Genomic DNA, 144179 nt, shown 5'->3' with positions numbered 1-144179 from the left:
CCTGGCACCAGGGAGGCAACATACCTTCCTGGAGTCTCTTTCATGTCCACAGAAGCGCCTATCTGTGCCCCTGACTATAGAGTCCCCTATAACTATCGCTCTTCTGCACTTTGTCCCTCCCTGCTGAACAACAGTGCCAACCGTGGTGCCACTGCTCTGGCTGCTGCTGTTTTCCCCTGATAGGCCATCCCCCCCAACAGTATCCAAAACGGTATACTTGTTAGAGAGGGGGATAGCCACAGGGGATTCCTGCACTGACTTCCTGCCCCTTCTAGCGGTCACCCATCTATCTGCCTGCACTTTGGGTGTAACCACTTCTCTAAAACTCCTGTCTATGACGCTTTCCGCCACCTGCATGCTCCTAAGTGCATCCAGTTGCCGCTCCAACCGATCCATGCGGTCTGTGAGGAGCTGCAACTGGGTACACTTTCTGCAGATGTAGTCGCCCGGAACGCTGGAAGCGTCACGGACTTCCCACATCTCACAGGTGAAGCACTTCACCCCTCTAACTGACATTTCTAGCACTAATTAGTTAATTGATGTAAAATAAATAAATACTTATTAAATCCTTACTAAATTATGATACACTTCACTATGTGGTCCCTAGTGCTAGATTTCTACAATAAATATTAAATGCTGTCTAAATACAGTAATCTCCTCCCTCTGGTTTAGTTACTCTACTTATTAATTAGTTAATTAGTGTTTTAATCAATTTTTATCAGTTTTATTTTCAAATTCGGTACAGATTCCCTACCAGCCAATCAGGTCACAGCTTTCAGTCACTTTTTCAGTTTTTTTTCCCCCACCCTGCTGAAGCTGCCGAATCGCGAGGTAAGTACTTTATACTGAAACTTACCTTCCCAGCTGCCCCCTGGCTCGCACTCTCACTGTTACCGCTATTCAAAAAGAAGCTGCCGAATCGCTAGGTAAGTACTTTATACTGAAACTTACCTTCCCAGCTGCCCCTGGCTCGCACTCTCAGTGCTACCGCTGTTCAAAAAGAAGCTGCCGAATCGCTAGGTAAGTACTTTATAGTGAAACTTACCTTCCCAGCTGCCCCCTGGCTCGCACTCTCACTGCTACTGCTGTTCAAAAAGAAGCTGCCGAATCGCTAGGTAAGTACTTTATACTGAAACTTACCTTCCCAGCTGCCCCCTGGCTCTCACTCTCACTGCTACCACTGTTCAAAAAGAAGCTGCCGAATCGCTAGGTCAGAACTTTATACTGAAACTTACCTTCCCAGCTGCCCCCTGGCTCGCACTCTCACTGTTACCGCTGTTCAAAAAGAAGCTGCCGAATCGCTAGGTAAGTACTTTATAGTGAAACTTACCTTCCCAGCTGCCCCCTGGCTCGCACTCTCACTGCTACCGCTGTTCAAAAAGAAGCTGCCGAATCGCTAGGTAAGTACTTTATACTGAAACTTACCTTCCCAGCTGCCCCCTGGCTCGCACTCTCAGTGCTACCGCTGTTCAAAAAGAAGCTGCCGAATCGCTAGGTAAGTACTTTATACTGAAACTTACCTTCCCAGCTGCCCCCTGGCTCGCACTCTCAGTGCTACCGCTGTTCAAAAAGAAGCTGCCGAATCGCTAGGTAAGTACTTTATACTGAAACTTACCTTCCCAGCTGCCCCCTGGTTCGCACTCTCACTGCTACCGCTGTTCAAAAAGAAGCTGCCGAATCGCTAGGTAAGTACTTTATACTGAAACTTACCTTCCCAGCTGCCCCCTGGCTCGCACTCTCACTGCTACCGCTGATCAAAAAGCAACATAGAAAGAGAAACACGAGCACTGGTATTCGGGATCACATGGTTTCACACTTATCTCTTTGGTAAGCATTTCATAGTTGAGATGGATTACAAACCATTGGCAATGATTTGGCAAAAACCACTCACGAGTACACCACCTTGAGTACAACTGCTATTAATCGAGGTGTAAGGGTATGACTAGGAGGTCAGATATAAGCCTGGAAATCTTATGGTTACTTCAGACACACTAAGCAAATTACGAACTCCCAGAAAGTGTGAAGACATTCCACTAGACGTCCAAGTTGACAAAGTTGACGGAGAGCTGGAAGATGTATACCAGATAGATTTGACCATTTTGGACAAAGGAAATGTGAAGAACTACAGGAAGAGACTTCCAAAGACCCAGTTTTAAAGGAGTTATGGCAACTCATCGTCAAAGGAAGGCCTGACATGATACAAGAAGCTCCTACAGAACTCAGAGCCTTCTGGCCATATCAAGACGTGTTGGGAATATCTAGTGGTGTTATCTTCTAAGGAAGACAAGTGTTAATTCCACAAATGCTTTGTCTTGACATTCGCTCACAGTTGCACCAAGGTCATTTGGGCATTGAGAAGTCCAGAAGACTTGCACGTGAACAGTCTATTGGCCGGGAATTAACAATGACATCAAGCAAGCGGTAAGGTTATGTGATTCATGCCAAGAGCATCAACCAAGCCAACATAAAGTGCCACTCCATCCTCATGATGTCCTGTCATATCCTTGGTCAAGGATAGCCACTGACCAATTCTCTGTTAAAGGTGAAGATTATCTATTCATTGCCAACTACTTCTTCAAGTTCTCTGTAATGGGTCTATTGAGGGAGACATCAAGTGCAACAGTTGCCAACACTATCAGCACAATTTTCAGTTTATTTGGTCCCCCGGAGGAGATAATTTCAGATAATGGTACACAATGCACCGCCCAACCATTCCAAGACATGTGTAAGAAGTGGACTGTGAACCATGTTACATCGTCACCGCGCTACCCTAGGTCGAACAGCCTAGCAGAAAGAATGGTACATATAGTCAAGTCACTGATTGTGAAGTGTGAAGAAACTGAACAGGATCTACACGTAGCCCTGTTGAACTTAAGGGCAACACCAATCGACACAGAATTACCATCACCTGCAGCAATTATATTTGGAAGGCAAGTCCAGACAACTCTTCTAAGTCACCATTTCATGAAATCTTCATAAATCCAGGACAAACTGTTGGCAAAACAAGAAAAGATGAAACTTGCACATGATAAGCATGCAGGCGTGCAACTATCATCTTTACAGATTAAACAGAAGGTCAGAGTGACCATCTGCAAGATCCATCTGTAATGAGCCAAGGCCATATGAAGTAACCCCTAATGGAACAGTATTAAGAAGAAACAGATTAAAGCCTGGCTTGGGTATAAAATTAAAACCCGACCCAGGCCCGACCCGACCACAGGCAACCCGAACCCAACCCGAGCCCGAGTCCTTAAATTCTTTTCGCGCCCAACCTGACCCGACCCAACACGAATATCCTTCATCCATTCCGGCAGCAGACTATTCCTGCAGATGGAGTTGTGGGGATCCCGTGTCTTCCCGGAAGCAGCACTGTCCAGCCTGACCCGACCTGAGCTCGAATGCTGGACTCGGAACATAGACCGGACCCGGACCCGGACCCGGACCCGGACCCGGACCCGGACCCGGACCCGGACCCGGACCCGGACCCGGACCCGGACCCGAACCCGCACCCGAACCCGACACGTAGTCGGGTCTAGTTAGGTTCGGGTCGGGTAGCCAGGCTTTAAAACAGATGTCAGCTGATGAAACTAGATAACAACATTGTTCATAAGGTCGTAAGGTCATAAGAACTAGGAGCAGGAATAGGCAATTTAGCCCCTCGAGCCTGCTCCGCCATTCAATACGATTATGACTGATCTCATCTTGGCCTCAACTCCACTTTCCTGCCTGTTCTTCATAATCCTTCAAACCTTTACTGATTTAAAATCTGTTTATCTCCTCCTTACAACCCTATTGCATCGAGAACACATTCACATTCGAATCCACAGAACGTAGTGAAGAAAAGTGACAAGTGTAACACTCAAGCATAAGATGACTGCCAGAACGCACATACAGGTCAAAAGAGAAAAGTTGATAAATCTAGTTCTCAACCAAGCTACACAGTGACAAGGTCAGTTCGAGTCAGTTATAGAGACACTTGACCAAAGGAAGTAAGAGTCAAAGCACATGTAAATATTGCTCACCATTGTCCTGTAATTGTCTTGTCCAATTGTCCTTTATCCTTTGTATATTTCCATTTAAGGAAAAGGGGTATTGTGATATCACTTTAACAGTTGGAGTATTTCATACATCATCAGAGGAAGTGATGTTAACCAACATGTGATATAGTAGTTGCAGTCGTGTTAACGACCTAATCACACATGTATGATAGAGCTGTCTTGTAAACCCGTTACTTCACAATAAAGAACCCAGTATTTAACTATGATCCAGTTCGAGATTGTTTCGTACCTTATTGCTGAAGAAAGAAATAACGGAACAGTTATGATACTGCTTTCACCTGATCTTAAAAGCATTCAATTAAAGGTTATGGTCTTATGGGCAATCATTATGGAAAAGGAGGATGATAAAGATATAGAAGGACCTAACGTAGCCTAGGTCGTAGAAATCAGAGAGGGAATGCTGTTTAAGGGAGACAGATGGATAGTTTCGGAGGGATATCAGGAAGAATTTATTCCGTTAGCACATGGAGGTTCTGGGGCTGGACATTCTCAACCCGAAGCAACATGGAAACGGGCAAAGGTAGTGGGATGGTCTCACTTAAGGAAAGATGTAGTGGATTTCTGTAAGAATTGTATGATATGTGCTGCTAATAACCCTGACCCACAAGGGAAGATGTTTCCTCTCGAGGGCACCTGTTGGTCAGAAGGACTGTGGCAATGTGTCCAAATTGATTTTGTCAGACCCTTGGCCACTGCTAAGAAAGGTAATAAATATTGTGCAGGGTTAGTGGACAACTTCAATAAATGAGTGAAAGCTTTTCCTTGCAAGCCCGTCACCGCATGGTGGACTGCAAAACCATGAGTTGGGGAAGTACTCTGTAGATGGTGGCTGCCCTGAATGGTTGAATCAGATCAAAGGAGTCACTTTACAGGCCAAGTGATGCAAGCCACCTTAATGTTGTTAGACATTAATGGAAAATGGCATGTGGCCCACCACCCGCAATCATTGGGAATTGTGGAATGAATGAATTGGACCCTGAAATGGGTTTTATGCAAGGAAATGAACAACCACCCCACCAAATGGGATGAGGTATTAACTTGATATTGATGAATATATGCAGTCAAGAATCAAAGGGGATAGGGTACTCCCCCCATGTATTGATCCCAGGGAGACCTATGAGAATCCCAACACATATACTGGTCCCTACATTGATGGGCAGACAGGTCAAAGAGGTTTCTCGAGGTAAGTTCCTGAATGACTTGTGGGAAACCCTGAGAGAATGCTGTCCATAGTATAGGGAAGGGACATCAATGTAATTGATTATTCCTAGCCCCGAGTAAACCTCAGGAGTGGGAGGTCAGAAGCCAGGTGATGGTATGAAATTACATGAGGGTGGGTGGGTTTGAACCCCTGTACCAGGGACTGTATAGTATTGTGGAAAAGGTTAGTCCCATGGTACATGCAGATCAGTTGCCAAAGTTAAATAGTTTCACATTAACCAAATGAAGCTTTTTCAGTTTGCAAGCAGATCCAAGAGACAGCAGGGCATGATCATGTGCCTGGTGAAGCAGATGCCACTACACCTATGGGATGATGAGAATCTGCCAGTCCAGCCTTTGTTATAGCTATTCGTCCAACAGGTACAGTTTGGTGCAGGTACGAAAGGGGGAGATCAAATACATCCCACACCTACAGAGACCCTTTGGTCGCCAGTCTTGATTCAAGCACATGACAGAAAGCAAGTAGAAAGACAGATGCCCCTCAGTGGTATAGCCCTTGTTCATGGTAGTCTTCACAACTACTTTCTGCAAGGGGGGTGTGTTTACCAGGGGTGCTCTGCAAGGAAGGTGTGTATATTGGGCGTGCTCTGCAGTTGGATGTGTTTACCAGCGGGTGATCTGCAGGGGGGTTGTGTATATGGGGGGGGTGCTCTGCAGGGGAAATGTGTTTATGGGGCGGGGTGAGGAGGTGGGTGGGGTACTCTGCAGGGGAATGTGTTTACCGGGAGTGCTCTGCACGGGGATGTGTTTACTGGGAGTACTCTGAAAGGGAAATGTGCTTACTGGGAGTGTTCTGCAGGGGGATGTGTTTACTAGGAGCACTCTGAAAGGGGAATGTGCTTACTGGGAGTATTCTGCAGGGGAACGTGTTCACCAGAAGTGCTCTGAAAAGGGAATGTGTTCACCAGGAGTGCTCTGCAGGGGAATGCGTTTACCGGGATTGCTCTGCAGGGGAATGTGTTTACTGGGAGTTCTCTGAAATGGGAATGTGTTTAGCGGGAGTGTACTGAAAGGGGAATGTGTTTTCTGGGAGTGCTCTGAAAGGGGAATGTGTTTTCTGGGAGTGCTCTGAAAGGGGAATGTGTTTAGCGGGAGTGCTCTGAAAGGGGAATGTGTTTTCTGGGAGTGCTCTGAAAGGGGAATGTGTTTACCGGGAGCGCTTTGCAGCGGAATATGTTTACCAGGAATGCTATGAAAGGGGAATGTGTTTACCGAGCGTGCTCTGCCAGAGATTATGTTTACCAGGAGTACTGTACAGGGTAATGTGTTTACCGAAAGTGCTCCTCAGGGGAATGTGTTTACCAGGATTGCTGTGCGGGGTATTGTGTTTACCAGGAGTGCTCTGAAAGGGGAATGTGTTTACCGGGAGTCCTCTGCAGGGAACGTGTTTACCAGGAGTGCTCTGCAGGGGGATGTGTTTAGCAGGAGTGCTCTGCAGGGGGATGTGTTTACAGGGAGTGCTCTGCAGGGGGATGTGTTTACCGGGAGAGCTATGAAAGGGAATGTGATTCCTGGGGTGTGCTCTGAAAGGGGAATGTGTTTACTGGGAGTGCTCTGCAGGGGGATGTGTTTACTGGGAGTGCTCTGCAGGGGGATGTGTTTACTGGGAGTGCTCTGCAGTGGAATGTGTTTACCAGGAGAGCTCTGAAAGGGGAATCTATTTACCGGGTGTACTCTGAAAGGGGGATGTGTTTACCAGGTGTACTGTGCAGGGGAATGTGTTTACCGGGAGTGCTCTGAAAGGGAATGCGTTTACTGGGTGTGCTCTGGAAGGGGAATGTATTTATCTGGACTGCTCTGAAAGGGAATGTGATTACTGGGGTGTGCTCTGCAAGAGGAATGTGTGAATGGGGCGTGCTCTGCAAGCTTGGAGTTTGTCTGAGTTTGGGCTGTTACGACCGGGTTAGGAAGGATTCTTTGGCTCCTCTCTTGGCCTTTTCCTGGTTTGGCCATAACAGTGTTTAACTTTTAAAGCACAGTGTTTTTAGTTTCCCCTCAGTGAATCCTTGCTCACTGCTCTCTAAATGTAATTGTAAAGAAATCAACCAGATTGGTATTCTTAGATTTAAACAAGAAAGGTGTAAGTTTATCAACCTTAAAACTCTAACTCAGTTAAAACTACGAAGAATAAATGATGCAACCATGCTAGCATACATACACGATAAACACACACGCAAATAGATACAGAAGAGGAGAAATAATTAAAGGGGGGAGGTTTGAAATAGGGGATGGAATTCAGTTACTGATTTTGGATTGGATGTAAAGTCTTTGATTGAAGTTAAGTCTTGCAGTTCTCATTAGGGCCCAGTGCACACTTTCAAACTTGTTTTGCTGATACCAGAAGGCTTCAGGGTCTTCTGGCTTGCGGCTTAAATAACTTCAGTGGTTCCTTGGAACTTTGCGTGAGGGGGAAGCAGAGAGAGAGAGAGAGAGAGAGAGAGCTTGCTTGTCCTCGGTCTTCAAAAGCAGTCTGCCCAAAACTATACTGTGAGCACAATTCAATCAATTCCCAGGTTGGCCAGCACGTTATTCATGTGACTAGCTCTTTGTTTGAGACAGCATCACCTGCGAGATTTGTTGATTCTTCAAAGTTTACCAGACACAGTGGCCGGGGGGTGGAGGTGTGGGTGAGGTGTGGGTGGGGTGTGGCTAGAATGCTGACTCTTACACAGTCAATGACTCTCAATGTGTTTTGATCATCACTATTGACAAAATCCATCTAACTAATTGAATCAGGGAGCATTTCCATTGTCTGTCTGTGCAACTATCTCTCAGACTGCAAATGTGCAGCCATGTTTTCAGCTACTGCTCTGTGATCTTTTTAAACAAGTTATTTTCAATGTCCAGTAAGCATTTAAATAGTGTTCCATATTATGAAATTAATATGTTTCCATTTGGCAGGTGTCTGCCGAATGAAATGCGACATTAGGGAACCGTTTCATTATAACTTAAAAGGAAGAGAAAATACAGGAAAACACACATGCATTTCTCTCATTCATTCTCATTCATTCAGAAATCTTAACATTTTTATAGTCTTTCCTTTGTAGCAGTGCTGCTTTAAACAGTCCCTTTTCTCTTGAGGTGGGTCTGAGACAGTTATGTGTTGCCCGAGGGGTTTAAAGTTTCATCACTATCAGCCTGCAATACATTGGGAATGGACATCCCAATAAACATGTGATTTTTGGGCAGGTTTGAAGTTGCACATTTCCATGATTGTCTAGGGTGCCTTCGTTCCTGTTGAGGTCTGCAGGGGGATGGATAGATATAATTAGCCCTGGTTTGGAGCTTTGATCATGGGAGTTGACAGTGGCTGAATCCACTCTGATCAGACTTTCAGTGCTCTGTTGAGTCATGCAAGTGTTTTTCACTTTAGGGTATGGTTTCTTCACTTTTCTACTGACTGTAGGGGAGGATTCTTTGCTAATCCCTTTGTCCTCGGGGACATTCCTGCTTGCATGTATTTGTCCATTCTACTGCACTCCCCTGCAGCACTTCAACTAGGTGAGGCATCACCCTCACAGTTTCTCTGTCCTCTTGATGACTTTCTTTGTCCCTGCAGGTTTCTGTAAATGCTGTTAGCCACTCTGGTGGGGTGCTTCTGGTGACTGCATTTACGTAGGAGGATGTGGGGTCTAATATTTCCAACTTTTCGGGGTTAGCTGACCGGACAGTAGGGGTTTTCTTTTGGGAATTCTCCCGGACTTCCTTTAACCTGCCTTCTATGTCCCTTATTCCCTTTCCTCTCTAACATGTTGCCAGCCCTGTGCCTGTCTGTTCCCTTTTGTTCTCGGCAGGGGTCGCTTACAATTCACCAGCCCTCTTTCAAGATCCTAAAGACTCTGCAATAGTTCCTACAGATTGGAGTGTAGCTAATGTAACCCTGCTATTTAAAAAGGGAGGTAGAGAGAAAGCAGGGAATTATAGACCAGTCAGCCTGATGTCGGTAGTGGGGAAAATTCTGGAGTACATTATCAAAGATTTTATAGCAGAGCACTTAGAGGACAGTGGTAGAATCGGACAGAGTCAGCATGGATTTAGAAAGGTAAATCATGCTTGACAAATCTACTTGAATTCCTCGAGGATGTAGCTAGTAGAGTTGATGAGGGGGAGCCAGTGGATGTGGTTTATTTGGACTTTCAGAAGGCTTTCGACAAAGTCCCACATAAGAGATTAGCATATAAAATTAAAGCGCATGGGATTGGGGGTAATGTATTGCGATGGATAGAACATTGGTTGGCGGACAGGAAACAAAGAGTAGGGATAAATGGGTCTTTTTCCGAATGGCAGGGAATGACTAGTGGGGTAGTGCAGGGATCGGTGCTAGGACCCCAGCTATTCACAATATATATTCATGATTTAGATGAGGGAACTAAATGTAAAATCTCCAAATTTGCAGATGACACAAAACTGGGTGGGAGGGTGAGTTGAGAGGAGGATGCAGAGAGGCTTCAGGGTGATTTGGACAAGTTGAGTGAGTGGGCTAATGCATGGCAGGTGCAGTATAATGTGGATAAATGTGAGGTTATCCACTTTGGTAGCAAAAACAGGAAGGCAGATTATTATCTGAACGGCTATAAACTGAGAGAGGGGAATATGCAGCGGGACCTGGGTGTTCTTGTACATCAGTCGCTGAAGATAAGCATGCAGGTCCAACAGGTGGTGAAAAAGGCTAACGGTATGTTGGCCTTCATAGCGAGAGGATTCGAGTACAGGAGCAGGGATGTCTTGCTGCAATTATACAGGGCCTTGGTGAGGTCACACCTGGAATATTGTGTGCAGTTTTGGTCTCCTTATCTGAGGAAGGATATTCTTGCTATAGAGGGAGTGCAGCGAAGATTCACCAGACTGATTCCTGGGATGGTGGAACTGACATATGAGGAGAGATTGAGTCGGTTAGGGTTATATTCGCTGGAGTTCGGAAGAGTGAGGGGGGATCTCATAGAAACCTATAAAATCCTAACAGGACTTGACAGGGTGGATGCAGGAAGGATGTTCCCGATGGTGGGGGAGTCCAGAACCAGGGGGTCATCGTCTCAGGATACGGGGTAAACCTTTCAGGACTGAGACGAGGAGAAATTTCTTCACCCAGAGAGTGGTGAGCCTGTGGAATTCGCTACCACAGAAAGCAGTTGAGGCCAAAACATTGAATGTTTTCAAGAAGGAGTTAGATATAGCTCTTGGGTTTAAAGGGATCAAAGGGTATGGGGCGAAAACAGGAACAGGCTACTGAGTTGGATGATCAGCCATGATCATAATGAATCGTGGAGCAGGCTGAAGGGCCGAATGGCCAAACGCCGGTGCAGGACTTAGGAGTGCAGAATTCCCTGAGGGTTGAGGTTTCCCCTCAACTTGGCACATGTGGCAACTCCTATTGTATTCCACCACATCTTTGTGGAGTTTTGGCCAGTCAAACTGCTGTCTAATGCGGGCTTTGGTTTAAAGTATACTGACATGTACAGCCACTGTAATCTCATGGGCCATTCTTAATATTCCTCTCTGGTACCTCTGCGGCACCACTAACTGGTGACTCACTGTCCACTCTTTGCCCTCAGGTCTGTAAGGAGATCACCATTTCCTCATCAGTATCTCATTCTTTAAATCATAGCAATCAGGGACTCTCTCTGCTTCAAATTCAGTCTGGGCAGCCTGTGCTAACTCTCTCAGTACTGGGCCAGGTCGCTGAGTCTCAGCTAGGGAAGATCTATTTAATCCATTCGCTGGGTCCTCTAACTTTACAAAAAAAGTTTCAGACAGATATACCTCATGGTCATCTGTCTGCAGTGCCAATTCAGTCTCCTCTGGGGGAAGCTGGTTTGGTCATGGCCTGATTCACTACACATTCAGGGAAACTGCAGGGGTCCATCTCCTGCCACTGCCCTGTCTCTCTGATCTCCTGTGGTCATTCTTTCACTACTGGGGAAACTACCACCTTCGCCCCCACCAAATTATTACCTGGAAGCAGGTTAACCCTGTCCACAGGCATACTAGGGACAATCCCTACAATCACCGGTCCCAAAACTAGGTCGCACTCCAAGTGCACTCGGTGTAAAGGTACAGGCGTACACGGCCCTCCAATACCAGTCACCGCCATTCTGGTATTGACTGCACTCCCTGGGGGAAAGGTCAGGCCTTTTCCCAGTAAAGGGGATCTCGTGGCCCCTGTATCCCTGAGGATTACTATGGGCTTGCTTGCCACACTTGATGGGTATGGGGTTACTCTCCCTTCAAACATAAAATCCTGATAGCCTTCAGTAATCCTAATAAATTTTCCTGTACCCACAGCAGTATGTTTTCTAGGTCTTACTATTGCTGCAGTTAAAGCCACAACTTGTTCATCTGTGCTTTCCATCAGGGTCCCTTCTCCTTCACTCAGCGGGTATGCCCTGATTACCCAACAGGCTTTCCCCATAGTTTCCAGCTGTCAGCTCTCAGATGAACTGCCTTATTGCAATGGAAGCACAAAGGCCTCCGGGTCTCACTCCTATTTACAGCACCTTCCTTTTTGCCTGGAGGAGGGGCCCCCTGTGTGACCTGCTTTTCTTTTTCTCCCAAGACTACTTGGGCACCTATCAGCTTCCCACCCTTTGTCCTTTTCGGATTTGTGGGGGTGACTAGGAAATGTTTTCCCCTGGGGAACCGACTTGTATATTAGAGCAAACTCATCAGCCAGAACTGCGGCTTGCCTCGCTCTATGTACTTTTTGTTCCTCCACATGGGTCTTTATGGAGAAAGGGAGAGAGTTTTAAAATTCTTCTTGCAAAATCACCTCTCTGAGGTTTTCATAGTTGGGCTGCACTTTAAGAGCCCTCAACCACTGGTCAAAAACCAGCTTCTTACTTCTCTCAAACTCCAAGTAAGTTTGATCAGCTTGCTTCCTGAGGGTTCGAAACTTCTGGCACTAGCTCATATGCCCTGAAGATAGCATTTTTTGTCAGTCCATAATTTGATGAACTCTCATCTGGCGACAGCAATAAACCTCATGGGCTTTTCCAGTTAGTTTACTTTGCAGCAGGAGAGTCCAAGTCTCAGTCGGCCATTTTAACTGCCTTGCAAGTTTCTCAAAAGATACAAAAAATACTTCCATGTCTCCCTCATTGAATTTTGTAATCAGTTGGTAAAATTTTAAAAATTCAATACACAGTCCCACACTACTTTTTCCATGCTTTCACTGGGGTTACTCTGTCGCTCCCTCATTAACTCAAGCCGCCTCAGCTCTCTTTCCTCCGGTTCCTTCTGAAAATTTCTTTCTCTCTCTCTCTCCTGTCTTTGTTTCTCTCTATCCTCTCTCCCTTTTTCTTTCTCCTGTATCCCCCTTTCTCTCTCTCTTTCCCTGTCTTTGAATTCAAGTTTCCTCTGTTCCAGCTGTAGCTTTGCAAGCAATACCCTGTCAGAGTCTATCTCTAACCCTGTTTCTGATTCTTCAGATTCGAGGAAAAAGTGGTTGGCCACTAGTCTTAGGAGTTCCAATTTCCTAGCCTTGGCACAGAAAGTGATCCCACACTGCTCAGCCATATTTCTCAACTCCTCCATAGACAGTGCTTTTAACTTATCCCAAGTTCCTTCACCCTGGCTTGCGTAGTTACTGTCTTCGGTCGTGGACATGTTAGAATTCTAGCACACACAACCACAAGAAAACCTGTACTGAAATCTTTTGTCTTTTTGATCGTATCAATTTGACTTCCCACTTCCAGTTCCTCGTTTGTCTGTGGGTCTAATCCCGGATGAGCCCCCAAATTTCTGTTATGACCAGGTGAGGAAGGGGTCTAGGGATTCCCTCTCAGCCTTTTCCTGGTTTGGCCATAACAGGATTTAACTTTTAAAACACAGTGTTTTTAGCTTCCCCTCAGTCACTCCTTGCTCACAGCTCTCTAATTGTAATTGTAAAGAAATCAACCAGACAGGCTTTCTTAGATTTAAACAAGAAAGGTGCAAGATAGGGATTCTATCGTAAGGGGTACAGATAGGTGTTTCTTTGGCCGCAAATGTTACTCCAGGATGGTATGTTGCCTCCCTGGTGCTAGGGTCAAGGATGTCATGGAGCGGCTGCAGGATATTCTGAGGGGAGGGTGAACAGTCAGAGATAGGGATGAGGTCCTGCAACAGGAATTTAGGGAGCTAGGTAGCAGATTAAAAAGCAGGACCTCAAAGGTTGTAATCTCTGGATTACTCCTGGCGCCACATGCTAGTGAGTCTAGGAATAGGAGGATAGAGTAGATGAATGAGTGGCTGAGGAGATGGTGCAGGAGGGAGGGCTTTAGTTTCCTGGATCACTGGGTCTGTTTCTGGCAAAGGTGGGACCTGTACAAGTTGGATGGGTTGCACCTGAACCGGAATAGGACCAACATCCTTGCAGGGAGGATTGCTAGTGCTGTTATGGGGGGGCGGGGTGGGGGGTGTGCGTGGGTGTTTAAACTAATCTGGCAGGGGGATGGGATACAGAATAGAGTTACAGTAGGGGGTGATGCACAGACAAATATATCAGAGAAACTGAGTCAGTCTGGAAGGCAGAGCAAATATAGACCTGTTAAGGCACAAGTGAAAAATGCAAGGCTGGATTGCATCTATATTAATGCACGGAGTCTTAATAGTAAGGCAGATGAATTGAGGGCATTGATTAGCACATGGGATTATGATAATATTGCTATCACAGAGACATGGTTGAGGGAGGGGCGGGACTGGGAGCTCAATATTCCAGGGTATAGAGTCTTCAGGCTAGACAGGGGAGGGGATAAAAGAGGAGGTGGCATTGCAAATGTTGATCAAGGAGTCAATTACTGCAGTAAGGAGGGATGATATCTTAGAAGGTTCCTCAAATGAGGCTGTATGGGTAGAACTCAATAACAAAAAGGGGGCAATCACTTGGCAGGGAGTGTACTACAGGCCTCCAAACAGTCAGGGAGAGATAGAGGAGCTGATATGTAGGCAAATCTCAGCGAGGTGTAAAAATAATAGGGTAATAATAGTAGGGGATTTCAACTTCCCCAGTATCAACAGGGATAGTTTTAGTGCAAAAGGCTTAAAGGGAGCAGAATTCTTAAAATGCATACAGGAGAGCTTTTTTAGCCAGCACGTAGAAAGGCCTACAAGAGAAGGGGCAGTACTGGACCTAATCCGAGGGAATGAAGCCGGACAAGTGGTAGAAGTGTCATTGGGGGAAGCATTTCGGGGATAGTGACCATAACTCTGTAAGATTTAAGGTAGTAATGGAAAAGGACAAAGATGGACCGAAAATAAAAGTACTGAACTGGGGGAAGGCCAATTTCAATATGATAAAACAGGATCTGGCCAAAGTGGACTGGGAGCTGTTACTTGTAGGCAAGTCTACATCAGACCAGTGGGAGTCATTCAAAAAGGAAATAGTGAGAGTTCAGAGCCAACATGTACCCATTAAGGTGAAGGGTAGGACCAACAAGTCCAGTGAACCCTGGATGTCAAGGGATATGGAGGATTGGATAAGGAAAAAATGGAGGCTTATGGCAGATTCAGAGCGCTGAAAACAGCAGAGGCACTAGAGGAGTATAGAAAATGTGGTGGGGGGGGGTGGGGTACTTACAAAAGTAATTAGGAGAGCGAAGAGGGGACATGAAAAAACAGTGGCAGGCAAGATAAAGGAAAATTCTAAGACATTTTATAAGTATATTAAGGGCAAGAAGATAAGCAGGGGAAGAGTAGGGCCCATTCGGGACCAAAGTGGCAATCTTTGTGTGGAGCCAGAGGATATAGGTGAGGTTTTAAATGATTACTTTTCATCTGTGTTCACTATGGAGAAGGACATTGTAAGTGCAGAGTTCAGGGAGGGGGATTGTGATATACTTGAACATATTAGCATTGAAAGGGAGGAAATATTAGCTGTTTTAGTGGGCTTAAAAGTGGATAAATCCCCAGGCTCAGATGAGCTGTATCACAGGCTGTTATGTGAGGCAAGGGAGGAGCTAGCAGGGGCTCTGACCCAAATTTTCAAATCCTCTCTGGCTACAGGAGAGGTACCAGAGGACTGGAGGACAGCGAATGTGGTACCATGGTTCAAGAAGGGTAGCAGGGATAAATCATGTAATTACAGGCCGGTGAGTCTAACATCAGTGGTTGGGAAACTATTGGAAAAAATTCTGAGGGACAGGATTAATCTCCACTTGGAGAGGCAGGGATTAATCAGGGATAGTCAGCATGGCTTTGTCAGGGGGAGATCATGTCTAACTAACTTTGATTGAATTTTTCAAGGCGGTGACTAGATATGTAGGTGAGTGTAAAGCAGTTGATGTAGTCTACAGGGACTTCAGTAGGCTTTTCAGAGATTGGTTAAGAAGGTAAGAGCCCATGGGATCCAGGGCAATTTGGCAAATTGAATCCAAAATTGGCTTAGTGGCAGGAGGCAGAGGGTGATGGTCGAGGGTTGCTTTTGCGAGTGGAAGCCTGTGACCAGTGGTGTACCGCAGGGATCGGTGCTGGGACCCTTGCTGTTTGTAGTGTACATTAATGATTTAGACATGAATATAGAAGGTATGTCAGTAAGTTTGCAGATGACATGAAAATTGGTGGGGTCGTAAATAGTGAGGAGGAAAGCCTTAGACTGCAGGACGATATAGATGGGCTGGTAAGATGGGCGGAGCAGTGTGAGGTGATGCATTTTGGGAGGACGAATGAGGCAAGAGAATATACAATGGGTGGTAGGACCCTAGGAAGTACAGAGGGTCAGAGGGACCTTGGTGTACTTGTCCATAGATCACTGAAGGCAGCAACACAGGTAGATAAGGTGGTAAGGCATTTGGGATACTTGCCTTTATTAGCCGAGGCATAGAATATAAGAACAGGGAGGTTATGACAGAGCTGTATAAAATGCTAGTTAGGCCGCAGCTGGAGTACTGTGTACGGTTCTGGGCACCACACTATAGGAAGGATGTGATTGCATTGGAGAGGGTGCAGAGGAGATTCATCAGGTTGTTGCCTGGGCTGGAGCATTTCAGCTATGAAGAGAGACTGAAAAGGCTATAGTTGTTTTCCTTAGGGCAGAGAAGGCTGAAGGGGGACATGATTGAGGTATACAAAATTATGAAGGGCATTGATAGGTTAGATAGGAAGAACTTTTTTTCCTTGGTGGAGGTGTCAGTAACCAGGGGGCATAGATTTAAGGTAAGGTGCAGGAGGTTTAGAGAGGATTTGAGGAAAAATGTTTTCACTCGGGGTGGTTGGAATCTGGAACGCACTGCCTGAAGAGGTGGTAGAGGCAGGAACCCTCACAACATTTAAGAAGTATTTAGATGAGCACTTGAACCGCCTTAACATACAAGACTATGGGCCAAGTGCTGGAAAATGGGATTAGAATAGTTAGGTGCTTGATGGCTGGCACAGACACGATGGGCCAAAGGGCCTGTTTTTGTGCTGTATAATTCTATGACTCTAAGTTTATTCACCTTAAAACTCTAAATCTGTTAAACTACTATGAATACATGATACAACCACGCTAGCATGCATACACGATCAACACACACACAAATCGGTACAGAGGAGGAGAAAGAATTAAAGAGGAAGGGGGAAGTTTGAAGTAGGGGATGGAATTCAGTTACCAATTTTGGGTTGGATGTAAAGTCTTTGATTGAAGTTAAGTCTTCCAGTTTCATTGGGGCCCAGTGCACACTTTCAGACTTGTTTTGCTGGTACTAGAAGGCTGCAGGGACCTTCTGTCTTGAGGTTTAAGTTACTTCAGTGGGTTTCTGGAACTTTGTTTGAGACGGAGACAGACAGAGAGAGAGAGAGCTTGCCTTTCCTTGCTCTTCAAAAGCAGTCTGCCCAAAACTTTTCTGTGAGTGCAATTCAATCAACTCCCAGGTTGGCCAGCAAGTTATTCATGTGACTAGCTCTTTGTTTGAGACAGCATCGCCTGTGAGGCTTGTTGATTCTTCAAAGCTTACCAGACACACTCAGTGGGGGAGGGGGTGGGGTGGGGTGGTGGTGGTGGAATGCTATCTCTTACACAGACAATGACTATCAATGTCTTTTGATCGTCACTATTGACAAAACCCATCTGGCTAATTGAATCAGGGAGCACTTCCATTGTCTCTCTGTTCAGCTGTCTCTCAGAATGCAAATGTGCAGCCATGTTTTCAGCCACTGTTCTGCCGTCTTTTTAAACAAGTTATTTTCAATGTCCAGTAAGCATTCACATAGTATTCCATATGACGAAAATAATATGTTTCCATTTGGCAGGTGTGGCTTCCGTCACAGGCTCCATTAGGGGGTATAAGTGATGTTGTAATGTGTGTCATGTTTCACACAGCTGGAAAAGATGTTAGACCAACATTAACCTTTACTCTTGAGGCGCATCAGGGATCTAGATGAGCAAAGCTTGACAAAGATATTTGGCTAGACAGGTTCATCTCTGCATCGGAGGGGAGCCGAAAGACTCTGGGGACCTGCCATGTGTCTTATACACTTTGTGTTTCTGGATCCCCTTGGCATGTTGAGGTACATCCAACAGAGGCAGGCCCAAGAGACAGCTGTACCTTGGACCCTAAAGCTCCAAGATCTAAACAGCAGCCGCCGGCAAGGCCAAGTAGGGCTCAAGTATGCCAGGAACTCCACAGGACTTGCATCACCTACCCCCAGATATCCGAGTAAGATTGTCAGCGAAGACTATGGCTCTCCAGGGAGGCCGTCACAGACCTATGCAGCTTTTTGCAGGACTATTTCTGACCAATGGGATTTGGTGCTCTCCCTATGCCTGTGGCCCTAAAGATAACTGTGGCGTTCAACTTTTATGCATCAACTTTTATGCATCGGGATCTTTCCAGGGATCTACCGGGGACATCTGCGGAATCTCACAGGCCACAGCAAACTACTGTAGGTGACCAATGCCCTATTCAAGAGGGCTGGAGATTATGTGTGCTACCGGATAGACCCTGACAGTCAGGCTGAGAGGGCCATCGGATTTGGGGCGGTAGCTGGATTCCCACAAGCGAAAGGTGTAATTGATTGCACGCATGTGGCCATCAAGGCTCCCACAGACCAACCAGCCGCCTTCATCAACAGGAAGGGCTTCCATTTAATCAACATTCAACTGGTGTGTGACCACCTAAAGCGTTTCCTACAGGTGTGTGCCCACTTCCGAGAAGCAGCCACAATGTTTAAATGCTTCAAAAGTCCCAGGTTTTCAATCTCCCGCTCGCCATCCTGTGTAGATTCTCGGGGACAGGAGCTACCCATTGAAGACTTGGCTTCTGGCACCTGTGAGAAGCCCTCACAATGCTACAGAGGAGAGGTACAACGCTTGTCAAGGATCCACCCAAGTGCTCATCGAGGAGGCCATTGGGCTGCTGAAGATGAGGCTCCGCTGCCTTGATCGATCACCTGGAGCCCTGCAGCATGCCCCAGAGAGGGTTTCATGTATCACATCTGCTACCCTCTGCATAATCTAGCACTCCTCTTGAGTGTTGCTCCTCCTCAGGTTGATGGGAGTCCTTCTGGGGCTGCGGTCACCTGTGAATGTCGACCTGCAAGATACAATAAGAACAACATTTTTGGGTTCGGCTACACATATCCCATTACAGACAGCATGCCAAATTACCTCGATTATTAATGAATTTTTAGCTGATCAGCAATAATCACTTTCTTGCACAGTTACCCTGATCTCCCTGTCTGAAATAGAGTGTCCACCTTGGCACCCCGATAGTTCTAGAGCCTCTTCTTTGGCCTTGCTGAGAGGAAGTATTTCTGGCACTCAACCATCGGTCCTGGCTACCTCCTCCTGTTATGGGCCTCTTCTCCTGAAACAGCAAAGATGTACCCATTAAAAATTGCCATAAGTTTCACCATGACTTTTCTGCTAACATAGGCCCCTCGTTACCAACTGGGAGATGTAATGTATCTTATACTAACTCACTCTGTCATGGGATTTGCTTGGGCTGGGATATAAACAAGGGAGACTTGTTTCACAGATGCAGCCATGCATCTATTATTACCTCCTTGTCTTTAGAATAGCAGTGGCACCCTCACCATGCGGCACCCTGTGTAGTGACACCCAAATCACACAAAGCAATTTTGGAACATGGCACTTACCTTGGCTGTACACAGGAGGTTATTGATCCTCTTCCTGTACTGCACCCAGTTGTGTTGAGTGACCCCCCCATGGCTGCTAACTTCCTCTGCAATCTCCGTCCAGGCTTGCTTGGTCAGGCAGAAGAACCTCTTCTTGCCATCGCTGGGGAAAAGGACCTCCCGCCTTTCTCTTACATCCTGGAGAAGAATGGGAACCTTTGCAAGGAGTCAGAGGAGCAGGGATCAAAGACAAGAACAAAAGACAGTAAGGGGAATAAGAAAAGTGATAGGCAGAGAAATCAAGAGCCAGAATCAAACAGGGACACAGTGAAAAATAGTGGGAAGAGGACAAGTAATGTTAAAAAGACAAGCCTTAAGGCTTTGTGCCTTAACCCGTGGAGCATTCATAATAAAGTGGATGAATTAATCGCGCAAATAGATGTAAACGGGTATAATATAGTCGGGATTATGGAGACATGGTTGCAAGGTGACCAGCGATGGGAAATGAACATCCAGGGATATTCAGCATTTAGGAAGGACAGACCAAAAGCAAAAGGCGGTGGGGTTGCATTGCTGCTTAAAGAGGAAATTAACACAATAGTGAGGAATGATATTAGCTCTGACGATGTGGAATCTGTATGGGTAGAGCTGAGAAACACTAAGGGGCAAAAAACATTAGGGGAGTTGTATATAGACTCCAAAACTGTAATAGTGATGTTGGGAATGGCATTAAACAGGAAATTAGAGATGCATGCGATGAAGGAACATCTGTAATTATGGGTGACTTTAATCCACATATCGATTGGGCAAATCAAATTAGCCACAATATGGTAGAGGAGCAACTCTTGGAGTGTATATGGAATGGTTTTCTGGACAAATACGTTGAGGAACCAACTAGAGAACAGGCCATTCTAGACTGGGTATTGTGTAATGAGAGAGGAATAATTGACAATCCAGTGGTGCGCGACCCCTTGGGGACGAGCGACCATAATAAGATAGAATTCTTCATCAAGATGGAGAGTGACGTAGTTGATTCTGAGACAAGGGTCCTGAATCTTAGTAAAGGAAACTACGAAGGTATGAGGCGCGAGTTGACCATGATGGATTGGGAAATGTTACTTAAAGGGATGACAGTGGATAGGTAATGGCAAACATTTAAAGAGCATGTGGATGAACTGCAACAATTGTTTATTCCTGTCTGGCCTAAAAGTAAAACGGGAAAGGTAGCCAAACCATGGCTTGCAAGGGAAATTAGAGATAGCATTAGATCCAAGGAAGAGGCATATAAATTTGCCAGTAAAAACAACAGACCTGAGGATTGGGAGCAGTTTAGAATTCAGCAAAGGAGGAGCAAGGAATTGATTAAGAAGGGGAAAATAGAGTACGAGAGAAAGCTTGCGGGGAACATGACTGTAAAAGTTTCTATAGGTATGTGAAGAGAAAAAGATTGGTGAAGCCAAATGTAGGTCCCTTACAGTCAGAAATGGGAATTTATTATGGGGAATAAAGAAATGGCTGACCAACTAAATGCATACTTTGGTTCTGTCTTCACAAAGGAGGACACAAATATCATACCAGAAATGTTGTGGAACACAGGGCTTAGTGAGAGGGAGGAACTGAAAGAAATCAGTATTAGTAGAGAAATGGTGTTGGTAAAATTGATGGGATTGAAGGCCGATAAATCCCCAGGGCCTGATGGTATGCATCCCAGAGTACTTAAGGAAGTGGCCCTAGAATTAGTGGATGCATTGGTGGTCAGCTTCCAAGATTCTATAGACTCTGGAACAGTTCCTACAGATTGGAGAGTAGCTAATGAACCACACTATTTAAAAAGAGATGTAGAGAGAAAGCAGGGAATTATAGATCAGTCAGCTGACGTCGGTAGTGGGGAAAATTCTAGAGTCCATTATCAAAGATTTTACAGCAGAGCACTAGAAGAACAGTGGTAGAATCGGACAGAGTCAGCATGGATTTACGAAAGGGAAATCATGCTTGACAAATCTTCTAGACTTCTTCGAGTATGTAACTAGTAGAGTTGATGAGGGGGAGCCAGTGGATGTGGTTTATTTGGACTTTCAGAAGGCTTTCGACAAAGTCCCACATAAGAGATTAGCATGTAAAATTAAAGCGCATGGGAATGGGGGTAGTGTATTGCGATGGATAGAAAATTGGTTGGCGGACAGGAAACAAAGAGTAGGGATGAATGGATTATTTCCGAATGGCAGGCAGTGACTAGTGGGGTACCACAGGGATCGGTGCTAGGACCCCAGCTATTCACAATATATATTCATGATTTAGATGAGGGAACTAAATGTAATATCTCCAAATTTGCAGATGACACAAAACTGGGTGGGAGGGTGACTTGTGAATAGGATGCAGAGAGGCTTCAGGGTGATTTGGACAAATTGAGTGAGTGGGTTAATGCATGGCAGATGCAGTATAATGTGGATAAATGTGAAGTTATCCACTTTGGTAGCAAAAACAGAAAGGCAGATTATTATCTGAACGGCTAAAACTGAGAGAGGGGAATATGCAGCGAGACCTGGGTGTTCTTGTACACCAGTCGCTTAAGATAAGCATGCAGGTGCAACAGGCAGTTAAAAAGGCAAATGGTATGTTGGCCTTCATAGCGAGAGGATTCGAGTACAGAAGCAGGGATGTCTTGCTGCAATTATACAGGGCCTTGGTGAGATCACACATAGAATATTGTGTGCAGTTTTGGTCTCCTTATCTGAGGAAGGATGTTCTTGCTATAGTGGGAGTGCAGCGAAGATTTACCAGACTGATTCCTGGGATGGCGGGACTGACATATGAGGAGTGATTGTGTCGGTTAGGATTATATTCACTGGAGTTCAGAGGAGTGAGGGGGGATCTCATAGAAACCTATAAAATTCTAACAGGACTTGACAGGGTAGATGCAGGAAGGATGTTCCTGATGGTGGGGGAGTCCAGAACCAGGAGTCATAGTCTAAGGATACGGGGTAAACCTTTCAGGACTGGATGAAGAGAAATTTCTTCACCCAGAGAGTGGTGAGCCTGTGGAATTCACTACCACAGAAAGCAGTTGAGGCCAAAACATTGAATGTTTTCAAGAAGGAGTTATATATAGCTCTTGGGTCTAAAGGGATCAAAGGGTATGGGGCGAAAGCGGGAACAGGCTACTGAGTTGGATGATCAGCCATGATTGTAATGAATGGCGGAAGAGGCTCGAAGGGCCAAATGACCTACTCCTGCTCCTACTTTCTATGTTTCTATGAATCAGCAGGGAGACATCACTGAACCGTGGGGTCACCCTTGCTCTGACCTCTGATGTTCTCAACAGTCTTCCCAGGAGGGTTGCTTGCTGAGGTTGCAGTGTTAATGTCAGGATGTTTCTGATGAATGAGCTGCTGTAGAATGCAAGGACAGATTGAATACACGGCTGGCAGGCTTTTGAAGATGGCGCCAGAACTTGCTGAGAGATCATCTGCTGTCATGAATGGCACTCGTCTGCCGCCCCACCACATGATTGGCAGAGACAGCCACCTCCATTATGTTAAATGGCCACCTGCTGCGTAATCGCGGCAGTGCAATCGCTCATGGGAGATGTGGAAATGCTGCCGTTTTGCGCGCATCATTAAATTCAGCCATATGTGTCAGGTCAGGAGATTAGTATAGGTGTACCTGGCAAGACATAAGTACAATTGGCTGGAACAGGAAAGTGTTACCCTGTTGGACTGGTGTTGTATTATCCAGTCTTGAATAGGAATGCAGGATTTCATGTGGAAAACATAGGGGTGCATAACGGGAAGCATTTAATGGAATGTGATGAAACGTCAAGGTATGTGACTTGTGTGGATGGGGTCATGTGGGAGGTTCCAGACCTTACAGGGTGTTACTTAAGTTTGAGACACGTTTGTCTACCCCTATGACATAGCTGAGCATGCAGATCCAGCTTGTGGGTTTAATTGGGACCACGTTGAATGGAATTGTATGATAAAGGTGACTGTGGATGGCACTTCTCCATGAGATCATCATACAGGGGGAGAGGTGAATATTGTGTCACCACTATGAACCAGGAACACCAGTACAATAATCTGACCTGTCCTGTTGCAATGGGAACATATTGTTTTACCCCAGTCCGACCTGTAAGGGTTGGAGGGTGTGTGTTGTTGAATATATATTCACATAAGAAAGTAAGTATTGATGTAGAGGCTGAGTTCAAAGAGCAGTTGAACAAATGCATTACAAGTTTTGGGTATAACATACTAGTGTTGCCTGAGCACCTGGTGGAATTAATGAAGCACATTAATCAGTCTCAGAAACACTATTATATTCTAGCTCTATTGAGTTGTGAAATGAGGAAAGAAATACACAAGATTGGGAATGATTCATCCTGGTGGGATACTGGTATGAATACTGAGATCCATCCATGGCTAAGGATTATCTCCCATATTCTGGTCATTGTTCAACTGGTGATTGTACTGTACTTAGTAATGATAACCTGTCATGTCAACAAGTGACACAAGCAGTGAGAACGGATTAAGTTATTACAGAAGATGCAAGACAAGGATGAACTACCTCAGGATAATTATCTGGCACCTGGAATGTTTGGGGTGCATAGCCACTTTGAGGGGGGACTGTAAGAGATAGTAATGTTACCTTTTATCAAAATTTGTGGTTGAGACATGCGAAGCTATCCAACCCAGGAGCATCAATAGTTTAAATGAAATCCAGGAAGTATTGTTGTACACAGGTGTACAGAAAACTGACCGAACCTAACTAGCATGCATTGTGAAGGCCAATAGAGTTTTTGAGCTGAAGCAACCTGTTAACAGCTGCAAGCTGTTTTCGCTAAAGATAAACAGAGTTGCTGGTGAAAAAAACACTTTAAGGCTATGAATGTTTAGCAAAAACCAGCAAAGTTATAAAAATTGAGTCAAAACCAATAAACAGACATACTTCAAAGCTATGATTCGCTTTGACGCTGGGTAAAACATTGGAGACACTTCACGTACACAAAAACATGGAGCCATGGTGTCTGAAAACACAAAGATAAGAGACTGTTAATGTTTTAAAAATTCTACTTTGGCTGGCCTAAGTGGCCCAAAGTGTTTTGAAATGCTGTGAGAGAGTGCTGATTGATGACATCAAAGTTTGCCTTCATTTGAAATGCAGATAAACTAACTTCACAAGAAGCTATTTTTATTATTAATGCTTTATCAGATAAATTCTATCTTTAACTCACCAAGTAACAGTTTGTAAAAAATCAGTCATTTAAGGGAATCTGATTGATTAATTGTCCTGTGGTTTAAAATGTGTCTGAGACCAGGAAAGGAAGCTGCTATTGTGTTTACTGATAAAGATCTTAAAGGCATCTATAATATCCACGAGAGGTGAAGATCTAACTGAAGGAAATGTAACATATGCTGATCGTCAAGGCAGTTTCTGATATTGCAGTTTGAACAAAGAATTAGATGCTTCATTGGACAATTGTAGTTTAAGGTGGATTTTGATCAGACAGTATGAAGTTGTCAATGGGACATCCTGCCCTGCTTGGAAAGAAAGGTTTAAAAATCATTACAAATAGTGATTCAGTGCTTAAGTCAAGTAACTTGGTCATATACTGAAGAGAACGATTGGCAGGGAGGTGGCCGTTCACTGGGTAATTGTGTATGTATGATTCCTTGTAACGTATTTGTGGCTAATGGGTGTATTTTAACGGGTGTTTTGCTAATGGGTATTTTGTATTGTTAACTAGTATTTCTACTGAATCTAATAAAGTCATTAGTGGATAATTTGAGCTTTGAGGGTTGCAGTGGTTAGCACCGCAGCCTCACAGCTCCAGGGACCCAGGTTCAATTCTGGGTACTGGCTGTGTGGAGTTTGCAAGTTCTCCCTGTGTCTGCGTGGGTTTTCCCCGGGTGCTCCGGTTTCCTCCCACAGCCAAAGACTTGCAGGTGATAGGTAAATTGGCCATTGTAAATTGCCCCTAGTGTAGGTAGGTGGTAGGGAATATGGGATTACTGTAGGGTTAGTATAAATGGGTGGTTGTTGGTCGGCACAGACTCGGTGGGCCGAAGGGCCTGTTTCAGTGCTGTATCTCTAAATAAAATAAATAAATAAAATAAAATAAAAATTCTCGTAATTCTCATGCTTGAACCATGGAGTAAGCAGTCAAAAATAAAAGGTTACATGTTACAACACCAATATGCTGCAAGCATTGGTTGGCCTTCCAGACAGCTTCCTGTCACTGTCAAGGAGCATGGAGGAGTCCAGTTCCAACTTGGCAGAAGGCATCATGCAGAGCTTGCCCTCGTAATGGCCTCCATCTCACTGTCACCCCGCAGACCCAGAGGCACTGCCAATGCTACCCCCATATCTGTTGCAGCCTTTGTGTGGACAGGTCACCTACTCCTCTGCCCTTCCTCTGAGTATGCAGCAACATTCTGCAGCAAATCCAGGAAATCAACAAAAAAGACTTCCAGAAACACTCCGGAGTACTTCCAGGCATTTTGGAAGAGAAAATGTCAAAAATTGCCTTACCTCCATTTGCGTGCCTGACCCCTGAAGGAACACTAGTGCAAAGCCCAGCCTGCAGCTGCATGCCTGATCTTTGAAAAGTGATGAACAAATACGTGGCCAGGCCCTTTGTAGTCCAGATTTGGAATCCTGCTGTTGCATCAGGCTGTGTGATGTCACCAAAGTGCCAATTCAAGACCTTCCGGCACACTCAGGAGACACCGTTCTCCTGCTGCTATGTCACGTGGGTTGGGCAGAAAGTGACTGGTGGTGCATCATGCCCCTGGGAAGTGGCAGTCGGCCTCCCTAGCACCTCTCGAGGTGGTGCTACATGACTGAATTTCTAGCTCATGGATTTCCAATGGGCATTTCCATACTCTTTATTTTAATGGAGGAGGAGCAGCAATAAAGATTAGGGGAAAGGAGAGTGAAGCAGCATTTGTGGAGGTAGTAGGCAAATGTATTTTCTGATAGATATAGCTTTCTGTGCTCTGCACAAATTTTCCATCCAAAACGACTTTGATAGTCCTGCAGTGGAGACCCTAACTTCTTTAGAGACAGAGGAGCATAGAATAGAACATCAGCAGAACTGTCACTGGAAAGCCTCATCAATGACTGCTGTGAGGGCATCAGAACTCAACTTATTATCAACAAAGTATTTTCATCTGTTTAATATCCTTATATTGTCACCATTGTCGTTTCGTCTTATGCCCCGCCTTCACATAAATCACAAACTTTTCAATGCAGTATAGAACATAGGAACAGGATTAGGCCACCTTTGCCCCATATCCCTTAACACATTTAGTTAACAGAAATCTATCAATTTCATTTTGAAATTATCAATTGACCCAGCATCAACTGCTGTTTGCCAGTAACAGTGCTAAAATTCTCCCACCCTTTCCGTCTTCTAGAAATCCATATAAATAACATCCATTGACATCCCCCTTCCCACCGCTTTAGTCACTTCTTTAAAAAATTCAATCAGATTTGTCTGCCATGTCCTACCCTTTACAAATCCACACTGGCTCTCTCTGATCAGCTGAAAAATGTCAAAGTGTTCTCTCACTCTATCCTTAATTATAGATTCTAGTAACTTCCCAATGGCTAGGTGTTAATCTATCTGGTCTATAATTCTCTGGTTTCCCTTTTTCACCTTTTTTAAATAGCAGAGTGAAGTACAATTTTCCAATCTAAAAGAACATTCCTGAATCAAGAAAACTTTATAATATTTTGGGCATCTGCAATATTCTCACCTACTTCCTTTAAAACTTTGAGACGAAAATAATCTGGTCCTGAGGATTTGTCCTTCTTTGGTGCCATTATTTTCTTCATTACTGTTCATTTGTTTACCTTGATAGTGGTGAGTTCCCAGCCCTGATTCAATATGTTTCCTTGGGGTGTCCAGCATACTATTCTCTCCCTGTACTGTAAATACTGACGCAAAGTAATTAATCAACTTGCTCAGCATTTCCTTATTTTCATTGACAATATCACCATTAGCAGTTTTTAAAGGGCTCACATTGCTCCTGAGTACCCTTTTTTCCTAATATATTTATAAAAGTTATTTGTGTTGATTTTGCTATCTCTTGTGAGTTTTTTTTCATATTCCATTTTGTGACTCATTATCTGTTTTGCCACCCTTTTCTGTTCTATGTATTTTTCCCATTTGTCAGGATCTGTACTACGTTTGCATTCTTGTATGCTTTATCTTTTATTTTTATGTTGACCCTTTCCTCTCGTTGTCCTGAACTGTTTGTTTTTTGGCAAGTTTGCCCCTTAGGGGTATAAACTGGTTCGGCGTCATGTTAAATTCTTTATTGAGCACCTCCCACTGATCTGTCATTTTACTCATTGAAAAATTTGCCTAGTTTACTGTGGGCAGTCTCTGTCTCATTCCATTGAAGTCAACTTCACGTAAATCTAAAATCTTAGCAGCTATTTCACATTTCTCCCTTTCAAACACAACAAAGCAATCATATTATGGTCATTATTAAGTAAATGTTAACCCACTTTGAGGCTGTTAACTAAATCTGGCTCATTATTCATTACTAAATCTAATATGGCATGCCGCCTTGTTGGTTCTAGGATATTTCATTGCAGAAAACTATCGTGAGCACACTATCTTTCTGACTTGTGCTAGTCTGCTTACCTCAATCTATATGGAAGTTAAACTTTCCTCCCATTAAAACACACCGCCTTAACTAAATGCTTGTCTAATCTCTATGTTAGAATCAGGTGCAAAAGAGGTCTAGGGTTCCCTTTCAGCCTTCACCTGGTCTTACTGTAACAGGGTTTAATTTTAAACACACTGTTTTTAGCTCCCCCTTGGTGAATCCTTGTTCACCGCTTTCCAATTATAAGGCAAAGAAACCAGCACACACACATAGGCTTTCTGAGGTTTAAAGAAGAAAGATGGAAATTTATTAAACTTAAACTTAAACTCTAATTCGATTGCACCTACGGATACAGATGCGCCCATGCTAGCATGCACACGCGATATACACACATGCAAATAGAGACAGAAAAGAGAAGAAATAAAGTGGAAAGTTTTGAGGCAATATCTGAAGAGGAGTTGTTACAGCTCTTCAAGCTCACTGCAGAATCTTTTTGTAGGTCGATCTAGCTTTTCGTTGGGTCCCAGTATTCTTCTTAAATCTTGGTCACTGCAGGAGACTTTTCTCTCTTGGGGTTCATGTGTCTTCAGTCAGTTCTTGGAGTACTGTGAGGAAGAGATGGGAGCAGACAGGAGAGGCTGTAGTGAGCTAGCCAGGGGAGGTCTTTTCAATCCAGGAGCAAAGAACTTTCTGTTCAAAACTCTACAATTCAGAAAACTAAAACCCAGACTGCCAAACAGGTTAGTCATATGACTAACTGGTTTGGCCAGGTCTGTTTGTGGATTGTATTGGAGCAGGGGATAGCTCCTTTGTTCCAACATTGTCTGTTAATATTCAAAAATGTCTTTCCAGCCAGGGGCTGACAACCCCTTGTCACAGGTCTTCTCTTCTCCCCAGCAACAATTTGAAATTTAATGTCCATGTGGCAAAATTAATGTGCCTCATTCTTGTCAGGTGAGGGCCTGCATGACACTCTGCATTAATACATTCTGTCACTTCACAGCTGCTACCAGGGAGCCTACACACAACTCTCACTACAGTCTTAAATCCTTTTTTATTTCTTAATTCTACACATAAAGTCTCCACTGCCTGCTTACCTTTCATAGAAGTAATTTGATTCTTAATCACTAAGGCTTCTCCTCACCCTCTACTAAACTCCCTATCTTTCCTGTAGACCTTATAACCTGGTATGTTCAGTTACCAGTCCTGACCTATCATGTCGCACCCTCTAAGTTGAATTTGCACCTACAATTCATTCAATTTGTTCCTTATATGCTTTGTGTTTGTATAAAAACATTTATTTGGGGCACACATCCTAACCTGTCTTTCTACTCTCATGCTTTTCTCACACATTTCTTATTTTTTGCTACTGATTTAATTGCTTTACATCTTTTCATTTTCCTTTCTCTATAGTGCCTAATGCACAATTTCTGACTGTTACTCTACTCATATCATTTGTTTTTGAACTATTATATATACTACCATTCCACCTGAGACCACCTCTCCACTATTTATGAGCTTCAAGTTCTTGTTACAGCCCTATTTATCTTTTCCGCTAGGATCCTGGTTCCACCCCAGGTCAGGTGGAGCCTGTCCAATGGTGCAGTTCCTTCCTGAGCCAGTACTGTTGCCAGTCTCCTTTAAATGGAGCCCCTCTTTCCCACACCACTCCTTCAACCATGTGCTTACCTTCCTAATTTACTTACAACTATGTCAATTTGCATGTGGCTCAGGCTAATAATCCAGAAATTATAACACTTGAAGTCTTTTTTAAAAATTTAGCTCCTAGTTCCTGGTACTCGCTGAACAGGACATCTTGCCTACTCTTCCCTGTGTTGTTAGTCCCAATATCGACAGCCACAACTCACTCTTCACTATCCTTTCAAGCAAGCTTGTGCTGTTCCTCACCCTGGCACCAGGTAAACAACATACCATTTGGGCCTCTCGATCCTGCTTACAAAGGATGTTATTCATCCCCTAATTATTGAATCCTCTACAACTACCACATTATGCTTTGCCTCCTCCTCCCTTTGGACAGCCTCCTGCTCCAAGGTGCACTGGTCTGCATTCTGGCAGTCCTTCCGTTAGTCTTCACCCTTATCTTACAGGCAACAAGCACATTGTACCTCTTGGACAGGATTAGTTTCTGCAGATCCTCTTTCTCTATCTCACCTGGGTTCTCATTACTCTGCACACGATCGAACACATCAAACCTGTTCTAATCCTGCACCCCCTCTGCAAGGTATGATCAAGATCTTGAGCAAACTGTCCAGATACTCCTCCCTTCCCTTATGTGTCATGTTGTCTCCAACTCACATTCCAGCTCAATGACCCTTAGCAGGAGAGATTTGAAGTGGAAGTATCTATTGCAGACATGTTCTCTCGGGACAGTTCGCTGTCCACAAACTCCCACATACTGCATTCCAGAAACACATAACTTAGTCTCTATTTATTTATAGATATAATGTATTTATAGATTCTTTTTAGCTTTAAAGCTACTTAACTGTTTAGCTAACACCAAAGCACAAATGCTAAGCAAAAAGTACTAACCACTAAAAGCACTAACCAATACACTAACTATCTACATTAACCACCAAAAGCACTATCAAGTAAACTAATTACTTGCGTTAACCAATAAAGTAAATATTTATCGGTAACTGATCCTCAGTGCTCCACACTCTGTGCTGACTATGCTGTTTCCCTTTGAGGTTTTCCCTCTATATGGTGTCTGCCTTTTTGATCCCAATAGCCTCTGCTGCTGCTGGCTCTCATTCTGTTTAAGTCAGCTGCTCTGCTCACGATAGCCTCTATATACCCTAGAACCACAGACCTCTTTGCCTCCATCTGACCTTTGAGTCTTCATCATCTCCATGAATAAATAAGGATAAAGTAAGTGTCCCGTCTCTCATACGATTTCATCTCCATGAATACATGAACACAAGGCTTTGCAATCTGTTGTAGAGTGGGCACTAGTCATACAACTCTATTGTTACACCGTGCTTTCCCTGGGTGTCTAAACAGACTTTTCTTTAACCTATTCTAGTTCCTCTCTAAGATGCAACCAGAGGGGCCAGACTGACAAGAGGCAATTAGTGCTATTCCAGTACAAAATGCTCATGGGGCTGACGTGGTGTTACAGCCACATGGTGCGATGTGGGTGGTTCTCATTGTTCAACTCCCCACCCGACCGCAGCAAGTGTGTTTTGTTATTAGGGTTTAACTCGTTTGTGTTTTACTTTTCAAATAAACAGACAGTGACAGGTTTTATTATAGGTTTAAAAACAGAAAATCAATGGTTTATTGATCAATGCGCCTTATCCCGAAATTGTTGCAACCGCATCCACTCATGCATTCGCTCGCGCGCACACACACACAGACACACATGCACAAGAAGAGATAGATGGAGAGGGAAAAAGGGGAAAGTGATTTTTAGTGGGGGACGGGGGAGGTCACGATGAACCTGATGAATTCTCTTGGAAAACGAGTTCTTGTTGGGTGCAGCCCTGAGATGATTGTAGATTTCTCTCTTGATTGAAAGTTCAGTTGAAGATGGTGGATCACTGCGAGTTCACTGTTGCTTAGTGTTGATGTAAGATTCTGCAGTGGAGCATGTGCCTTCTGCTTTGCTGAAAAACAAGCTACTGGATGTTGGTTTTATATCTCTGTCTTTCTCTTGAGTCTCTCTCTAGGCTGTTTTTAATGTAAAGCTGTGTTACTTCTCACATCCTGGTAGGAGATGCTCTGGTCTCTTCCCCATGGTGATCACACAATGGCCCAGGATGTGGCTATTTCACACCTTCTTTGTTTCAGAAAAAGACATTGAATTCTCGAATGTTTTAGGATGGGTGAAGAATGGGTTTAATTGACACCTCTTAGCTTTGAAGATCTGTCCTTTGTCCTTGTCAGACAGTTTGAATACACAAAGGTCAAGCCTTTTATTTGGTCACCATTTTGGAGTATTGTTCATTTTTCGAAAGGAAGGTCCCTTTTTTAAAAGACAGAATCAGTTTTTATAACTGTTCAGATTTTGTTTATGATTGTTATATCATCACACTTCCTGTGTGCATGACAGGTGGGCTGCAGTCATGGCAACTTGGTTCTTGGGGAGAACTGTACCTTTTGAGCTTCTCCCCATTGTACATTCCATCCATGATGGCCTGATGGGCTAGATCAATGTCTAGCATTGCACTACTGTCCTGACAAATGGCAGTGTTAACGGATCTTGCTTTAGATATTCTCTGTTACAGCTGTGCAGGTCATTGTTGTAAGTAGACTGAGCAGCTTACGTGTAAAGAGGTGCCCATACAGCCCAATATCAAACTATGTAATAGTGTAACAATAGGGCCCCCTTATGATCTGAACTGGATGTAATATCTTTCACATGCACCTCCATGTGCACTTTTCCAATATTTTTGCAGGTGGACTGCAATAACACTTGTGAAGGCGAGGCTAGATTCAGATTGTTAAACTGATTTAGTTCACAGACTGGACTAGAATATACAGATCAAAACTGTTCTGGTCGGACTCACTTATTTTAATCAGTTCAAGTTGGCTTTTCAGAATAATATATAGAATCATGGAATAATACATCACAGAAGGAGACCATTCAGCCCACCATGCCTGTACCGGCTCGTTGAGAGAGCCATACAATTAGCCCCATTCCGCTGCTCTATCCCCATAGCCTGCAAATATTTCCTCTTTAAATAAAAGCAAAATACTGCAGATGCTGGAAATCTGAAATAAAAACAAGAAATGCTGGAAATACTCAGCAGGTTTGGCAGCATCTGTGGAGAGAGAAGCAGAGTTAACATTTCATGTCAGTGACCCTTCATCAGAACTCATCGGAACTGCTTTTGCACTATATACGTCTATTTATAAAGACAAGGAACCCATATACTTTTTGAAGAGTTTTCTCAATTTGTCCTGCCACCTTCAAAGATTTGTGTTTGTACAGCCCCAGGTCTCTCTGTTCCTGCACCCCCTTTAAATAAAGAACAATTTACACTTCCCACATCAGTGGATTACCTTGCTTGACTTAAACAAAATAACTTCTAACTGCCCTCTGCATCCTATCTTCTGAGTCTGGGTGCTCAGAAACAGAGGGAGGGTCTCAGCCAGATAACCCCTGCCGAGCACCCAGGACCAGTGTGCAGGTGTAAAAAATGGCAGCCCGCATGTGCGGGCTGCATGTCGCAGAGTCACCGCGATCTCCCGCGTGGCAGCTCATTTACATAGCCGGGGCTACCCACCCCCTCACCTCCAATCACGTGGAGGGGGTAGGCTATCCGACACCGGCAATGACATCAGCTGCCTGTGCACAGACGTGGCGCCATTTTTAAAGGGCAGTCAGCCCTGCCGGCAAATTTAAAATTTTCAGGATACAACCCCTCCAAAATATGTCAAATAAAATCGTAATGCCCCTTTTTCACCCCCCAATAACAATTACATTAACTATTCGCCCTTCCCCCCAAAAACACCATTTAAGGGAGACCTTTTCCCCCCCAGACTGTACAAAGTTTAAAGTTCACCCCTTCCCACCATTCGCTACACTCATTACATTTATTTGACTCCGTCACAAGCCCCTAAACTGAAAATGTTAACTCCCCACTCCCCACCAGCGTCACGCCAGCTTTCCCCAGACGGGGAAGTGAAGGCGCAGGAGTGTCGGCTGCCACACTGACGATCTCAGTGGGCCCAAAAGATTGAAGGTAAGTAGACTTAAATGAATTCATTTCATTGATTTAAATATTGAAATTGAGGTCCCATCGCCCAGCGGCGAGGGGGCCATCACAGAGCCTCGCCGCCAGGAGGATTGGGCCAGGCCCTCCTGGCAGGCTTCTGCCGGAACAATCTTACCCACCCCCCCTCCCCCACCACCCCACAGAGCCTGATGTTGGGGGCTCAGTAATATCCAGCTCAGAATCTATCCAACACAATGAGTGCAAGGTGTTTGAGATTACTGAAATGGAGTTAATGACTGCTTTTACCATAATGCTAATTCTGGGATATTACTCGTCCTCAATAGTGGAGGAACCTTCTCTGTTTTACCAGATTTTTCTATGTTTCCCACCTTCTGCTAGTGTGCTGTAACCATTTACACATCCTCTGGCACTCATAATTAATTTCTCATTGTCTCCTTTCGTCATATCATTATTCCTTCTGTCATTTTGCCCTTTTATCTTCCCCTAATTGCAGAGCTTTTTTGTCATCTTCTGGCTCCCTTCTGTTCACTTGAATTTATGCTAATATTTTAAAAGTTCACTGTCTTGTCACATTTATCTGTCTCAACTGCATGCTTTTAATATGAAATTTGGAAGGATAAAATGTATCACTACACTAGGATGCGTGTCAGTTCAAGTGGGCATAGTACAAAAACTTCACACTCTTATGCTATACTGATAATTTTCTTTGTGAGATGAAACCTAGGGAAAGCACCATGGTTTATAGTTCAGGCTACCAAGTTTCAAGACTAATAGCGTCCAATAAAAAGACTTTGGGGGGGGGGGGGTGGTTGGAAAAACTTGCACTTGTATAATGCCTTTCAAGACCTTGAAGACTCGAAGTGCTTTGTAGCCAATTAAGTACTTTTTGAAGAATAGTCACTTGTAATGTAGGAAATGTGGCAGTCGATTTGCACACAGCAATCTCGTACAACAATACAGTAATGGCAAGATAATGTTTGTGATAAAGTAAATCAAAATAGAAATATCAAGCTTATTTGAAGACCTCAGTCTTTGTAGGAAGACAAAACGAAAGGCAGTGGAGTTCCCCAATATTGAAATTCTGGAAAGTAATGAATTACAATGGGCAATTGTATGTGAGGTGTTTTGCTTTTTAACTGAAAGTGTAAGCAAAGAGACCACCATCTAAGATAGTCTGTAGCTTATAAGGTACAGGAATGATATTTGCTTATCTGACCATTAGCAATTTCTTGAGTCCTGTCCATGAGGTGAGTATCGAGGTATGACAGTTGTTAGGACTTGGGATTTGTAAATATTTATGGGGGAAGAAGAGTAAAAGAAACTACTTGCATTGATATTTTTATTAAACATAAAACTTAAAATTGCACAGAAATTCATAGTCTACCAAAGAGATACAAGGGCAGGTAACTAAAGCCTGAGTCGGAGGTAGATTTTAAGGAGTGCCTTGGAAGAGAGCTAATTCCAGAGCTTGGGGCCTAGATGGCTGAAGGTACAGTTGGCATTAGTGGTGTGGAGGAAGCACAAGGAACCAAAGTTGGAGAGAGAGTTCTTTGAGGATTCTAGAGCTGGAGGAGATTAGAGATGGGATGGGTGAGGCCATTGGAGGGATTTGAACATTAGGATGAGGACTTTACAATCAAGCCGTTGGTGGACCAGAAGCTAATATAAGTCAGCAAACATGGTGAAATGAGTGAGCAGGACTTGGTGTATGTTAGTGCAAGATAGTGTTTGGATGAGCTTGAGTTTATGGAGATCGACCAGGAAAGCATTCAAATAGTCGAGTCTGTGGATAGTAGCTTAACAATCTAGGGCATGAGTTGAGACAAGTTGATGCTGAGGTGGAGGTTGGCAGTTTTTGGTGAAGATATGGAATTGGAAGCTCAGCTCCAGGTTGGACTCTGGTTGAGAACAGTCTGATTCAACCTGGGCCAGCGGCCAAGAAGGGGATGGAATCTGGCAAAAGAATGGAGTTTGTGGCAGGTGGTGACGAGATGGCTTGTCTTTCTGATGTTTAATTGGAGGAAATAGCTCATTCTGGGCAAGGTTTCTGACAATGGAGGCAGTGGAGGGATTGAGAGAGCTGGATGTCACAGCATATGTGTAGAACATGGTAACAGGCCTGGGCCATTAACCCTCTTGAGCTTGCTGTGCCATTCAAATGGATCTAGTTCTGTATCTCAACTCTATTTAACTGCTGCTGCTGTTCATATCCCTTGGTGCCCGTACCCTACAAAAGGCTAGCACACTCAGTATTGTCCCAGCATCTGCATCCTTTTGGGGATATGATTCCATATTTCCACTATCCTTTGTGTGGAAAAAGTGCTTCCTGATAATTGGCCTGGCCTAGTCCTAATATTATGATTGCCCCCCAGCAGAGGAAATAGTTTGTCCCCACTATTGAATCAATTTAACTTTTTTAAACTTCTCCATCAGATCGTCACTCATGTACTCAAAGAAATACAAGCCACGTTTATGCAACCTGTCCTAGTAATTTAACCCTCTAAGCTCAGTATGAAACTGTCTACACCCACTACAAGCTCAATATATCCTTCCTGTGACGTGGTTCCCAAAACTGAATTTTACACTCCAGATATACGATAATGCCAGGAACCTGCCATGTCTTTGGGTGATTTTTGCTGGAGGGCAATATGTAGATGAAAGTAGGAGGCAGTCGAGGATAAATCTTTTGAAGGCTGATTTCAAGAGGTAATGGTGGGGTTGCACAAAGTGAAGCCATTGCAGCAGAGTCTCTGGCGATGCTTGGACAAGTAAGATTAAAATGAGGCAAGGGCAGTTCTGCTTATCTGGATAATAGCTGTTGAAGCAGGGTGGTTGCAGTGCCAAAGGCTGCAGAGATCGAAAAGGATGAGTGTGTGTGGCAAGCTCAATGTCATTTTGTGTTTTGATTAAGGCTGTTTGTGTTATTTCAAGAGTAGAAAACTGGAAGTTCAAATGTGGAGATTTTGGCTAGACATCACTATTTGTGTCTTCAGAAGTAGATTTGACAGTTGTAGCAGTTGTATTAGGAAGTGGAAAAGTGTATCCAGCAGTGGACTATGGGCTAGTAGTCCACAGGGTGGTTTATGAAAGTTCATCTAAGCCACCTTTTTTTAGTTGCAGTTGTGTTGTGGATGTTCTAACTTTTCAGTTATCACATTTCCCCAACCTCCACCCCACTGCCTCCATAGTCCTGTAACCTGCTGGCACTTTTTTGCATGTCTCACATTTGACTATGGCGTAAGTAATTTAGGGAGCTGAGGTACAAGCCAGTTGTATTTGTGGTAATAAGTGGATTTGCATTCCCATCTCCCAACAGGCAGTAGACCTCAAATGTTGAGCAGGATCAGTCATGTGACTTCCTTGCATCTTTAGCAAACTGGATCCCCAGTGGAGCCTGCAGTTTTCCTTACTGATTGTTTCCTGCTGTATTTCTATGGTTCATTTTCCTACAGTTTATTTTGAATATTTTGCTATATTTTACTGCAATGATTAAGATTTAAGAAAACCTGAATGGGATTGCATCAGTGATCAACTAATTTCTTCCAGTTAAGACATTCCAGCCGTTGAATGTGGCTGCCTTGACAATCGCAAAGTGCAGCCCATGATTGTCAACTGCAGGAAGTAAACACATCCATGCTGGAATGTTGCCTTTAGGCTGCAACTAAAGGTATTTTTGAAGGACCATCTACCAAGAGTTTATTACTTTGTACTGTTGTGACCGAGGTGGGAGGAGTGCACTGTCACTTTAGTTCCACCTCTCCACAGGTCAAAGCATATATTTAAATGTTTATCCAGTTACCAATACAGTCAATAATTTTCTCTTTTTATCACAGAATAAAATACACCAGCCAGGTTTCTTTATTAAACAGCTATTGTCAGTTTATTATAAAACAAGACATAATCAGTAACGAAGCAAAGCATTCACACTGAAATATGAAAGTTCCCTTTTACCTTAGCCCCTCTCTCTCACTCACACCCGCGGCCCCCCCGCCCAAAACCCTGGTTAATCGGACTAGAGATTTTTTTTTAGAGCTCTGTTACAAAAAAGAATACTTTGGCCAAATACTTGTTAATTCTTGAAGAGAAGATAATGAAAAGATGTCAGTCGTCCCCTTGTTTTTTGGGTTTGGCGTCCGAAATTAATGTAGACTGCTGCCACTGGGATCTTCCTCTGGAGCGATTCGTTCAGGTGGCGTCGAGGATTTATCCGGCACTTTTTTTCCAGTGGCTCCGGAGAAATGCAGCAACCGGGGTTTCAGGCAGGCCTTTCAGGAGTAATGCCTCATATATTTCTGTCTCTCTCACACTTCTTAGAGCTTCTCTGAGATGGGAAAACCGGCAGGCTTTTCAAAGAGATGCAACAGGTTGAGCTGGGGTTTTGTCTTTCAGGTTGATTTTTTTTTTTTTTAAACTCCAACTGACATTTTGGTTTTGCTTTGGATAATCTCGAGTCAAACCTCCTGACCAGTATAAATCTTGACCTGTCACTTCTCTGTAAACATCTCTCAGTCCAAGGTTTCTGTTTGTTTTATCTTAAATCACATGATATCCAGCAAAAGTTTGTCTTCAACATCATTGTAAGTGTCCCCTTGGTGAACTTTTAAAAAATAAGTCCAGTAGTTATGAAATCTTCAGCCTCCCAAAAAATGAATCCATTTCCACAATTGAAATACAAGTCCTCAATTTTAACAAAAATGGAAGCACTGTCCTAACAGTACACTCTTCTAATTGTTCAAGCATGGAAAGTCCCATCTATTGCCACACCTTTTACGACCACCTTCTCTGTTGGAAAGTAGGCTCTGTTCCACAGGAGACGCATGATGCCAAAATCATACTATACCAAAACGAAGGCGACAGAGGAGACTGCCACAACTACAGGGGCATCTCTTTCCTTAGCGTCACAGGGAAGGCCTTTGCTCGTGTCATACTTAAGACGCCATTTATTTGCAAACTGAGTGTACCTGGAAGTGCAGTGGGGTTTCTGTGCTGCCAGATCTACTGTGGATATGATAAGTGTGGGAACAGAATGTACCCCTTTACCTTGCTTTTGTAGATCTCATTAAGGCATTTGACAGTCAGCAGAGCTGTACAAGAATTTGGGGAAAAGTTGGCTGTCCACCGAAGCTCCTCAGTCTCATCCGCTCCTGTGCCGATGTGCACTGTACTGTACAGTTTGGCTCCCCCTCTGACAGTTTCGGAGTGAAGAATGGAGTAAAACAGGGTTGTGTCCTAGCCCCCATCTGTTTCTTTGGCATCTTCTCCATGCTGGTCACCTTCGCCTTCCCTGCAGGTATGGAGGGCGTCAACTTGCACTCTAGGTCAGATGGCAAGCTCTAACAATCTATTAAGGCTGAAAGCAAAAATAAAAACTCCTCACATTCTAATCAGAGAACTCCTCTCTGCTGATGCTGCGCTAGTTACTCACAGAAACTCTGCTCCAAAGACTCATGGACTCTGTGTCTCAAAGGCAGAGCTCCCAAGTGTTGCCTCTAATCAAACAGAGGTGGCTTTGGTGGATCGGACACCGTCGTAGGATGGAAGATGGTTGCATACCCAAGGGCCTTCTACATGGTGAGGTAGCTGGGGCCAGATGGCCAGTAGAGTGCCTAAAACTCCCCTTCAAGCAAGCTTGCAAGTGACATGAAAACTCTAAATATCAACTGTCGCACTTGGGAGTTGTTGGCGAAATGGTGACACATCCTGTGGACTGGGTGTGCACTACCACGATCAGTTGCTACAACAGCTTGGCAACTGGCTCCAACGTCAAACAACTCCGCATCACTTGGCAGCTTCATGTGCAGCACTTGTGGCAGAACCTGCCTGAAGGATTGGCCTTTGCAGCCATCGACAAAGGTGCACCGAGAAGGCACCCTACCTAAATGGATTGTTTGCATGCCCATCTTCCGTAGATGGAAGGATGTCAACTAACCAGCACTATTCTAATAGCCAGCTGACCTATTTGAACTATATAATTGAGTATTACCAAATTTATTTAAGGCACAGATATTGTGACTACCAGACTAAATTCATAAGCAAAATACTATGGATTCTCAATCTCTCAATGCTGGAAATACGTAGGTCAGGCAGCATCTGAGAGAGAGCATTAACTTTCAGGACCCCATCGTCTGAAGGAGCCTAACTTATTTTTTCTTGGGGTGAGTTGCTGGCAAGGCCATCATTTATTCCCATGAGCAGGTGATGGTGAGCTGCCTACACCTGAGTGGCTTGCTAGGCTATTTCAGAAGGCAGTTACGAATTGGCCATATAGCTGTGGGTCTGGAATTGCATGTAAGTCAGACCAGGTAGGTATAGTGGATTTCCTCACCTCAAGTGAACCAGGTGGCTTTTATGACAATCTGGTAGTTTCATGGGCATTATGAACCGACCAGTATTTTATTCCAGATTTATTGATTTGAATTCAAATTCTTTTCATTTCTCCCCCCGCAACCCCACCACAAGCTGCTGTGTTGGGATTTGAACTCGTGTCTCTGGAGCATTAGTCCAGGCCTCTGGATTACTAGTCAGTAACAATTGCTATGCTACTGTCGCCTGATAGCTGTTTTAATATCTATTCAGATATAAAGGATAACTTTTTTTTTCGCTGTTACTCACTATTGGGTAGTTAACAATTAAAAGGAGAGAGAATTTGCATTTGTAAAGTACCTTTCATGACTTCAGGGTATTCTAAAGTGCTGCAAAACCATTGATGTATGTTTTGGATGCAGTCACTATTGTAATGTAGGAATCCTATTGTCCAATTTGCTGTTTGTACAATGAAAGAAAAATGGCCAGATCATTTATCTGGTGTTTGAGTAGATCTTGGTTAGCAGATATCACATCTCCAATTGGAGCTTCTGTGGATCAGTTGGTTCTGTAAAGAACTAGCTGAACAGTTAATAGCACTTTTACACTTTGTAATTTTGAAGTTGAATTGATTACTGCTTAAGTAATTTCTGTGTTTATATCAGGAGCACAAGCGCACTTCCACTTCTGTATCAGTCCAAAATGTCCACATAGAATACCAATAGAAAGACCACTGCCTTGTGGGCGTCTCGGGAGAGACCAAGGCTAAGGGAGTAAACCCTAACAGAAAATCCGGAGCGGAACCCCGTAGGCGGTCATGTGTCACCTTTGGCATGTTTCCGGCAGTTCCTGCAGCCATACTGGTGCCAAACGTCGTGTCCTGCACTCCTTTGGACCCCACCAGAAAGGCCGAGAGGAGGGTTTTGACGACTGGGCAACTCTCAACCTCCATAAATTTGCCCAGGCATGCGCCATGGAGAGGTCACTCCATACAAACCACTGACCACCTCCAGGCGCGTATCCATTGTCTCTCGAGATAAGGAGGCCCAAAAGAAAAAAAGAAAGGAGTGTGAAGGGTGACTTGTGTAGCCATTAAAGTTGTTCATTAAACTTGCATTAAAGTGTAAAAACATGTGTCGGTGCCCATGCTGCTCAAGGAAGTAAAGGGACTGGTGCCATTGTGCTGACTTGCCTTCCCTCGTCAGATCATTGGACTTTTCCCCCATTGCCCACAGTATTGCAGGTGAGAGAGCTGGCTCTCTGTGTTATTGTCATCACTTTCTATATGACACAGAAGACACTTTTCTGATGTTTTGTCTCATTGGCACCCAGTCATGTTTCTCTCTTTTCTGCAATTTCTCTAAGAATATTTTCAGCACTCTTCCCACTTTTTTGAGTACCACTGCCTGTTGCTCCACTTGAAGACAGTTTGTAAAAGTGCCATAAAATCTCACATGAGCAAGCCTACCTAACTTCCAACGTCTATAGCTCACTTGCTGCTCACCAAGCTACCTGCTGAAATCTTCAGCCATTCTAGGCTTTTTAAAGGTTGCACTTTAGTTTTTATCTGGCCTGCCAAGCACAGTATTCCTGTGATACATGGGAGTATTGTTCAGCCAATGCCAGTGGGTATGCAAATAAACTTAGCCTATGGTTTACAACGACTTCAGCTCTGGAGTGATTTAACAGGCAAAAAAATCAGTTCAGCAACACAACATAGGAGTGGAAAAGAAATTGTGGTATTACTGAAGATGTAATTGTATAAAATGGCCACAAGATGGTGCAAGGGCTATACTCTTCCTGTGTCAGTCCAAATAATTTATACCATTTTACAAGATAGCTACAAACCAGAGGACATTAGGCCCTGATCACCAAACCCACCATTGTCACGAGCATGACCACTAGGATAGTAGAAGGTGAACTAGATGGACTACGTTTTTGTTTCATCGAGAAGTTCCTCTGTTCCATCAATGGAATATCAGAATAGCTGAATCTTTTGTTTTTGTCCCTTATCAAAAACTCTTATCCCTTACCACTGACTCCATCCTTTCCCTGGCTGCTCATTCTGGCTGAACTACGCGATGCAAAAGCTCACTTTCCTGTTTGTCCAAAGCAGAATTTCAAGCATCATATCTTATTCATCACCAAAAATGCTGACTTCCACTTTTCTGACATGGCTTGTTGCTGTCCCACCTCATTCTAATTGCCACTGAAATGCTTATCTATGGTGTTGTCAAGTTTCCGTTCAGCTTCACCAGGGGCCTACTCACTGGCCTCCCAACCTCCACCAACTCCAACTTGTCTAAAACTCAGCTGCTCATCTGCTCTCCCTCAGTAAATTCCACTAGTCCCTTACACCTGACTTTAATGAACCACTCTGTCCCCCTGACCCCTACTACATGGAACTTAAATTCTCATTCTCATTTTTAAATTCCTCGATGGTCTATCATATCCTATTCATGAAAACTCCCCTGCCCTCCAGTCCTATGTTCCTGGACTTTTGGACACCCCTCTGAACTCCACTCCATCTGCAGCTGGTTTGCTTCGACTTTGTAGAACTCGCTTCCTAAGCTCCTTTGTCTTGCTACTTCTCTCTGCTGAAAATCCAACTGTCTTCCTGTATCACTTGGCCTCTCTGTCTCTCAGTCTGCCTGTTTTACTCTCTCTCCATCTCTCAATTTGTTTCTGTTTCTCTGTCTGTTTCTCTCCCTCTCTCTGAATGTCTCTCTTATTCACTAATGAGTTCCGATTTTAGCCTTTCTCACCTGGTGGGAGCAGGCTGGGCTTTAGGTAAAATCAGATCAAGTGTTAAATGGGTGTTTAACCTGAAACTGTCGATTAAAGTCAGGTGTATGGTCCCTCTGTCTCCCTCTCCATATCTTTTGGTAGCTCCATCCTTTTTGCTGTCTGTTTCACTTAATCCTTCTATCTTTGCCACTTTGTTTGTAGTTATATAAATAAACCACATTTTGAAAAAAAAATCCTGTCAAAACCTGCCTCACATTAAGTTCAAACTGTCATTGTTTTATGTTTTAGGAAGCACAAACTCTTAGGTTAACTGCAGCATCTCCTGTTCCAAACTCATTCTTTCCCAGGGTTATAGAATCATAGAATGATACAGCACAGAACAAGAACACAAGAAATAGCAGCAGGAGTAGACCATATGGACCATCGAGCCTGCTCTGCCATTCAATATGATCATGGCTGATTTTGGGCTTCAATTCCACTTTCCTGCCCGTTCCCCATATCCCTTGATTCCCTGCAAGACCAAAAATCTATCTATCCCTGCCTTAAATGAATTCAGTGATGAAGTATCCACAACCCTCTGGGATAGAGAATTCCAAAGGTTCACAACCCTTTGAGTGAAAAAATTTCTCCTCATCCCAGTCCTGAATGATTGACCCCTTATCCTGAGACTGTGTCCCTGTGTTCTAGATTCCCTGACCAGTGGGAATAATCCCTCAGCTTCTACCCTATCAAGCCCTTTCAGAATCTTGTATGTCTCAATTAGATCACCTCTCATTCTTCTAAACTCCAGAGAATATAGGCCCAATTTACTCAGCCTCTCATCAGAGGACAACCCCTTCATCCCAGGGACCAATTAACAAATCTTCGCTGCACTGCCTCCAGTGCAAGTATATCCTTTTTTAAATGTGGAGACCAACATTGCACACAATATTCCAGGTGCAGTCTCACCAAAGCCCTGTACAAAGGAGGCCATTCGGCCCATCGTTTCTGTGCCAGCTCTTTGAAATACATATCCAAGTATCTTATTTCCCTGACCTTTCCCCATAGCTTTCAAACGTTTTCCTTTTAAATATTTCTCCAATTCCCTTTTTGAAAGTTGTTATTGAATTCGCTCCAGCACTCTTACAAGCAGTGCATTCCAGATCTTAACAACTATGTGTATAAAAAATGTTCTCCTTAACTCACCTCTGTTTCTTTTGCCAATTTCCTTAAAACGGTGTCCTTGGGTTACTGAAGCTATTGCTACTGGAACCAGTTTCTCCTTATTTACACTATCAAAACCCTTCATGATTTTGAACACCTCCATTAAATCTCTCTTTAACCTTTTCTGCTCTTTCTCTTTGCTTCCCTCAAGGGGTAATTTTCATGTTCACTGCTTGAGCTAAGTTTTTAAACTGATGAAAAGGTAAATGTAAAAAGGAATAGGATAAAAGGATTATTATACTAAGGAAAAGTGAGTAAATTTAATTTAGATAGCCATTGCTTCAGATCTGGAGCTTTTTGGAATAGATTGCGACCTAGCCCAGTGAATGTGAAAAAACAGAAATAAATAACTCTTATTTAACAGCGAGTAGATGTTCAAGAGTTCAGTACTACTTGGTGGGGGAGGGGGGGGGGGCGGAATAGAAATTGTTTGAGCAAGTTTTACCCTATATGGAACATAGTAGATGGGACATTATTATTATTATGTGCTTATTATTTGCATAAGTCCAGAGTAACTTCTCTTCTGTCTGGTCAACACATTGAACTGCTCATTAGACGTAGTAAATAGAAACAAGGGACTGAATTTTAAGGGACTGTTGGAAATGGGAACGGAGATGGGGGGGAGCATAAAATTGGGACAGAAAACATCTGACAGAAAGTCCAGCGGCTTGATGTTCCTTCTGCAGTTTACTGTTGGTGACCTCCATGGAGGGTGGACTTTGTGGCGGGAAGGCAATTAAGGTATTTAAGAGGCCAATTGACAGCAATTTAACTATTGGTGAATGCCAACCACGGGGCTTCAGAACCTCGTCTGGTTAAAGGAGGCGACAAGAAGATGGGAGCTCAGTGCTGGTTTCACCGGAAAGCTATTAGGTGAGGCAGCATCACTTGGAGGCGAGAATGGAGGGCATTGGAAATTGCTGTCAGGAAATGGGGCCAAGGTGGCAGCACCGCAGAGGAGCCATATCAGGCTACCACTGGGGCAGTGCTACCTCAGCAAATGTGACAAGTGAGGGGAAGGGAGGGAAGCCATTTGCCGTGAGGGCCTTGTGCTCAAGGAGAGCTCATGGGTCTCATTCACTCTGGCTTCAGGGCCCATGTAGAAGATGAGGAGCAGCATAGGAAGAGGGAGGTTCAGGCACTAGCAGGGGAACTCCAGCAACTTGTGGGCCCACACGAAGGCCAGCCTCAGGAACTGGAGGCTGAAGATTGCTGCAGAGCAGCACACCAACTGCCTCCTGTGCACAGAAGAATGTATCCTCCAGGGACGGTCTACCTGCAGAGGCTCAACTATCTGCAGATGTCCAAGAGGCAGTGGGTCAAAGATTCCACCTCTCCAGGGAGGCCATCACTGACCTGTGCATTGTGATGCAGGATGAACCTAGCCCCATGTGACTTGGTGGACACCCAATGCCAATGTCACTAAAGGTCAGCATGGCACTGAACCTCTATGCCACTGGATCATTCCAGGGATCAACTGGAGATATGTGCGGAATTTTGCATCAATGCACTTTTCAGGAGGGCTGGTGACTATGTCTGCACTGATCCAAACAGTCAAGCTGAGAGGGCTATAGGGCTTGGGGCCATTGCTGAATTCTCCCAGGTGCAAGCTGTCATTGACTGCATGTATGTGGCCAGCAAGGTGCCCACAGATCAGCCAGTGGACCTCCTCAACAGGAAAGCCTTCCACTCCCTCAATGTACAATTGGTCTGTGACCATCACAGAAGGATCTTGCAGGTCTGTGCAAGGTTCCCATTGAACAGCCACAACGCCTACATACTTTGGCAGTCCCAGGTGCCAAAACATTTCCATCCCGTGTGTCCCTTCAGGGATAGATCCTTGGAGACAAGGGCTACCCACTGAGGACATGGCTACTGACTCCTGTGAGGAACCCACATACAATGTAGAGGAGAGGCACAGCACCTGCCATGGGTCAAACCAAGGAACCATTGAGCAGGCCATTGGTCTGCTCAAAATGAGATTCCATTGCCTGGATTGATCTGGCAGAGCCCTTCAGTACACCCCAGAGGGTTTCATATATCATGGTGACCTGCTGTGCATTGCACAGCCCGGCGCTGAAGGGGAAGGAGCTGACCACTGAGGAAATCGTGGAGCGTGATGCCTCCTCGAATGACGAGGATGCAGAGGGGGATGCTACCCAGGCGTTGCAAGATAAGAACCCAAGGGACAACAGGAAAGGCACCATGAAATAGGCTCAAGGGATACTCAAGATGCCCTTATACATTAACATTTCCTATGACCCTTACAACCTTCTGGAACCACACCAATAAAGCCTTGTCTTTAAGTAGCCCTGTTGTCTCCTCCTTCCTTCTGCACTCCAGCACCCAGCGTCCAAGTTCACATTGCACAGTGACAGGGCCAAAGCGTAGAGCACTCATGCCTCGGGCACTCGCGTCCAACCTCTTGAAAGGCAGGGTCAGCATGAAGTCACAATGGACATCAACAATAGGAAGGAGATGTAGTGAGAACAACTCAAATCTTCATTCCATACACCAAACGCAATCCCTTTCTTCTGGAATGTACAATAACCCATGAATCCCTAAGTCCATCTCTTTTTAAATCTTTTCCTGGTGTTCCTACATGGTGCTCCCCCTGTGCTGTTAGCTTAGGTAGAGGCAGGCTGCTGAACTTGCTGTCCATGGCATGAGATGACCTTTGCGGCTGTCCTCTGGCTGCCTGAGGCCTGGAGGGCCCTGATATATTGAGGTGCTGGACCCTCCTCTGTCATTGGGGAAGATGGTGGTGCTGTCATCACTGGCAGAGGGTCTGAGGAGCTGCTGGCCACACCAGGAGCCCCCTGAGAGGAGCCCCCAGATGTGGGAGGTAGTCGCTCCTCCTCTCTTGCAAGGTACATTTGTACCTCACTGCTGACCTGAGAGGGATGAGGAGTTGGTGGACAGTCCAGGTGCCTCGTCCCACTCTCACCCTGTCCCTGCTGCATTGAACTCTTGGACAAGGCGAGGGGATGCAGGTCTGCACGCATTTCTGGCAGCCGCTGATTGGTCTGTTGGATCTGGCTCTCCATCAGAGACGCCAATCGCTCGATGGAGGAGGACATTTGAGCACCAGTCAGAGACATGGCAGCAATCGAGGTCTGAATGGACGCCTCCATCATCAACACCTGGGCATGTATAGCCTCTGGCATCTCTGTCAGCTGTTGCCTTACCTCTTGTTGCAGTTGCAGCATCTCCCATGTTGCTGACAACTCCAGAGGCATGTCATCAGCCTTGGGCTCAGCATGAGCCTGGTCTCCCACTGTCCTCCGACTGCCTATGGCCTCGACTACCACAGCCTCCGTCTGCTGCTCACCTGCGTCTGTGTTATGCTCACCAGGTTGTGTGCTGAATCTAGCCACGACTGGATAATCACCGACGTAACAGTATCTGTGCTGGTGGAGGGTGCAGGTGAATGATGTGACAGTGCAGCCTCTGAGGATCCCTCCTCATCCTCAGAGGTGCCCAGGTGTCCCCCAGTCTCTCCAACTCTTTGTTGCTGTCCGTGGGCATGGACTGCATGAGAGAACAGATAGATTGAAGGGTTATGGGTTTCCCATCGCGACATTCCAACTACCCCTACTGTGGAGCTCCATGTATCTAGTGGTGGACACATCAGCATCATGGCTCGTTTGTGCCACATACTTCCTTGTGCCCCAGGACATCCTCACTCACGCACTTGGGCAGGTGCCCCCGTCTCACCATCTGTTATTGCTGCTCTCCCAGTTCCATTGCCTCCTCTTCCATTGGGCTCAGAATGTGCAGATAAGGCACACCAGCACCAGTCCTGACCCGCTCCTTTCTGTTGTGTGCTGTCTTCTCCTGCCAACTCAAAGAGATACAATGTTATTCCACCTGTGGGAACAGGTGCAGCATCTATGATGATGGTAGTTCAGCAGACTATGATGGGGGCACGTGAATGCCTCCTGCATGCAGCCACCCTCGAGGGACTATATGGGGAATGCACTGACAGTCGGGCACCTCTCACTATGTAGCCATGCCTCAGAGGCAGCATTGCCGACTCCCCAACCCCATTTCCCTCAGCGGGTGGTCAAACACTCCCTGTCCACCAAATGCACCCTCTCGCTCTGATACAAGCTCGGCCCAAAGAGTGGGAGGTATATGGAGCACTCATCTTGGCAGACCGGAACAGGTAATTGACCCTTTTATGGCACTGGATCCAGATCCTGGGAGTGATCCCACAGCTGCTGACCTCCTCCACAATCTCTTTCCAGGCTTGCTTGGTCAAGTGGACTGGTCTCCTCCCATCCCTGGGGAAGAGAACCTCCTGCCTTTTCCTTGCAGCCTGGAAGGGAGTCTGGAGGGAGGCATCGCTGAACCGTGGGGCCACCTGGGGTCTTCATTCTGCCTGCACGCTCCTGATCTGATCCTTGGCATCAATGAATAAAGAGGCCCTGGAACACCAGGCAGCAGTCAGGCAGGGTCTGTGTTACACCAGGCAGCAGTCAGACAGGAGCTCTGGAACATCAGGCAGTACTGAATGTAGGGCTGTCAGCCTGAAATCTGGCACCAAGAGCTTTCGTGGCATCACCTGATGCCGCCTTCACCGCCTCCACTACCACCTCCGTCCTCTCATTGGATGGGCCTCAGACCTCCTGACTCTCAATAGGCCGGCCCCCGTTTAATCGTGTTCAGCCAGCCGCTCATTGCCCAAGTGAAACCTGTACCCACTTCCGGTCCCCACTTCGGGACCTGCGGCCTACAAGCAAAATTCAGCCCAAAAGGAAGTTGTAAAAAAGATACATAAATTTAGAGGTAATTTCTAATCACATTGTTATTTGATCTCCCAGAGCTGTCAATTATTTAAGTCTACCTATCATAATTTGAACTGGAAATAGGCTTTGAATGAGTTGCATGCATGTTTCTCTTATTGCTGTGACTTAACCATGGCGGCTGAGATGCCACTGCTATTTCGTAATGGCAAATCTAATTTTGAAGAAAAAAACAGAGGAGTTAGCTTACATTAATTTCAGAGCAACGCATGACCATTTGTCATCAGTCCCAACTGACAATGTAGAAAAATGTGTGACTATATCCTACCCTCTTCACTAAAGGAGCATCAATAGAAGTAAACAGCTTCTGCAGATTTAGATAACAATATGGAGCAATGTGAGCCCTGTGGTTTCAAAACCACTAGTGGTAATTCTACTTCCAGTGCGACATTTACTGTGCTTCTAGGAAAAAGATTATGTCATCTATTTCTAGTCAGCATACTACCAATTCCTCTTTTTCCTGTTTTTTGAACATGAAACTAATACTAGTCAACATCCCTGCCATGAGAGTCCACCCCTTCCACCACCAGTGCACTGCAATAGGTGCTGCATCAAAGCTCTGGGATGCTTCCACCAAAGACACCTAAGATTCATCATGAGAATTTGATGGCAGGACAAAATCACAAACAACGAGGTCCTCCATTATGCTGGACTCAACAGCATGGAAATCATCCTCCAGAAAATTCAACTTATATGTGCAGGCTATGTCTCCCGCATGGATGATTACAGAATCCTCAAGCAGATCTTCTATGGGGAACGGTCTCAGTGCAAATAAGATTAAAGTGATCAGTACAAATGACATAAGGACACCCTAAAAAACAAAAGCCTTACTAATGTCCGCATTGCAGACCACCTCTCTTGAGAAAACATTGCAGCCAACCAGCCCACATGGAGGCAAGCACTGAAATTAGGTTCAGCATGTTTTGAAAACTATCTATGCCAAACTCACAAGATTCGATGTGCCCAGAGGAAGGCCAAGTGTTGGGCAACTGCAGAAGTTCCTCCAAGCACCAACAACAACAATATGAGCTGCCAGTTCTCTGGACTTCCCTGCCAATCCTGTATTGGGCTCCTCAGGCATGAGAGGAATCACAGAAGACGATGAAATCATTTACAGCTTGGACGTACTTGAACAAAGAGGCTACCACAAAATGTCTGACATTTGTACTACCTACAAAATGCACTGCTGCAACTCATCAAGCTTGCTTTAAGAGCACTTCCCAAGCCCATGAACTCTACCACCAAGAAGGACATGAGAGCACCATTACTTTCAAATTCCTCTCCAAATCATGCACAATCCTGACTTGGACATACATTGCTGTTTCTTCATTGTTGCTGGGTCAAGATCATGAATTCACAAGCTAACATTTACAGTGGCACCATCACCACAAGGGCTGCAATAGCTGAAGACGGCTCCCAATCACCTTCTTAGGATAGCAAGGGATAGACAATAAATATTGGCCAAATCAACATCATCCACACCTGCCACAAACAAAAAAAGGACAAAAACTTTGAAACAATTATTTATACCAGTGATAAGAATACATCATAAGAAGATACGTTGGCCCTAAGTCGTGTGTGGTCTTGAGGGGATGCCTTTTCAAATTTCCTGTGATGATGTTGTTAATACAGTTGGTAGTGTTATTAGACAATGGCATTTGCTTATGGATTGTGGCACAGGATTATCCTAGTAAAATGAATAAATATATAGACAAAGAAAGCCTCTAGTTTTGTGCTAGCCTCTTCTGATTAGGGGTCAAGGTTTTACAAGCAGATGCCAATCTATATGCTTCCTTCAGTGACAGTAATTAGCCTCTAATACATCACAGGATATGCCTATTCGCAGCAATTAGATTTTGTGGCCTTAAAAGGACAGGCTACATAATGAACCATTTTGAAGTGATTTATGACTTGAACCCTTTATAGGGACTAAACCAAATCAGGAGTACATCCCTATGAATCTCCTTTAATTAAGTTCAAACCAGAAAAACTCTTATAGACACTTATTTGGGTCCAAAGAATTGAACTAGTTTTCCCTCAAAGAAAGAAAACTAACAGAGGATATTATCATCTTTCGGATAGCCTATTTTTAATAACTATGGCTAAGTCATAAATATCCCAGATATTATAAGTGTCTGGGAAACTCTCTTCAATACGTATCTCTCCACGTAAAGAGACACAGAAAGGGGGTTATTGTAGTTGTATTCAGAATGCTAAATGAGACCATTTATTAACATATACATTTATTGATGAATTTTACATGCAATACACTTTTAAGTGAAGTATACTACAATATCAAAGATTACTAAGAGATGTAAAACATAATCTTATTTCTAAAATAGAATCCAAAAGTAAAAGCTTGACAATGTTACAGCAAAATATCTTAGAATATCCATCAAAATTCAAAGTAAACTGTTACCTTAAATTCCCCGAGTAAGCCTCCCGCCTAACAAGACAAAACACTCTCAGGAGGAGAATTCTCTTGTCATGCAGTCAGCGTTCTTACCATAGGTTGAGTAGCATTGATGAGGAATTTCAATACCACTGATTTTCTGATTCAAAACTCTCACGTTTCTGCTGTAACTAATCTATTAACTGATCTTTTGGAATGTAGATGTTACCTTTCTGTTTGTGTTTTTCCTGCTTTTGTTATCCATATATGGTAATATCATTACTTATTCCCAATTATGATAAATTATTAACTACTTATTCCCAATTAATTATCTGCTGAGAATTCCCTTTTCATGAAGTTGTGAGCTTTTATCTGCTCAAAATGTTTGTAGTGTGTTATAGTAACACTAAGACTTAACTTTATAAATGTGTTTTATACTTCAAAGATTTTTAATTAAATTTGCGCAGTAACTGTTTTTTCCTTTTTGGATTAAATTGGGTTTACGTGGCATCTATGTTTTGTAGGTAACATTTCATTTTGTGATTGATCATCTGTGATGGTTCTTTGATGGTACCTTGTACCATCTCCTTAAGTCAGTCTGTCTATATCATTAATATTATCAACTAATTAGGATTATAGTGATCAGTAGGGAACATGTCTAGCCTCTCTCATTTAACTTAAAAGGCGTTTCTGCTGCACATTCCATTGTAACAGGGATGCTCATGGATTTTTAACTTTGCCCTTAAAAGGAATTTTAGTGAGTCTTGAAAACTGACCATTTATTTAATCTTTAATTCTAAAAGGTACAAAGTATTAATTATATCTAAATTCTACCTAATTAAGCCTTTTATACCTATATTTCATCATCCCCCCTCCTCTTGACCACTATAAAGGCAAACAGCGAAGATAGGTAGTTTTAACCAAGTCATGTCTAAAATTTAAACATGCAATAGAATGTTACTACTAATTTTTTTTAAACAGTGCAATAATAGAAAAGACTGCATCTACAATAATCATAGTTCGTGTTCTTACATGGATCATCTAGATTTTCCAAAAACAAATCTTTGAATTTTATCACAAAGTTCAGAATAATACTATGTGAAGTGTCAGTAATCTGAGGTCGCGAAATGTTTACTGAAATGACTGTATCTTGATACGTCGAACATCAATCATCAATCGGTGAAACCATGTGATGAGGTAGAGAAGTCTGATGAAGTGAGGTAGACACGTCTTCAATGAGATGGACAATAAGGCATTCAATGCTGGTCTGAGATTCTATTTGCAGAGCTAGAAAAACTTACAGCAGCAAAAAAGAATAAAGGAAAAACCCTTCAAAGACCATATCACTGAACATTATTTGAAAAAAAGTCACTTAAAAACTAGAATGAGGATAATAATCCCAATTACAGTGAGCACTGGAACAAGGTATGAGAATATACCAAAAGTGCATCCAAATACTCCTGCAACAGCATCAGTAAGCCATTCAGTGGCAGATTTAGCAACAGAAGTTGAGGCATCGCCTCAATAACCCCTTGACCAGTAGCCTGTAGCCAATCTGGAGCTTGCCAAATATTAGTCATTTTAACCTGCGACAGCAAGTGTTGTGGCCTTTTAATAGCTTCCTCAACTGAATAATTGGTAAAGGTAAGAATCAATTCTATTATTTGTAACTGGCTAAGAACAGTGCTAAGCTTACTAAGTTTAACAGGCGTATAAATAACATGAGGAACATAGGAATATCTAGATCTAGAAGATGTAATATGTTGGAAAGTGTGAGAACAGCAAGTAACATCCTCAGAGGGTGTTATCATCCAGGTGCCAATATCCAGGCCACATTCAGAACACCCGGAGGCTATAACAACCGCATAGCGGCCATTTCCCAATGAGAAATGTTGACAATAATCCAGTCAAATAGGAGTCGAGGTAACGGGGCAATTTGCCTTACCTGAACCAGTGCCACAAGGGTTAAATTTTTGCCAAGTGGGACAGATAAGGAATCCCTGATCAGTGTATTTACTCACCTGAATAAAATCATTCATCGTTGAGGGAGAGTTAAGAGTGGAATTAAACTGCGAACGCAGACGAGCTATCCCATCATTTGGAAGCTATACTGTCACTAAGGCCCGAAATGATCCTGAAGACTTAATGAGTCCCAAATTAAGGATTTTCCATTGCTTATAGTAAATCTCCATTTGTTTTATTAAAGGGACCGTAAGAAGGATATCTAGTCTCCATTTAATAGATTCAGCTAATCAAACAGTATCCCCTAGTATAGTTCTGTCTGTGGGAAGGAAAGTAATATTATGCAGTATAGCATGAGTGGTAAGTCTAGCCAGGGCTTTTCCATGTTCTACAAGAAGACCGAGGCCATCTAAAAAGGAATCCCTACACCATGACCAAGGGACTTGATTCGACTGAAGTTTCAATAGGGACATATGAATAGATGTCATAAGGTTATTAATTCTAATCCCCTCATCTGTGGAGAGAAGTTCTTTGTGAATGGTTTGCAGACCAGTGACAACAAGTGATTTCTGTAATTTAATAAAGTCCCCAATCTTTTTGAGGCTGTAGTCTTGATCTCAGTTCCATTGATCGAACATAAGAACCGATTCTGCTAACAGTAGAGAAGACCTTTGGAGCAAGTGAGTGTTCATTAATGTAGAAAGCTTCATACAATGTTGGGAAAGATCAGTTAATTTGATGAAATCTGCAAAAGATTGATTTAAAGTTACTACCGCTCTATAAACATCAGATTGACATATTGGAAGAGAGGTGTTGTCAAATACCTCTGCAGAGACTTGTTCATAGATAATTAAGGCTCCGTAGCTGCCGCTCGATCTTGAATCGATAAAGTCTTGTTGGCATAAACTAAAATGTGCTTTAGTCAATTTTAGTCACATTCCAACCAACGCCTTTACACCAGGAATAAAGTGAATAGACTTTAATATCAGGAAATTCTGACGTGACCTGGATAGAAGTGCTGTTCAGAACTTGATTATCTTTATAGCAGGTGTATGTTCCATCAGAAGCTAATGTGGCGATACAAAGAAGAGCCTTTCCGCCATGTTTTCCTTTGTGCCATCACACTCTTCCAATGTTATAATGAATGGGACCATCACATGCATTACCTCCCCTCCAAATGTCACTCCGGTCAAATGCATAGAATGTTTGATCTCTGCATCTCTGCAGGAAATCGCATAGTGTGAGTAAAGACCTGCTACCCGACCCGAACCCGACGGGACCCAACGACATGTGTAGGGTTTGGGTCAGGTCGGGTCGCACTTCTGGGTTCAGCATTCGGGCTCGGGTTGGGTCGGTTGGATTGGACATGCTCTATCACCACCTCAGGTAAGTGACTCTAATGTTAATTTACTTTTTGGACTTTAAAGGTGGTTTTGTTACAGTTATTGAAGGTAAGGAACAAAGTGAAAAATGGAAGGTAAGTTAACTGATGGTTGGGTCGGGTCGGGCGCGGGAACAAATGGAAGGACTTGGGCCGTGTCAGCCTTGGGCTCGGATGGGGTTCTGTTGGGCTCAGGTCGGGTCTCATTTGCAGACCCGAGAAGGTCTTTAAGTATGAGGTGTTCAAGTAGGAAGATATTTCTGGCATATCACATGCACTGCTTGCATCCGGAGACCTTTAACAAAGAATTTGCCAGTACCTTTCAGATGCCAATCTTGAGGCAGGCGAGATGATGCTAGGCGATACTTGTTGTCTGACGAGCTGGGGTGCTTCTTTCTGCAATCATCAGCGAGCATTCAATCAATTTCAGCCATCCGGTCATAAGTCCATGAATTCTTCAAAGATTCAGAGTAGAATTTTGAAGAGCAAAAAATTGTTGAATTATAAAGAAAGCCACCATCCACAGGGAGTAAAACCATAGGTTTATTATGGTGCCAGAGATGAACTGATGAGCTCATTTTCGGAACATACTGACAAATTGGAGAAGTGGAGCCAAATACACCCGATTCTTGAGGTGACTCACAATGATCCCACATCATGCCCTTACTGGGATATGTTTTTGGAATTGAAAATATCAGGTTGAGGGGTAAGTCAGGGGGTGCGAAATTTGATGTAGGATGTTGTCCAACCCCATCAGTGTGAGGATAAGTTTTCTGTTTACCCCATTCAATAAAGTATCAATGTCCTACCTGTTCAAAGCATTGCTCATTGTGTGTTTTTTCACCTAGATCACCAGCTGACATCTGAAAAGTCAGATTTTCATCCCTAAGGTTACGCATGGTAACATTAAGTCGGTTAACCTGTTCATTTTCTTTTCGAATCGACTGCATTTCAAGAGTCTCAACCAAAATTGTGGTATCGAATTCAACTTGTGTAGGCTGATATATAGAGCCATGTGATAACACAAGTGGTTGAGGCTGAGGTATAGAAATACCAAAAGGAAACAGTACCTTAGACATCATGGATCTGTTATTAGAAATTGTGAAGTAGTATTTTTACTGCTATGGTTGATAGGAAGGTCTGGAAACAAATCTGTAATTTGAGTCTGAGTATAAGCACCATATTTAATAATAGTCCATAAAATAGTAACTAAAGCAACAAACAGAAGAATAATCAAGGCTGAAGAAAAACAACAGTACCTCAAACTTTTCTTTAGTCGAGAGCAAGTCCTATCACTGAGAGACTTTGGTGCTTTGTTCCTTTTCCGCAGTTTCTCCGTCTTTTGTTGTTGTGGCTTGACTATCGCTTGTTGCGTCGGGTGTGGTTTCCGGTGAAACCAAACTTTGGGGCTCTGCGAAGTCCTGCATGGGGGAGCAACAGTTATTGTTGCAGTTGGTTGTCGTTTGATTAGCGTCATTTCCGATGCCATCCTCCAGGCTGGATCATCTGGGGAAAAAATGAATGGGCTTTTAGCTGCCTTGCCTACTCAAGCATACAGTGGTGCTGAGAGCTCAGTAAAGGTCGGTGTAAATGATCTAGCAAAGTTCAGGAGTCCTAAACTTGCCTGCAGATTTTTCAAATTTCGGGGATATTGAATTGTGTCTTGTTTCTCTTTATTGGACTGTGTTAATCCCCTACCATTCCCAGTTATACGGAAGCCTAAGAAATCTACTTCCTCTCAAATGTCTCTTTTTAATGTTGATCAGGTATCCAGCAGCAGTGAGTTGGGATAAAACTGTGTCAACAGCTTAAAATTGTTCTTGGAGGTCATTATGTGAAACATAAATGTCATCCATGTAAGAGTTATCTTTGGGCAGGTCTTTTAAAAGATTGATAACATGAGCAGAAAAAAGAACGGAACTGTTTTGAAATCCCTGGGGTAATTTAGTCCAACAGTATTGAAAGCCGTCAGGGCCACAGTCTTTTGCCAGTCTGATTTTTTAAGTGGGTGAGACCAAAAACCGTTGGCCAAATCAATACAAGATTTACATTTTTCTCTGTTTATGCCGGAAAGAAGAGCAGTGGAATTCTGCTGCTGAGCAGTGTTCAGCACTGAGACTTTTTAAGGGACGTGTAATCAACCACTAATCTCCATCTGCCATCAGGTTTAGGGACACCAAACAATGGTGAATTAGTTCAAGAGGGCATTTTTATTAGGCCACCTTGTTCCTCTAAATCCCTAATAGTGTCAAATAGATCTAATTACCCTTTATGATCCTGAATAGGCCACTGTTTCCTAGGCTTGTGCCAGCCTGCATCAAGAGAGTGAGGTTCTATATCTAGCTTGCCACATTGATTCAGATGACGCTGTAGATAAGGGTAGTACTTGTTTAGAAGCTGTTCCAAGAGACCCTTATTCCTCACCCCCCTCCACCCCAGGCAGGTGCAGTCTAGCTGTGCCTGAATATATGTTGGTCAGTCATCCTGGTACGTGGATGTCTCCACAGGCCTGGACGTGATCTTGAGCAAGTGCTTAATATTAGGCTGCCCTATAATCCTCTCGCAAATTCTGATCATGAACCTCATTGTGAGGAAGCCATCTATTCTGAAACCCATGGCCACTACGCACGCAGGGAGATTCAGGACCTACTATTCTACCATGGATAGCCCTGCCCTGTCATACACCAGTCATTAGGCCACCCAATTGTGCAGACTTACACTTTATCATGAAGGAATGGTGTAGGTCTGGGGTATCAGTCTGATTATCCCACTGGATACTTTCTATCCCTTCCACCTGGGGGATCAGCCACAATAGTACCATTAGCTCTAACTGAACCATCGGCATCAAAATTATCCATCTCAAAGACAACTACCTGATCTGCCTGAGGCAGCGGAATGGGATTCTGTAATCTACTGAAACAAGTTGATGGATCATCCAACGGGAAAATTAAGACAATCCTTTCAACATTAACCATTATGTCTGAACGTAACCTGAACTAGGAGCTAGAATGTGTCAGGACCTAACAGCAGATAGGATTTAAAGTGAACTTTAAAAAAATTTCAAAACCTCAAAAGTAGAATGAGGGAGTTCTGATTTAAGAACCACAAACCGTGATCAAGAGTTTGCCGTCTCTAGAAACTTAAATCGGGGTCTTAGTACCGCTGGCAGTAAAACACTCCTTCCGTACTTTCAGATCTAAAATAAACAATAAAGACAAATAGATAAGTACAGGATTCTGTTAACAAGAAGACATGTTTTGGGCACCAACTGAAGTGATTTATGACTTTAACCCCTTATAGGGACTAAACAAAATCAGGAGTACATCCCTATGAATCTCCTTTAATTAAGTTCAAACCAGACAAACACTTATAGACACTTATTTGGGTCCAAAGATATGAACTAGTTTTCACTCAAAGAAAGAAAACTAGCAGAGAATATTACCATCTTTTGGATAGCCTATTTTTAATTGACTCCACACATAGCGCTTTGCAGGTGCGACATGTAAATTCAGAAATGTACTACAACAGCAAAGGATTCCACGCCTTCAATGTGGAATTGGTGTGTGACCATGCTCAGTGCATGCAGGTCAATGCCCACTATCCTGGCAGCAGTCATGATGCCTATATTCTGTGCCAGTCCACTATTTGAGACAGCACGAGATACCAAAGGGCTAATGGGCGACGAGCGTTATCCGCTGACCACCTAGCTCAGGACTCTGATGCACAACCCTTGCATACATGTAAACATGGGCAGCACGCACATAACAAGAGCAACGCTGCCACATGAAATGTAATTGAGAAGACTATTGTGGTGTTCAAGCAATGTTTCCACTTGAATCACTCTGCAGTAACCTACAGAGTGAGTGTCAGGATTTGGCATGGTCTACTGCATCCTTCAAACTGAGAGCACAGCCCTTGCCACCAGGTATTCAGTGAACAGCTAAGGAGGAGGAGGACGGGAGGAGAAAAGGAGATGCAGGAGGAAGGGAGGAGGAACTAACAGTCCATTTCTGATCGGCCTGTCTGTAATCAGCTTAGCTGACTGTGAGACCAGTGAATGCAACCTCAATTCCCCATTCAACAGCAGTCCCACACCTTACCTTCCCTCTGATTATGACCACCACAGCAGCACCTCAGCAATCTTAGCAATGTGTTAGAGAACAGATTGCTGGACTGCTGTGAGATCCTGTATGCCTTTTTGAACACTGGTAACCACTGGCTACAAGTGCGAGAGTGAGTGCTGGTGTTTCATTTTTACTGTCTTCCTGCTTTTCCACCTCATTCTCTTCTGCCAATGCTTGGCAAGGATTGCAGAGGAGCTGCCTCGGGGGAGTGGCAGTGGTTCTATGAACCTGCTATTCTCTCTCAGGATGACAGAATATGTCCTCCCACCACTGCACTCTGCCAGTGCCCTTGTTGTTGCTCGTCAGCTAGCCAGCCCAGCCTGCTGCTGCCTATGCCAAGGTACTGCAGTCCAAAACTGGGCCTTCTAGAACCATAGCTACTTGAGGTCATCCTGCATGAATGTCTGCTATCTCCCTCACTGAATGTCAGAAGCCTTCCACCAGCTATGCTCCAGCCACCGGGGTACCGCTGCATAGGAGCGCTCGGAAGGTGGTAGCTCTTGGGTATCAGAAAGGAGAATGTCACAAGGGTAGGATTGTGGTGAGGGGAGGGGGGAAACAAAGAGGTGCGTGCTTACACCACCTGCAGCTTGTAAATCAAAAGAGATTGTGGAATGAGGGGGCAGTGGGATGTGAAAAGGAAGATGTGAGTAATGGGGGTGTGGTGCATTGAGTAGTGTGTGACGCTAATGGTGCAGTTGGTGGAATATGACATTTGAAGATACATTTAGTCGTGTGAGGTCATTGAACTTCATGCAGAACTCCATTCAAGTCCTCGGGGCTACACTCCTGACATTGACCGTGAGGCCTATCTGCTCCCACTGCCTTTGCAGTGACTGTTTGGAAGGACCTCCTGGTCTCTTGTGGATCAAAGACCTCTCTCCTGTCCACTTCTGGCAACAAGGCCTCCAGTGCTGTATCAGAGAACCTTGGAGACCATTTTCTCCCCTGCTGCACTTGGTGGTGTTGACAATATCCTTTTAACCAGCAAGGATTTTAAATTCATTAGATTAAAAACAAAACTCGAATTCAGAATTGGTAGCAATCCCACTTTATCATGCTACAATAATAAATTATGTTTTCCTTCGAATTTGCTCATTTTAGTGTTGCTAATAAAATTGATAATGCACAGCAGATCACTCGGCACTTGTTGGGAGAAAAGAGGACTTAAAGCACTTTCCAAACCTAACATCTCCTTTCTCTCTACATATGCTGACTCATCTGAGCATTTCCACCGTTGGATGATTTTCCTTCAGCATTATGTTCTCTCTTGAAAAAGTTTGTAAGACCGTGTTAAAGTGTTCGAAAAGTTACTTTATGTATACGCTTCGGAGCATACATCAAACCGTCCCAAGTGAACATTATCCACCAGTTGCAGCCGTTCAAAACTGGCAGATGAGAGGAAATGACGCTTTTATCTTAATTCAGCATCTAACGCTATTTTCCCCCGGACATGTCTATGACTTCCGTCTAACGAATACGAGTCCTGTGTTTCCAGCTGTTGCTGGATCAGTTGTCAGGGTCAGTGTTCAGCTTTAGCCCTTATTTTACTCGACAGACCCGACTGACAAGCGATATGGGAAATTGTTGCAAGAAAACAGAAAAGTAAGTACAAGATGTGCATTGATAGCCAACAAAGTGTAAAAGACTCACAGTTTATTAGATTACAGCCTTGGCCAGATATCTTTAGATTATTAAAATGAAATTTTTGATTGAGACAATTTTAAAAAATGAAACTGTTGTGGAACACGACAGTGCTGTACCACAGTGGATATTATGCAATTCACTTGGTTTTAGAAATAAAAGTCTCGCATGGAGAAAAGCCGGCTCTTAAAACATGGGCAGGGATAATGCGTTGAAAAGTTATTGAGTTGTTTTACAGAGGCGGGGCCTTTGCTGACAGAGGGAGAGCAGCTGGATTATCCCAGTAACCAACATTGCCCAGCGACCTTCCAGCACCACTCCCCAATTTATCTTGTTTCCTGATGCCACTCCAATCAAAGGCTGTTGGAGGTTTGAAACCTGTGATTCTTACAGCTCAAAGTGAGAGTATTTGGCTCTCTGCATTTAGTTATAAGTGAAAACCGAATGGTAATTTGAGAAATCCATGTAAATGTGCATCTGTGCTGCCACTGGCCTTAAGTTGGATTCCTCAGAATGTCATTGCCAGGAGCACTATACATCTGGTTTCAATGACACCCCTTCAGTATAAATACACTTTGAGCATTACCTATTTTTACAGACAGATTGGTCAGCACATCCTCATCACCTTCCAATTATTATTGGCAGAAAAAATACCATGAAAAGAATATAGTATGTACCTTAAACATCTTTGGAGTGCAATACTGACAGTTATGCCAGACTACCCGATGGTGCCCTCTAGCACTGATCATGCTGGAACTTGTGTGGGCAGTGGGAGGGCACCCAATTTGCATGGGGCTGGTGAGAACTAGCGCTGCTTTAGACACATCTCTGGCACCTGCCTGAACTGTTTTGTGGCACAGGTGTGATTGACCCACTGAGCATGTTCTTTAGGGCTTCAGATTGCTTGTCTGGCTTAACCCACATGTACCCCTGTGCAGCCTGGTATGTCTGACCTAACTAGGCTTACCAGCTGTCTCTACTATGCCAATGTTCTGTACCCGGCCTGTCATTTTCCTTGTATGATCAAAGGTTCTGCTAGTCTTCTGCCTGAACTACAGTAAGAGATCAGCATAACCCCTGAGTAATTTCAGGGCTGGTCGTTTTAAATAAAGTATGACAGTTTGTATAGATAAATATAAGTTTTAGGAACAAAAGGGAAACTTGAGAAAGGTTGCTTCATATATTTAACCTTCATATGCTCCTCTTTATTGCAATAGCAAGGAGGGCACACACTTATTTTCGACAGTGTGCAAGTATGCAAATTTCAGGCTAATGAAGTGAGTGCCTTATGAAAGCACACCAATTCTTTCAGTCCCAAACCACCAAGTTTGATGAAAATGTTGTTTGGCACACATTGTGTATTCTCCAGCCTGCATACCTTATTTTAAATTAGTTCATAAAATTAAAATTAGCTTGATCATCAAGAAGCATCTGATATCTTGGGAGAATAGGAAAGAGAATAAATTATAGACCCATATTATATCCTGTGTGAATTTAGGAATGTGAAATTATCTCCAGGGGAAACTGATGCACAAGATGTATTCCGTTTAACATTTTTTTCCAGAACTAATGTTGTTGCGCTTCTATATAAATATAACTAGATTACATTTTTGAAAGTGATTTCAAGAGTACAAAGTATCAAAATGTTCTTCAATTTTGCGCTTTTTACAAATTTTAATTTACAGCAATCAGCATAGGAAACTCAAAGCAAATTGTTTTTGCAGATGTTACTTAAAGGAAAATATTCCTCTGCCATAATACAAAATTGAATTATATATTTTGAAAGCTGAAAAAATCATTTGATCTTCAGATGTTAGCGGGGATAAGTAGTTGATATACAGTTAGAACCAAATTAAGCAGGTGAATGCAGTGACCCAAAGCCATTGTCATGCTTCACCTGTATTTTGTTGATGTTTTTGGCTGTGTACCCAGATGGATAGTGGCACAGAAATAAATACATGTAAAAACAGTGAAACTGTTAAAATATTTTGATCCAAAGTTTGGATATAGCAATTAAAACTTGTGTTTTGTCCTTATTGATTTTTCTTTATCTGCCTTTGTTTTCCCTGGTCTCTTTTTCTTGTTCAGTCTCTATCTAGTGTGCCTCTTTGCCTTGCTCCCTCAAGTTAACCTAGTTATATTCATATATTGATGTGCTGTGAGAGACTGAACAGTTGATTACACCACAGTACAGTGCAACAAAATTTTGCATGGAAACATTTTGATTGCATTCATCTGTAATATCCTAGGTTCTGCAGTTAATGTTTGGTGTCTTATGCTGTCTGAAAATTGGAAAATCTGGCTATCTCTTTTTTTAAAACTGCTTCATTCTTCACCTGCATATTGAATTGGGCTGCTTTGCATTGGGCTGATCATGGTAACATTGACTTCAGAGGGATACTGTCAACATGGAAATAAGCATTTGGCAATTTGCAGAGACATAATAGAGTGATGCCAATGATTCCTTTGAATTGGAACACATCATTGTGTTTCATGCCAATGTTGAAAATATTTTGTTTCCATTCCACCTTCTCCCAAAAGGAAATGCATTAGTCAAATACTTTTCCATGAATACAGTCGTATCTTAATCCAGTTTAAAGAAAGTGCAGATCTTACATGGAAATAGAGTAGTTGCTGTTAGAATTCAAATGCAATACACAAACATGGTGCAGATACACTGAGTTCCAGATGACGAATCTGTGTATTAATGTGAATATAATAGTGTAACATTCTGCTTTTCTGATCTACCACTGTTCACATAATGTGCACAGCAACAGACAGAACCAGCAATGACAAAGGGTATTATACATAAGGAGTTGCAAATACAAGGAAAGAAAGAACTTACATTTATGTAACACCTTTCATGACTTCAGGATGTCCTAAAGCATTTCAAATGCGAATGAGGTACTTTAGTGTTGTCAATATTGTAATGTAGGGAAACAGTTTGTAAAACTAACTGAATGATTCGTATTATTTCTCTCTGCAATGAAAATTTAACAATTTAATTAAAAAAAACAAAATTCCATATTTTTTCATTCTCTCTCAGTGGCTTCCATGCTCCAAATTTTCTGCCCTGACCTCCTTTGCGTTCTCTCAAATACTGTGATCTAGAGGCTTCAACTTGACTCAACGATCATTTGCTGCTGGTCTGATGTAACGGCTGCTTCTCTTCTTTGACCTCCTTGTCTCGAGAGACAATGGGTAAGCGCCTAGAGGTTGTCAGTGGTTTGTGAGGGAGTGCCTGGAGTGGCTATAAAGGCCAATTCTGGAGTGACAGACTGTTCCACAGGCGCTGCAGATAAAATTGGTTGTCGGGGCTGTTACACAGTTGGCTCTCTCCTTGCACTTCTGTCTTTTTTCCTGCCAACTGCATTATTCAGTTAAATGTACCCTTCATTTTACTCTTCCAGAAGTAATTGAAAATTACTAAAAATCAGCAGCGATGCCATTATCTAAACTAGGGTTGTCCAACCTTTTAGAGTGGAGGGCCGCATTACGATTTTTGCTTGGCCCGGGGGGCCAGTGAGCAAATTTTGAAAGATAAAGGCATTAAAAATTTAACTTACAAATAAAAACAACAACAAATGTGCATTTTTGCGAGTAAACTTTATATGAGAAGACTAATTTATTGACTTACTTTCTCGACACTATATTGAAAACCGATTTAGTGACAAACCTGGCATTGTTTTTGCTTGCATAAGTAGTCAATCTCTGCCTGCACACTTGATGTAGTAATGCAGAATATAGACGTCCACCTTTCAGGACAGACCTTGATCTCTCCCCCCCCCCTCTTTCCCCGTGCTCTGTATGTGTGTTTTGTTCTCTCTTCCCTCCCCTCTCCCCTCTCGGGAGAGCTTAAAAGTTATGTGAAAAAGATGCAGGGGGAATATGAGGAGGCACTTTTTTATGCAGCGGATGGTAATGACCTTGAACTCGCTGCCCAAAAGGGTGGTGGCAGTGGAGACGATTAATGACTTCAAGAAGAAGTTCGATGGCCACCTGAGAGAAATGGACTTGCAGGGCCAGGGGGATCGAGCCAGGGAGTGAGACTGACTGCATAGCTCCATGGAGAGCCAGCATGGGCTCGATGGACAGAATGGCCTCCTAATGTGCCGTAAGTAAATGACTCTTTGACCCTCTCTCCCCTTTCTGTCCCTCTCGGTCTGTCTGTCTCTGTCTCCCCCTCCCCCCTCTCTCTGTCTCCTTCTCCCCCTCTCTCTGTCCCTCTCCACTCCCCTCTCTCTGTATCTGTCCCCGCTCTCTCGCCACCTCCCATGTATCCAGTGTTCTCCGCTCAGTGTTCCCTGTGCTCTCTATCCCCCGTCTCTCTGTTCCCTCTCTCTCTCTCTGCTCCCCCCTCTCATTGTCTCTCCCTCTTTCCCTCTCTCTGTCCCCCCTCTTTGTCTCTCTCCCCCCCCTCACTCTCTCTGACCCCTGTCTCTCTCTCTCTGTTCTCCTTTATCTCTCTTGTCCCCCCGTCTTTCTCTCTTTCTGTACCCCTCTCTCTCTCTGTCTCCCCTCTCTCTTTGTCCTCTCTCTCTCTGTCCCCCTCTCTGTCCCTCGTCTCTCTTCCCCTTTCTCTCTCTCTGCCCCCTCTCTCTGTCACCCCCTCTATTTCTCTGTCCCCCCCCTCTCTATCCTCTCTCTCTCTGTCCTCTCTCTCTCTCTCTCTCTCTCTCTCTCTTTCTCTGTTCCTCTTTCTCTCTCTCTCTTTCCCCTCTCTTTCTCTCTCTGCTCCCCATCTCCCTCTCTGTCTCTCCCCCTCTCTCTCCCACTCTCACACAGTTGCAGAAAGTGGAACGCTCAGCAGATGGTTGGTCAATACTTTTTAAAAGAGATCGCAAGTCAGTTTCACAGCTGACAGCTGCTGACATCGGGAACAGCGGTTTCCCTACAGAGTCGGGGTTTTCCGACAGTCTTTTAAAAACAAAAGACACAACCCGCCAGAAAACCCCGAGTCTGTTTGGAAACAGCTGTTCCCGATGCCAGCAGCTGTCAGCTGTGAAACTGACAGCACGATGTTGTAAAAAGGCAGCTCTTCAAGAAGAAGACAAAGGGAAATTTCACATCTCACAGAATCATTACAGTGCAGAAGGAGGCCATTCAGCCCATTGTGTCCACACCGGCTCTCTGAAAGAACAATTCCCTCAGTTCCATTCCCCGCCTTCTCCCTTTTGAATGCTTCAATTGAATCTGCTTCCACCCCGTTCTCAGGCAGCACATTCCAGACCTTAACCACCTGCTTCGTGAAAAAGCTTTTCCTCATGTCACTTTTGCTTCTCTACCAAATACTTTAAATCTGTGCCCTCTCGTTCTCGATCCTTTCATGAGTGGGAACAGTTTCTCTCTATCTACTCTGTCCAGATCTCGAGTAATGGTGAGGATGAGGAAAGGCCCCGGGAAAAGTTTACATTCATGGGCTGGATGGAAACGTTTGGCGGGCCGGATCCTGGCCCTCAGGCTGTATGTTGGACAACCCTGATCTAAACTAAGATGCATCAAGGCTAGTTTTCAAAGTCATTTTTTACTTAATGTTTAATGTAAACAAACGTGTAAGGGATTGTGATACTCTGGGAGCATTTTAGTACTGATCCATTTCAGACTATTAAAGTGGCATGTTTGGCAGCATTCTATGATGTCCTATGCATTGATGTGCAAAAATGCCACTGTGAAGAACGTAGTTTGGAACCAATAGCGCTATCTTTTCATTAACTGAAAGGTGAATACAGTTGACGTAACCTCAAGATAAATTCAGCCTATAGTGCACTGCGCATTGCATGTTAATGTCATATATGGTGTTACCTGTGTCCCTGGCATAAATCATGTGTGTATATTTGGGATTTCTTGGTCAGCAATGCTCGAATATTACAAATGGACAATATAACTCCATTGTGCATCAGTACTCGCATTGTCCTCAGTACCTTGCTCTATGGCAGCAAGGCCTGGACAACGTATGTCAGCCAAGAGTGACGTCTCAATTCATTCCATCTTCGCTGCCTCCGGAGAATACTTGGCATCAGGTGGCAGGACCGTATCTCCAACACAGAAGTCCTCGAGGCGGCCAACACCCCCAGCTTATACACACTACTGAGTCAGCGGCGCTTGAGATGGCTTGGCCATGTTAGCCGCATAGAAGATGGCAGGATCCCCAAAGACACATTGTACAGCGAGCTCACCACTGGTATCAGACCCACCAGCCGACCATGTCTCCGCTTTAAAGACGTCTGCAAACGCGACATGAAGTCCTGTGACATTGATCACAAGTCGTGGGAGTCAGTTGCCAGCGTTCGCCAGAGCTGGCGGGCAGCCATAAAGGTGGGGCTAAAGTGTGGCGAGTCGAAGAGACTTAGTTGGCAGGAAAAAAGACAGAGGCGCAAGGGGAGAGTCAACTGTGTAACAGCCCCGACAAACACATTTTTCTGCAACACCTGTGGAAGAGCCTGTCACTCTAGAATTGGCCTTTATAGCCACTCCAGGCGCTGCTCCACACACCACTGACTACCTCCAGGCGCTTACCCATTGTCTCTCGAGATAAGGAGGCCAAAGAAGACTCGCATTGTACTGACCGTGTAACTGTGACACAGAAACATCTACTCACTACATGCCAAGGTAGTCTGGTACCTACAGTACGTACGGTGTAAAATCCTTGTCAATATTTGTAAGGCAATAAAGTAAGTGCTGCCTTCTTTCAGAGGTCCTGGTCGCTCCTTTGTCGACAGAGATATTTTGTATTTTGGGCTGGTCTGAGAGAAATATTTCAAGCCAAAATGGGTGGACAACATTTTCAGAACCTGCAGAATACAAATACAGGATGCACAGTGGTTTAGGCTCAAATAGCTAGAAACCACTACAGACCAGTTCAGTGCCTGCTTTTAAAATGTAGAAAGTTCTGCAGCATGTGGTTAGTCACAAAACAGTTGTCGAAATTGTAGCAATCATTTTCATTTTGCCTTACTGAAGAACAAGGGCTGGGAAAAGTACAAGTAATATGAGGGGATGTGAGGAAGAACTTTTTTATGCAGTGAGTGTCTGTGACCTGGAAACTGCTGCCTACATGAGTGGTGGAAGCAGAGACGATCAATGATTTCAAAAGGAAATTAGATGGGCACTTGAGGAAAATAAACTTGCAGGGCTACTGGGATAGAGCCGGGGAATGGGACTGACTGGATTGCTCGACAGAGAGCCAGCATGGCTTCCTTCTGTACCATTATGACTCTATGATTCGAAGGTCAATCTGAAAAAAATAGTGGGTCAGGCAAGGGGAGGTGAAGGAATTTATTGCACTTTTGTTCTCCATAAACCTCTCCCTCCATTTAGTCCCTCCAAGGACTTTGGAGAGAAATGGAAATTGGTGATTGGCTAGTAGTTTTCAAAGACAGAAGAACAGAAATTGTTCTTTTGAGGATGGAGTGAAAACAATGATCTTCAAAGGGAGGTGGACAATACCTGAGGAGAGGTGACGATTTGAAATGTTAACAAGCATGCAGTTAGGGAGGGAAGCCTGGTGGTCAGCAGTTAAGTAGGAATGGGATCAGAAGAGCATTAAGTGGGTTTCATGGATGAGATGAGCTCAGGGAGGACATGACAGGAGATAGGAGAGGAATTATATGATGATGAAGGACAGATGAGGAGAATTGGTAACCACTGGGGAAGTTTAACTTGATGGAGAATTGTAGGGGTGGGGGTGGGGTAGCTAGCAGAATCATAGTCTCAATTTTAATGACAAAAAAGTCCATGAGCTCTCGCTCTTTGGGGCGTTGGACGATGGGTAGGGGAGAAGGATTGAAAGGAGATGGTTGATAGTGAAGATGACTCAGTGATTACCTATACATTCCAGGATGATTCTGGAATAGCAGTTTTGGCAGAGGAGGACAAGGCCTAATAGTGCTTGATGTGGTCCAACCAAATCTTATAATGGATGGTTAAACCAGTTGTGCACCAAATATTTTCATCTGCAAACCTTGCTTGGAAGGGAGCAAAGCTGGGAATTGTATATGGGGGGGGGGGCGGGGGGAAAGACCAGGGTGGGAGAGTGTATGGGTTTTACTGGGGACAAGGGTATCAAAACTGGAGCTGAAGGAGTGATTGACCGAGAGTTGCAGGTGTATTGTGACAAATGGGTTTGAGAGGATGATAGAGAAGTTTAAAGGAGAGGCAAGAGCTGTGAAACAAGGTTTGCCAGAAGAGTAGGGGAAAGATCAAAGTGTGATTTGATGAAAAGTGCCACACCATCACCATGGCGATTTGGGCACAGTAGTTGCCAGAAAGTATATAGCCAGGTGGGGAGGCTTCAGTAAGGGGCGAGGTGTTGTCATCCATGAGCCAGACTTTCATCAAAGGCATTTTGCCAGTGCAATTATCCAGAGCCTGATCATAAATAGCAAGAACCCTGTTCTTGAGTGAATTGACATTCTGGATGGAAATGCAGAGAGGTGTAACGAGCATGGCAGATTACAAGCATTGGATTGGATGAGCAGGATGTGAAGGTGGTTTGTGAGCTTGGTAGGAAGGGCAGTGAGAGAGGATTTGGGGCTGCTGCATGTAAGGAGGCAGTGATGGGTAACTTGCTGGAATTTTTGTGGAAAATGCCGATACAAACACAGATAGAAACAGTAGGTGTATCCCTAATAGAAGGGAGGAAAGCAAAGGAATAGGGAAGGGTTAGGAAATTAGGGGGCAATGTAAATGAAAGGTGGCATGATTGGGTGACATGAAGCAGAGGAGTCAGGAGAGAAGGGATCGAGAGGGTCAAAAAGGGAAATAGATGTGATGGGGTTGGGTCCAGAGGAGAAGCCAAAATGAGTTTGTGAATGGACACAGAGGGAATTAATGTTACATTAGCATGGCAAAGAATTTCTTACATTGCAAATTTGAATATATTTTTCATATTTAATTGATTATTTTGTAGTTTCCAAAAGCAGAGATTGTACTGAGTTCAAAATTATCCAATAATCTCACAAAGTTTGAAAACAAAGAAGGATTAGCATGGGGGAATAGTAGAAAGAGGGAAACCCCTTAAAGCATTTTTTAAACAAGAAAAATGTAGCTGGTCTAAAATGCTGCTGGTGCAAAAATTGCTAAGTTATCTCATTGTATCACCCATTTAGGGCTGTGGTTTTCGTTTTCTTGCAGCTTAGCCTCAGTAATTCAGAGAGGGGATTCTGCATAAATGGTACTTGTGCAGCTGATGTTATCAGGTGCAACATATTCATGATCTTTCAGATAAGTTCATCATCACAATAGGGGATGCTTTAATTATTATTTACTGTTCTGAATTGGGCATTGTGGCAAAAAGGACATTTTGTAATTCTAAGAGATTTTTCTGCCTACTATTCTGAATCAATTTTAGTGCAGTTCCAGAAAGGTATGTGTAGAATATGTGCTAGATTTGGGGAACGTTCCATTAAATTGGAAAATAGCGAATGTAACTCCTTTTATTCAAAAACGAGGGAGACTGTAAGCAGGAAACCAAAGGCCAGTTCGCTTAACATCTGTCATAAGGTCTTTCCCTACCATCAACAGATTTCTTTCCATTTGTTAATAGAGTTCTGCATTTCTCTATTGTTTTGACTTATTAGCTGTCTTCTGTATCATTGTTCTCTTTTGGATAATTGACACTAGCTTTTAAAAACTAGCAGAGCAAGAACCCTGCACCCCTAAGGGTTTCTAAGCCGTCACTATAGGTGTAAGGTAAATTGCTAATGTGTCTGCTGTGTCAACACTTAGGGTGCTGGGCTGAGGCCAGGCTATGGGTCTGGTGGGGCTAGAGCGGAAGACAGATCTGAATGAAGCTGCAGGCTGGGCCATAGGTCTGTGTCTGGGGTACAAGGTTGGCTGTGGATGTACGGCTGCCAGGTTTTAGGCCAGTGTGGGGGCAACAGATGTGGATGGAGGCTTAGACAGAAGCTGTGCTTTGGGTCTGGCATGGCTGAGTATGGAGGTTGAGAGCTTGGGCAGTGGCAGCAGTCCAAGGCAGAGGCTCAAAATGAGCCTGGTCTGAGAGAAGAGAGAAAGAGCAGGATTTATATGACTCAGGCAGGAGACCAGGGCTGCAAAATTCAGTTGGGTAGCATCTGTATTTTTTGCACTAGGGGCGCCGTTTTGGTACCAAAATGACGTCCACACCACGTGCACACACTTCTGGTGGGGGCCATGCTGGACGACATTTTGGGTAGGTCATTTGCATGGGTTCTGAGAGCGTGTGCTGGAAGTATGCAGAGTAGGTGGTTTGTGATCAATCAGTATGTAACACTGATTTGGCACCAGCAGTGCCATTTTTGATCTCAACATTCCAGCTAACACCTGTCATAATCCCGCACAACTCCCGAGTGCTCCCGGCCGAGCTGACTCCCACTCGGCTGGAATTGCTCATCGGACCCAGGCCCTGAAACCCTCCTCGGGAGCCGGTCCTGCACAACCCGAGCCGCCTCTTGGAAATGCCCTCCGTGCCACTCCACACGGCACGGAGGGGTTTCCTGTACGGACTACTCCTGCACACTGTCCACTTACTCGCCCTCATCAGCCGGCTGGACACGCCCTGGCAGTCCGTGTTGCCATCTGGCGGTGAGAGGAAACCGCGGTGGAGGTCTCCCTACGCGGGAATCCTCCTCCTTTACATTGGGGACCTGGGGTGGAGGGTGTTGCACAGGGCAGTCCCATGCAATAGACTTGAAAGCAGGTTCATGGCCTCGCAGGCCGCCTGTAATTTCTGCGGCCTGGACGAGTCCGTGTTCCACATATATATGGAGTGTGTGAGGTTGCAGCCCTGTTTGCATATTTAAAGGGGATGCTGCTCAAGTTTTGGCTGCTCTTCAGCCCCACGCTCCTGATCTTTGGGCACCCGGTGGGCCGGGAGGAGGATCTCCTCATCAGTCTGTTCCTGGGCATGGCCAAGGTGGCAAATTCACAGGTCCATGCTGCAGGCCATTGAGAGATCCGTCCACTCTGATTGCCTGCCCCTCTGCCGCGGTTACATTCATGCCCGGTGTCCCTGGAGAAGGAGCATGCGGTTTCCGTCTGTACGCTTGAGGCCTTCTGTGACCAGTGGGTACCGCAAGGGCTGGAGTGCGTCATCGATGCCAAAAATAGAATTTTAATTTAAATTTTGTTTTATTTATCTATTTTAATAAAGTTTTTCTTTAAATGTATATGAGGGGGGGGGCCTGAGGAATAAAGGCCCCCTCGCCATAACATAGATAAAAGTGGCCTGGGGTATAAAGGCCACAAAAAAAGGACTCCTGAACAGCATTATTTAAAGGGATCATCAACCACACTCGGGTTAGTTGCTGATTGATCTCTACTGACTCCTGCTGAATTAGTAGAAGTGTTTGATGGTTTGTATTGCTATGTAAAGTTGCTGACGTCTACAGGGAGTGGTGTGGCATGTGGTGAAAGCCTTAATTCTGACTTCAAGGGGGACACTTGCTCCCAGTTATGGATGCTGTAGTTTCTAACCATGTTGGCCTGCAGCATGACAGGGAGAATGAATAGAGGTGACATAGAGGAGGACAAGCTGCTCAAAGAGGGAGGAGGGGGAGAAGGCTCTCAGCAGGAGGCCAAATTCATGCAGACAGCTCAGGGAGCAATTCTCCTACCTCAGCTTAAGCGAGGAACAGTATGTGCAACATCTCCCCTTCATTAAGGAGGTGTTCACTGTAATCTTGACACATGCTACAAGGAGAACTGCAGCCTCAGAGTTGGCCTGTGAATGAAGGTGGTAGGGGTGGTGGGGGGTGTGGGGGGGGGCGGATGGACAGGAGATGAATGAAATAGTGTATGAGACTAGTGGTTCATTTGTAAGGAAGTGACGTTTGAAGAAGCATTCATTGACCTTGACCATTCATGTGAGATCATTGAACTTCTTTTTGCACTGCATCTAGGTCCTGGAGGCTACACTGCTGCTGCCTTCTCAGCTTTTGCCCGGAGGACCTCCTGGTTCCCTGCGGACACAGGATCTCTTTCCTCCTGTGCACCTCCTGCACCAAGGTATCCAGTGCTGCATCAGACAAGCATGGAGCACTCCGCGCCCTGTTGAGCCATTTTTCAGTATACTTTCTGCCTGTACGTTCTTTCCCCACCACTTCTAGCACCTGCTGCACCCTTTTAAGAAGTTCAGGCTGTCTTTAAGTAGTGCAGACAAGTGTTAAATGCTGCTGGTCTCACATCAACTTGTGCCGCCTGCTGAGGCATGCAATCACTCGGTAGTATGTTTAGTGCTGCCTGCATGCTACAAAAATATCTGTATTGGAAGAAACAGATGCATTTGATTGTGCATCACGATCAGCACATCCATTTTCAGGTACTATCCAAATTTGTCCACCAGGAACTTAACTGCGATTCAGTTCTTCCCCAGGTCTGGGATAGAGCATTCCCAAAGCTGCAGTTTCCAAGGTGATGGTAATCTGCACCACATTGGATAAGTTCTCTTCAAGAATTGGAACTTGATTCATTGTTTTTTTGGTTATTTGGTGATAACACATGAGTAATACATCACAAAAGTCCAGAAAAGAGAACACGATCAATTGGAAAGTATAAAAGCTAAGACAAGGGGCTGAATTTTCCTTTCGGGGAGGACAACAGACATCGGGATCCTTTCCAGGTCTCGAACCTTCCCCCAGGGGGAAACAATCAGTGGCCCTGAGCTTCGCAGTTCGGTGGCAAATTAGCGGCCGCAGGAGAAGGAACGGAGGCGAACTCTGCAAGTGTGGGTCCGCTTTAAGCAGGCCATTACTCTGGCTGCCATTTCATAACTTTACCTGCTGTTGGAAAGATGTCTCAGGAGAGGCAGAGGCCTGAAACCCAGGGCAGGGCAACCCCTCGATTTGTGGATGCAAACCTGGAAGTCCTACTTGAGACCATGAAGGAGAGGAGGGAGGTCCTCTTCCCGGAGGGCAACAGCAGGAGGCCACCCATACAGACCAAGTAGGCCTGGATGGAAATAGCTGACACAGTCAGCAGACACAGTGTGATGTTCAGAAACTGGGTCCAGTGTAGAAAGAGGGTCAGTGACCTTATTTGCTTTGGAAAGGTGAGTGCAACATTTGAACCCTCAGCACAGGCCTCTGGGTATTCAATCTCCAGCAGACAGACCATCTGAGGAGACTGAGTGCACATGCTGCTCCTGAACATGGGAGGAGTGTGTGCCAAGGGCATTTATTGACGCCTCAGAATGGCTGCTGAGAACCTGCCAGCACTGAAATATGCGGCTTCTAATGAATAGGAACAGCTGTGATTGTCAATAGAGGCTCTCTTTTGTTCTTGCACAGGAATGGATTCATAATGCCCAAGAGAGGGCCCAGACGGGTGGAGGGGTTCCATACAGGCAAGTTACTACCACCATGGAGGATGGAGCCGTGGTCATCGCCAGGGCTGCTGACCCTGAGGAAATTGGGCAAGGCGAAATAGGCATCTGCGGTGGGGATGGTGCAGTGCGTTCATTAAGGGGATGCATTGCACTCCACTCCATCCGACGACATACCGCAGACTGAATGCATTGGGAAGCCTCAGCAGTGGAGAGGCCAGTTCTCATGATCTCTTCATGTGTCTCCCACAGGTAATGCCTCCCACCTTGAGGCAATGAGACCCTAGTTGAATGAACATTGCAGGAGGGCAGGCCAGGAGCAGCACCAGGGATACCTCAAAATGAGGTGTCAACCTGGTGAATCTACAACCCAGGACTACTTGCTTTCCAAACTACATTAGCAGCATGCAATAGACAGAGCTATGCGATCCCACATCCAACGGATCAGATCTAAGCTCTGCAGTCCTGCCACATGCAGCCGTGAATGGTGGTGGATAATTAAACAACTAACTGGAGGAGGTGGCTCCACAAATATCCCCATCCTCAATGATGGGGGAGCCCGGCATATCAGCAAAAGATAAGGCTGAAGCATTTGCAACAATCTTCAGCTAGAAGTGCTGAGTTGATGACCTATCTCTGCCTTCTCCTGAAGTCCGCAGCATCACAGATACCAGACGTCAGCCAATTCGATTCACTCTGCGTGATATCAAGAAACGACTGAAGGCACTGGATACTGCAAAGGCTATGGGCCCTGACAACATTCTGGCAATAGTACTGAGGACCTATGCTTCAGAACTTGCCGTGCGCCTAGATGTTCCAGTACAGCTACAACATTGGCATCTACCAATAATGTGGAAAATTGACCAGGTATGTCCTGTCCACAAAAAGCAAGACAAACCCAACCCAGCCAATTACCGCCCCATCAGTCTACTCTCAATCGTCAGTAAAGTCATGGAAGGTGTCATCAACAGTGCCGTCAAGCAGCACTTGCTTAGCAATAACCTGCTCAGTGACGGTCAGTTTGGGTTCTGCCAGGGCCACTCAGCTCCTGACCTCATTACAGCCTTGGTTCAAACATGGACAAAAGAGTTGAACTAAAGAGGTGAGGTGAGAGTGACTGCCCTTGACATCAAGGCAGCATTTGACCGAGTATGGCATCAAGGAGCCCTAGCAAAACAAGTCAATGAGAATCCGGGGGGAAACTCTCCGCTTTTTGGAGTCATACCTAGTGCAAAGGAAGATGGTTGTGGTTGTTGGAGGTCAATCATCTGAGCTCCAGGACGTCGCTGCAGGAGTTCCTCAGGGTAGTGTCCTAGGCCCAACCATCTTCAGCTGCTTCATCAATGACCTTCCTTCAATCATGAGGTCAGGAGTGGGGATGTTCGCTGATGATTGCACAATGTTCATCACCATTTGTGACTCCTCAGATACTGAAGAGTCCGTATAGAAATGCAGCAAGACTCTGGACAATATCCAGGCTTAGGCTGATGTGTGGCGCGAATGTTACTTTGCCACTTAAGTGCCAGGCAATGACTAACTCCAACAAGAGAGAATCTAACCATCTCCCCTTGACATTCAATGGCATTACTATCGCTGAATGCCCCACTATCAACATCCTCGGGGCTACCATTAATCAGAAATTGAACTGGAGTAGCCATATAAATACCGTGGCTACAAGAGCAGGTCAGAGGCTAGGAATCCTGCAGCGAGTAACTCACCTCCTGACGAACATCTGCACTTTCCCAAGTACTTATTGGCCACTTTTCCCGCAACCTCTGCTGATCCGATGACACTTGTGTCCAATGGCTGAGTCCCGCTCTGCGCATTTATCCTTTCCTGGGGTCCAACTAATTTCTTATCTGTCTGCCTTCATTCACCTGGTCTGCACCAGACAGGTCATGCATGCCCCTTAACTAGCTCTCAATAAACTTTTTAACAATCTTAATTGCTGTGATTAATGGATTGGGTAGGACCTCAGGGCTGCCCTCCCCACACTCCGCCCCCGTCTTGGTTTGGCGTCAGGAAACCAGCACATTGGGCCATGCCGATATTTTTGCCCCCGCCCACCTCTGTTCCCGTGAAAATTCAGCCCAAGGAATCAGAAAAAATAAAATTATAGACATGGTTACACAGACATAATAATTATTATAAATATATGGCGGTCAATTTTTAAGGCCATACTTGCATCTGAAAGGGGTTTTAGTGCACAGAAAATGCTTGGGAATAACTCACTGCCCTGTTCCTGCCAGCACTATCTTTCCCTGGGGCTACCATTGGGCTGCTGGAGGGTCCGCTGTGTCAGGTATTAGGCCCATGTAGAATGCATAGCAGGGTCATAATACACATATAGAACCCCAATGTCATTTTAAGACATTACTAGGTTGAATGTGCTCTCCTCATGCACCATCCAATATCTGCTGAGAGCCCAGTCGAAGAGGGACCGACTGGTATGTTTGCGTTTGTTTTTGTGGGGCTGGCAGGTTCAGTCAGTAATGCTGTTCCAGGGCCTTTCCCAAGATGGGGCCCCATCAACAGTCACCCTGCCCACATTTACCCGTCTCTCTATGGACCTACCAGTTTATGGCTTGGGGGCCGGCTGGGCCTTTGAGATTATACTGGCCTGGGCCATTCATTTTCAGCCCGCAGCTAACTAGCTGTATGCTAATCAAACCTTCCCCTTAAAATGGACCAGGCCTCCTGCTGGGATTATCAGGCAGTCGGCAGGGGTGGGGGGAGGCAAAATATACCCCTTGATTTCTTCTGAGAATGTTATTGGAACACAGTAACAGAAAATGTCAAGGCCAGAAAATACCACAGGAGCATCAAATACTCCTTCTTGCTGTTGTAACTAATGTTGCAATGATGTTTCTATTAACTATGCTTCTCTAATTTAGCCTTTGAAGAGTCTAAGCTATCTACCCCTACAATCATTCCTCTTCTTCCTGGAAAAGATACAATCCTCCAGGACCAGATGATGTGTGTATATGTGGATGAGACACAATACTTCTGCACACAATACTTTACTGGTGGAGGACTAATGTCAGCAAATTTAGGAGGGATCTGACCTTGATAAATTGGAGTCAAAGACCGGCAGGCAGAAATGTAATGGAGTTTTAAAGAGGAGATGGTGTTATCTTTGTAAGGTTTGTCCCTCTTACTGATACAGAGTGGACATGACAAAATATTCAGTTGTGAATCTACTTTATTGAGACAAAATCAGAACAAGTTTATAAAGTTTTACTCAAACTAAAGCAATAAACTCGGGCAGCGATTTACAGTCTAATGTGGGCTATATACTTAAATAAAAACAAGAAATGCTGGAAATACTCAGCAGGTCTGGCAGCAGATGTGGAGCGAGAAGCAGAGTTAATGGCCGGAATTTTACGCTGCCCCAGCGGGTCAGATGGTGGCGTGGGGGTGACGTAAAATTGAGTGGCAGGCTCCGGGAGGCCTAACCGCCCCGATTCCGCCTCCGATCAAGTTTACAGAGGTCTGGTGGTGGGGTGGGGGGGGGTGGTGGGTGAGAAGCGGCCCGCCCGCCTGAGGCCAATCAAGATCCTTAAGTGGCCACTTAATGGCCACTTATGGGCCCTCACCCGCCTCCACGGGTATTTTACCCGTAGCAAGTGGATGTGCCAGGGACGTGAAAGGCTGCCCAGCTATAGCTGCTGGCCTTTCCGCATCCCGGGGGGATGGGCCTGGCAATCGGGCACAGGGTGCCCGATTGAGGGCCGCCCCCGCCTCCCAACCCATCCCTGGGATCCGAGACGCCCCCACCCCCCCCAAATGACCACCCTAGCCTCACCAGGGCATGACCGATTCCCCTGGTGAGGCAATCCAATCTTACCTTCAGTCCCAGCTCCTTGGTATCCTCCTCGGTCGGCTGGGCTGCAGTCCCAGCAGTGGCCACCGCTCCCAGTGGGGAATTCCCACCTCGGGCCAATTATCGGCTGGGGATCCGTAAAATACGGGATGGATCCCCAGGCTGGGCGGAAGCAGGTCCGGCACCAACATTTACATCGGAGTCCGGCTCCCGTCCGCCCACTGTAAAATTCCAGCCAATGTTTCAGGTCCGTGACCCTTCATTAGAACTGGCAAATGTTAGAAATGTATAAGGTCTTAAGCAAGTAAAGCAGGGGTGGGGCAAGAGATAACAAAAGAGAAGGTGTTGATAGGACAAGGTCACAGAGAATAACTGGCCAGAAGGTCATGGAGCAAAGGCAAACAGTATGTTAATGGTGTGCTGAAAGACAAAGCATTAGTACAGAGAGAGTGTTAATTGACAGAAAAATGAACAGCCCTGGCCCCAAGCACAAACATGAAAAAAAATCTTAAATTGAAATGAACACGCTCAACAATCATATTCACAGCTTCAACCAGTACAAAATCTCACCAATAATATAAATATGTATATACATAGAAGAATCCACAAACTTAAAACAACATCAAAGACAAGACCACAAAGGGTTAAACAACTTTTAGTTCTGTGCACAGAACAGTGAAGCTGACACACACGGATTTCTTTTTTTAAAAAAACCTTCAAAAGAAAAAGAAATGCTGCTATTCGCAAATCATGAATTCCCATACACCATTCACATACACAGAACATGCACCTTTTTTTCTCACAGCAGGTTTAACTTTTGATATGGGCCCTTTTAACTTATTTCTTTTCTTCCTAACCCTGTTCCACCAACTCTCTTTGTCAGCATTCAGACTAGAGATATGCTGCTGTTGTAACAAAGGGGTCCTACAGTGGTGACACACCTCCAAATTTCAGACCTGCTGATAAGCCAGAAGCATCCTTCTTGACTTTTAACTTTTTCTGATATCCTACCTTCAATAAACTCTATGACTTCCCTTTATGGATTCTTATTGCCTATATTCAGGCATCCAGCCATTAACTCCTGTACCTCATTGATGGGTAGTTTATTTAATTTCTCCTCAAAGACCTATTTGACGTCTTTAGACAATGTGACTTTGGGCTGAATTTTACCTTCGGCGGACGGGAATTTGCCACCGACTTTTACGTCGGTGGCGAACCTGCTTCCGCCTAGCCTGGGGATCCATCCCGCATTTTACAGGTCCTCGGGCTTTAATTGTCCCGAGCGGCCTCAGTGAGCTGCCAGCCAATCAGCGGGCTGGCAGCTCTTAGTCCCAGCAGCGCCACCAGGAGTGGTGGCCGTTGCTGGGACCGCAGCCCAGCTGACATGGAGCCAGGAGGGTAGGTAAGTTGGGCATGCCTCACCAGGGAGATCGGTTGTGCCCTGCTGAGGCTGCAGTGGCTGTTTGGGGGGGAGGGGGGGCGTCTTGGGTCCTGGGGGCGGGTTGGGAGTCGGGGGCAGCCCTCAATCGGGCACCGGGTGCCTGACTGCAATGGCACCCCTCCCCAGCACATGGAAAGGCCGGCAGCTATCGCTGGGTGGCCCTTCACGTCCCCAGCATGCCTGCTTTCCACAGGTAAACTACCCGTGGAGGCAGGCGAGGGCACTTAAGTGGCCGTTAAGTGGCTGCCCCCATCGTCCCCCACGCCATCATCCGAACTGCTGGGATGGCGTAAAATTCAGCCCTATATATCTCTTGTGAGTGCCTTTGATTGCTGGTGGGTCCATTGGGACCTTGCACTCCAATAAGATTCCCCTCCCAAAATGCGTGTTGGCTGGACTCGCTAATCTCGAGATTCATTTGTTCTCTCAAACAGAGTTCATTACCTATTCACGTCCTGCCGTGATCGCCATATTGTAATTAGTGTAAGGTTTGTCCCTTTACTGGTACAGGAACAGATGTGACAAAATATTCAGTTGTGAATCTACTTTATTGAGACAAAGTCAGAGCAAGTTTCTTAAGTTTTACTCAAACTAGAGCAATAAACTCGGGCAGTGATTTACAGTCTAATGTGGGCTATATACTTCCTGTATTAGTCCTGGATGGGGAGCATACATCTTCTCTTACGGCTTTTGGCCAACGAATTTGTCTTCTTTTCTCTTTGTCTTCTTGTTTCTGGTTCACTGCACCGTACGGATATGATTGGGAGGGTCACCTTTGTCCTGGTTCTTATCCAGTTAACCCCACCCAGTGCTGAGTCATGCTCATCCCTATGGCGATTCACCAGAGCAGAAGGACACATGCACTATTTTGACTTCATCATTCATCATCTCAGTATCATTACATTCCTTCAGTCACTTATCTCTAGCAGCCCCTAAGCATCGTGTGTTTTCAGCTTAACACACAATTAAAGTTTTTGCAAGGTCTTTTGTCTGACACGTGACATCCCATAATTCTTCTACTTTGACATTAGTTGATAGTATGTCCTGCTTCTACATTTTCTACCCTACTATACTAGAGAGAACACTTTAACAATCAATGTCAATAATCTTACAATACTCTTAACTGGAGGAGGGCTAATTTCTGTGAATTTAGGAGGGACCTGGCCCAGATAAATTGGAGTCAATGACTGGCAGGCAGAAATGTAATGGAGCTTTAAAGAGGAGATGGTTCGGGTACAGTCTTGGTACATTCCCAAAAGGAGGAAAGGGAGGGCAACCAGGCAGGAGAGCTCCCTGAATGATAAATGAGTTAAAGATTAGGATGAAGCAGAAAAATGGGGTGTATGACAGTTGTCAGCTTGTTAATACAAGGGAGAATCAGGCTGAATATAAAAGTTACATAGAAGTGAAAAGGAAAATAAGGCACAATTGGCACATTAACAGTACAAGGGTTGATTAGGGACCAAAATGGAAATTTATTGGTGGAGGCAGAAGGCATGGCTGAGGTACTAAATGAATACTTTGCATCTGTCTTTACCAAGGAAGAGGACTTTGCCAAAGCTTCAGTAAACAAGGAGGTTGCTGGGATACTGGAGGGACTCGGAAGCCTGGCAGCACTTAAAATAGACAAGTTACCTGCTCCAAATGGGATGCATCCTAGGTTGCTAAGGGAAGTAAGGATAGAAATTGCGGAGGTCTTGGCCACACTCTTCCAATCCTTCTTATATACAGGTCTGGTGTCAGAGGACTGGAGATTTGCAAATGTTACACCCTGTTCAAGAAAGGGAAGAAGGATAAACTTGGCAATTAAAGGCCAGTCAGTTTAGCACTGATGGTGGGGAAGCTTTTAGAAACAATAATCTGGTAGAAAATTAACAGCCAATTGGACAAGCATGGACCAATAAAGGAGAACCAGCATGGAATTTTTAAAGAGCAAATCATGTGTTCCTAACCTGACTAGGGATTTTTGATGAGATAACAGCGGGTTAATGAGAACACGACAATTGATGTGCATATGAACTTTTACAAAGGGTGACGGCAGTTGATGTTGTGTATATGAACTTGTAAAAGACATTTGATAAAATACTGCATATTAGGCTTGTTAGCAAATTGAAACCCAGGGGCTAAAAGGGGCAGTAGCTGCATGGATTCAAAATTAACAGAGGGATAGAAAATAGAGTTGTGATGATTGGCTGTTTTTCAGACTGGAGGGAGGTGTACAGTGGAGTTCCCCAAGTTTCAGTACTAGAACCACAGCTGCTTTTGCTATATATTAATGACTTGGACTTGGGGGTACAGTTTCAAAATTTGCAGATGATGTGAAACTTGGAAGCAAAGTAAGCATTGAGGCAGGTGGTAAGAGACTTCAAAAAGACAGACAGGCTGGAGGAATGGATGGATATATGGCAAATGAAACTCATACAGTAAAGTGTGAGACGATACATTTTGGTAGAATGAGGAGAGGCAATCTAGGCTAAATGGTACAATTTTAAAGGGGATGCAGGAAGAGAGCGAGGAGTTTTTGTGCACAAATCTTTGAAGGTCGGGTTAACAAAGCAGTTAATAAAGCATATGAGATTTGTAAATAGAATACAAAAGCCAGGAAGTTTTGCTAAACCTATATAAAACACTAGTTCGTCACCAGCTAGGATGTGGCTTTCAATTATGGACACCTCATTTTAGGAAGGACATGAAGACTTTGGAGAGGATACAGAAGAGATTTACTAGAATAGTTCCAGGAATGAGGAATTAGTTATGTGGATAGAATGGAGAAGATGAGGTTGTTCTCCTTAGAGCACAGGAGGCTAAAAGGAGATTTAATAGAGATGTTTAAAATGATGAGGGTTTAGAAACAGTATATAAAGAGACACTGTTTCCAATAACTGATGGTCTAAAATGAGAGGGCGCGGATTTAAAGTGATTAAAGAACCAGAGGCGACATGAGGAAAAGTTTTTTTTAATGCAGTGAGGCATTAGGATTTGGAATGTACTGAAGTGATGGATACAGATTCAATTATAACCTTCAAAATGGAATGAACAAACACTTGAAAAAGGAAAGAAATGCAGGGATGTGGAGAAAGTGATGGGGAGTGGGACTGAAAGATGGTGCAGGCTTGATGGGCTGAATGACCTCTATTTGTGCTTGACTATTTTATGATTCTATGATTTCTATGTGTGGCCAGACCAACACTCTTTTATACAGACAGGATTATTTTGTACATTTTATTCTTTATGTATACAACTTAACATATCACATGCATTCTTAAAACAATTAGACATTGGATTAAGCTAAAAATAAAAGCAAAATACTGTGGATGCAGGAAATCTGAAATAAAAACTGAAAGTGCTGGAAAACCTCAGCAGGTCTGGCAGCATTTGTGGATAGAGAAGCAGAGTTAACATTTCAGGTCAGTGACTTTCATTAGAATTATTATTGAATTAACCTACAATGACTCCAAGCTCCCTTTCTTGAAATACTGTTTTAAATACAATTTGTTGATTGCCTGCACAAGGTCTTCATTCAATAACATTTAACCGTCTTTGGTAAATGCAATTTGCAGACAGTTTATTGAATGGCAGTGCACCCACTTCTGTGTGAAAACCTTCGGGCATCAGATCTGTGCTGAGACTGAAAACAAAAGGATATTTAAGCCATGAGGCATTTGCTTTTCTTGAGAGAACAAATTTACATTTAAAATCTTGTTGAATGCCAATAAAAGAATCAAACTCAGTCATGTAATCAGCAGCTAATTGCTTGCATTTATTTGCTAATGGCCCACCAGAATCAGCAGTTACATGACATGCGTGTGTGTGCGTGCGTGTGTTCTATAGCCAAAAGGCATGTAGCTGACGAAGAAAAGCAGTTAAATTATTTTCTTTAGTTATTAATGGTGGCCTCAGTTTTACTGAAAAGGTTGTAATGAGATTAAGTGGAAAGTGTTTAATGGTTTGTTAATGACTCTGAAAGGTTTTATTAAACGTGTGTTAACAGACGTGCAGTTGCCTCTGACTATATTAAAGAAAGTTGTGCCATTTACTTTCATTCAGAATGGGAGTAAGGTGTAAGAAGGGCCGAGTGGGCATAACTGGTGATTATTGTTGAGAAACTGGGAGAATATTGTGGGGGCCCTGCAGTAAATACATCCCCTTTGTTAACTGGACTCTTATTAACTTGGTCAGGTGGAAGTGGCATTGACCAGCATTTGTAAACATTTACACACTCATTTAGAAAATGGTTAGCTTTGCACTTTTCACAGCTGGATTTAGTATGTATTTGTGATTTTTATGAGTTGAGCAATCATTAACCGCTTCAGAATGTGACGATCAACTTCATGGCAGGTGTGCCCTGACTGAAGCTTTCCGTTGTTCATGGTTAGCACAAAACCACCAGCATTAGACATAACCAGTAATATGGTTTACTGACACAACTTTAGAAAAGAATCAAAATATGTCCCTATATTCTTTTCTAATTTATTATAGTAGTAAATGACAAAATGTGAGCCTTGACTCAGTTACTATATTAAAGGCACAATATAAATGCAAATTGTTGATGTTCTGGTAGCATGCCTACCTCTGAGTTGAAAGATTATGGCAAGCAGAGACGAGGGTTCACGGCTGCAAAATTTGGCTTGGTAGCACCACTGGTACCAGCGCTTCAGAAGTGCAGATGTTGGAAAATGGCGGCCAAACTGCTTCCAGCCACTTCCAGTGCGATGCGTCATTCTTTTAAGGATGGTTGCATGGGCATGCCATGCGTGCATGCACCAGATTCATGCAGATCCAGACGTCAAACAGCCTGTATTGCTGATTTGGCTCCAGACCTGTCATTTTGAATCCTGCAGGTTCTGTTAACATTCTCTTAAACAGTCACAGATGAACGTGCTTTCAGCTGCAGACGGGACCTCCCACTAGTGCTATTTAAAGGTATTAGCATGGGACTTTCTGGTTCGGTGCTTTTGACTTTCTTTTGCTGCTGCAGAGCTAGTTGAAGTGCTGTGTTCTCTGTTGGAGAAACTCTCAGAAGTTGTTGGAGTCAAGAAGGAGCAGTGCTGGACTTTTCCAAGGAGTTCAGTGGAGCTTAAAAGCCTCTGAGCACAACCGCAAGGGGTACCACTCCCTTAACATGCAGTTGGTGTGTGACCATGCACAGAACATCATGTCGGTGAATGCCCACTATCTTGGCAGCAGCCACGATGCTTTCATCCTGCGCCAGTCAGCTGTTCCTGCCATATTTGAACCACCATGATAAACCAGAGGGTGGCTGCTTGGTGACAGGTTACCCACTCTACACATGGCTCATGAAATCACTATAAAAATAGCGTTACTGAAAATAGACGGTTTTGAATATTTCTGTTAACTATAAAAGGATGTCCTCTCACCAATTCCTGTTAAATCCCTTCCATATCACCCACATAGTTAAGACTGTACATTTGTTATCCCTTCTCATTCTCCTCATAATCTCTGCAGTATTTGATATGGCTGACCACTCCACCATCCTCAGCTGCCTTTCCTCTATGGTCTAGCTCAGTGTCACTGCACTCTCATGGTTCCAGTCTTATGATTCCTCTGTACTAGTATATCTCCTGCAATGACTTCCCTTCTCAGATCCAAATGGTTACCTCCAGTGTGCTTCTATCCTATTTCCCACCTATAAATTGTTCTTTGGTGGCATTATCCATAAACATGTGATCAGCTTTCACATATATGCTGATGATACCCAATTTGACATTTGTACCCTTGATTACACAACTGTTACTCTGTTATCTAACTGCCTGTTGGAAATTAAGTTATGGATAAGCCAGAATTTATTGTAATGTAACATTTGCAATATTAAATCCATCCTCCTTGCCCCTACCAGAACATCTGTGCCCTAGCTTCTGATCCCATCCCCCTTTTTGGGTGCCTACAGCAGCTCAGATTGCTGTGTTACGCATACAAGTGCACCGATGGAAAATTACAGTTAAAACTGAAGAGTTATAAAAATTGACTTTGTCTTTTAAAAATGAAAAATGCTGCTTAAAAAAAAATGGGCTGCATGTCTGTTTAGAATAAAGAATGCCTCACCAGGTTGAGAGGTGTGAATTGAAACCATCAAGAGACATGGTGGAATTGAATGTGTTCTTCTGAAACAAAGAATGTGTGAAGTAACCACATCCTGGGCCAGTGTTGGTCACTACAGGGAAGAAAATGCCTGTCTCCCAGCAGAGGTGAGATGTAACAAGCTTTTATCTTAAAAGGCAGCCCTAGAGAGAGAGAGAGAGAGAGAGAGAGAGAGAGAGAGATCCAGAAATAAGCATCACCAAACAGTTTTTTCAGCTAAGAGGCTGGGAGGAATCCAGAAAGCCAGAAGCAAGCCTGCTGTAGAATTCCCCATCTATGTCTACACAGCTGTGAACTAGAAGTGATCCACTGTCTTCAACTGAACTTTCAACCAAGAGAGAAATCTACAAACACCTCAGGCCTGCAACCAATGAGAACTTTATTGGTCTCTTCTTATGTATGTCTGTGTGTGCGGGCACGCATGTGTGCGAGAAAATATGTGAGTGGATGTGATTGCGACTATTTCAGGTTGAGGAATATTGATCAATAAATAATTGATTTTCTGTTTTAAACCTACAAGAAAACCCTTTTGCTGTCTGTTTATTTGACATTTAAAAAAAAAAGGGGTTAAACCCTAATAACAAAAAAAAAACTTACTACAGCCAGGTGGGAGTTGAACAGTGGGAACCACCCAAATCCCGCACCACGTGGCCATAACATCTGGTATAGATTTCAGCATGATGCTCATTGCTGAGCTGAGCTAAGCTTCAAAACCCACATGCAGTTTACAGGCAACCTACTTCACCATCAAAACAACCTACCTCTGCCCACAGCTCATCCCTATACTCACTGAAACCTTCATTCATGCCTTTATCACCTTTGCTTAACACCCTTCTTGCTGGTCTCCAAAGCTCCATCCTACATAAACTGCAACTCATCCAAAATTCTGCTACCTGCATCCTATCACACACAAAATTCCATTCACATATCCCTTCAATCCTTGCCAGTCTCCATTGGCTCCCTGACCCTCACCTCAGAAATGTCAAAACCTTCATTTTTGGCTTCCAAGTGTCTCCATAGCTTTGCCCATTCTGGCTTTTACAATCTCCTCCAGCCCTATATTTCCATTCATACCTTTTCCGCTTACAACTCTGAATGTCACATTACCTTTCTCACCAGTCCACTATCAGTGCCAAAGCCATTAGCTAACAAACTCCGACACTTTGGAACTTGCTTTGTAAAACTCTCCATTTTGCTCCGTCTTGCCTACCATCAAAAGCCTTTTTAAAATCAATCTCTTCAACTGCACTTTTGATCACCCCCCCCCCCCCCACCCCACCCCCGGCCCCTCCAGCTCCTATTCCTGCTTGGATCTGATGCCCACCCAGGAGGTACCTTGGTTCATCTTGCTATGCTAAAAAGCTATATAAATGAATATAGTTATTCTTGTTGCTGGTATTGATATTTGTATTGTTGATCCCAAGCTACATAGTGTACCATTTAATTTCTTTTATCAGTCTATCAAATATAGTAGGTAGTTATTTTAAGATTAAAATAGTGCCTTGAACAAGAAAAGTGGGACAGATTGAGATGAAAGTTAATCTTTCATAACCAAGGGTACATTAATTCTTTTTTTCTTTTTTTTCAGAAGGGAAGATAATCTAGAATTGGGTAAGTTTTATTTAATATAATAAGTTGAATTACAGCATTGAAATAGAAAACATAGAAAAATAGGAGCGGGAGTAGGCCACCCGGCCCTTAGAGCGTGCTCCGCTGTTCAATACGATCATCCAAACTCAGTACCCTGTTCCCGCTTTCTTCCTGTATCCCTTGATCCCTTGATCCATTTAGCCCTAAGAACTATATCTAACTCTTTCTTGAATATATTTAATGATTTGGCCTCAACTGCACACCGTGGTAGAGAATTCCACAGGCTCACCACTCTCTGGGTGAAGAAATTTCTGCTCATCTCAGTCCTAAATGGTTTACCCCCTTATCCTTAGACTGTGACCCCTGGTCCTGACTCCCCCACCATCGGGAACATCCTTCCTGCATCTAGTCTGTCCAGTCCTGTTAGAATTTTGTAGGTTTCTATGAGATCCCCTCTCATTCTTCTAAACTCTAGTGAATACAAGCCTAATCGACCCAATCTCTCTTCATACGTCAGTCCTGCTATCCCAGGAATCAGTCTGGTGAACCTTTGCTGCACTCCCTCCGTAGCAAGAACATCCTTCCTCAGATATGGAGACCAAAACTGCACACAATACTCCAGGTGTGGTCTCACCAAGGCCTTGTATAATTGCAGCAAGACATCTCTACTCCTGTACTCGAATCCTCTTGCTATAAAGGCCAACATACCATTTGCCTTCTTAACTGCCTGCTGCACCTGCATGCTTACTGGTGCACAAGGACACCCAGGTCACGCTGCACCTCCCCCTTTCCCAATCTGTCGCCGTTCAGATAATCTGCCTTTCTGTTTTTGCCTCCAAAGTGGATAACCTCATATTTATCCACATTAAACTGCATCTGCCATGTATTTGCCCACTCACCCAACCTGTCCAAATCACACTGGAGCTTCTCTGCATCCTCATCACAGCTCACACTCCCAGCTTTGTGTCATCTGCAAACTTGGATATATTACATTTAATTTCCTCATCTATATCATTAATATATATTGTGAATAGCTGGGGCCCTAGCACTGATCCCTGCGGTACCCCACTAGTCACTGCCTGCCACTCAGAAAAAGACCCGTTTATTCCTACTCTTTGTTTCCTGTCTGTCAGCCAGTACTCTATCCATGTCAGTACCTTGCCCCCAATCCCATGTGCTTTAATTTTGTAAGCTAACCTCTTGCGTGGGACCTTATCGAAAGCCTTCTGAAAGTCCAAATACACCACATCCACTGGTTCTCCCTTATCTATTCTACTAGTTACATACTGAAAAAGATTCCAGTAGATTTGTCAAGCATGATTTCCCTTGCATAAATCCATGTTGACTTTGTCCGATCCTGTCATTGTTTTCCAAGTGTTCTGCTATTAAATCTTTTATAATGGACTCTAGCATTTTTCCCACTATTGATGTCAGGCTAACCGGTCTATAATTCCCTGTTTTCTCTCTACCTCCTTTTTTAAATAGTGGGGTGACATTAGCTAATCTCCAATCCGTTGGAACTGTTTCAGAGTCTATAGAATTTTGAAAAATGACCAGCGATGCATCTATTATTTCTAGGGCCACTTCCTTAAGTACTCTGGGATGTAGATTATCAAGCCCTGGGGATTTATCGGCCTTCAATCCCATCAATTTCCCTAATACCATTTCCCTACTAATACTGATTTCATACAGTTCCTCCTTCTCACTAGACCCTATGTTCCCCAACATTTCTGAGAGATAATTTGTGTCCTCCTTTGTGAAGACAGAACCAAAGTATGTATTTAATTGGTTTGCCATTTCTTTGTTCCCATTATAAATTCCCCTGTTTCTGACTGTAAGGGACCCAGATTTGTCTTCACTAAACTTTTTCTCTTCACATATCTATAGGAGCGTTTACAGTCAGTTTTTATGTTCCCTACAAGGTTACTCTCATACTCTATTTTCCCCTTCTTAATCAATTCCTTTGTCCTCTTTGCTGAATTTTAAACTGTTCCCAATTCTCAGGATTGCTGCTTGTTCTGGCTATTTTATAATTCTCCTCCTCTGATCTAATACTATTCCTAATTTCTTTTGTAAGCCATGGCTGAGCCACCCTTCTTGTTTTATTTTTGCACCAAACAGGAATGAACTATTGTTGTAATTCATCCATGCACTCTTTAAATGCTAGCCATTGCCTATCACTGTCAACCCTTTAAGTAACATTCCCCAATCTATCATAGCCAACTCGTGCCTCATACCTTTATAGTTTCCTTTATTTAGATTCAGGACCCTAGTCTCAGAATCAACTGTCTCACTCTCCATCTTAATGAAGAATTCTATCATGTTATGGTTGCTCTCCCCCTAGGGACCCCGCACAATAAGATTGTTAACTAATCCTTTCTCATTACATAATACCCAGTCTAGGATGGCCTGTTCTCTAATTGGTTTCTCAACGTATTGGTCCAAAAAACCATCATGTACGCACTCCAGGAATTCCTCCTCCACAGTATTATTGCTAATTTGTTTTGCCCAATCTATATGTAGATGAAATTCACCCATAATTATAGTTGTACCCTTTTTGCATGCGTCTCTAATTTCCTGTTAAATGCCATCCTCTCCATCACCACTGCTGTTTGGGGGTCTATATACAACCCCCAACAATGTTTTCTGCCCCTTGGTGTTTCTTAGCTCCACCCATACAGATTTCATATCAGAATTCTGTGAGCTAATATCCTTCCTCACTATTGTACTGATTTCCTCTTTGACTAACAATGCTACTCCACCTCCTTTCCCTTTTTGCCTGTCCTCCTAAATATTGAATACCCTTGGATGTTCGGATCCCATCCTTGGTCACCCTGCAGCCATGTCTCCGTAATCGCAACAAGATCATATACATTTACATCTATTTGCGTGGTTAATTCACCTACCTTATTGCGAATACTCCGTGCATTGAGACACAATGCCTTTAGGCTTATCTTTTTAACATTCTTAGCCATCTTAGCATTATTCCGTACTTTGGCCCTATTTGTTTCTTGCCCTTGATTTCTATGCCTTCACTTTTGCCTTTTTGTTTCCTGTCTTTCCTTTCTATCCTTGTTTCCTCCTCCTCAGTCTCCCTGCTCAGGTTCCCACCCCCTGCCATTCTAGTTTAAATCCTCCCCAACAGCACTAGCAAATGCCCCTGCGAGGACATCAATTCCGGTCCTGCCTGGGTGTAACCCGTCCTGCTTGTACAGATTCCACCTTCCCCAGAACCAATCCCGATGTCCCAGGAATCTAAATCTCTTCCTCTTGCACCATTTCTCCAGCCACACATTCATCTGGTCTATTCTCCTGCTCCTGTACTCACTAACACATGGCATAGGAAGTAATCCTGAGATTAATACCTTTTGGGGTCCTGCTTTTTAATTTAGCTCCTAACTCCTCAAATTTATCTTGCAGGACCGCATCCTTTTTTTTTTACCTATGTAGTTGGTACCAACATGCACCACAACCACTGGCTGTTCACACACCCCCTTCAGAATGTCCTGCAGCCGCTCCAAGACATGCTTAACCCCAGCACCAGGGAAGCAACATACCATCCTGGAGCCTTGTTTGTGGCCACAGAAATGCCTGTCTGTTCCCCTTACAATTGAATCTCCTATCACTATGGCTCTCCCAATCTTTTTCCTCCCCTCCTGTGCAGCAGAGTCATCCGTGGTGCCACAGACTTGGCTGTTGCTGCTTTCCCTTGGGAAGCCACCACTCCCCTTCCCCCCCCAACAGTTAGTGAGTACAGTATTCAAAGTGATATATCTGTTTGAGAGGGCGATGGCAACAGGGGACTCCTGCACTACCTGCCTGCATCTACACAGTTTTACAATAATTATAAAGATTTATACTGATGAAAAAGAAAATGTTGCCATGTTAAATAATATTGGATTCTCCTGTCAGCTCTGTGGTAAACCAAAATGATGTGATACTAATCTCGACAGAACAGCAAGGTCCCAAGTTAAATCTCTGGTCTATGCTAATTTAGCTAATCTCAGCCAGTGTAGTGGTTGAGATGGTAAAAATGGTTTAAATGCATTTGGGTTAATAAGTGAGAAGGCTGGCTATGGTCCTGCTCCTGACTAGTGGATCCTGCTGGAAAGGGCAGGTGTTGATGTTAAAGGGTAATAAAGCTTGATTACGATGCTTCTCACAGTTAAATAAACAAAGTGACTCCTGACAACGTAGAGCATGCGCAGAGCGATTGCGGACACCATCAATGCTTGCAAACATTTGCCAGCCTGCCAGTATGTGCACGCATGATGTCACCAAGCAATGATGTCCTCACACCTTATTAGCTGTCTCCATTCACCCATCTCCATTCACCCAACCAGTACCCTGCTCCCTCCCACCATCCCTGCTTCAATCGCCACTTCACCCCGCTCGATCCCCGCCACGTTGCTGCCTTCCCTCAGCCACTTGCTCCCCCTGCCCTCTTTCCCCCCCCCCCCCGCCCCCCACCTCAGCCATTTGCTCCCGGCCTCGACACTTTCTTCACCCCCCCTTTCCCCACCAGCCATTCCCCCCACCCCCTCAGCTGCTCGCTCCAGATCTCGCCACTAATGCCCACCCCCGAATCCCCTGGGCCAATCGTTCCCAGCTCCTTGCTTACCACCCCCCCCCACCCCACTCTGGCCGATTGCTCCCCGTTTCCCCTCCCCCTCCTAAAGCCGCTAGCTCCAGGCCGCACCACTTCCCTCCTTCCGGCCTCTTGCTCCTACATTGCCCCATCATTCCACATGGCCCACCTTGCTTATTTGGGCTGTGCGGCGGGGAATGATCAAACATGGGAGTGAGTGGCCAAGAGGAGGGAAGCAGTGCAGCCTGGAGCTAGCGGCTGGAGGGCGGAGGGTGCGGGGGAAGTGGGGAGCGAGCAGCCGGAGGCGGGGGTGAGCGGCGAGGCCAGAGCAGTGGCAAAGGGGAGGCAGCAGGAAGAAGATGGGAGTGGGGCAAGTGGAGCAAGTTTCAGTGAGCGAGCATTTGGGGAACAATGATCATAATATCATTGGATTTAGAATAGTTATGGAAAAAGACAAGGTACAAGCAAGTGTAAAAATACTTACCTGGAGGAGGGCTAACTTCAATGAGCTGGAAATGGATCTAGCCTAGGTGGATTGGAATCAAAAATTGGTAGGTAAAACAGTAATTGAATAAAGGAGAGGTGGTGGCATAGTGGTAATGTCACTCGACTAACAATCCAGAGGCCCAGGTGAATTTTCTGGGGACACGGGTTCAAATCCCATCATGGCAGCAGGTGGAATTTAAATTCAATTAATAAATCTGGAATTAAAAAGTTAGTCTCCGTAATGGTGACCATGAAACTATTGTCAATTGTCATAAAAACCCATCTAATTCACGAATGTCCTTTTAGGAAAGGAAATCTGCTGTCCTTACTGGCCTACATGTGATTCCAGAACCACAGCAATGTGGTTGACTCTTAAATGCCCTATGAAATGGCCGAGTAAGCTACTCAGTTATACCAAACCGCTACAGAAAGGTCTAAAAGGAATGAAACCGGACGGACCACCCAACATTGAACTGGACATTGGAAACGACAATGACAAACACAGCCCTGAAAACTCCTTCTGACTATCATCTGGGGGCTTGTGCCAAAGTTGGGAGAGCTGTCCCACAAACTAATCAAGCAACAGCCTGACATAGTCATACTCAAGGAATCATACCTTACAGACAATGTCCTAGGCACCACCATCACCATCCCTAGTCCTGTCCCACTGGCAGGTCAGACCCACCAGATGTGGCCATACAGTGGTATAAAGTTGAGAGGGAGTTGCCTTGGGAGTCCTCAACATAGACTCCGGACCCCATGAAGTCTCATGGCATCAGGTCAAACATGGGCATGGAAACCTCCTGCTGACTACCACCTACTGCCCTCCCTCAGCTGATGAATTAGTACTCGTGCTCATTGAACACCACTTGGAAGAAGCACTGAGGGTGGCAAGGGCACAGAATATACTCTGGGTGGGGGACTTCAATGCTCATCACCAAGAGTGGCTCGGTAGCACCACTACTGACCAAGCTGTTTAGTCCCAAAGGACATGACAGCTAGTCTGGGTCTGTGGCAGGTGGTGAGGGAGCCAAAAAGAGGGAAAAACCTACTTGACCTCGTCCTCATCAGTCTACCTATCACAGATGCATCTGTCCAGGACCGTATTGGTAAGAGTGACCACTTCAATACCCTGACATAGTCATACTCCTGTATTGTGTTGAGTGGCACTACCACACTGCTAAATGGGATACATTTTGAACAGATCTAGCAAATCAAAACTGGGCATCCATGAGGCGCTTTGGGCCATCAGCAACTGCAGAATTGTATTCAACCATAATCTGTAAACTCATGGCCTGGTATATCCCCCACTCTACCATTACAATCAGGCAAGGGCACCAACCCTGGTTCAATGAAGAGTGCAGGAGAGCATACCAGGCACAGCACCACAAACCTCAAAATGAGGTGTCAACCTGGTGAAGCTACAACACAGGACTACTTGCATGTCAAACAGCAGAGGCAGCTTGCGATAGACAGAGCTAAGTGATCCCACAACCAATGGATCAGATCTAAGCTCTGCAGTCCTGCCACATTCAGTCATGAATGGTGGTGGACAATTAAACAACTAACAGGAGGAGGAGGCTCCACAAATATCCCCATCCTCAATGATGGGGGAGCCCAGCACATCAGTGCAAACACAAGACTGAAGCATTTGCAGCCATCTTTAGCCAGAAGTGCTGAGTGGATGATCCATCTCAGCCTCCTCCTGAGATCCCCAACATCACAGATGCCAGTCTTCAGCCAATTTGATTCACTCTATGTAATATCAAGAAATGATTGGATACAGCAAAGGCTATAGGCCCTGACAACATTCCAGCAATAGTACTGAAGATCTGTGCTCCAGAACTGGCTGCGCCCCTAGCCAAGCTGTTCCAGTACAACTACAATGTGGAAAATTGCCCAGGTATGTCCTGTACATAAAAAGCAGGACAAATCCAATCCGGCCACTACTGCCCTATCAGTCTACTCTCGGTCATCAGCAAAGTGATGGAAGGTGTCATTGACAGTGCTATCAAGAGGCACTTGCTCAGCAATAACCTGCTCACTGACTCTCAGTTTGGGTTCAACCGGGGCCACTCAGCTTCTGACCCCATTACAGCCTAGGTCCAAACATGGACCAAAGAGCTGAATTCAAGAGGTGAAGTGAGAGTGACTACCCTTGACATCAAGACAGCATTTGTCCGAGTATGGCATCAAGGAGCCCTATCAAAACTGAAGTCAATGGGAATCGGGGAAAACTCTCTGCTGGTTGAAGTCACCTAGCACAAGGAAGATGGCTGTGGCTGTTGGATGTCAATTATCTCAGTCCCAAGACATCACTGCAGCAGTTCCTCAGGGTAGTGTCCCAGGCCCAACCATCTTCAGTTGCTTCATCAATGACCTTCCTTCAATCATAAAGTCAGAAGTGGGGATGTTCGCTGATGATTGCACAATGTTCAGCACTACTCACGACTCCTCGGATACTGAAGAGTTTGTGTCCAGAGGTAGAAGGACCTGGACAGCATTCAGGCTTGGGATGATAAGAGGTAAGTTACATTCGTGCTACACAAGTGCCAGACAATGACCATCTCCAATAAGAGATAAACTAACCATCTCCCCTTGACATTCAATGGCATTACCAATTCCCCACTGTCAACATCCTGGTGGTTACCGTTGACCAGAAACGGAACTGGACCAGCCATATAAGTACTGTGGCTACAAGAGCAGGTCAGAGGCTGGGAATCCTGAGGCGAGTAACTCACCTCCTGACTCCCCAAAGCCTGTCCACCGTCTACAAGGTACAAGTCAGGAGTGTGATGGAATACTCTCCACTTGCCTGGATGGGTGTAGCTCCAACAGCACTCAGGAAGCCTCCCTCCAAGCCACACACCATCCTGACTTGGAATTATATCACCATTACTTCACTGTCACTGGGTCAAAATCCTGGAACTCCCTTCCTAACTTCACTGTGGGTGTACCTCCCTCACATGGACTGCAGCGGTTCAAGAAGGCGGCTCAAGGGCAATTGGGGATGGGCAATAAATGCTGGCCTAGCCAGTGACACCCACATTCTGTGAACGAATAAAAAGAAGTGCACGCCTTCAAAGAGCAGATGGTTTGGGAAGAGAGGAGACACATTCCCACAAGGAGGACAGGAACAGCATCTAATGCTGAAGCTCCCTAGATGACTGAAGATATAAAGATTAAAGTAAGACAGAAAAAGGAAGCAAGTGTAATATAAATAATACAGTCGAGAACTGGGGAAATCTAAAAAAAGGAATACAAGGATCAGAGAGTATGAAAATAGATTAATAGCTAACATAAAACAGGAACCCAAAGTCTTTTATAAACACATAAGGCTGAATTTTCGGTCCCTGTTGTTGGCGGGAACCGGGGTGGAGAGGAGGTGAAAATATCAGCGCAGGCAAACGTGCTGGTTTCCTGATGGCGTTCCCGGTAATGGCCATGTTTACCAGGGTGGGGGGAGGTTGGGATTGCGATCCCACCCAATCCCTGATTAAGGCAAATTAAGGTGGCTAACGAGTTTATTAAGAGATTTTCATGACAGTGCACAGGCTGTATGCTCTGTCTGGGGCAAACCAGGTGAGAGGAGGCAGGCAAATAGTGGATAGCCAGTCATGGGCGCCCCAGGAACTTGCCTCGAACCTATAAAAGGGTAAACACACAAAGTCGGACTCGGCCATTGGCAAGCAGATGCCATTGTGCAGTAACTGTTTGGGCAGTATAGTGGGTTTCCACCCTCCTGACATCATGGGGCCAGAAGAGCAGGGGGAAAGGCTGCCAATGACAAGGGAGGAGGGGGGCACCTGAGCACAAGGCAGGCAGCAGCTGGTAATGAGGGCATGACTCTTGGATTTTGGGCCCAGTGGCAATGAGGAGCAAGAAGTGCAGAAGTCCAGGCATCAGGAGGGCAGAGGAGAGGGACGAAGGGCAGTAAGGACACAGAGGCCATACCCTCAGCATAGGATCCACCACTGAAGATGGAGCTACCTGGAGAAAACTGAGATCCAGTTCCATAGGAGACTGCAATTCTCTGGGCAGATGGTCACAAACATCTGTACCCTTGTTGCCAAACACCTCACATCTCACAGCACTGCTCACCATGTCCTTCCAGTAGCTATCAGAGTCACTCTGGTCTTAAACTTCTTTGCTCTGACTCCTTCCAAGAATCAGCTGTGGACCTTGGTGGCATCTCACAAGCAGCTGCATACCACTGCATCTTGCAGGCCACTGATGCCTATTTTGCCAAAGATAGATAATACATTCATTTCATGACAGACATGACCTCGCAGGCACACAGGGAACTGGGCTTCACTGACATCGCTGGATTCCTCCAGGTGCAGGGCATCATCAATTGCACCCATGTGGTCAGCAAGGCACCCAGTTTCTGTCCAGTCAGATTCATCAACAGGAAGAGCTTCCATTCCCTCAATGTTCAGCTGGCCTACAACCACGGGGCGGCACAGTGGCGCAGTGGTTAGCACCGCAGCCTCACAGCTCCAGCGCCCCGGGTTCAATTCTGGGTACCGCCTGTGTGGAGTTTGCAAGTTCTCCCTGTGTCTGCGTGGGTTTTCTCCGGGTGCTCCGGTTTCCTCCCACAAGCCAAAAGACTTGCAGGTTGGTAGGTAAATTGGCCATTATAAATTGCCACTAGTATAGGTAGGTGGTAGGGGAATATAGGGATAGGTGTGGGATTAGTGTAGGATTAGTATAAATGGGTGGTTGATGGTCGGCACAGACTCGGTGGGCCGAAGGGCCTGTTTCAGTGCTGTATCTCTAAACTAAACACAACAAGAGGTTCCTGCATCTGTGTTCTCACTTTCCTGGCAAATGCCATGACTCCTTCGTCATCTGGCTGTCCAGGATGCCACAGCTCTTCATTCCACCACACAAAGTCCATGGACAGATTTGAGGGGCCAAGGGATATCTCTTGAAGAGATGGCTACTCTTCCCTCTGAGAGCCTCAGACAGAGGCAAAAAGGTGATAGCACCAATGTCACCTGCTCACTAGGGCAACCATTGAGCAGGCCATTGGGGTTCTGAAGATGGTGTCCTCCAATACACTGCTGCAAGGGTGTTGCTCATTGTGGTGCTCTGCTGCACTCTCCATAAAATGGCCCTTCAGAGAGGTGTGGACTTTGAGGACGGTGAGGTCTTGGAAGCAGATAGCTCATTGGAGGAAGAGTAGGAGCAGGAGGAGGAAGCAGAGGGGGAGATGCAGAAGACCAAAGTGCTGCAGCTGCACAGGGAGGTGGCTGGGCAAAACCTGGGACATGCATTCAGGATCCCATGAATGTCAGGGATCATTTGATTCAGGAACGTTTCATCTGAGCCCCTCTGATCCAGGATGTAGGGCGTGGGATGTAAGTCAGTCTGAGGTGCCTGTGCTAACACATTCATTGAGGATACAGGCTGAAACATCTACAGTCTTACCACCAATGATGGATGCACATCTGACCAGAGGCGGTGCCGTCACCATAGAGGGACCCTTGATCTCCTTCATCACCTCATACTACTTTTCTTCTCCTGCCATCAATAAAAGGAGTCTCCAATATGTGGCTTAAAGTGTCATTTTATATATAGTGCTCAGAAAGGAAAACAGTTCACAGATACAGCAAGAAAACACCTCAGTGACCCACTCAGTGCTCTGCACAACCTGGTGACCTCTGCGCTCAGCTAGTCCTACATGGTGCTCGCCTAGTAGTCTTGAAGGAGTTGGAGGCAGCCTGCTCACTTGCCTCGGCTTGCAGCTGAGATACATGTGGCGGTCATCCTGATCGTGGAGGTGCTCGCAGAGGAATCGCCAGAGGCTGCTGCACCTGCATCATTACGGGGTGGCCTCCATCACTTGGCCCTGCTGCACAGATACTCCCACTGTCAGAGAAGCCAAGGAGGCCAAGGATGATGAAGAAGTCTCTTGAGGGTTGGCACCCTCATCCTCCTCCATTGACATCCTCAACCCTTGCTGCACGCGCTGGATGGCTGGAAGAGTGCACCAGCTGGAGCATAACTGGCAACCACTCCAAACATCTCTGTGCCAGTAGTGCCACTGACTGATCCAGGCTACACAGTGTGACATGCATCTTGTGGATGTCGGTACATATTTCCTGCATACACTCCATGTGTTGCTGCATATGTCTCTCCAAGATGTTGCCCACTATCTCGGTGGAGGAGCTCATGCGCTCATAACCCTGATCCATGGCACACATGAGTTGGGTGGATTCCTCCATCTTCATCCCATGACCCCACACTGCTTCAGGGAACCCTAACGTGGGAGCACATCTCCTGCTGCTGTCTAGGTAGAGCCTTCTTTCTTGTGATTCCTGAGGCCCTGCATCTGTACCCAGCTGACCAGGGCTGTGCCTGCCCTTCCTCCTCCAAAGGGAACTAACCTGGCTATCTCCATCGCTTGGTCTTCCATTGGTGTGATCTTTTAGAAGTACAGCATCCCTTCGCCTGTTTGCACTTTTCCCGAGAATTATGTGCCCGTTTCTCCTGCAAGGACAAAAGCGAGTGAAATAAGGCACTGCTGTCCTCCTATGGCCAATGACATCTGCCGCTATTCATGAGGAGCTGCATGTTTCAGTGGTGACAGGTTCTCAGCAGCATTATGTGTCTAAGCCATTCTGAGGGGTGAGTAAATGGCCTGGGCACAAATAAACTGGTAAAATGGGCAGCCACATGGCAGATGAAATTTAATGCAGGGAAGGGTAAAGTGATACATTTCGGTGGGAAGAATGAGTAGAGGCAATATGAATTAAATAATACAATTTTAAAAGGAGTGCAGGAATAGAAAGACCTGGAGTTGTAGGTACACAAATCTTTGAAGGTGGCAGGACAAGTTGAGAAGGCTGTTAAAAAAGCATGTGGGATCCTTGGCTGCACTAATAGAGGCATACAGTACAGCAGGAAGCTATGGCAAACCCTTATAAAATAGTGGTTAGGCCTCAGCTGGAGTATTACATTCAAATCTGGGTGCAACATTTTAGGAAGGATGTCAAGGCCTTAAGAGAGGGAGTTAGAAGAGATTGACTAGAATGGTACCGGGGATGAGGGGCTTCAATTATGTGGAGAGACTAGAGACACTGGGGTTGTTCTCCTTGGAGCAGAGAGGTTAAGGGGAGATTTGATACAGGTGTTCAAAATCATGATAGAGTAAATATGGAGAAACTTTATCCAGTGGCAGAAGGGTCAGCAATCAAAGGACACAGATTTAAAGTGACTGCTACAAGTCTCAGAGGAATGAGGAAACTCTCTTTACACAGCAAGCTGTTGTTACCTGGAATGCATTTCCTGAATGGGTAGTGGCAACAGACTCAATCGCAATATTCAAAAGAGAATTGAATAATACTTGAAGGGAAAATACTTAGTGTTACAAGGAAGAAGCAAGGAGTTGGGTTAATTGGAATGCGCTCTAAAAGAGCCAGCACAGGCATGATGGGTCAAATGTCCTCCTCCTATGCTATATCATTCTATGATTCTAACTGCCCACAAATTTCTGACCAATTTTATGTTGCTCAGTGTGTGCAAGAACTCAAAAATATTCTACCTTCAACTGTTAGTATTGTTTCCAAAATAACTTCTTGAAAATCTGCAGATTATTGTACCAGTGCAATCACTATTGCACTAATGGACATAATGGGCTGAATTTTCAGGCCCTGTTGAGGTCAGGAAAGGAAGCGGACAGCGCCCAAAAATACCATATCCATCCGCCATGCCAGTTTCCTGACCCTGTTCCTGGCGCTGACTGTTCTTGCCAAGGCGGGTTCAGGGTCAGCAGGGCTACCTGCCCCTATGAGGCTGGCAGCCATTTAAGCCCATTAAGAGCTTTGTTAAGCACACTGAAAGAAATCCTGTTGTGATATCACTTTAACAGTTTGAGTACTTCATGTATCGTCACAGGAAGGAGATCAACCAACATGTGATAGTTCTTTTTCAGTTGTGTTAGTCACCGAGTCACAAGTGCATGATAGAGCTCTCTTGTAAACCTGTTCCTTAATAATAAAGAACCTACGATTTAATGACTACTCAACACAAGATTGTTTGGTACCTTTTTGCTGAAGAAGGCAATAACACAATGTGGTGGCAGCCTGTGGTTTCTGAAGCTTTTTGTGTTCTGAGCACACCATCCAGAACCCGATGGTGTCGAGGTGTATTAGAAAACCACAGCGTGGAGGTAGCTGAGTACATTAAAGTGGCAGTACCACAGAGAGGCTCAGCAATGGCGTCAGTGGGAACAGCGATCTCGAGCGAGACGTCAGGAACAGTAATCTTTCCCGTTGAAGTCCATCGAAGACAAGACAACACGATGCATTGTTGGAGGTAGTGGCAACGGCACCACACTGAGGTTTGATTACCATTCGCTGAATTCTGTGCTCAAGAGTGAGTGAGTACACGAAAGGGGGTTGTTATTTTGATGATGGCTGGTGAAAAAAGGCAGGAATTGAGCAGGATTGGGGTTGGGAAAGGCGAGCAGAGTTGGTTCACGTCGGAGCTACGAAGCAGCATTGCAAGCTGTGTGTTTTCCTGCCATAATCACTTCATGAGCGGAGTCTCCCCAATCGCAGGCAGAAAGCCTCGCTGCATGCACTGAGCACAGGACGTGGCTGAAGTCCGATGCTATAATCACAACAGACCTGCAATTTTTTTCCCTTCAGGGGAAGCCTTAGAAAGCAAAAATCACAGGGAGTCATTTAAAGTGGAAAGGTCCAGCTAAGGATTCTTGCAGACAAGAAATTTGGCACCATAACTACCAAATATCTGTCAATGAATTGAAAAGCCCAAGATCTCCTCCATGAGTTCCAACTCTTCAAACAATGCCCGGGGTCGTTCTTTTTGGATCTTGCTGTCACTGAGCTGGACAAGCAAGCAATCAAAATTTAAAAAACGTGATTGGCAATGAGGGGCCACATCGTATTAACAACTCGGGATTATCTGAAGTGGACCAGAGGGAGCCAGCGAGACTCGGGACTACACTGGAGGACCGGCTAAAGGTCAAGATTGATTTTTGAATTCATCGTCTTGAACTAAAGGCAGGCAGGCAGCAATCGAAGGAGACCATTGATCAATTTGTAAGCAGATGCTGCGAGAAAGGAAATGTCTATGATTTTACAGAAGTGGAGTTCTCCAAATGAATCATGGTCATGGTCATTGCATCTACCCCTATAGAAGCTTTTCAGAAAGATCTACTAGTCAAAGAAAAAGGGTATGACATTGAAAGTCTCCTGAGAGAAGGCAGGAAATTTGAGGCCATTGCCACAAGTAGGCAGTATATATGAGTACTTGATACAACTACCATCGGTGAGGTAACCAGATCACCTTGGCACGGCAAGATATGTGGCAAATGTGGTTCTCATGCGCCAACCGAGAAATTGTCTCACTTGCATGGACAACTGCAAGGTGTGTGGCAAGAAAGGACATTGGAGAAGGCTGTGCAAGAGGTCTGGTACTGGAAAACTGGCCAGAAGTCACAACAGATCACGACCCGACAAGAAACAAACACCATCTTGTGAGAGGAACAGAGATACATTCAGAAGAGGCCAGTCCAAATGCAGACATGTCCACAAGGTCAACACGGATGTGAGTAACAGAGAGACCACTGCATTGAGGAACCTTTTCACACAGGAACAATTGCCCAGAAGATGGACTCAGTTACTCAGCAGGAAGCATTCACCCCCCATTGATATCATTTACCCAGAGAAAGCTGGACAGCGCAAACTGCCACTCATGATCAATACAGGGGCAAGTGCAAATACTTTGCCACTGAGAATGCTGAAGAACATATACCTGGCAAGATAGGAAGCCATGATGCAACCTACAAATGCAAGACTCACTGTGTACAATGGGAATGCAATCAAATGTATGGTAACACTAAAGCTGGAATGTAGGTATGGAAACTTTTCAAGGTCACAGCAAACATTTTACATTGTTTAGTTTTTTAGTTTTAGAGATACAGCACTGAAACAGGCCCTTCGGCCCACCGAGTCTGTGCCGACCATCAACCACCCATTTATACTAATCCTACACTACTCCCCTATTCCTATCACATCCCCACCTGTCCCTATATATTCCCCTACCACCTACCTATACTGGGGCAATTTATAATGGCCAATTAACCTATCAACCTGCAAGTCTTTGGCATGTGGGAGGAAACCGGAGCACCCGGAGGAAACCCACGCAGACACAGGGAGAACTTGCAAACTCCACACAGGCAGTACCCAGAATTGAACCCGGGTCGCTGGAGCTGTGAGGCTGCGGTGCTAACCACTGCGCCACTGTGCCGCCCTATTGTCAATATGAACGGTCCAGTAGTTGCACAGCATGTAGCGAGCTTTGAATTGTGACAATCCATGAGATCAGCAGCGTGCCTAGGACAGATATCCAAACAGGTGTAATCCCATTGAATCCATCCAAGACTTACAACAAATGTAAAATAAAAGAAAAATACTGCAGATGCTGGAAATCTGAAATAAAAACAGAAAATACTGGAAATACTCAGCAGGTCTGGCAGCATCTGCGGAGATGCCGTGGTCTATTTAATTTCCGAGCTCCCTACATCTCATATTTTTCAGAGAAGTCCTCATCTCTATGAGAACTCTTTAAAAAGGATACACCTTACCTGTGGCACAAAGAACACCAGCATACATTTGATTTACTGAAGCATTGACTGTCGACAGAGGCCTGTTTACAGTATTATGACCCAAATAAGGATACCGTTCTTGAAGTAGATGCTTCATTGAAAGGTCTTGGAGCATGCTTACTGCAAGAGGGTTGTCCAATTGCTTGTGGATCAAAGTGCTTGTCACCCACACAGGCCAGTTATTCCAACATAGAAAGGGAAACTCTAGCTCTGGTATTCAGAATCACCAAGCTTCACGCATCTTTTTGGGAAGCATTTCGTAGTCGAGATGGATCATAAACCATTGGCAGAAACCGCTCACCAGTGTGCACTCACCATTGACTGCAATGGCTATTAATAAAAGTGGAAGGACATAACTGCGAGGTCTGATGTAATCCTGGAAAGCTAATGGTGACCTCCGACACCATTAGCAGACTATCCAATCCCAGAAAATGTGGACATTCCATTAGACATCCAGGTTGTCTAAAAGAATTGGAAGATGTTTGATACCTTATTGCTGAAGAAGGCAATAACACAATGCCGACTGGAACTTTTCAGCCTCCAGTTTTCCGATGCAATGGGGGCAAGTTCAACTGCCTGGAGGCAGGCACCCAGCAGCAGGCCACATGGGCAAGTTTTCCAGGCAAGCTTAGAGGCTGTCCCTGTCCCTGGTGCAGCCAAAGACTGCCCTGTAGAGGGATTTACCCCCCTTCACCCCTCCCCTCCCCCCCCCCCCCCCCCCCACCCACCCAATGTCTCCCACAGTGGTGGCCTGGCTACTGAATCTGTTCTTTTTATTTAAAGTTTTAAAAGGTTAATGATAGGGATCCTCCATGTTGAAGCACCCTATCAGTTACTTACCCTCTACTGCTGGAAGACCTCAGATTGGCCCTCCAGGTTAGAGAGCCCGTCGCCTGCCTTTGAACAGGGTACATGTCTCCATACCAATTAAGGGGGCGCCTCTCTGAAAATCCCAGGTCAGTAACTGTTACCCCTGTAGGGGCAGGTTCAGGACCCGGAAACAGTCCCGACTGCGTTTTCCTACCCCCGGAGGGAAAATCCAGTCTGATGAGTGTAACTAATCTACTTTAAATAATATTAAAGAAAAAGCCACATGACAATTTCTTGGAATTTGAGATACGTTTACCAGGACAAATTAATGTAGCAATTAAATAAATTCAGTAAAATTAGTCACAGGAAATGACAGTTCTAGGAAAGACTGTTCTTAGTATTATGTTTACAATGACACAGAAACTTCTTTTTATCGTTACTCCTGGTAACGCTGCTTTGCTTGCAGTAATGTTTCACAATTGCTATCAGGGCTATAGTGACAATATCTAATATATATTAAAATTGCTGGTGGATCACAACATTTCATTGCAAAATGCATTGAAAATTCCTATCGGGTTTCCATCCCTGTCACAGCACTGAAATGGCTGTTCTGAAATTCACAAATGACATCCTACGTGACTGTGACTATGGTAAACTATCCTTCCTCATCCTTCCCAACCTGTCTGCAATCTTTGAAACTGTTGACCAAACCATTCTCCTCTAACGCCTCCACTATCATCAGCAGGGTGGGACTGCCCTCACATGGTTCCATCCTTATCTATTCATTTGTAGCCAGAGAATAATCTGCTATGGCTTCTCTTCCTGGTCTTGCACCATTACCTTTGGTATTCCCCAAGGATCTCTCCTTTGACCCCTCCTATTTCTAATCTACATGCTGCCCATTGGTGCCATCATCTGGAAACACAATGTCAAGTTCCATATGTACACTGACAACACCTTGCTCTACCTCAGCACCACCTCTCTCAACCTCTCCACTGTCTGATTTGTCATGCTGCTTGTTTGACATCCAGTACTGGATGAGCAGAAATGTGCTCCAATTAAATATTGGGAAGACCAAAGAAATTGTCTTCAGTATCTTGCACAAACTCCATTCCCTAGCCACCAACTCAATTCCTCTTCCTGGGCAACTGGCAATCCTGGCATCCTATTTGACCCTCAGATGAACATATTGGCTCCATCACTAAGACTGCCTATTTCCACCTCTATAACAATACCTATCTCTGCCCCTGCCTCAGCTTATCTGCTGTTGAAACCCTCATCCATGTCTTTTGTTATCTCTAGACTGACTATTCCAATGCACTTCTGGCTGGTCTTATATCTTCCACCCTTCATAAACTTGAGCTCGTGCAAAACTCTGTTGCCTGTATCCTGACTCACATTAAGTCCCATTCACTCATCACCCCTGTGCTTGCTGAACTACATTGGCTCCCAATCTGGCAAATCTGCAATTTTAAAATTCTAATACTTGTTTTCAAATCCCTTCATGGTCATGCCACACCCTATCTCTGTAATCTCCTCCAGCCCTCCAAGCTATCTGCACTGCTCCAATTCTGGTCTCTTGCATATCCCTGATTTTAATCCCTCCATCATTGGCAACAGTACCTTCAAGGTGCCTCAGTCCAAAATTCTGCAATTCCCTCCCTAAACCTATTTGCCTGTATACCGCTTTTTCTCTCTTTTTTGGCATTCCTTAAAGCTTATGCCCAATGTCTTCTTGCATGGCTCAGTGTTAAATTTTGTTTGTTAACTTTCATGTGAAGTGTCTTGGAAAAAAACATTAGATTAAGTGCATGATATAAATGCAAGCTGTTGTTTGTCAAACTGCATTTATGGTAAAGTTCGCTACAAAGCTGTCAATGTTTAACTGCAGTACTTGTTAACACCTGTAGGTGACTATATGTTGGTTTTTTCAAAGTAAATTTTATTGCTAAAACAGGAACAGCTACTGAAAACAACCAAAATAACGGGTTAAAGCTTATGCAGTTGCAGGCTCTGGCCACCAAGCGTCACTGTGGAGCAGCCTTGACTTTTTGAGCCTACATTTCTACGTTTTCCTGGGAGTTTGGCTTGTCTCCTGCTGTAGTTATAGCGTGGGATCAGTAGAAGCACTGCGGAATGTCAACCCCCATAATGCAGAAACTTTGCATAATAAAGTTCCGTTTCTAGGTACTGGGGACGATTAGAACCCTACCTTCTGAGCTGCATGATGTTATGCTGCTTCCCACCTGGAACAGGTTGGAAGCCAGCTGGCCTGGCTTAAATGAAACCTGGGTGTTAAAATACACTGAACCTTACTTCTGAAGCAGTAGATCTGCAGCTCGTCTGCTGAAAAGTGGCTTGGAGTTAAAACTGGGTCAACTGTTTGTCAGACTATTCTGAACGTTTCAACAATTTTATAGTTTTGTTTGGAGATTTTTTTTCCTTCTTGCCTACAGAATAGGATAAAAATTCCAATTAGGGAAGTTTACATGCAAATACTTAATGAGCTGACACTACATTCCTGTGTGGACTATTTTAGTTTAGGCTTTAAACTACTTGCAGCAAACTTTGCCAGTCGGAATTCCTGCACTCATGTTTACGTGAAACCTAATCTATCCAAATGTTTTTGGCTAATTCACTAGAATGAAGCATTTGGGTTCTGCCAGAGCCACTCGGCTCCTGACCTTATTACAGTATTTGCCCAAGCATGGACAAAAGAGCTGAACTCGAGGTGAGGTGAGAGTGGATTGTACTTAATATCAAGGCAACATTCGACTGAGTATGGCATCAAGGAGCTCTAGCAAATTTGAAGTCAATGGGAATCGAGGAAACTCTCCACTGGTTGGAATCATACCTAGCACAAAGGAAGATGGTTTTGGTTGTTGTCGGCCAATCATCTCAGCCGCAGGACTTTGCTGCAGCAGTCCCTCAGACACATGGGAACAGCACCACCTGCAAGTTCCCCTCCAAGTCACACATCATCTTGACTTGGAAATATATCGCCGTTCATTTACTGTCACTGGGTCAAAATCCTGGAACTCCCTCCCCAACAGCACTGTGGGTGTACCGCACCAGATGGACTGCAGTGGTTCAAGAAGGCAGCTCACCACCACCTTCTCATAGGAAGTTAGAGATGGGGAACAACTGCTGGCCTTGCCAGTGATGCTTACATCCCATGAAAAATTAAAAAAAAGCCATTTGCACATCTTGTGGTATCACCTGCAAGAATGTCTGCAGTTAACCTGTACTTTATGAAAATCACACAGTAGTGGTTGAGGTCATCTCCTCCATTAAGTTTTTTTTCAGGCATGCTGCCCTTCTATCCTCTAAGGAGGGTGTAATGCCCTCTCAGTACCTACATCACGTAAGTGTGACTTAAAACTTTGAAGTAAAAAAAGTAAAGTGGAAAGTGAAAAAAAAAGACAGTGGCTTCGCATTATTATCATCAGTGAGTTAGAGGGCAGTATCACTTGCCCACACTCCTCATTTACTGCCGATGCTATTTATTTTGTCAGACATTTGTTTTACCCAAGCAACATCTGAAACATATCATCCTAACATTTGCAGCCATTTTAAACACTAAAAAGATTTGCTGCCCAAAGTGACCACTAACCCTAAATGAACACATCCCTTAATTTTTTCCAGGAGCCCTTTAAAGATGAAAAAAATCAAAGGATTGCAGCCCCTTAAAGAGCTACTGGTACTTTTCATTTCCTGTCTCATCTCTTTGGCACGTTTTTCAGCAGGAAGTCCATCAGGAATGTGTATTTGGGGCCGGCCCAAGAAAATTCCAGGAAATTAACATTGTTTAAAACTAGTGAGCCTTGTGCTCATCACACAGTTACACACAGTTCTCTTAGCCTGTGGAGAACCTACCATACTGATTGGAATTCCAGTTAAAGAAAAAAGCTAGATACTGCAGATGCTGTAAATTTGAAACAAAAACAGAAAATGCTGGAAATGCTCAGCAGGTCTGGTAGCATCTGTGGAGAGAGGAACAAAGTTAACGGGCTGGATTTTCCCAGTTGGGTTGTGATCCTGATGTCTGGCTCAATTCTGGATTGAGAACCTGGAAGTGGCCAGGGCAGGAGATTGCTTCTGATCTTTCCAGAGGTGGCCAGTAAAGATGCTGCCTCTGGGAGCCCTGTCCAATCAAGGATGGTAGGTGGAACAGTGAAGTCAGGGCCCGCAACAATGTCAAGATGGCAGCCCCACCGGGAGAGCTGGGCGCTGCTGAGGCAGGCAGGACATGGTGAGGGTGCCTCAAAATGCAGGTGTTCTCAGCAGCTTTGTAAAAAGTTAACCATCCCTCATGGCCATAACTGTTGGGCTGGCAGTGTGGAGGGCAATTCTCTCCACAGGAGGGAAGATCCTGGTGGTGGTGGCATGTCTTCCCCAATTGGCTTAATTGGCTACCCTCACTGGTAGGCGAGTTGTCTCTGCTGCATTCAATCCGCCTTTGTCAAGTTTGCTGAGAAGTGGGAACGTGCCAACCTGATGGGCTCTTTTCCAATTTTGCTCCCAACCCCATCATGTACCCTGTCTCCACAGGACCAGGAAAATTCAGCCTTATATTTCAGGTTAATAGCCTTTCATTAGACATAATTAAAGTACTGGATGTGCAGTTATTGAGAGTCTGGAATGGTCATCGATCTGAATAGTTAACCCTGTTTTCCACAGAAGCTGCCAGATCTGCTGTGCATTTTCAGCATTTTCTGCTTTTATTTCTAATTGAAGACTTTTTTAAACATTTCACTTTGTGCTTTGTGTAATGTTTCTAAAACAGAGACACAAGCAGAGCAGATATCTGACAAAAAAGGAAAATTTGAATCATAGTGTTGACAATCCCATTAAGATGATACATAAACATTCAAAAATAAAATCACACAGACCACCCCTCCCTCCCTTCCCTGCACCCTCTCACCTCCTCTACCTCCCTGTCAATAACATTTAGGACCAGCTCATCAGCCCTTTGTTTCACCAACCACAAACACCTCTGTGTCTGTCTGGGGAGGGTGTCAACATTATTCACAAAGGGAAATTGAGGCTTCACAAAATAGTTAAAGAACTAGTATTTATACTTCCATGTTTGCCTGATGTTACAGATTAGCAAACAAGACTGCAAACAAGCTGGTGCACAGAAAACCTGTCTTAAATTCATAAAGACAAACCTTCTTCATAAGTGTAATTTTCTGGTACATCTTTTAGATGGGCCAAAAGCAGTGTCCTTTTCAATTAGACAAAGCTCCTTCTAAATATTGTAATACATTGAAGTGAAGCCAAGTGTGATATTCCATTTATGTGGGTTGCAGTTGGGCTATGTGCTGCAGCTTGCAACAACAACATAAATTTATATAGTGCTTTTAACATCATAAAACATTCCAAGGCACTTCACAGGAGCAATATAAAACACAATTTGATACCGAGCCACTTAAGGAGATATTAAGTTAGATGGCCAAAAGCTTCGTCAGAGGTAGGTTTTAAGGAGTGTCTTAAAGGAAATAATGAGATAGAGAGGTATGGGGAGGGAATGCCAGAGCTTAGGGCCGAAGCAACTGAAGGCACTGTGGGGGAGCGATTAAATTCAGGGATGCTCAAGGCCAGAATGAGATGAGCGCAGATATATCAAAGCGTTGTGGGGCTGGAGGAGATTACAAAGATAGGGAGGGACGAGGCCATGGAGAGATTTAAAAACAAGGATGAGAATTTTAAAATCGAGGTGTTGCTTGATCAGGAGCCAATATAGGTCAGTGAGCACAGGGGTGATAGGGGAATGGGACTTGGTGCAAGTTAGGACACTGGCAGTAGAGTTTTGGATCACCCGAATTTATGGAAGGTAGAAGGTAGAATCAGCCAGGAGTGTATTGGAATACAAATCAAGTCTAGAGGTAATGAAGGCATTAATGAGGGTTTCAGCAGCAGATGAACTGAGACAGGGACGCAGTTGGGCGATGTTACAAGAGATGGAAATAGGCGGGCTTAGTGATGGCACGAATATGTGGTCAGCAGCTCATCTCAGGGTCAAATGTGACACCAAGGTTGTGAACAGTCTGCATTAATCTCAGACAGTTGCCAGGGTGAGGGATGGAGTCACTAGCTACGGAATGGAGTTTGGAGCGGGCACTGAAGATAGTGGCTTCAGTCTTCTCGATATTTAATTGGAAGAAATTTTTGCTCATCCAGTGCTGTATGTCGGATAAGCAGTCTGATAATTTAGCAAGAGTGAAGGAGTTGAGAGAAGTGACGGTGAGGTAGAACTGGGTGTCATCAGCTTATGTGTGAAAACTAGCGTTGTGCTTTCAGATGATGTCGCTGAGGGGCAGCATGTAGATGAGAAATAGGAGGGGACCAAAGATACATCCTTGAGGGACATCAGCGGTAACAGTGTTTGAGTGGAAAGAGAAACTATTGGAAGTGATTTTCTGGCTACGATTAGATAAATAAGAATGGAACCAGGCGAGAACAGTCCCACCCAACTGGGCAATGGTGCAGAGGCATTGGAGGAGGATGGTATGGTCAACCCTGTCAAAGGTTGCAGACAGGCCGAGAAAGACGAGAAAGGAAAGCATACCTTTGTCATACTCATATAAGATGCCATTTGTGACGTTGAAAGGAACTGTTTCAGTACAATGGCAGGGGCGAAAACCTGATTGGAGGGATTCAGACATGGAGTTCCAGGAAAGATGGGCACAGCACTGACAATGCATTCAAGAACTTTGGAGAGGAAAGGGTAATTGGAGATTAAATGGTAATTTGCAAGGACGGTGGGGTCAATGGTTGGTTCTTTGAGGAGAGGAGTGATGACCTAAGATTTAAAGGAGAGAGGGACAACACTTGCAGAGAAAGAACTGTTAACAGTATTGGATAACATGGGACCCAGGAGGGGAAGTTGAGTGGTCAGCAGTTTAGTGGGAATAGGATCGCAGGAACAGGAGGTGGGTCTCATGGACAAGTTGATCTCGGAGAGGACATGAGGGGAGATAAGAGAGAAACTAAAGAAAGATATGAGTTCAGGGCTAAGGCAAGGGGGGAGCTTGAGAGCAAGTTTGGTCAGGTGGGCTAGTGGAAGGGGGAGATGTGGCAGAGGCTGATCAGATGGTGTTGATCTTAGTTTCAAAGAAGTTCAGGAGCTTCTCACACTTCTTGTTAGAGGTGAGGGTGGAGGGGACAGGAAGAGAGGTTTAAGAAGATAGTTTTGCAGTAGAGAAAAGAGCTAGGGTCTATCTTTGTATTCCAAGTTGTGGTTTCTTTCTCATAACAATATATAATGATTACATGGATTCAAAAGGAGCCAAATATAATCTGCCAATTCCCTGGAAGATTTAAGCAGAAGAACAAGAGCTGAAAAAGAGAAATAAAAACAAGAAATGCTGGAACCACTCAGCAGGTCTGGCAGCATCTGTGAAAAGAGAAGCAGAGTTAACGTTTCGGGTCAGTGACCCTTCTTCGGAACTGACAAATATTAGAAAAGTCACAGGTTATAAGGAAGTGAGGTGGGGGTGGGGCAAGAGATAACAAAGGAGGTGTAGATTGGACCAGGCCACATAGCTGACCAAAAGGTCACGGAGCAAAGGCAAACAATATGTTAATGGTGTGTTGAAAGACAAAGCATTAGTACAGATTAAGTGTTAATGCACTGAATATTGAACAACAGCAAGTGCAAACCTGAAAAAAAAACAGTGGGTAAGCAAACTGAACAAACTAAGATGAAATGAAATAAATGCAAAAAAAAGATTGTAAAAAATGTAAAAAAGAATGTAAAAAAAAAAGAAGAAAAAATAACTAAAAATGAAAGTAAAATGGGGGGGTGTCATGCTCTGAAATTATTGAACTCAATGTTCAGTCCGCAGGCTGTAGTGTGCCTAATCGGTAGATGAGATGCTGTTCCTCGAGCTTGCATTGATGTTCACTGGAACACTGCAGCAATCCCAGGACAGAGATGTGAGCATGTGAGCAGGGGGGAGTGTTGAAATGGAAAGCAACCGGAAGCTCAGGGTCCTGCTTGCGGACTGAGCGGAGATGTTCCGCAAAGCGGTCACCCAGTCTGTGCTTGGTCTCCCCAATGTAGAGGAGACCACACTGTGAGCAGCGAATACAGTCTTTCTTTCTTTCTTTTGGGCCTCCTTATCTCGAGAGACAATGGATACGCGCCTGGAGGTGGTCAGTGGTTTGTGAAGCAGCGCCTGGAGTGGCTATAAAAGGCCAATTCTGGAGTGACAGGCTCTTCCACAGGTGCTGCAGAGAAATTTGTTTGTTGGGGCTGTTGCACAGTTGGCTCTCCCCTTGCGCCTCTGTCTTTTTTCCTGCCAACTACTAAGTCTCTTCGACTCGCCACAATTTAGCCCTGTCTTTATGGCTGCCCGCCAGCTCTGGCGAATGCTGGCAACTGACTCCCACGACTTGTGATCAATGTCACACGATTTCATGTCGCGTTTGCAGACGTCTTTATAACGGAGACATGGACGGCCGGTGGGTCTGATACCAGTGGCGAGCTCGCTGTACAATGTGTCTTTGGGGATCCTGCCATCTTCCATGCGGCTCACATGGCCAAGCCATGTATACTACATTGAAAGAAGTACAAGTAAATCGCTGCTTCACCTGAAAGGAGTGTTTGGGGCCTGGAATAGTGAGGAGAGAGGAGGTAAATGGGCAGGTATTACACCTCCTGCGATTGCAATCAACCTGCATTATAGGAACAACACTGTTAGTAGACTTCAAGGCCACCCCTTCAACATTTTGTCTCCCCTTCCTTCCAAGCTAAGATGTCGATCACCCATAATGCCAGTCAATATGTTTCACACATGTGCATCGAACCAGTAAATATGCATTGTTCAGCAAAGCTATCACTCTAATTAACAACAATAGCAGCATGACAGTAGAGGTGTGATTAATGGTAACTATGCGGTTATCCTTCAACACGTCTTGCATATCAGTTAGTGACCATGCAGACAAGTTTTGCTATAATCATTTTATCAATCACGTGCTTTGAAAGTGTGAGTGTGCTTCGGGTTTTGGCACTCCTGCCTGATACACTGCATACTGATGCACTGCTGTCCTCTGGGATAGATGACCTGGAGTGTCAAGCAGGGGAACAATCCATGTCCCCACCTGATGTGACAACACTTCCACTTCAGTCATCAAACTGGGTGCTTCACAGTTCTAGCACTTGCTTATAGACTTGAGTTCTTTCCTCCAGAGTTACTGTTTTATCCCTTGTAGCTTTTCTAAAGCCTGAATATGCTTATAAAGTACTTAAAGCTATTGTAAAGGCTGCAACACTTTTTGCCCATGTTTCACTATATCCCATGGCAAATTTTGGGGTAGGATTTTCCATTGGGAGTTGGGACCCCAATGTCTGATCTTTTTCTGGGTCCCGACCCCGTTCCAGAGGGGAAGTAGTTACAGCCCGTGATTTTCCTCGAGGTTAGCAGCTGATTGGCTGGAGGGTGAGTTTGGCAGCTAATTAACAGCAGTGGACGTGAGATGGAGACGGGACTCTGAAAGTGCGGGAACAATTGAAAGGCATGAAGGCAGCCATTATAATGGCAGCCATCTTTCAAATCAATGGAAGGCCGAAGTCAGCAGGTGGAGAGGCAGAGGCCCAGCACCCATGGCAGGGAGTTGCCCCACGGTTTACTGATGCAGCCCTTGAGGTGATTTTGGAGGCAGTAAGCAAGAGGTGAGGATTCTTGTTGCCAGAGAGTGGCAGGAGAAGGCCACCCAGTCAAACTAAGCAGGCCTGGCTGGAGGTGGCAGAACATGTCAGCAGCTGCAGTGTCATCTGGAGGACCTGGGTGCAGTGCCCAAAAAATTTAATGATCTTCTTTGTTCTGGCAAGGTGAGTGTAACATGACCCCAGAAGACAGACCTCCAGGTTCGCAATCACCAACAGACACACCAGCTGAGCAGCCTGAAGACACATGGTGTTCCTGAACATGGGAGAAATGTGTGCCCAAGGTAATCACTGACCTGTCAGCAAGGCTCAAAGCCCTTGTGCTGTTGAGGAGCTGGCAGCACTGATAAATGCAGCTTCTTATTTAAAGGACCCACTGGCATTGGTGAGAGAGACCAGCATTGCCTTATCTCTATCTCTCTTTTTTGCCCTTGTGGGAAAAGAGGGCACAAAATGCTAGTGGTCTCGCACAGGAGGTGGTGTGCCCAAGCTCGCCATCTTGACTGCAATGGAGGAGGCAGCCATGGACATCGTGAGGGTGGTGCCTCATGAGGAAGTGAGCAATGGAGAGATGGGAATATCTGGAGGAGAGGGTGAAAAGATTGTGAATTCGATAGATGAAGGGAATGGCGTGCACTCCTCCCAATCTGACAGCATGCCAAAGCCTAAGCTGCACTGGGAAGCCTCAGCTTTACAGAGGTTTTTGTTGTCAGAGATGAGTTCTCATGATCTCCTTCTGTTTCTCCCAGTGGAGGGGGAGCATGTCAGTGGTGCTGCAGCATCATTGGGGAGGCCTCAGACAACGTGGAAGCCACAGACCCAACACCGTCACATCATTCAAGTGCAACCTCCACCAGCGCAGTTACACTCACATCAGTGGGTCTTTGTGCGGGGTTAGAAAGGGTGGCCCTGGATGACGAGTGAGCTTGACTAGCTGTGTGAGATGTAGTCCCACATGTCAGAGCTCCCTGTGACAGTGAGCAGTCATGGGTTAAGGATGGAAGAATGCATTCAGCTTGTGTGCACCACCATAGCTGAGGGCTTTGAATGCATGAGATCCTCCATTGAGAGAGTGGACAACCTTATTGAAAGCCGTATGTGGCGGCAGTTGGAGTGGATGCAGAATCCACGCACTGACATGCACAGAATGTATGCAATGCTTTGTAGCATGGACCGGTCAGTGGCACTGATGACAAAATTACGCTTGGAACCAGTTGCATTGCAGCTGGACGTCCCCTCTAGTGATTCAGAGCGCCATCAAAGGCTGAGGCAACCTCCAAAGAGGATGAGGGTTCCACCCCTCACAGGCCACCGTCATCATCATTGGCCTCCTTGGCCCCTCTGACTGAAGGATCATCTATGCAGCAGGGCCCTACGCATCGACGCCAGTGCAGCAGCCTCCGGAGGTGCCCCCATTGGCATCTCCATGATGAGAATGACCACCACAGGCATCTCAACAGCAAGCAGACACAAGCGAGCAGGCTGCCTCCACCTCATTTGAGGCCACAAGAGGAGCACCGCATAGACGTGGCCAAGACTGAAGACCACCACATCGGTCACAGCACTGAGTGGTTCACTGAGGTTTATTTCACTTGTGATTGCGCACATTGTAATTTATTAATAACATTAGAAATTTTGAGCCATGATCCCAGATGTATGAGCTTCCTTTCTTTAATGACAAGATTGGAAAAGAGGGAAGAAATAGTGAAGGGAAGCAATGATCTTAAACTGGGAACACTTAGTGTTTGTACTGGGGGTCTATGCACAGCTTGATGCAGCCACAGACAAAGGTGGACATTAGAATGAGGGCAACTTTGGATATGTTTTTACCCCCTTCATCTAGAGATTTGAACATCGTGTTCCTGCAGACATGGTCCATTTTCGATCTCCAAATAAAGTGGAAGATGGCTCAGGTGACCACCATGACGCAGGAGTGGGGATATAGTCCAGACCTGCTCCAAATATAGCAACACCGAGAGCACCTCGCACATGATGACTAAGTTCTTACCCGCAATGGAGATGGAGCGTTGGTCCCATATGCCCAGTTTCTATTTCACCATGGTTGTGTGCTCCTTCCAGTTTTTGGTGCACACCCCAGCCCCTCTGAACCATATCCCCAGCATCTTCAGGTAGTCTGACCTGACGGTGAAGGGGTCAAAGGATTGTTTGGCCCAGTTCCCAAAGAACATGGCCTCGCTCTTGCCACAATTTACTTTGGCTCCCGAGACCAGTTCGAACTGGTTGCTAATGCTCATCAGCCTGCAAACGGACAGCAGATCTGAGCAAAAGATGGAGACGTCGTCCTTGTACAGCGAGGCTTTGACCTGAGTGCCTCTGCTGCCTGGGATTGTCACCCCTCTCATGCCCGCATTCTTCCTGATGGACTCAGCAAAAGGTTTGATACAGCAAACAAACAAGACAGGGGAGAGAGGACAGCCCTGCCTGACTCCAGATTTGATCGGAACACTTTCCGATTCCCACCTATTGATTGAGACTGTGCTACTGATGTTTGTGTAGAGCATATTCCCTCACCAAACCCCATTTTGGAGAGCACGTCCATCATGGTGATGTGGGATAGCCTGTCAAATGCCTTTGTCTGGTCCAAGTTGATGAGGCAGGTGTCCACCCCCATGTCCCGTACATACGCTATCGTATCCCTGAGTAGTGCGAGGTCATCAGAGATATTCCTGCTGGGTACATTACAGGTCTGATCAGGGTGAATCACCAACTCCAGAGCATACTTGGCCCAATTAGCAATAATTTTGGGCAGAATCTTATAGTCCACATTAAGCAGTGAGATGGACTGCTATTTTCTGATTTCCACCCTCTTCCCCCTTCCGCTTGTAGATGAGGGTGATGATGCCTTTCCTCATGGAATCTGACATGCTGCTGGCTAGAAGCATACTCTCGTATACTTCCAGCAGGTCTGGGCAGATCCAGTCCCACAGAGTTGAATACAACTCAACCGATAAGCCATCGCTTCTGGGAGTTTTACTCATTTTGAAGGACCTGACGGCCTTTGTCAGCTCGTCCAGAGTTATCAGTTTGTCCAGACTCTTCCACGTATTGTTATCTAAGACCTCCGTGATAGACGACAGGAAGGACTGGGAGGCCGCATTGTCCTTGGGCTTCATGACGTACAGCCCAGTATAAAAGGATTTTCTGATCCTTAGTATGTCAGACTGCGATGACGTTACGGAGTCATCCTCTTCCTTCAGGCTGCTGATCACAGAGCTCTCTCACTCTGCGTGTACCTTTTGAAAGAAGAAGAGTGAGCACATCTCATCCTTCTCCGCGGAGCGCAGTCTGGACCAGAAGATGATCTTGGAGGCCTCCACGGCAAAGAGCAAGGCCTGCTGGCTCATCACAACATGGAGATCCTTCTTGGCCTCGACCTTCATCAACTGCAGCAGCAGCAGATTCTGCATGCTTTTCTGGAGTCGGGATATTTCCCTACATTTTCTCTCGGCCTCTGCACCCCTTTGAGGATGAAGAACCTCTTGAAGTTCACCTTGATCGCTTCCCACCAGTGTGTCGAGGACTCAAAGAGGGGTTTCACAGTTTTCCAACCTTTGTAATCCCTTCTGAGTTCCTCAATGTTCTCTGGGGTCAACAGTTTCCCGTTCAGCTTTCAGGTCCCCCGCCAACCATCTGATTGTCCTGTAAGTGACAGTTCGCCAGTAGGAGGCAGTGGTCAGATAAGAACACTGGTTTGATGTCGGTGGATTTGATTGTGAATGTACAGGACACAAACAGGATGTCAGTCCTGGAACAGACAGACCCATATGGTATAGACCAGGTGTATCTACGCTGCGCTCTGTCTGCAGGGTTGCTGAAGATGTCATGCAGCTTGGCATCTTTTACCATTTCCATCAGGAGTCTGGATGTAGTGTCCATTTGACTGTCGGCCCTGCCGGATCGTCCAGCTGCATCAATGATACAGTTGAAGTCACCACCTAGAATGACCGGCCTGAACGTCGCCAGCAGTGGGAGTTGCTGGAGGACAATCAGCCGCTCGCTGTATTGAACCGGGATGTACACGTTGATTGACCAGAGCGGAGCATTTTTGTACACCATGTCGGCTATGAGGAAGCGACTGCCCACCACCTCCTTAACTTCGGAGATGGTGAAGTTGTCTCCGCGAAGCAGAATACCCAGGCCAGAGGAATGGGAATCATTTCCCCCTGACCAGATTGATGTCCCGTGGGACCACCATCGCGATCATTGCCTGTAAATGCTGAGATGCAGTATCCCACACTCCTTCAGTAACAGCAGGTCAGCTTTGACCTTGGCAAGGTATCCCGAGGTCAAAACACATCGCATAGTAGACTAAACACTATGCGCGTTAATGGAAGCAATCTTTAAACCCATTAAAACTGTATATTGCTTACTACACTAGGTGTCATTACAAGTCCCAGTCCTTGGGTATGTTCCTGCACACCCATGGTGTTTTCAAGCTGTTGCGCAGTTGTTAGGCTCAGAAAACTGTCCTGGTCACTCCCGGGGGTTTCGTTCTGCCAGGGTAACATCAGTGGGGTCTTGAAGGCAGTAAGGTTTGGACTGTCCTCCGCTGGTGCTGTCTTTCCCCCCCATTCCTCCTCGAGGACTTTGCTGCTCCTGGCTTCCCTGAGCTGGGGTGCGCTGGGTGCTTCATTTCTCCTCGTTTCCCGGAGTTGGGGTGCGCTGGGCGTCTTGCTGTGTTTGGCACTTTGGGGTTGGGGGTGCGCTGGGCCCATGGCTGCATCCCGTGTTTCAGAGCTGGGGGACTTTTTCTTCCAGCTCCTTTGCCTTCTGCTGCTTCTTTTGCTGGTGCCATCTTTCCTGCCCTTCCTCATCTGATGAGGAGCAGCTGCTGTAGTCCATTTCAGACATTAGTCTCCTCTTGCCACTGGTTTGATTGGTGGCCTGTTCCCTTTTCTGGGCCTTCTTTGTGGTTTTCCTCTTGACCACTTGCCAGTCACCCAGTTGTCCCTCTGCTGGCTCCTCCTCCATTGATTCTGCCTGCTGAGGAGGAGGCTCCAGGCACAGGGTTTGTGTTTGGCAACTTGCTGCAGCTCCCTCATCTTTCTTCTCCTGTCTTCCTTAGACACATTTTCCTCGCTGGGGGGGGGCTTGGTGGGAAGAGGGTTGCTGGTCTCCTTCACAGCACCATCCACGATCACCATTCCTTCCTTATGCCTCTCTTTGATTCTCGTTGCTTGTGTGTAACTGAGGCAGCATTTTGGACAGGTCTTGTAGAGGTGGCCTGCCCCACCACACATGTTGTAGCACTTACTCTGCTTGCAGTCCTTTGTCTGATGTCCTTCCTGCTTGCAGAACACTGTGCTACAGTTGGCCACCAAATGACGAGCAGGCCAGCCAAAGCACCCAGCAGGCCCATCAACGTTCTCCTGTATGCTACCCCATTGAGGTCCTTACCTGAGTCCTCTGCAGCAGAACTTATCCGCGACCTCAGCCTCTGGTGAGCTGGCAAATGATCCACCCTTTACCTACAGGTGCAGGCCACTCATGCCCAGATGACTCACTATGTGCTGATCCCATCTCTATACAGCCCTCCAAGGTGCATGCATTGCCAGTATCCGAGTTGGTGACTGCGAGTGCCAGATCAAGTGATGGGGCTTCTTCCTCAGTGCTGTGCGGTTGCTCTCTTTCCTTCTCTTGTGGCTCCTATGGCTAGGCAGGCAGCAGTTCTTGGGTGTTTGAAAGCAGAAGGGGAAGATTTGTGTGAGGGAAGGGAGATGAGGTGGGAAACAAGAGGTCCATGGTCATGCCATCATCTGCTTGCACATCATGCCAGATAGTAGGTTGAAGGTGAGCTGAGGGTTGAGAAGGAGCATAAGGAAAAAAACATATCAGCATCCTCTATGTTCTCAGCGATGTCAGATGCCACGGGCCCTGTGACAGCCATGATGTGAAATGCCATCTCCTCCACAGGGCTCAGGAAATGCAGGAGTCCTCCCCTGACAGTTCTGTTTAGTTTAGTTTAGAGATATAGCACTGAAACAGGCCCTTCGGCCCACCGAGTCTGTGCCGACCTTCAACCACCCATTTATACTAATCCTACACTAATTCCATATTCCTACCACATCCCCACTTGTCCCTATATTTCCTTACCACCTACCTATACTCGGGGCAATTTATAATGGCCAATTTACCTATCAACCTGCAAGTCTTTGGCATGTGGGAGGAAACCGGAGCACCCGGAGGAAACCCACGCAGACACAGGGAGAACTTGCAAACTCCACACAGGTAGTGCCCAGAATTGAACCCGGGTTGCTGGAGCTGTGAGGCTGCGGTGCTAACCACTGCGCCACTGTGCCACCCTGTTCTGTTCCCTCTCTTGTGTGAAACCTAGCCCTGCAAGGGAGAGGGCAGTATGTCAGTGGGTGTGCAGCACTGTGTTTGGGTAATGTGCCTGCCGTAGCTGAATAGTTGGAGGTATGTGGAGTCAGTGAGAGGTGGGTGTGAGGCAGGCATCGTTGGTAGGAGTATGAGGTTGTTTGTTTGGTGTGAGTCCTGAGTGCCAGGGAGTGCTACTGGGTGAGTTGATGGTGGTGAGCGTCATTGAGTAACATGAAATGTTGTGTTGCGGTGAGTAGGATGAAAATGCATTCACTGACCTTGATCACCTGGTGAGACTGCTAGATTTCCTGTGGCACTGCTGCCAGATCCTCGGGCCCAGGCTTTGGCAATTGACCTTCCTGTCTACCACATGCTCCCACTTCCTTCTGAGAGTAGTCCTTAATGGCCTCCTGACCCTCTCTGTGACCATGGCGTCAGTCCTCCTGCCCACCTGCACCACTAACATCTCCAACACCACATTCGTCACTGTGAAACTTTCTGTGCCTTGGTGTATAGTTTGCCATAATTTAAATTCCAGCAATATTGTTTAGTGCAGCTTCCCTTTAAGAGAGACAGCCTGCCTTTAAGAAGGGCAGGCTGGTGGACCACTTGGTTTCCAAGCAACGTTGCCTGGACTCCTGCTGACTGCAGAAGCAGCAGGCAGTGTTTAGGAGAGGACGGTAGTGTAGAAGCCACTTGGGCCAATGCTACAATCGTTCAGATGAGGTTGGTACCCCCTTGATCGGATTGGGCACGATCCCTGTGTCCTAAAAACTGGGTTGTCCAATTTCTAGCCAGATATCTCGAATTTAATGCTTACATCTCAGTGCAATCTATTTACAATATAAAAATAATTCTATGTAGCACAGGGTTTTTGTGTTTAAACATTACTCTTTTTTATTCAAATAGAGATACTGTGATTTACATAGAATATTGTGGCTTTCATGCATTGGCTTTGTGTGTTATCAGCCTGTCTTTTTTTATTTTTATCAGTACAGTATTTTTGTGTTTGTTTATTATTAACAACTGAATGTTCACAGTTTAATGAAACATATTATCAATTCTAGGTGAACATGAGGATACCAAACCAAGAGTAAGTATCAACATATTTTTGTATGCTTTTTCACACTTATAAAGCTTTTGCCAACTGATATTTGCAACATGCAATTATTTTGCGTTTCTCTCATATGTGATTGCAGTTGGTTAAAGGGACACTGTCTTTGTGAAAGTGCCGGGTGAACCCTTTCATTTGCTTATGAATGTTTAATTCAGTGTAGCAGAGCATATCATAACATTCCATTGCGTTTCTTGCATGTTATATAATTGTGGTAAGATTCCCTCCACAACAGGAAATCCTGGAAACATTCCGCAGGTCAGGCAGCATCTGTGGAGAGATGGAAGGGTTCAGGTTGATGACCTTTTGTCAGAATACTCTATTTTCCTTTTTCCACAGATGCTGCCTGACCTGCTGAGTGTTTCCAGCATTTTCCATATTTAATACAGATTTCCAGCATCCGAAGTATTTTGCTTTACATTTTGCCGAATACTTTTTCGTGAAGACAGTGGCAGTTTAACTGAGTCAAGGAGGGAGATGAGCGCAAAACCACTTTATGACGATATTTCTGACAAATGTTATTTGGAATTATTAGCATTAATAAAAATATCAATGAAAAACAAACAAGCAAAATCAATACTTTCCTCCAATATACTCTTCAGGAATAATTTCACCAGTAACCTGACAGCTGAGTATCATGTATTTTTATTTTACTTTTATTTTCATCTTTGGTGATATTGACTGCAGTGTTTGATTGGATATACTTAATATATTCAATAACCAGCAGCTAATAAAATTTAAGAAATGTGGTCATCGTTTTCTTATGAGCTGCAGACTTTGGTTTGCCACAGATAGCATTGCAGTAATTGAAGTTATTTGATTCTAGAATTGTGCATGATAACTTTCTATTTATGTCTTAAAAATACTGAAGCATTTAAATTTGGAATATTTATAAGCCAGTTCTAAGACACAAATAGTAAAGTGTTGAAAGTGGTTAAATTATTAACATGCAGTGCTCACCTTGCTCCCTTGCTCGTGTGTTTCTTTATAAACTATTAAATGTTGCATCTTTGTCGTAGAAATTAGTAAATTAGAATAAATTCAAAAATGTATCGTATTCATTTGGAAACCATACCACTCAGCTTCACATAAACCTTTTGCTCAGCGTGAAGTACATTCATGAAGTTACTGATTGCATAGATGCCATGATATAAAAGGAGCTTAAATATGCCATTAGAGTCAGGCCAATATAAATCCATCACAGCCTCCTCCTGAAGTGCCCAGCATCGCAGATGCCAGTCTTTAGCCAATTCGATTCACTCCGCGTGATATCAAGAAATGACTGAAGGCAGTGGATACTGCAAAGGCTATGGGCCCTGACAACATGGGCCCTGTGCTCCAGAACTTGCCGCACCCTTAGCCAAACTGTTCCAGTACAGCTACAACATGGGCATCTACCCAGCAACGTGGAAAATTGCCCAGGTATGTCCTGTACACAAAAAGCAGGACAAGTCAAACCTGGCCAATCACCACCCCATCAGTCTGCTTTCAATCATCAGTAAAGTGATGGAAGGTGTCGTTGACAGTGCTATCAAGTGGCGCTTGCTTAGCAATAACCTGCTCAGTGACGCTCAGTTTGGGTTCCGCCATGGGCACTCAGCTCCTGACCTCATTACAGCCTTGGTTCAAACATGGACAAAAGAGCTGAACTCAAGAGATGAGGTGAGAGTGACTGACCTTGACATCAGGCAGCATTTGACCGAGTATGGCATCAAGGGGCCCTAGCAAAACTGGAGTCAATGGGAATCAGGGAGAGAACTCTCCGCTGTTTGGAGTCGTACGTCACACAAAGGAAGATGGTTGTGGTTGTTGGAGGTCAATCATCTGAACTCCAGGACATCACTGCTGGAGTTCCTCAGGATAGTGTCCTAAGCCCAACCATCTTCAGCTGTTTCATTAATGACCTTCCTTCAATCACAAGGTCAGGAGTGGGGATGTTCGCTGATGATTGCACGATGTTCAGCACCATTCGTGACTCCTCAGATACTGAAGCAGTCCGTATAAAAATGCAGCAAGACCTGGACAATATCCAGGCTTGGGCTGATAAGTGGCAAGTAACATTTGCGCCACACAAGTGCCAGGCAATAACCATCTCCAACAAGAGAGAATCTAACCATCTCCCCTTGACATTCAATGGCATTACCATCGCTGAATCCCCCACTATCAACATCCTGGGGGTTACCATTGACCAGAAACTGAACTGGAGTAGCCATATAAATACCGTGGCTACAAGAGCATGTCAGAGGCTAGGAATCCTGTGAAGGGTAACTCACCTGCTGACTCTCCAAAGCCTGTCCACCATCTACAAGGCACAAGTCAGGAGTGTGATAGAATACTCTCCACTTGCCTGGATGGGTGCAGCTCCAACAACACTCAAGAAGCTCGACACCATCCAGGACAAAACAGCCCACTTGATTGGCACCCCATCCATAAACATTCACTCCCCCCACCACCGACGCACAGTGGCAGCAGTATGTACCATATACAAGATGTACTGCAGCAACGCACCAAGGCTCATTAGACAGTACCTTCCAAGCCCACGACCTCTAACACCTAGAAGGACAAGGGCAGCAAATGGTTGGGAACACCACCACCTGCAAGTTCCCCTCCAAGTCACACACCATCCTGACTTGGAACTATATCGCTGTTCCTTCACTGTCACTGGGTCAAAATCCTGCAACTCCCTTCCTAACTGTGGGTGTCATTACCCCACATGGACTGCAGCAGTTCAAGAAGGCAGCTCACCACCACCTTCTCGAGGAGAATTAGGGTTGGGCAATAAATGCTGGCCTAGTCAGTGATGCCCACATCCCAAGATTGAATATTTTTTTAAAAAATCTACCATTCAATACTAAGGAAGTGGCGGCATTGTCTGCTAGCTTGTTAGGGAAAGGAGTGTCGAATGCTTATGCTATGAAGCAAACTTTGTATTTATGCATCTCCTACTGCAAAATGAGTACTCAATATCAATGACACTGCTATGGGGAGTTGGCAAGAAAAGGCAAACCACTTCCCATAGGAATGGAGGAGAAATTACAGAGCCATCCCAAGCTGTTATCTCCATCTCCCACTTACTGGCTGCAAAACAGCATTGGTACAGGCATGGGAGAAGGTCACCTTCCTACCTTCTGGTTCAGGGAATGATCTTTGAGGTGGTGGGATCTCAAGAAGAGAAACAAAAAGAATATTGTTATGACCCCCGTGGAAATCAATAAATAAGAAGAACTGAATTTATGGAACGACCCCAATATGGATAGGATTTCGCTTTTATAACCTTTACTCCAACAGTCAAACCAAAATCAACATAAATTAAACATGAATTAAAAAATAAATCATGGTCAATATATATAGCACACAGATTACACGTTAACTATTGAATGCAACAAAAATAGGTCTCACCGACTTACTGGGCAGTCATCTCAGCAAAGATGGCACCAAGCAGACACAAAGTTCCTCAAACTATGAACTTCTTCAGGTTGATTTCCAACTCCTGTGTTCCAAGATGCAGATACCAATGTAATGCCATCTTGTCGATAGCAAGCATTGCAATTTTCCCTTCAATGTTTCGGTCTTGTCACCTCTCGATTGACCTTTTAGTTCAGTTTTCGTTTTAGCATTAGAGATACAGCACTGGAACAGGCCCTTTGGCCCACCGAGTCTGTGCCGACCAACAACCACCGATCTATATTAATCCTAAATTAATCCCATATTCCCGACCACGTCCCCACCATTCTTCTACCACCTACCTACACTAGGGGCAATTTACAATGGCCAATTTACCTATCAACCTGCAAGTCTTTGGCTGTGGGAGGAAACCAGAGCACCCGGCAGAAACCCACATGGTCACAGGGAGAACTTGCAAACTCCACACAGGCAGTTTCTCCTTGGCCTTGCTCACAACAGTCTTCATGGCGTGGCTCTATACATAACTCTTTAAGTCACTGAGACTCATATTGTCCAATGGCCAGCTCCTAGAATCAGGTTTCTCTCTCTGCAACCTCTCGGCCAAACAGCCTGCTCGAACTCTGCAGTCTTCAAATCTGAGCCTGGATAGTTCTTGTCACATGCCGCTAGTAAAATGACTCTGCATTCCCACCAAGTTTCAATTTCCCCAGAAACCTGAAGTTTCTTGTTTCACTTTCAAGTTAGGGTCTGTCTAAAAAAAAAAGAACAAGTTTTAAAACCAGTCTGTGCACTTAATAGAATTCAACAAGACATCTGTTCAAAAAACAGTTTGCACACGCCCCTCCTCTGGTCTCACACTGTGGACTCCATCACAATATGCAAAATACAAATACCTTCTCAATAAAAAATACCTAACTGCTGCCAATGTGCTGACTTTATTTAATAAGAAGTAGAACAAACGGATGCATAAGCAGATCTTATTCAGAATAAGGAAGGAAAGTGGAAAGTAGATTAGTCGTGATCTCATTGAATGGCAGAGCAAGCTCAAGAAGCGATTATAGTCTACTACGCTTCGATTTCTTGTGTTCTTAATATTCCATGAAGCAGCAGAACATTTTGCAATAGAAACATTGAAGTTCACAGCACAGAAGGAGGCCATTTAGCTTATTGTGCCTGTGCTGGCTCTTTGTGTGAGCAAAATCAAACCAGTTCCATTTCCCTGCTCACGCCCCATATCTCTGGTATTTTCCTCTGCTTTCAATACTTATCTACTTTCTCTTGAAAAGATGCTATATTAAATTGCTCTCCATTCCACAAGAGTTGTTACAAAGAGGAGGAGCAGAATAATTATACTTTTTCACTCACAGGCATCATGATAAGAGTTGCAACTGTGTGTACAGTAAGTTGTTGGGATCAGCTGTTTTATACTGACCATAAGAATGCTGAAAAACATTGCAGTGACTCTTGAGAGCAGACACCACATGCAAAACCCATTCAAACTTGCAACTTACATGAAATTCAGTGGTTGAAGTGTCCGTTGTATTAACACCAGCTTTCATGCTCTGGTGTAATGCATACAATATTCATTTTTATTATCTTCATATTGCAGAAAAATGAAGAAATCTTGTATGCCACAATAGAACACAACAACCCGAGTGCTTCTAATGAAGAGAATTCAAGAAGTAACAACACTTGTGAATATGCAGTGATTAACTACAATTGCATGCAAGAAGCCACCACCTCAGAACCAGATACTCAAGAGTATGAGGAAGTGTTACCCAACTAATGGGCTGTAAACGTGAAACAGTCTCATATTGTTCTAGTTTATTAGCTGTATTCTACTGGTGCAGTTTGCTCAGCTTTGCTGGTGATTATAGAAACTACAAATGGTGTTTATTGACCTTACCAGTATGTGCATATAGGAATTGTTTCATTGTTACATTGTTTTGGGAGAAGAAGAGTTAAACACGAGAATTGTTCCTGTAATTTACTTTGTTGATTTCACTGCAATTGTTTTTAGGGAAGGAGCAATGCTGCCCATTCTCCACTGTCATCTCTGTCTCCCATTCTGCTGACAAGCAGACATCATTTAACACAATAGCTTGCATTTTGCAGTTAGTGGCGAAGCACGACACTCACTGCTGACCTTGAAAGCTGCCCACAAAGATCTAGCGATCTCTGTAGCGTGGATTTCCTCTTTCCTGAGGTTAATTTGACTTTGGTGCCAAGTCAAGGGAATCTCTGGTGTCCAGCAACAAGCAGGGTAAGCAACCAATCGCATTGAAGAATTTCACAGACAGCAAACCAGGAAGTAGAATGCACAGATTATCCTTCACTTTTTATAAATTTTACAGGGAGCAAAATAAAGATTGGGATTTACTCCTATAAGATGAAATATCATAAACATAAAAAAAATGGAATTTTTATCGTCATGAAAAAAATTGACATTACACAAATATAAAATTAGTTTTTCAGGGTCAGAGAAGTTCTTCAGCGATAGTTATTGCTTAGTACACCATTAAAATCCCAGTTGCACCTTATTAACAGGGCATAACTTTGGGATTTTTAATAGCAATATTACAGCATAAAAGGGGAAATTCTCATCAGTTCAAGTGATTTCTAAAGATTGCCATCTGTGGAGACTTCAACAGCACACCCTATAGAGGAGCAGGGAATCACTGACAACAGATCACTGACAGGGTGGCACAGTGGTGCAGTGGTTAGTACTACAACCTCACAGCTCCAGTGACCTGGGTTCAGTTCTGGGTACTGCCTGTGCGGAGTTTGCAAGTTCTCCCTGTGATTGTGTGTTTCTGCTGGGTGCTTTGGTTTCCTCCCACAGCCAAAGACTTGAAGGTGATAGGTAAATTGGCTATTGTAAATTGCCTCTAGTGTAGGTAAGTGGTAGGAGAATTGTGGGGATGTGGTAGGGAATATGGGATTAATGTAGGATTAGTATAAATGGGTGGTTGTTGGTTGGCACAGACTAGGAGAGGCCAAAGGGCCTGTTTCAGTGCTGTATCTCTAAATAAATAAACTTATGGATTTCCACATTTAACTGCGCATGTGCAGATGCCAGAAGTTGCTGTCAGTTTCACAGTTGCAATGAGGGCGATCACTGAGAGTTTTATTTTATTTTATTTATTTAGAGATACAGCACTGAAACAGGCCCTTCGGCCTACCAAGTCTGTGCTGACCAAGACCACCCATTTATACTAACCCTACAGTAATCCCATATTCCCTACCTACACTAGGGGCAATTTACAATGGCCAATTTACCTATCACCTTCAAGTCTTTGGCGGTGGGAGGAAACCGGAGCACCCGGCGAAAACCCACGCGGTCACAGGGAGAACGTGCAAACTCCGCACAGGCAGTACCCAGAATTGAACGTGGGTCCCTGGAGCTGTGAGGCTGTGGTGCTAACCACTGTGCCGCCCTAATTTTGCCATAATTACAACTGCAAAATCAGAGCCAATAATTTCTCTATTTTGATCTGCTATTTGATTCCAGATGATACTTAATTAGACCAACTGGGAGGAATCTTGGATGTTGAAAACTACCTTAATTTTTACAGTGGTCTTCAGATGGATGCACAAGTGATCCAAAGCTAATGCATCACTTGCGATTCATTCATTTTGTGAATTCCTGCTTCAAGCATAAAATGTATTTAATCATCTGCTTTTTTTTAATGCTTAACATGCTCAATGTAGTCAACCCCTGCTGCATTTCACCTAGAGACACTAGTGCAATTCAATGTGAAACCTTTTCTCAATTCAGTATCTTTTGTTTTTGTTTTGACTCAAGTTGGGTAAGATATAATGATTTCTAAAGTGTTTTGTCTTTTGCCTGAAGTTTATAGAAATCCTGACCCAGATAATGATAGTTCTTGGCAAGAAAATTATGGGGGTTAAATTGGCCTTGGGGAGTAGAAAAAGTGGGCAAAAACTAAATACACCGGGTTGATTTTATTTTCCATAGCAGTCATTGAAGCAAAGTATAAGAATGAGCTGATGATTTGCTATCATTATGCCACTACCCAATATCGCTTTGACCTCCTATGGATTTATTAGGATTCAAGTGTTCTTCATTTTAAAGAAGAAAGTGTCTGTTGCCCTTTATTCAAGTTTGAATTTTAAAAATGTGAACGGTTCTCTAATTGTAACACAAATTTCTAGTGATATCCTAGTCTCTAAGTACAGAGAGAAAATGTTACTGAAACTTCTGTTTAAACCAGAAATAGATTTTTGGAATTTTATGAGCAGTTGCATAAACATTGAAAATATAGAGATTTGTATTTTTCTAAGTCACAGACTTCTTGTCTTTTAATAACTAAATTAGTTATTGTATTTTAATCAAATATACAATAATGATGCAACATATCCATTATGATGTTCATTCATATTTGCCATAGCAGACTACATTTTCTATTTGCTGCACAACAGGAGACCGAAAATCTAGCAGTTTCATAAGTGAATTAAAGATCTGGTTTGCATTAGGGGTGCCCAGCAGCCGATGGTGGTCTGTTGTAATTTTGTTGGGCCAGAAGGAGCTAGCTTTCCTAGCCCCCAGAAAAGTTCCAAGCCTGTTTTGGATCTCTAGTTAGACTGCCTGTTGCCTGGTACAAATGGGCAAAACCTCCACCCATTTGTGCCTTTAATATTGTAGATCTATTCCAACAACCAGAGTAGGACTCTGATTTGTATATAAAGAACTGCCTCTCTGTTTAAGGTGGGCATGTTGTGTTCTCATTTACTGCCCTGTCTGAAAATTGCAAGGAGTGGTCAAAGTCCCTCCTTCTGATTTTTGCACTGACGGTTACCAGTTTTTCAGGCACAAAATGGCTGGCAGTAGTTGAAAACCATTCTCTATAGTATTCAGAGGTAGATATGATCAGCTGCTACCTATATGAGGAATATTTACTTATGCACAAATGAGGGGCAATACAGTACTAATAGGCCATTAAATGGAGATTAAAAGTGACTGTAGTCATAGAATCATAGAGTTATACAGCACAGAAACAGGCCCTTCGGCCCATCATGTCTGTGTCGGCCATACAGCATCCAACTATTCTAATCCCATATTCCTGGACTTGGCCCCTAGCCCTGTATGTGATGGTGTATCAAGTGCTCATCTAAAAACTTCTTAAATGTTGTGAGGGTTCCTGCCTCCACCACCTCTTCAGGCAGTGCATTCCAGATTCCAACCACCCTCTGGGTGAAAAAATGTTTCCTCAAATCCCCCCTAAACCTCCTGCCCCTTACCCTAAATCTATGCCCCCTGGTTCTCGACCCCTCTGTTAAGGGAAAAAGTTTCCTCCTATCTAACCTATCAATACCCCTCACAATCTTTAACACCTCAATCATATCCCCCCTCAGCCTTCCCTGCTCCAAGGAAAACAACCCTAGCCTTTTCAGTTTCTCTTCATAGCTGAAATGCTCCAGCCCAGGCAACATCCTGGTGAATCTCCTCTGCACCCTCTCCAGTGCAATCACATCCTTCCTATGGTATGGTGACCAGAACTGTACACAGTACTCCAGCTGTGGCCTAACTAGTGTTTGATATAACTCCATCATAACCTCCCTGCTCTTATATTCTATGCCTCGGCTAATAAAGGCAAGTATCCCATATGCCTTCCTAACCACCTTATCTACCTGTGCTGCTGCCTTCTATGGACAAGTACACCAAGGTCCTTCTGACTTTCTGTACTTCCTAGGGTCCTACCATCCATTGTGTATTCCCTTGCCTTGTTAGTCCTCCCAAAATGCATTACCTCACACTTTTCAGGATTAATTTCTATTTGCCACTGCTCTGCCCATCTTACCAGCCCATCTATATCTCCCTGTAATCTAAGGATTTCTTCCTCACTATTTACAACACCACCAATTTTCATGTCATCTGCGAACTTGCCTCCTATATTAGGAGGTAACTATTCACCAAGCCAGATAATTAGGTGTCCAAAATAATATCTCTACCTGGGTGGAAATAAAAACATTTGACTACTGATTAATTTGACTCTTGTTTCGAAAAATAGACAAAGGGAATGTAATTAAAAAAGTGCCATATTTGTTCAGAGCAGGCTTTCAAAATGTTCTGCACAGCTATGTAAATTGGATTTGGGAATAGTCTTATTTTACATTGAAACCTGTGGATTTCATTTACAATCAGGTGTAAGGAATGGATTTTATTTGATCTGTTATCTTGGGTTGAAGGGCCTTTATCCATTCTATCGCAGCAAATATGTCTACGCATCCAACAGAGTAGCAGATGTTACAGGCTAAATTTACCAATGCTGCCCTTCCAGCAGGAGCCATACTCAAAGGTAATGTGGGTTAAAGAAGAGTGCAACCAAACAGCAGCAATTCCTGACTCCTGCTGTTATTGAGCACGGCTCCCCAGAAAAATCATCTAAAGCACCAACATGATAAGACATAGGTAATATGCACAGTTTCTGGAAGGCTTTTGAAAATTTGTTACTAATATCTAGGCAGATATTCATCAGCTAGATTAGTTTTAATGCAGCTGGTATTATATCTACAGGCTTGCCTAAAGGCTCAATGAATAAATATGCTGCCTTGTGTACTTGAGCCATATTTACTTGGTTTCATTCACGTTCTGTGCAGTGTGAGCTGATCTCAGCCAGGGGAGTGGGGGAGATGGTGGTGGTGGTAGGAGTACAATTGGCTTCAGTGGCACAGAGTTATTGATTGTTTTTATTCTCAGGGCATGGCCGGTGCTGAGAAGTCCTCATTTATTGTTCATCTTTATTTTCCCTGAGAAGATGGTGGGCCTTCTCCTTGAGCTGCTGTAGTCCTTGTGGTGATGGTGCTCCCGTGATAGTGTTCGATAGGGAATTGCAGGATTAGAACCCAGCAGTGATGATCATTGAATTCCTGATTCTGATCACAACTCAGTGGAACTAGCTAGAAAGTGCATCTATAGATGTTGGGTAAGGACACAATTGGGCTTAGCTGCAGCAACTCTGATGTTGGAAGATCTTGCCCATGGTCACTGTCTAGGCTTATCCATGCAGAAATTGCATTTTGACTATATATTAGAGAGTGACCAATGCCAATAACACTATACCTGAGGATGTCTCTGCAGCTTCAGGAGACGAGGGAGAAAGTGGAAAAAGAAAATTCACTCGGTGTGGCTGACAGGCTGGAAGAGCTGAACAATATGAAAGGAACTGTTATTTTGTTTCCTTCTGAATGAAGATAGATTTTCTTTTAAAGAAAAAGCTTTTTTACATTTTTTTCCGATACTCACCATCAAATGTGTTAGAGCATGGTCACCATCTTCCTGCACAAAGTATGGACATAGCAGTGGTTCCAACAATTGCAGGTGCAGATTTTCAGCAGCAACTGCTTTCCTCTCTGCAAGCTAATCAAGGTAGGCACTGAAACCTGAATCTATGAACATGTGCAGATACCTGAACTTCAGGTTACACCTTCCAACTCCTATCATCCCATCAAGAGTTCCTTCTTCAGCTACATGACTGACATTTGCCTTCAGTATGGTGTGAAGACCTACTCGGGACAGCTTGCAATATGTCAACCACTTTCATGTTCTCTAGTCAGCAGCAACTATGGTGAACTGCACCAGTTCTGTTACATGTACAAACATGGTATCTGGTTGCACAGTGAAACTAAGGAGGAGGCCGAGTTGGACAATCCAGTTGGTATTTTTGGCTGGAAACAATTGCAAACACTCCAGCCTTGTTTCATGTGCTCACTTGCTGGGTTATTTAATTATTAGATGGGATGGTTATGCCACTGTACCAACCCCCATCCCCCCCCCCCCCACCCCCAGGCCCAACCATTAGTTGCCTGATTGTGCGCCACATTTCTCAGTGACGTGGTAGGATAGCAGAGTTTTGCTCTCATGCATTGGTTGGTTGGGGGATCACTTTATTTCTAACCTGCTGCTTTTTTTGAAGACAATGCAAGGAGTTTGTGCCATAGCTGCACTGGGCTGGTGCCTGATTATAAGGTATGCCTGCCTGGTGCTGTTCCCTATTGAAGCAGAGATCAACTCCCAGCTTGATAGTAATGTAAGAATGAGGAATGTGTTGGGCCATGAGATTACAATTGGTGGGATGCAATTCTGTTGTTTCTCATGACATCTGGTGCCAAGTTGTGGGCTGCCTGACAATGTCATGGGCCTCTACCCTTTTTTGATCTCCCTTCCTGAGTATTCCCCAGGTGCATAGAGGAAAATCATCCTTCAGAACTCCAAAGTAGCTAGCATGCTTGAATGATGTGTATATTTACAGAGACCACAATATTTGGCTCCTTGGCGCCTGTAGTTTTGGCAGAGTGCTCCCACCACTGCCATTCCACTAGTGCCCTTGTTGTTGCATACGCACACTTCTGGTGTGACCCCGTCAGACACCATTTTGGGGAGATCAGTCACACGGACATTAGGAGCGTGTGCCGGAAGGATGCAGAGTAGGCAGATCGTAATGTCAGTCAGCATCGAATGCTGATTTGACAACAGTGTTCCCCTTTTTCATCTTGCTGCTCGAGCTAGTGTTCTCCTTTAAATACACACAACTGAACATGCGTTTAACTGCTGGAAGTTAACCCACCAGAGCTATTCAAAGGGATCCATCAACCACTCTCAAGTTAGTTGCAGATTAATTTCTACTGGTTCTGTTTGAGTTTGTAGAAGTGTTTGCTGGTTTGCAGACTAGTTTAAAGTTGGTGAAGTTGACGGGGAGTGGTGCTGCACAAGGAGAAGGCCTTGGTTTTGACTTCAAGGGTTCTGGTCAGACCACTTTCTCCCAGTCATCAGTGATGCTGTTACCATCCATTTTGGCCTGCAGCATGAGAGGGAGATGATGCAGAGGCAGCACAGAAGAGGACAAGCTGCTCGCAGAGGGAGGTGGAGGAGGGCTTTCAGCAGGAGGCCTTACTCCACCCAGGGTCTTCCGGGAGCAGTTCTCTGACCTCAACCTAGCCGGGAACAGGGGGTGGAATTTAGTGAGGCTGTTTGGAGTGGGAAGGATGTGTGAGGGGCTGGAGAATAGCAATGGACGTGTCTGCCCAGAAATCCAAGGTCGTGTGCTCTGGATTTAGTCAGCAGGGGGAAAGTCACAATGCAAGAGGTGTACGATTTGAATTGCTGAACTGTTAGTTTAAATACATTTGAATGCAATCAATTGCGATTCAATGGAGGGTTTGGAATTAAGTTGACAATGAGCGGTCCTCACGTGTCTTCTGATTCCCCAGCCATTGCAAGCTGGTGGCACCGAGGCAAGGCTTCAGTGCAACAACGAGAAGGTAGGCATGAGCAGTATTGGATAGGGGAAGGTGAGGTGGGGGGGAGCAGAGGACATTGTTGATCTCTAGTGCTGTGCACTCAGCAGGGGTGGGCTTGGTCTTGGGTGGTCAACACAGGTGTCTATGCAGCTGGGTGAAAGGGTCAGGTGGCTATAGAGCTGGATGAAAGGTCAAATGGCCATACAGCTGGGTGAAACGTTAGGGTGGCCATACAGCTGGATGAAAGGGTCAGGTGACCATATACAAGTGAAAGGGTCCAGTGGCCAACTACAGCTGGGTGAAAGGGTCCGGTGGCCATATATAGTTGGATGAAAGGGTCAGTGTCCATATACAGCTGGGTGAAAGGAGCGGGTGTCCATATACAGCTGGGTGAAAGTGTCAGTGTCCATACACAGCTGGGTGAAAGAGTCGGGTGTCCATATACAGCTGGGTGAAAGGGTCGGGTGTCCATACACAGCTGGGTGAAAGAGTCGGGTGTCCATATACAGCTGTGTGAAAGGGTCGATGTCCATATACAGCTGGGTGAAAGGGTTGGGTGTCCATACACAGCTGGGTGAAAGGGTCGGGTATATATATACAGCTGGGTGAAAGGGTCGGGTGTATATATACAGCTGGGTGAAAGGGTCGGGTGTCCATATAGAGCTGGGTGAAAGGGTCGGGTGTCCATATACAGCTGGGTGAAAGGGTCGGGTGTATATGTACAGCTGGGTGAAAGGGTCGGGTGTCCATACACAGCTGGGTGAAAGAGTCGGGTGTCCATATACAGCTGGGTGAAAGGGTTGGTGTCCATACACAGCTGGGTGAAAGGGTTGGTGTCCATATACAGCTGTGTGAAAGAGTCGGGTGTCCATATACAGCTGGGTGAAAGAGTCGGGTGTCCATATACAGCTGGGTGAAAGAATCGGGTGTCCGTATACAGCTGGGTGAAAGGGTTGGTGTCCATATACAGCTGGGTGAAAGGGTTGGTGTCCATATACAGCTGGGTGAAAGGATCAGGTGCCCATACTATCAGGTGAAAGGGTTGATTATCAATAAGGGTGGCACTGAGGACCATCAGTGTGTAAGCCAAGAGGAGTAACAAAGGCAAAGATGCCAGGGTAACTTTGTCTCTGCAAGGACAGTGCTCTGGAGACCTAATGATCATCTGGCATGGGTCTCATACACATGGTCTTTGTGGATCCCCATGGCGTGATGCAGTACCTCTGACGGAGGGAGGGCCAGGAGGCAAGAGGCAGTTTCATACTTACCTGCTTCCAGCCACCTTGTTTGCCTCATGGAGTGAAAGCAATAAAAACTTACCTAAAAGCATTCAGTCTGTCGCCTTCTTTCTGTTAGGATGCTATGCCTGGTGTCCAGATCACACACGTGCTCTGGGCCATCAGAGGTGCTTACCAAAGGAGGGCTGAGCCTCGATGAGCAGCCCACTATGGGAGAAGGGTGAAGTCAGCAGCTCACAATTAAGACATGAAAGAATAAACATTTTCCACAATGAATACAATGAATGTCAACATTAAAAGCGAATAAACTTAATAGCAGAAAACAACTGGCAAATTGCAAGTACCCATGGAAGTCCAAATGTGTCTAGATGTTTTTTTAAGCACTTTTACGAGTGCTTCCACACACTATGACACCTGTGTTAGCAGCTGGACTGGAGGAAGGGTACTGATCAGGCTGCCCCTTTGCCTGGGATGACTTTCCAGCTGTCCCCTGGCTGCCTGAGGCCTGGAGGCAGGCTGCTGAAGGTTTCCTGCACAGGTGCAGGACTCTCCTCAGTCATTGCAGCTGCTGGAGTTGGGCTCACTAGTGGGGGGGGGGGGGGACTGAGGAGTCGGTGTCCACACTCGGGGAGCCCACAGATGTGGGGGTCAACCTGTCCTCCTCCTTTTCAAGCTCACTTGAAATTCCCTGCTGACCAGAGGACGAGGAGCTGGAGAAGACTCCATGCATCTTGTCCTTCTCTCGCCTTGTCACTGCTGCATTGAGTTCATGGCTAAGGCAATGGTGTACGTGTCTGCATGCATTTGTGAAATCTGGATCTCCATGAGGGTCGCCAACCTCTTGATGGAGGAAGCCATGAGCTCACATGCCTGAGACATGACACTCATGGCATCAATAGACTCCTCTCAAGGCTGCACATGACCTCTGGCATCTCCACCAGATGTTGCCTTACCCCTCTCTGCAACTCCAGTATGCCCTGTGTTGTCAACACCAGAGGCCCATCATCAGCCTGGGGTTCAGCATGGGCCTGGCCACCCACAATCCTCCGACTGTTAGAGTCCTCGGCTGTCTCGGCCTCAGCCAGCTGCTCGGGCGCATGTGTGGTGCTCTGACCAGATTGTGACCTTGATTCTAAAGCAGAGCACAAACCCATTGAGGTGAAAGTGCCTGCGTTGGTGGAAGGTGCAGGAGTCATGAGTCGGTGCATCCTTTCACTGCTCATCCAAGATGTTAACTGCTGTTCCCCTTTGGATTGAGTTCCTGTGGTTCGCGACCTACAGGAGAGAACACAAACATGTGTGGGTTAAGTATTGCAGATCTTATGATATCTGTGCTTGATGGGGATCTCCAGAAGTGTTCTGGATTTCAATGGAAGACAATCCTTACTCTCTTGCGTGGAGACTCCAGTCTCATCATCCGCAATTGAGTGTCTACCCTGGGTTCCCGCCAACTCCAGTGCTTCACTCTCAGCTGCTGAGATCGGCTGTAAGTCAAGAATTCCTCCGCCAGTCCACAAGGTCTCCCTGTTGTTATGAGCCCACTTGTCCTACAAGTGGAAGAAGGGAGATAGTCCCTTCCTGTAACTCTTCCTGTTAGAGGAAGAGTTACAGGACATGTGTGCCAGTGACAGCCCCTCGTCCCCTGAGGAGCTTTTCTATGTGGCTCATCTGCATGTCAGCTCTCAGCGGAGGTAATGGGGGTGAACTGTGAAAGAAGGTGGCCTGTGGCTGAGATGCCGCCATGCATCTGGCAGGATGAGTTGATGCCTATCCCCCTTTGCCAGCGACTTTGTGCTGCCTCCTTCCCCATGTCGTGCAGCCTCCCGTGTAGTCACATGCAATCCCCAAAATGACAGCGCTATGTAGCATTAACCTTGGCAGACCAAATGAGGTCATTCACCCTCTTCCTGCATTGAACCCACATATGTGGACCCATGGCTGCTTACCTCCTCTGTGATCTCCATCCAGACTTGCTTGGTCAGACAGGAGGACCTCTTCTTGCCATCGGTGGAGAAGAGGGCCTTCTGTCTTTCCTTTGCTGCCTGGAGGAGAATCTCAAGGGAGGCATCGCTGAACCGTGGGGCCAGCTGGTCGTTTTGCCTGAGCCATCGTGCAGTTTCCTTGTCAGAGGATTGGGGGGTCCAGGACTCACTGCAGTACTAGTCTCAGCAGCAAATAACGATTGACTGTAAGGCAGCAATGAAAGCGGGGCTGGCAGGGCTTTAAATATGGCGCCAGCACCTGCTCCTGAGTCACCCAACAGGGCATTCGGTGCCTCGAATCCCATCCCCGTTGCATGATTAGCTGCGCCTCCATTATTATAATTGGCTGAAGATTGTAATGGGCTGGCCACAAACATGCCGAGTGGCAACGGTGCCAACTTCTGGGTCTGCCGCTGGAATCTGTGACACGAGCACTAAATCCAGCCCAGTGTGTGCATCGACTTCATTTTACGAAGAAGGTGCTTAGAATCTGCTTCCTCTTACAGGCAGATCTGCAGCGTCAGAGCAGGGCAAGGATGGCATTGCCAATTGCTGTGAAGGTGACTGTAGCCCTGAATTTCTTTGCATTGCGATCCTGCCAGGCTAGAGCAGGTGACATTTTTAACATCCCCCAAGTTCACCGTCCACTGCCGCATAAGGGAGGTAAGAGTTGTTTTTTATGCCAGAAGAGGGGAGTACATAGTGTTAATCTCTGACCAGAGAGAAGGCGGAGTGTGAAAATGGTTTTGCCAGAATAGTGGGCTTTACCATGGTGCAGGGTGCTGTCGACTCCACTCATGGCTTTGTGGGTGCTGCATCTAAGTGCAGCGATGTACCGCTGCCTGAATGTGCAGTTGGGGTCTGATCATGCTCAGCACATCATGCAGGTGAATGCTCAGTATCCTGGCAGCAGCCATGATGATTTTTATTCTGTGCCAATCCGCTATTCCCTCAGTATTTAAGCTACCATGTCAAACCAGAAAGTGGCTACTGGGTGACGAGGGCTATCCGCTTATCATCTCATGACTCTGCTGCACAACTCAACCACATGTGACCAGCATGCATATAATGAGAGCCATGCTGCACATAAAATGTGATTGAGAAGACCATTGGGCCGCTCAGTCAATTGTTCCTCCTCCTGGACTGCTCTGGAGGAGATCTACAGTATTTGCCAGACCATGTGTCCCAATTCATTGTGGTCTACCATGTCCTGCATAACCTTGCCATCATGAGGACATGGCCCTTTATCAGCAGGAATATGGCGAGCAGCAGAGGAGGAGGAGGAGCAGGAGAAGGAAGGAGACAACCACCACAGCCGCTTTCTCGCTGGCTGTTCATGAGTACCTCATTCGATGATGGTTCAATTGATAACAATCCAAAATCCCCAGCAATTACACACCTAACCATCCCTCTGTCACTGACCATCAAGCTGCAATGCAGAAAAAAAAGCCACCACAAACCAAAGATTCCAAACCAACTCGATCCAACAAACCATCCAATATTCCATACAAAGGTCAACTTGTATATTCCCTTAGTGCCTGTCTTGCAGGTGCCCTTGTCTGATCTAGTGCTCCTGTGCAGTGCTACTCAGTGGCTGCAGCATGGAGAGTGCAAGGCTGCTGAGGGAGAGTGCAGATGGCCTTGCAGGATGATCTTGATAGAGAGAGTGTGAAAAGGAAAAGGAAAGATGGTGCATAACAGAACAGTATTTAGAGAGTCAATGTATGGATAAGAGTAGGGAAACTGAAGCCTGGAGGGAAGATGTGTACAGCCAGAAGCAAAAGGTAGAAAAGGCTGAGAGAGAAATTGAAGATGGGAAAGCAGCAATCAGAGTATGGATTCTGGATGGAGAAGGGAATCTTGATGCCCCTCCAGAAATGGTTGGTACTGTCTGATTAATGACATACCAGAGGCAGATTAAAAGGAAGACAAGAAAGAAGTTAAAAGATCCACAGCAAAGGTAAAATGCTGTGAGAAAGAAAAAGGCAACTGGAGTGTGTGTGGGGAAGCTTTCTAATCTGTGAATTAAAGACTTTTTTCAGTTTGTGCGAGAATATGTGTGATTCATGGAAGGTGTGATTCTTTTGTTTGAATATTTTTTCTCTGTGTGTCAGCTTCACTGTTCTCTGTACAAAGAACTAAAAGTTGTTTAACCCTTTGTGGTATTGTTTTGGATGTTGTTTTAAGTTTGTTGTTTTTACAATGTGTCTATACATTTGTGTCATTGGTGACGTTTTAAATGGGTTCAAGCTTTAAATTTTTCCTATGACTGGAGATCTGGGGATGGTACAAAAAATTTAGCACTTTGAATTTGTAACTCTATTACCTCTTCTTGTTTTCTGGTTCCCAGATGTCAGAAATAACCACATTTTAGACTTGGAATGGCTGGAGCTCTTTGTGTTTAATACAGCTCACCATGCTGCCTGGTAGGGACAGGTGAAACTGGTTTTGTGTTACATATCCCATGACTCTCCATTGCAGCCATGAGTGTGGCCCCACTGGAACACTTACACATAACAACTAATTCCTAGCTAATTAGTTCCTAGCACTTTACTGATAGTATAACAATATATAGCATCCTTCTTTCTTGAAAACATAACATCCCTATATCAATGCAACTGTCAATATAACGAAAGAAGATTATCAACCGACTTTTGTTAATAATCGGAACCCCTTTTTAGAGTCTTTTATAGCGTGTATTCTTTTCTAAAAATATATTATTTACAGTATCGCTTGAGTGGTAAGATGTTGTGCCTCCATCTTGTAAATTTAGTATTAGTTGCTCTCAGTGGTGAGTTGGCACGCTGTACAGGCGATGTCATGTCACTTACTGGTGATGTTGTTAATGTTGTCTCACTGGATAGTGATGTTTCCGGTTTTGTTGATGGTCTTTTCTGTTGTTCCAGCTCAGGTGTAGGTCGAATATGGATTCTGTTCCTTCTCATTTGGTTACTGGTTTCAGTCTCAATGATATATGACCTTGGGGTCCCAGCTTCACTAACAACTTTTGCTGGGCTCCAGTTTTTCATGATTGGATCCTGTACGTGTACAGTTTGTCCTTTCAACAGCTTGGGTAGGGATTTAGCATACTTGTTGAAGTGTTGCTCTCCTCTTATCTGTGCTTCAGTGAGTTGTTGTCTCACTTCTTCCTGGTCACTTGAATGATATATTTTGCTTGGAAGAGTTGTCTTATATTTTCTTCCATTTAACAGCTCTGCAGGTAATTTCATGTCAGCTTTGAGAGGTGTGGATCAGGGTGACAATAAGGCCAGGTTTGGGTCTTCCTTCATCTCTTGGCACTTCACAAGTGTTCTTTTGACTGTCTGGACGTGTCTTTCTGTACATCCGTGTCCCCATGGGTAGTGTGGTGATGAGGTGATGGTGTTGAACCCATACTGGTCAGCAAATTCCTTAAATTCCCTGGATGTAAATTGGATGCCATTGTCACATATTAACCTTTCAAGAATTCCTTGCTCACCGAATAAAACTCATCCTGCTAAGATGATTGTTTTGGGTCTCAGGTCTTTCACCTTCCGGATAAAAGGGAACGTTGAGGAGTAGTCTGCGACTATGAGATACCATTCTTGATTATGTGTGAATAAATTGACTCCTACAGTATGCCATGGTCTGGTTGGTACTTCAGTAGCTATCATCTCCTCTTTTTGTTGTGTGTTTCTGTACTTCTGGCATACATTGCATGTAGACACCATATTTTCGATATCTTTGTCTATGCCTATCCGGTACACAGCTGATCTGGCTCTGAGCTTACACTTCTCCATTTCCATGTGGCCTTCATGTATCATTTGGAGAAGTTCTTCCTGCATTGTTTTGGGTATGGTTATTCTGGATCCGGCCAGCAGAACACCATCTTCTAGTGAGATGTCATCTCTGATAGACCAGTATTGCCGTATTGTTGGCTGTGTGTGCTGTATCTTATCAGGCCATTCCTGGATCACTTGCTGAGATAGCATCTGTAACTCCTTGTCTTTGCTAGTCTCATCTCTAATTTGACTAAGTTTCAGTTGTGTTACATTCACTAGGTGATGAATCTTTATACCTAGATCTTCTATCTCATGTTTCTCCTGTGGTGACAACCGAGATAGGGTAACTGCCAGCACCATTTCTCTTCCTGGCTTATACTTCAGAGTGAAATCATAACTCTGAAGCCTCAAGAGTAACCTCTACAGTCTTGCTGGTGCTTTACAGAGATTTTTCTTGTAGATCTGCTCCAGTGAACGATGATCGCTCCCCGCTATGAACTTTCTCCCATAGAGATAGGTGTGGAATTTCTCACATCCATACACAACTACCAAAAGCTCTCTGTGTTGGCATATCTTGTCTCAGCTGATGTTAGAGCTTTGGATGCAAACGCTATTGGCTTTCCCTCTTGTACCAGGGCTACTCCCAGTCCTTTTATATGGAAGCATCTACTTGCAGAATGACAGGTTTCTTTCTGTCGTAGTATGACAGACGTCTCTTCTTGCATGCTCCTTTTTGAGTTTGTTGAAGCTCTGTCATGTAACTCTGACCACTGGTACTCTACATCTTCTTTCATCAGCTCCCACAGGTTTGCTGTGTGTTCCGACATGTGCGGAATAAAGGAGCTCATGTATTGTATCGAACCAAGGAAACTTCTCAATTCTCTCATCTCTTGGGGCTTCTGTCCCAGAGATGGTTGAGATTCTTTCAGGGCTCACTTGACTCTGTCAGATGTGTACACCATTCCAAAGAACTGACATTCTGTCACTTTCACAATGCATTTGTCTGCATTTAGCTTAAACCAGCTTTCCTGGTTCTCTCAAATAAAAGCAAAATACTGCGGATGCTGGAAATCTGAAATAAAAACAAGAAATGCTGGAACCACTCAGCAGGTCTGGCAGCATCTGTGGAAAGAGAAGCAGAGTTAAAGTTTCGGGTCAGTTCCGATGAAGGGTCACTGACCCAAAATGTTAACTCTGCTTCTCTTTCCACAGATGCTGCCAGACCTGCTGAGTGATTCCAGCATTTCTTGTTTTTATTCCTGGTTCTCTCCATGGCTTCATGTAGATGGTTGTCATGATCTTTTCCATATACACCATATATCTGGACATCATCTGTTATGTCGACTGTTCCTTTGCATCCCCTGTATGTCTCGGCTACTTTCTGTTGGAACACATCCTGGCTCACTTTGAGGCCAAAAGGTAGACCCAGGAATTTGTACCATCCAAAGGGTGTGTTGAATGTTGTCAACATTGAAGATTCTGCGTCTAGCTTCACATTTCAGTAGCCAGTTCTGGCATCAAGCTTGCTAAAAACTTTTGCCCCTGCCAGTGCTGGTGTGATCTCTTCCAGTGTTGGAATATGATAGTGATCCCTCTTTATTGCTTGGTTAAGTTCTTTGGGATCTTGGCAAATTCGTAGCCGTCCATTTGGCTTCTCTCTCACCACGATTGAATTTACCCAATCTGTAGGCTCTGTGACTCTGGCGATCACCTTTTCTTCTGTTTCATGGAGCTCTCTTTCAAGCTTTCCTTTTCATTCTATTGGTACTTTACATGGGGGATGAATCACTGGTTTAATCGCTGGGTCAATGGTGATGTGATACTCAAAACCTCCAAAGCATTTAAGTGTCTCATCAAAACACTCTAGGTGCATTTCGACCAGATCTTCTTTGCTTCTGATCGGAGGGCACTTTTCAGTGGGTGTACTGTCTTCAACCCTCAGTGTCACCTCCTTCACCTCATGGTTTACTGAGATAATCTGCAGCTCTTCGCAACTGCTCAACCCCAGGATAGCAGGACCATCTGTTTCAATGATGTAGAACAGACAGTTAACATCTTTTCCTTTGTGTGTTCCTCTGATTTGGGTTGTTCCTCGCTGTCGAATCTCAGGTCCCCTGTATGCTGTTAGCATGATGTTGTTTAGTTTCAGGAAAGATCTTCTGGTATAGTCTGAGCGGGATGATGTTACTCTGTGCTCCAGTATCAATCTTCACCTTCAGATTTATTGTTGTGGGCTTATTTCTCACCCTCTTCCTGATCTGAATGGTTGTGTGAATTTCCTTTCTCTGGGAACTGTCACATCCTGACATTTTGTGCAGTTGTATGATTCCTATGACTATCATGTTCTCAAACCCATCGCCATCTTCCAGGGTATGGATGTTTTGGTTTCTTTCACTACTCATTCGCCCTGTTACTCTGGCTCTGGTGACTCGTCTGCCACCTTCTTGCCATGTTCTGCACATCTTTTCCCAGTGATTGGTCTTTCCGCAAGCTCTACAGATTGATCCATATGCGGAACATTTCCTTCTGTCTGCCAATTCATGTGGTCGTCCACAGCTCCTGCACGTCTTTCTCTCTGTTTGGTGAACATTCTTTTGTTGTTGTTTCACTGCATCAACACTGCTGCCTTTCTCTTGGCTTAACTGAAGGCTCGCCATTTGGGTAGTCAGTGTCTTCATCTGTCTGATCGTGGCTTCATGTGCTCTGGCAGTGTCTACATCCTGCAATATTGTGAACTTGTCCTTTCCAGTTAGAGCTTTCTGTACTTCAGGAATGCGCAGAACCCCAAATGAACTGATCTATCAACCTTTCATCTGTGTCCTTAAATTTACATTTTCTGGCTGCATTTTTCAATCTTGTTACAAAATTGTCAATAGACTCACCTAGTTCCTGTCTGAGGCCTTGAAATTCATATCAGTATATTCGATGATTTGATTTTGGCTGGAGATGGGTGCTGAACCTTTCAAAATTTTGTCTAGGTTTCTGCTGTCCTCTTCATTTAGGTCCCAGCTGTTAAATAAATTTAATCCTTTCTCTCCTGCCCACAGAAGGATATAGCTGACCCTCTCCTCTTCACTAGTGCCTGTTAGGAAATTACTGAATGTCAATCTGCACTTTTGTTTAAACTTCTCAAATGCCTCTACAACATCATCAGCTTCTCAATTCATTATGGGCTGTAGCTATGCATTCATTCCTGTCCCGGCTGACATTTCGTTTTTCGTTTATGCACGAGTCACTCAGTTTTTCTTTCTCTCTCTCTGACACTAATTTGGGTCAATTTTACCAATCTATTTCTTTTGAAATGTTTTAGGTTTACTCACAGACACTCGCTGCCACCATGTTACATCTTCTTGTTGTTTTCTGGTTCCCAGATGTCAGAAATAACCACACTTTAGACTTGGAATGGCCGGAGCTCTTTGTGTTTAATACAGCTCACCGTGCTGTCTGGTAGGGACTGGGGAAACTGGTTTTGTGTTACATATCCCATGATTTTCCAGTTCAGTCGTGAATGTGGCCCCACTGGAACACTTACACATAACAACTAATTCCTAGCTAATTAGTTCCTAGCACTTTACAGATAGTATAACAATATATAACAAACTCATTACAGGGATTGATATTTTTAGGGTGCATAGAAATCTGAAAGTGTGAATTTGATTATTGAGTGTGTCCATGTCAATTTAAGATTGTGCACCCGGAATTGGAATTGCGATTTAATAAAAGACTTGACTAAAATTTACTTGTTGATCTGTGGTAAGGAGAAATGTTCAGTGAAAAGTTAAAATACGGGAGTTGTAAGCATGGTCTAAAGGGATGTGGGATGGGTGCTGGGATGTTGAAATGTTGAGCTTCAGTGTTCCCTTCACGCTTTTCATGATGTTGTTACACCCCTCCCAGATAAAAGTGTTAAGATTTTGCAGGAGGTAATGGGTTTTGGTGAGGACACAAACTGTGATTTTGAGATTTTGAATCAGTACAGAATGGGATAATGTAGATAACATCAGGTATTGGAAATTGGTTGAAGTGATGGAAAGGATAATTTATAATAAAGAAGAAATGGGAAGAAAAATTCCTTTTTTACTGTTAAGGACTGCAAGGTTGCAATGCAAGTTTGGAGCTTACAAGCGTGGGAAGGTCTGCCCTTTGTAACTCTTTTTGCTGCAAGAATGATGAAGGGTTTTGTTTAACTGTGAGAATTAACCTTTCTTTATAGTTTTATGACAGTCATTTAGAAAGGCAACTGAAGAAAGAATAGGAAAATTATGTAATTTATCTTCTCTAGTTTAAAGCATGTACTACTGTGTTCTGTGTTTAGTTAATATGTGTTAGCCTGAATTAATGTGGAATTATTAAGGTTGACTTGTCAAGTCATAAGAAATTGAATTTCGTTGAGGCCTCATGAAATTCTGATTATTATAATGGATTCTTTCTTTTTTCT

At 44.7% G+C, this 144179-nt stretch overlaps 1 protein-coding gene across 1 annotated transcript; it reads left to right on the top strand.

Annotated features, from left to right (window-relative positions):
* The first annotated feature begins 60010 nt into the window (after window positions 1–60010).
* On the top strand, window positions 60011–130084 carry si:ch211-214p13.7 (uncharacterized). Its single transcript, XM_068040598.1, has 4 exons — window positions 60011–60150; window positions 86441–86463; window positions 120048–120073; window positions 125109–130084. The coding sequence occupies exons 1-4, from the start codon at window positions 60122–60124 to the stop codon at window positions 125283–125285; spliced, it is 255 nt and encodes an 84-aa protein (XP_067896699.1). The 5' UTR covers window positions 60011–60121; the 3' UTR covers window positions 125286–130084.
* Window positions 130085–144179: the final 14095 nt, after the last annotated feature.

Source organism: Heterodontus francisci, chromosome 10, assembly GCF_036365525.1.
Source record: "Heterodontus francisci isolate sHetFra1 chromosome 10, sHetFra1.hap1, whole genome shotgun sequence".
Lineage (NCBI taxonomy): Eukaryota > Metazoa > Chordata > Chondrichthyes > Heterodontiformes > Heterodontidae > Heterodontus > Heterodontus francisci.
The sequence above is the reverse complement of the archived record's forward strand: the minus strand, read 5'-3'. Positions and strand labels throughout refer to the sequence as shown.

Excerpts from the sequence above, each read along its gene's own strand:
- si:ch211-214p13.7 (XM_068040598.1), top strand. The coding sequence starts at position 60,122 with ATGGGAAATTGTTGCAAGAAAACAGAAAA. Across the intron at positions 60,151-86,440 it reads TGTTGCAAGAAAACAGAAAA|AAGGGAAGATAATCTAGAAT; the intron begins GTAAGTACAAGA and ends CTTTTTTTTCAG. Across the intron at positions 120,074-125,108 it reads ATGAGGATACCAAACCAAGA|AAAAATGAAGAAATCTTGTA; the intron begins GTAAGTATCAAC and ends TTCATATTGCAG.